At 42.9% G+C, this 144,179-nt stretch overlaps 5 protein-coding genes across 9 annotated transcripts; 2 read left to right on the top strand and 3 right to left on the bottom strand.

Annotated features, from left to right (window-relative positions):
• Nucleotides 1-13,345: 13,345 nt before the first annotated feature.
• LOC135277709 (olfactory receptor 8U3-like) lies at nucleotides 13,346-14,167 on the bottom strand. Its single transcript, XM_064383701.1, has one exon. It carries the CDS (start codon nucleotides 14,165-14,167, stop codon nucleotides 13,346-13,348), a length of 822 nt encoding a protein of 273 aa, XP_064239771.1.
• Nucleotides 14,168-32,610: 18,443 nt separating this feature from the next.
• GCSAML (germinal center associated signaling and motility like) lies at nucleotides 32,611-58,938 on the bottom strand. Its single transcript, XM_012472743.2, has 5 exons — nucleotides 58,795-58,938; nucleotides 51,422-51,481; nucleotides 44,560-44,609; nucleotides 36,582-36,610; nucleotides 32,611-33,161 (listed from the first exon to the last, which is right to left on the bottom strand). Exons 1-5 carry the CDS (start codon nucleotides 58,821-58,823, stop codon nucleotides 32,922-32,924), a joined length of 408 nt encoding a protein of 135 aa, XP_012328166.1. The 5' UTR covers nucleotides 58,824-58,938; the 3' UTR covers nucleotides 32,611-32,921.
• Nucleotides 58,939-73,462: 14,524 nt separating this feature from the next.
• LOC105731065 (olfactory receptor 2C3) lies at nucleotides 73,463-74,405 on the top strand. The gene is given in 3 exon segments (XM_012472645.2): nucleotides 73,463-73,907; nucleotides 73,910-74,041; nucleotides 74,044-74,405. Coding segments are annotated over 3 exon segments (939 nt in total).
• Nucleotides 74,406-95,393: 20,988 nt separating this feature from the next.
• Nucleotides 95,394-97,780, top strand: LOC105731080 (olfactory receptor 2B11). Its single transcript, XM_012472656.3, has one exon. It carries the CDS (start codon nucleotides 95,743-95,745, stop codon nucleotides 96,697-96,699), a length of 957 nt encoding a protein of 318 aa, XP_012328079.2. The 5' UTR covers nucleotides 95,394-95,742; the 3' UTR covers nucleotides 96,700-97,780.
• Nucleotides 97,781-99,201: 1,421 nt separating this feature from the next.
• On the bottom strand, nucleotides 99,202-128,800 carry NLRP3 (NLR family pyrin domain containing 3). Of its 5 annotated transcripts, none has more exons than XM_012472734.2 (11): nucleotides 128,772-128,800; nucleotides 125,096-125,157; nucleotides 124,294-124,614; nucleotides 121,982-122,095; nucleotides 119,787-121,536; nucleotides 116,312-116,482; nucleotides 113,287-113,457; nucleotides 111,749-111,919; nucleotides 104,394-104,564; nucleotides 103,289-103,459; nucleotides 99,202-99,990 (listed from the first exon to the last, which is right to left on the bottom strand). In XM_012472734.2, exons 3-11 carry the CDS (start codon nucleotides 124,574-124,576, stop codon nucleotides 99,891-99,893), a joined length of 3,102 nt encoding a protein of 1,033 aa, XP_012328157.2. In that variant the 5' UTR covers nucleotides 124,577-124,614; nucleotides 125,096-125,157; nucleotides 128,772-128,800; the 3' UTR covers nucleotides 99,202-99,890. The 5 variants fall into 5 exon arrangements, 4 of the variants coding, with proteins under 4 accessions (XP_012328157.2, XP_012328154.2, XP_012328155.2 ...); XM_012472731.3 differs by lacking the exon at nucleotides 128,772-128,800 and adding an exon at nucleotides 128,639-128,649; XM_012472732.3 differs by lacking the exon at nucleotides 128,772-128,800 and having other exon boundaries at nucleotides 124,294-124,705; nucleotides 125,096-125,654.
• Between the last annotated feature and the right edge of the window lie 15,379 nt (nucleotides 128,801-144,179).

Below are 144,179 nucleotides of genomic sequence, written 5' to 3'. Positions count from 1 at the left end.
TGTCCTTGTTAATTTTCTGTCTTGTTGATCTGTCTAATATTGACAATGGAGTGTTAAAGTCTTCCACTATTATTGTGTGGGAGTCTAAGTCTCTTTGTAGGTCGTTAAGAACTTGCTTTATATATCTGGATGCCCCTGTATTGGATGCGTATATATTTAGGATCATTAGCTCTTCTCATTGCATTGATCCTTTTACCGTTATGTAATGTCCTTCTTTGTCTCTTTTGATTTTTGTTGGTTTAAAGTCTATTTTATCAGAGAGTAGGATTGCAACTCCTGCTTTTTTTTTGCTCTCCATTTGTTTGGTAAATCTTCCTCCATCCCTTTATTTTGAGCCTATGTGTATCCTTCCATGTGAGATGGGTTTCCTGGATACAGCACACTGATGGATTTTGGCTTTTTATCCAATTTGCCAGTCTGTGTCTTTTGATTGTGGCATTTAGCCCATTTACATTTAGGGTTATTATTGTATATGTGAATTTGATCCTGCTATTTTGATGCTAGCTGGTTGTTTTGCCCATTAGTTGACGCAGTTTCTTCATTGTATCAATGCTCTTTACCATTTGGTATGTTTTTGGAGTGGCTGGTACTGGTCATTCCTTTCTATGTTTAGTGCTTCTTTCAGGAGTTCTTGTAAGGCAGGCCCGGTGGTGATGAAATCTCTGCGCAATTGTTTGTTCATAAAGGATTTTATTTCTTCTTCGCTTATGAAGCTTAGTTTGGTTGGATATGAAATCCTAGGTTGAAAGTTCTTTTCTTTAAGGATGTTGAATATTGGCCCCCACTCTTCTGGCTTGTAGGGTTTCTGCTGAGGGGTCTGCTGTGAGTCTGATAGGCTTCCGTTTGTGGGTGATCCAACCTTTCTCTCTGGCTGTCCTTAGCATTTTCTCCTTCATTTCAACCCTGGTGAATCTGACGATTACATGCCTTGGGGTTGCTCTTCTTGAGGAATATCTTTGTAGCATTCTCTGTATTTCCTGGACTTAAATATTGGCCTGCCTTGCTAGGTTGGGGAAGTTTTCCTGGATAATATCCTGAAGAGTGTTTTCCAGCTTGGATTCATTCTCTCCATCACATTCAGGTACACCTACCAAATGTAGATTAGGTCTTTTTACGTAATCCCATATTTCTTGGATTCTGTGTTCATTTCTTTTTACTTTTTTCTCTAATCTTGCCTTCTCATTTTATTTCATTGAGTTGATCTTTGACCTCTGATATCCTTTCGTCTGCTTGGTCAATTTCAGTACACAAGGCTATTGAAACTTGTGTATGCTTCACGAAGTTCTCATGTTGTGTTTTTCAGCTCCATCAATTCATTTATGTTCCACTCTAAGCTGTTTATTCTCGTTAGCATTTCATCAAACCTTTTATCAAGGTTCTTAGTTTCTTTGCATTGGATTACAACATGTTCTTTTAGCTCACAGAAGTTTCTTATTACCCACCTTCTGAAGCCTGTTTCTGTCAATTCATCAGACTCATTCTCCATCCAGCTTTGTTCCTTGCTGGTGAGGAGTTGTGATCCCTTGGAGGAGGAGAGGTGTTCTGGTTTTGGGTGTTTTCATCGTTTTTGCTCTGGTTTCTTCCCATCTTTGTGGATTTATTTACCTGTGGTCTTTGTAGTTGGTGACTTTCAGATAGGGTCTCTGAGTGGACGTCCTGTTTGTTGATGATGAAGTTATTTCTTTCTGTTTCTTAGTTTTCCTTCTAACAGTCAGGCCCCTCTGCTGTAGGACTGCTGGAGGTCCACTCCAGACCCTGCTTGCCTGGGGATCACCTGCAGCGGCTGTAGAACAGTAAGGGTTGCTGCTAATTTCTTCTTCTGCTATCTTTGTCCCAGAAGGATACCTGCCAGATGTCAGTCTGAGCTCTCCTTTATGAGGTGACTCTTTGGATATACACATGTCAGGGAGCTGCTTGAGGAGACAGTCTGTCCTTTATAGGAGCTCAAATGCTGAGCTGTGAGCTCCGTTGTTCCATTCAGAGCTACTGGGCAGGTATGTTTAAGTCTGTTGCAGCAGAACTCATAACAGCCCTTTTTTTCCCAGGTGCTCTGTCCTGGGAAGGTAGGGCTTTATTTACAAGTTTCTGTCATGCTACTGCCTTTTTTCAGGGATGTCCTGCATGGCAAGGAAGCAGCCTAGTCACAGTCTGCCTGCAGAGGTGTTGCTGATCTGCTGTGGAATCTGCCCATCTGCCGTGGACTCTGCCCATCTGCCGTGGACTCTGCCCATCTGCCATGTGAACTTCCCTGCAGTCCTGTTTATAGGGGTATAGTTAGAACCGCCTCAGCAGTGGTAGACCGCCTTGGCAATGGTGGACCGTCTCAGCAATGGCGGACTACCTCCATAGTGGTGAACTGCCTCAGTAGTGGTCAACTGCCTCATTAATGGTGGACGCCCCTCCCCCACAGAACTGGACCGTCCCAGGTTCAGCTGTGCTTGCTGTGAAACTCTCAATCCAGAGCGTTTCAGATTGCTGGTCTTTGTGGGGGTGGGACCAGCCGTGCCTGATCACCTGGCTCCCTGCCTCAGACCCCTTTTTTTTTTTTTCAGTTGAACGGGTGACTCTATCTCCTAGGCATTCCAGTCACCAGTTGAAAAGGTGCTCGGATTTGTGTGAGTTCTTGAGTGGAGACCCACTGCTCCGGTTGAAACAGCCACGCTAGGGGCTCGTGGCGCTTTTTCACCTGGGAATCTCCTGGCCTGGCTCCCTGTTTCAGTCCCCTTTTTTTCAGTTGAATGGGCGACTCTGTCTCCCAGGCGTTCCAGTCACCAGTTGAAAAGGTGCCTGGATTTGTGTGAGATTCTGTGTGGAGATCTGCTGCGCTGGCTGAAACAGCCGCACTGGAGACTCATGGCACTTTTTCACCTGGTAAACTCCTGGCCTGGCTCCCTATTTCAGTCTCCTTTTTATCAGTTGAATAGTCAACTCTGTGTCCCAGGTGCTCCAGTCGCCAGCTGAAACAGCGCCTGGACCTGTGTGAGTTTTTTGAGCAGAGAGCCGCCATGCTGGCCAAAACAGCCGCACTGGAGACCCATGACGATCCTCTGCCCGGGGATCTCCTGGTCTGTGGGCAATAAAAATCCGTCTGGAAATGGCGGCGACCACTCACCCTCTGCGCACTCGCTGGGAGCTGCAATCCAGAGCTGCTCCTACTCGGCCATCTTGGATCCCCTCCTCCCCCATATGATTTTATAAATTGTTTTATATATTTGCCCAATGAAGCACTGGGATGTGGGACTTCAAGATTTATTATTCCTGAATTTATCCTAAGGATTTTCTTTTTATTTATTTGTGAGAACCATCAGGACCATTTCAAAATTTTGTCTGACTATGTGCCATTAAAGCATTTCAGCAGTAGCTGAAGATCAGGGACTGCTCTAAGCTTTTGATTAGGAGCTTAAGTTGTGACCTAATAGTCATTTTCCTGTTTCATTTTTGGCTAGCATTGTTCAAAATTATTATATAAGTTAGCATTTATGTTGGTGTCTTTGAGCCTATTTCAGACACTATTGGTTAATTTAGTTTAGATATGAGAGTTAAGCACATTGATTCAGTTTTACTTATTTCTTATTTTAGCTTATTTGCACACATTTTCAGATAGATTTATTTAATCGTTGAAACACCTATGACCCAGAAACCATTACGGAAAAACTGTGCTCACTCAAATTTTACAAATTCCTATCCTAAGCTTAACATAGACTATTATTAATCTAATTAATCTCAATGGATTGGCAAAAAAAAAAAAACCTATGGAAACAAGTCATTGACGGGTCTTCAGCTTTTCAGGAGACTGTAATTACTAGTTCATTCAATGCTTATCGGAGGTACAAATTCGACAGTGTCTGTGAGAAAGAATTCTCTGCTCAGTGAGGAGAACTGAAGAGTAATGGTATTGGGCTTTATACGTGTGTCTTTGTGAGCAATACTGGTGTGCATAGAGACCTCATGTTCTCGGGTATCTCTTATTTATGTTGGTGCTCATTCCTTTATAATATAGTTGTATTTTTAACATCCCATTGGGCAAAACTCTTCATTTTCTAAGATATTTGGACATTATTTAATGTTGTTAGCATTTTTGTGTTTTCCCATATCTTGATGTCTTTATCACTCCATAAAAACATGAAATTAAATAACGTATTTATATGAGCTATATATTTTTAAATTCAATAAACTAATTATTACAATTTTTATTTCATATGAGGATAGCTCTGCACTTTCTCCATTTTGTTTGTAATTTCCTCTTATCACTTTATTCATTGACTACAGATTACCACAGCATTAAAATTAGCAGGCATGGACAACCTCACCGTCTTCACAGAATTTATTCTTATGGATGTCTCAAGCTCCCAGGAGCTTCAAGTCTTACAAGGTCTATTGTTCCTAGTGATTTATGTGGGAGCCCTGGCTGGAAATCTTTTGACCATTGCTGTCATTGTTATAGACCCACGACTTCACTTCCCAATGTATTTCTTTATAGGCAATTTATCCCTCATAGATTTGGGTTACATTTCAGTTACTGTTCCCAAATCAATAGTGAATTCTCTGACAGGCAGAAAATGGATTTCTCTTCCAGCATGTGCCACTCAAGCTTTCCTATTTATCTTCTTTGGATCCACTGAGTTATTTTTCCTTGTGGTCATGTCCTATGATCGCTATGTTGCCATTTGCCATCCTCTACACTATGGGCTCACCATGACTTGGCGTCTATGCATTCAGGCAGCAGGTGGCTCGTGGGTCAGTGGATTGGTCTATTCTGCTATCCACACAGGAAACATATTCAGGCTTCCTTTCACGGAATCTAATGTGATCCATCAATATTTCTGTGATGTACCTCAAGTCATGAGCATCTCATCCCAGGCTGTGCAGTTTTCTGAATTTGTGGCCCTTTCTGTGAGTGCTTGCATTGTTCTACTTTGTTCTGTCATCTTATTCATCTCATATGTTAATATTTTTTCAGCCGTACTCCAAATGTGTTCTTTGGAAGCCAGGAACAAAGCCCTGTCAACCTGTTCCCCACAGATAGCTACTTTTATTCTATTTGTACTTTCTTCATTGTTTGCTTGTTTGAGCCCTGTTTCACATGCATACAACCTTCAAAGCCTCCTCACAGCCATGTTTTATACCATGGTGCCCCCCTTCATTAACCCTATCATCTTTAGTCTCAGAAACAGGGAGATTAAGAGTGCTCTGGGTAGAATGTTTAATACATATTGCTAGTTCCTCTGAAGAGCTTTTGTTGTTTGTCTGATTTGAAGTTAATATTTCAACAATCAAAGTAGAAAAGCAATTAGTTTATAAAATATTACCACAAAATAGAGAAAATGTCAAAAATTTTATATTATTATTTTGATAAATAAAGAAGATAGAGATATAAGTAAATTGACCACAGTTAATCTTTTGACCAAAAACTTGGGTTGAATAAAATAATAAAATAATTATTTCTTTTACTCATTCTTTTTGAATGGTAGCTATGATGTATTTTATAGTGGTTTTTGGTTGTTTTTGTACTGTTTCCATTTTGTTTAAATTAGGGAATAGTGTAGAAAATCATTTTCCCATATACACACTGATTGGGGACAATGCTAGAATAAAAATTTTTATATCTAGCTCTAAAAATAGGCATCAACATCTATTTATAAGTTTTTATGGTTTTATTATTGTTTTTGGTTTATATAAAATAAATTTATGTATATATAAATGTACATGTACTATACATAAGTATATATGTTATACATACAAACACCAATATATATGCAAATATGTATTGCATAACACAAAAATTATACAAGCAAATGTATACTCCATTATACAATTAATAATTCCATAAGGAGTTTTGGTGTATTGAGGGTAAAATCTACTTTCTACCTGATAGGAGTCAAGCAGTGTCAATTTCTGTTAGTTTTTTCTTTTTTTTTGAGACAGAATCTTGCTTTGTTGCCCAGGCTAGAGTGCAGTGGTGCAATCTCAGCTCACTGTAACCTCTGCCTCCTGGGTTCAAGCGATTCTTCTGCCTCAGCCTCCTCAGTGGCTGGGATTACAGGTACACACCATCACATCCAGCTAATTTTTGTATTTTTAGTAGAGATGGGGTTTCACCATGTTGGCCAGGCTGGTCTCGAACTCCTGACCTCAGATGATCCACCCATCTCCTCCACTTCCCGAAGTGTTGGGATTATAGGCATGAGCCACCACGCAAGGCCTGTTATGCATTTTTATATGTTGTTAGTATCTTGTTTTATAACTGCAAGACAGTAATCCCTGTTTCCAATGCATGTGTATCAATTATCTTCTTTCTTTGTGCTGATAACTCTAATAGATTGCAGCTCTGACACAGAATTTATGTTGTGTGTGTTATGCATTTGGATGGACTTGTCCATAGGTGTGTTTCTCTGTAATTATCTAATAAAATTGAGGATTATGTGTTCATATTTATACTGTGTATGTATACAGAAATAAGGGGTCATAATATATGTGGGTATACATTTAATATATATAGCTGTAGATTCTCCATGTATAGTCTAGAAATATATCTAAATACATATATAACATATAAACTATATATACACATATATATCTTGTGTTGTCATCTTGATGTATTATGGTTCATACTATCTTGTAATATTTTGTGATTCATAAATCATCTCATTATGATACTATCCCACACTGTATACCACCATTCACCCATACAAAAGATTTTTAACCAAACTAACACGAGACAGAGACAGCAAAGACACATGAATACCACCCTTAATAACCTCCTCTAGTTATGCCTTCATCCTACCATTTGTACATGTTAGAGGAAAGTGTCAGAACAGTGCATTGACTAGTAGGCGAGCTGGCCTGTTTAGCTTTTTTAATAGCAAGCAATTTACAGTATTAATGGAATTCAACTTGTATTTCCCTTGATTTTATAGGTCTGATCTCAATTTAGTTTACTTTAATGTTTTAATTCCTATAACTGTACAGAGAATATACAGTTATCTAAGATCTAAGGGAATACTGAACCAGAGTCAGCCACATATTTTAGTGACCCTAAATTATGTTTTATTTGGTCCTAAAGAAATGTACCGCCCAACAGTTTGAGAGTTAGGCAAAAAGAACTACTTTAGGACAGGGAAGAAAAAGACTGTGACACCTAAATGTATTCAACATTGTTAAACCAGCTCTTTGATTTTCACCCCCAAATGATACTTTTTAACCACACTACATGCACAGAAACCCTGACAGGACCTTGGTAGCCAGTACTATATAGACCGGTCCAATCCAGGATAGATTCCACTGCCCATCCCCTTCCCAATTCTCCAAAGCTCTAAAAAGCACAGTATTTAATTATTTCTTAATAATAGAACTACCAAAACACTTCAAAAGCAAGTGGCTCATGCATTATTTTAAATTAACATATTCCCTGAGCATAAGAAAATGAGTAAACCTAAAAGATGGTTCTACATTTGTATGGCAGTTAAAGATAACAAACAAGACATTTTCAGTGAAAGCTACATTTCAATTACAAACTGTAATTTAAAGAATTCTTTCTTCTGGAACTGCTAGATGGAAGCACGACACACTCTTCCTTCTTCCTCGTGGTCTTCACGAAGTGCCTTTCAGAACCTTGGACTCTGCAGAGACAGCGCATGCGGGGGCACAGACTCCTTGGGCCTGCCGGGTCCTGGAGCCCAGAGAGCCTCTGCTGGTGGCGGGGACTCAGGTGAGCAGGAGAAAGCCAGCGGGCGAGGGGGAGCCCGGAGAGCCCCAGCCGGCTGTCCCAGGCAGCAGAGAATGCAGGGAACACCGCCTTTTGGCAGCGGGTGCAGGGCAACCCTGGCTTTATTGCAAGACAGCTGTAGCTGCCACCTCTTCCTCCTCCATGCCCCTCTCGCCGTCCCAATCCTTCTTAAACTCTTTCAAGAAACTAAAGTTGAGGAAATATTTCCAAATTCATTTTACAAGGCCAGCATCATCCTGATAACACAGCCAGACGAATATATCACAAGACAAAACAACTACAGGCCAGATAAAAAGTTTTTTATTTGTTGTTTTAAATTTAAAACCAAAGAATGGGCACTGTGGCTCATGTTTATAATCACAGCCCTTTGGAAAGACCCCGAAGTGGGAGGATCGCTTGAGACCAAAAGTTCTAGACCCTGTGTCTACAAAAAACAAAGTAGCCGGACAAGGTGGCTTGCACCTGTAATCCCAGCTCCTTGGGAAGCTGGGGTGGGAGGACTGCTTGAGCCCAGGAGTTCAAGGCTGCAGTGAATTCTGATCACACCACTGCACTCCATCCTGGACAATAGACTGAGACCCCCCCCTTTCATAAAAATAAGTAAATAAACAAATAGCTAATATCATAAATTTGAACAAGAGTATTTTATCTCTTCCTTTTAAACTTGAAGGTGTCTAACTTCTTTTTGCCCCAGTAGGATTTCCAGTACTGTGTGGAATAAAAGGGATGAGAGTAGGGGTCCTTGTCATTTTCCTAGTCTCAGGAAGTGTTCAGCTAATTTTTGTATTTTAGTAGAGACAAGATTTCACCATGTTGGCCAGATTGGTCTGAAACTCCTGATCTCAGGGTGATCCACCCACCTTGGCCTCCTAAAGTGCTGGGATTACAGTCTTGAGCTATCTTGCCTAGTCTTGTCTTTTTTTCAATTGACTTACACTTTGTCTTTTGATTGGAGAACTTAATTCATTTAAATTAAATTAAATTTTGATAAATAAGCACTTACTATTCTTATTTTATTCACTTTTGTGGCTTTTTGTAGTTCTTTTGTTTCTTTCTCCATCTTTTTCTGTGATAACTTTACTTCTTCCTTGCTAATTTAGATGCCTTTATTTTCTTTTTCTACTCTAATTGCTGTGACTAAGGCTCCCAAAATTTTTTTAGGTAGAAGTGGTGAAGGTGAGTACCCTACTTATTTTCCTGATCTTAGAGAAAAATATTTTAGTCTTTAACCATTGAGTATGTTGTTGGCTGGCAGTTTGTCATATATGACCTTTATTATATTGGAGTAGTTTTCTTTTTTCCCTAGTGTGTTAAGTTTTTTTAATCATGAATTGGTGTTGAATTTCTTCAAATGCTTTTTCTGTATCAATTGAAGTGATTATGTGTTTTTTCCTTTCATTTTGTTGATGTGGATTGACTAGTATGTTGAATCATGCTTGCGTTCTAAGAATAAATTCCACTTGATCATAGAATATATTCATTTGAATATGCTGCTGAATTCTGCTTGATAGTATTTATCAAGACCTTTTGCACTAATATTCATCAGGGACTATTAGTCTGTAGTTTTCTCTTGTTGTAGTGTCTTTGTCTGGCTTTTTTTTCTGGCTAATGGCTTCATAGAATGAATTTGGATGTGTTCCTTTATCTCTAATAATTTATTGGGGGGATTTGAGGATAATTAATATTAATTCTTTTTTAAATGGTAGAAATCAACAGTAAAGCCATCTCACCCTGGGCTTTTCTTTAGTGGGAGAGTTTTGATTCCTGGTTCAACTTGTTAAAGTTCTGTTCAGATTTTCTATTTCTTTATAACTCATGTTGCTATTTGAAGTATTTGTTTCTAGGAATTCATTCTTTTCACTTAAGTAATTTAATTTGTTCATAGTATTCTTATAATTTTTTTTAAGACTAAGTTAGTCTTAGTGTTCTTGCTTTTATTTGTTTTAGTCATTTAAATATTTTTTTCTTTTTTAATCTAGTTAACTTTTTAAAAATTTTACTTATCATCTCAAATACCCAATTCGTGTTTTAATTTTCTCCATTGTTTTTCTGTACTCTATTTTGTTTCTCTTCAATATTGATTTCCTTCTTTCTGCTAACTTTATATTTAGTTTGTTCGTTTTGTAGTTTCTTAAGGTATAAATTAAGTTTTTAGGTTGAGATCTTTGTTCTTTTTTTAATATAAGCATTTGCAGTATATTTATTTAGATTTTTAATGGAAGCATTTACATATATTTCCCTCATAGCTCAGTTTCTTTTTCTATAAGTTTTGGTATGCTGTATTTTCATTTTAATTTAGCTCAGGATATTTTTGAATTTATCTACTGATTTCTTCAATCTATTTTTTAAAGCATGTTATTTATTTATATTTGTGATTTAGTTTTTCTTCTATTAATTTCTAGTTGCATTCCATTGTAATTGAAAATATTTTATATAATTTTTTTTTTAATTTATTAGTACTTTTCATGGCCTAATATGTGGTCCATCCTGAAGAATGTTCCATTTGCACTTGAGAAAAATGTGCATTTTGTTGTTCTTGGTGGAGTGTTCTCTATATGTCTGTTAGGTCTAATTACCCTCATAATTTTTATTTTAAGATAAACAGTCCTTGTGTCCAGTCCCTCTAAGATGCAATATGTTGGGCACATACTGTATACCCATAAGTCTATATATTGATATTTATGTGTGTGTATATATGTGTGTTCTTTCACAAGCAAAGAAACAAACATAGATCTTATTTCTGCAACTCCGAAATTTTACATAACACATATATATGAAGTCAATCATCTTGATAAATACAAAGAACCAATGAAATATAAGATTTATTTACTGTACTTATGAGAGACAAAAATTTGTCAAGACAAACATTGGTAATACTTATCTAATTTCAAATGCTTCAGAATATTATAGTTCTCTCATTCCCATATATACATGTTAAACATCTTCCCCATAAATTCATCCTGTCAAGTTGGCTTATTCAGAAACACTTTTGTATATCCAGTGGATAGCCAACACAAATATTTATGCTGGTTGTGGGTACTAATTATATCTTTAAAAGATGAAGACATCCCTTTGACCTCTTACCAGTAATTCATTATCAGGTGATAAGTGACCCTGAATCTATTTACCCAGGTGCTTGCCATCAGAAAATAAATGCCCTACCACCCTCTGCATGCAGCTCTTTGCAAGCAATACATAGACTCCTTCCCCTACCATCTGTACAGAAGTAGTGGGATAATAGGCTAAAAAGATAAACACTGTTTGTTCTCTCACCTCCTCTTGAGTTGACAGGAAAAATGCAAACTGATGAAAACATCACTAAGTGTTACTCCCCATTTTAGCCCCACATATCAGATAAAACTAGACATAGGGTAGAAGTTATTAAAATGTATACAATTGACTAAATAAATTTAATGGCAGATAGTCTTCTCTTTTTTTACTCTTATTTTTATTTATTTATTTTTTAATTTTTATTTTACTTTAAGTTCTGGGATACATGTGCAGAACGTGCAGGTTTGTTACATAGGTATACACATGTCGTGGTGGTTTGCTGCGCTCATCAACCCATCATCTACGTTAGGTATGTCTCCTAATGCTATCCCTCCCCTAGCCCCCTACCCCTGACAGGCTCCGGTGTATGATATTCCCCTTTCTGTGCCCATGTGTTCTCATTGTTCAACTCCCACTCATGAATGAGAACATGCAGTGTTTGGTTTTCTGTTCCTGTGTTAGTTTGCTGAGAATGATGGTTTCCAGCTTTATTCATGTCCCTGCAAAGGACATGAATTCATCCTTTTTTTTTTTTTTTTTTTTTGAGACAGTCTCCCTATGTCACCAGGCTGGAGTCCAGTGGCCTGATCTCAGCTCACTGCAACCTCTGCCTCCCAGGTTCAAGTGATTCTCCTGCCTCAGACTCCCCAGTAGCTGGGACTACAGTCACAAGCCACTGCACCCAGCTAAGTTTTGTATTTTTTTTTTTTAGTAGAGATGGGGTTTCACCATGTTAGCAAGGATGGTCTCGATCTTTTGACCTCATGATCTGCCCATCACATAGTATTTCATGGTATATATGTGCCACATTTTCTTTATCCAGTCTATCATTGTTAGGCATTTGGGTTGATTCCAAGTCTTTGCTATTGTGAATGGTGCTGCAATAAACAGGTATGCATGTGTTTAAAGTAGAATGATTTATAATCCTTTGGGTATATACCCAGTAATGGGATTGCTGGGTCAAATGGTATTACTGGTTCTAGATCCTTGAGGACTTGCCACACTATCTTCCACAATTTGCACTCCCACCAACAGTGGTTGAACTAATTTACACTCCCACCAGCAGTGTAAAAGAGTTCCTATTTCTCCACATCCTCTCCAGCATTTGTTGTTTCCTGACTTTTTAATGATCACCATTCTAACTGGCATGAGATGGTATGTCATTGTGGTTTTGATTTGCATTTCTCTAATGACCAGTGATAAACTTTTTTTCATGTGTTTGTTGGCAATATAAATGTCTTCTTTTGAGAAGTGTCTGTTCATATCCTTTGTCCACTTTTTGACGGAGTCATTTGTTTTTTCTTGTAAATTTGTTTAAGTTCCTTTTAGATTCTGGATATTAGTCCTTTGTCAGATGAATAGATTGCAAAAATGTTCTCCCATTCTGTAGGTTGCCTGTTCACTCTGATGATAGTTTCTTTTGCTCTGCATAAGCTCTTTAGTTTAATTAGATCCCATTTGTCAATTTTGGCTTCTGTTGCCATTGTTTTTGGTGTTTTAGTCATGTAGTCTTTGCCCATGCCTATGTCCTGAATGATATTGCCTAGGTTTCTTCTAGGGCTTTTGTGGTTTTAGATCTTATGTTTGAGTCTTTAATAATCTTGAATTAATTTTTGTATAAGGTGTAAGGAAGGAGTCCAGTTTCAGCTTTCTGCATATAGCTAGCCAGTTTTTCCAAGACCATTTATTAAATAGGGAATTCTTTCTCCATTGCTTATTTTTGTCAGGCATTCCTATATGCCAATAATGACACACAGAGAGCCAAATCATGAGGGAACTCCCATTCAAAATTGCTAAAAAGAGAATAAAATACCTAGGAATACAACTTACAAGGGATGTGAAGGAGCTCTTCAAGGAAAACTACAAACCACTGCTCAAGAAAGTAAAAGAGGACACAAACAAATGGAAAAAAATTTCATCCTCATAGATAGGAAGAATCAGTATCATGAAAATGGCCATACTGACCAAAGTAATGTATAGATTCAATGCTATTCTCATCAAACTACCATTAACTTTCTTCACAGAATTAGATATAAACTACCTTAAATTTTATACGGAATCAAAAAAGGGTCCATATAGCCAAGACAATCCCATGCAAAAAGAACAAAGCTGGAGGCATCTCTCTACCTAACTTCAAACCATACTACAAGGCTACAGTAACCAAAACAGCATGGTACTGGTACCAAAACAGTTATATAGACCAATAGAACAGAACAGAGGCCTCGGAAATTATTCTTTTCTTAATTTGCAGTTTTATCAAGTGTGAGATCTGTTATCTTTTTCTGCAAAAGAGTAAGTTGCCTAAACAAGCACAAAGACAGTGTGGGGAAAATGTTCAGAGCAATATAGTCAATATAAGAAAACATGTTTACTCGGATAAAAAAATAGCTTTTTCAGGGCCGTCTGCATGTCTGTGTTTCTCAGACTGTAGACAATGGGATTTAGGCTGGGTGTGAGGATGGAGTAAAACACAGACACTAACCGTCCTTGAGTGGGAGAGTAGTGGGAAGCAGGTGTGAGGTAAGCAAAGCTCCCTGTGACATAAAACAAAATGACAGTGACAAGGTGAGAGGAGCAGGTGGAGAAAGCCTTTTGACGGCCACCAGCAGAGTGGATTTCAGCAATGGTAGAGATGATGAGAACATAGGAGATTATAGTGAGGGCAAAAGCACTGAGAATGATACACCCACCTACTGCAAATCCAACTTCTTCATTGATGTGGGAGTCACTGCAGGAGAGTCTCATAATGGGAGTGCTGTCACAGAAGAAATGGTCAATGACATTGGGCCCACAGAACAGGAGGGAGAAGGTGTTGATAGTGTGAAAGATGGCATAGAGAGCACCACTCAACCAGGCCACAATGACAAGCTCTGTACACAGCTTTCTGCTCATAATGAAACCATAGATAAGAGGCTTATAGATGGCTAAACAACGGTCATATGCCATGGATGTGAGTAGAAAGCACTCAGAGGCACACAGCATTACAAATATAAAGAGCTGAGCCACACATTCCCAAAAGGAAATTACTTTGAAGCCCATGAGTGAATTGATAAGTGCCTTTGGGACAGTGACTGAGGTGTAGCACATGTCCAAGAAGGACAGGTTCTGCAGGAAGAAGTACATGGGAGTATGGAGGCGGATGCTTCTGGCCACAGCTAGGATGATGGACATGTTCCCCAGCAGGGCAAAAAGGTAGATGAAAAGGAAGAATGCAGTGCTTATAAGAGTCATTTCAGGCATGTCTGAGAAGCCCTTGAGAATAAATTCAGTCACAGTGGTCTCATTTGTCATTTTCTTTCCAAGTCATAGAGGGGACAGTCAAAGAATATTCAAAATTATTGGGGCTATAGTGATATTTAGTGCAAAAGAAACAACCACAAAGTTATCCACAGTGGTTGAAAATAAATCTCATCCCAACCATGGTTTATAATTCCCATTTGCTTTTCTTTTTTCTCTTTTGCTGTTTCTCTGTTAAGTCTGAAAGATAACAAATTCTGAATAAATGAAAGGAAATAAACATGTATTAATTAAGTAACTGGTTATATACACACATAATAAATAATAAGCTTTGGAATAATATACATTACTTAATGCAAAAGGTCTCATTCATTCAGTGATTATCCAATCAACAACTACTGTATTTACTGCGTCAGGTAGATGTTGTTTTGGGCAAAGGGCAGGCAAATAGTTCTAACTCAAATCCTAACAGAAGTTGAGCATATAATATAAATATATGAACATGTCAGGAACAAGTAATAATAGGCTAGGTACAGCTAAGTGTTACCTGCATGAGATTTCAGGCACTATGAGGCCAAATCTTTACATTTTTCGGTATAAATAAATGTTCTGATTTTAGCATAACATTTCCTAGTGTGCCAAACAGAGAAATTGTGGGCTAGATCTGACATAGGGGCCTCTGCTTCATGCAATAATATATCCAGTCACTGATTCTTCTCTCACAGTAGAAATCCTGCATATAGGACAGAGCTCTGAAATACTGATCACACAGCTGGCCTTGATTCAGGACCTACCAGTACTGAAGACATGCCTTAGTCCACGGCATTTAACTAGCTGCTGCTCATCCTTCTAGCTATACCTGGATGGTGTCATCAGTACCTTTACAGGATTTACTTTTTAAAGTTAAGAACGAGAAACTGCATATGAAAGACTATGAGTTTAGGAAGAGGGAGTCTGCTGACATATAATTTGAATAAAAGAAAACCATTACACTGTTGGTGGGAGTGTAAATTAGTTCAACCATTGTGGAAGACAGTGTGGTGATTCCTCAAGGACCTAGAAATAGAAATTCCATTTGACCCAGCAGCCCCATTACTAGGTATATATCCAAAGGATTAGAAATCATTCTATTATAAGGACAGATGCACACCAATGTTCATTGCAGCACAGTTTACAATAGCAAAGACCTGGAACCAACCCAAATGCCCATCGATGATAGACTGGACAGGGAAAATGTGGCACATATACACCATGGAATATTATGCAGCCATAAAAAACGATGAGTTCGTATCCTTTATAGGGACATGGATGAACCTGGAAACCATCATTCTCAGCAAACTGACACAAGAACAGAAAATCAAACACCGCATGTTCTCACTCATAGGCAGGTGTTGAACAATGAGAACACATGGACACAGGGAGGGGAACATCACACACTGGGGTCTGTTGGGGGGAAATAGGGGAGGGACAGTGGGGGGTGGGGAGTTGGGGAGAAATAGCATGGGGAGAAATGCCAGATATAGGTGATGAGAGGAAGGCAGCAAATCACACTGCCATGTCTGTACCTATGCAACAATCTTGCATGTTCTTCACATGTACCCCAAAACCTAAAATGCAATAAAAAAATAAAAATTAAAAAAAAGAAAACCATTACTTAGAGACAGTCTCCAGAGGGTCATATTTAACTCACAATAATACTGTAAAAACAAACTAAGACCCATTCAAATTTAATTTTTAAAACAGTGATTTAAATTTTCTTTTGAGTCTGCTGTCTCCATAACTTTTATTGGCCATATTATACTTCTCATGTTATTATAAATGAATAGATTTTTTTAAAGTAATGTATTAGCCTTGATGAAATGTTTGAACTATGATCTAAAAATTTCTGTCAATCTTTATGCACAAAATAATAGTGGTTATTTCTGGGCATAGGATAATAATGATGTTTTAGAAAACAGAATAAATGTGTTGACTTTGTAATCACTCTTTTTGGAAAATAAAATATGGCCCAAACTACTTCAAAAACTAATTGAAAAGTTCTACTGTTCTAACCTCTTTAGGAAGATATGGAGTACAAACATTTATGTTTTGGAGATTGTCAGTGTATTCATTTGCCAAGGCTGTTGTAACAAAGCACTGCAGATTGGGTGGCTTAAACTACAAATATTTATTTCATAGCTTTGGAGGCCAAGTGTTCAAAAACAAGGTATTGGTAGAGTTGATTTCTTCAGAGGACTGTGAGGTAAAGGTATATTCAAGTCTCCCCTTCTTGGCTGGTATGAGGCCATGTTTTCCCTGTGTCTCTTGATATGACTTTCCTCTGTGCCTATTTGTGTTCAAATTTCCTCTTCATAAAAGAATGCCAATCATATTACATTAGAGAACACAACAATGACCTGATCTTAATTATCTTTTTAAAAACCTTGTCCTCAAATACAGTCTCCTTCTGAGGTACAGGGGACCAATAGTTGAATGTATGAATTTTGGAGAGAACACAATCCAATTCATAACAATAAATAGGAAACAAAGCAGAATTCAATTTTTTATATTTTGGGAAGAAAGAATAGGATGCCCAAGGACTACCCCTCAAAAAAGGCAGAAACTGAAGGGAGGATTCCTTAATCTGCCTGATGATGACTGTCTAGTAAAGTCAGTCTGGGCAAAGTGACTCATTCAGATTTACTTTTACATACCCTCAAACACCAACTGAGTGTTGTTCTAATAATGAAATGAATTAATCCTCCCTGATTTACTTTAATATCCACTCAAAGGAAATGGTTAAAATAATGTGTCAAAAGTCATACTTTGTTAGCTTAGATTCTTGACAAGTTACATAATATCTAAGCATAGTTTTTTCATCTCTTAAATTAACAAAATGAATTATACCCATGTCTTAAGCTTGTCTCAAGAGTTAGAAAATCATGCATCTAGCTTGGTGTTTCCTTATTTACCTAATGAAGAAGTTTGGACACTATAACTTTGGAGTCCTATTATGATGTAATAGCCTCAGACTATAAGTGAGAATCAAACAATGTCCAACAGCAGCCACAGAAAAACACATACTGTGCTCTCTGCTGGAACTTTACTCTACAGTCATCTAGGACAAACAAGGCCTTCACCCGGCATGCCACTTCTCCATCACTTGACTCAGCGGGCAGACCCCTGATGTCAACCACTCACACCTCAATACAAGTAAGGTTCTATCTATCTGTGCCAGACAGAGCTAGATTTAATATTTTCTTATCCATAAAAGATGCTTACTCTATTCCAGCCATTTAGACATTAATGTGCCAGTACAAATTATGGTTCCAGAATACAATGAAGGTCTTTTTGACAAGCAGGATACCTTAGTAATTAAGACAATTCTTCTATTTGCATAACACTAAAGATGCTTTCATAATACACAGATTAGTAGATAGCGTATTTGTTATCTGACTAATATTCATTTAGATTCAGAATTGTGCAGTGAAATTTTAAATTGATTGTTTCTCAGAATAATAAGTGTAGAATCATACCCTGTGTGCTCTGTTGGTGCTTGTGGCAAACTCTATTCAGAATTAGTGAAGAGTCCAATGCACACTGAGAATTAAGTCAGCAGTTGTTTTATTTTACAGGCGTCAGGTTTTAGACCAGTCTCTAGAACATTCCATCCCTCAATTTCCTTACATATTAGGCAGAAATAAGAGTATAATGCCATGTTGCTATTGTTTCATTATGAAAGGATCAATTCAATAATGTAGACAAAATAATAAATACATTTATAATGCTACTGTTTCTCTTTAATCAATATAAAATATCAGATAAGGCCAAATATAGAAAATATAAAACTACATGGATCCACACATTACTACCATACCAAATAATTCCTAATTATAAATAAATAACAATATATATTTTATTAACTCATCATTGCAGGCCTACTTAGCACCTGCTATTCACCAGAAGCTGTGTTTGGGCACTATATATGGTCATCCTCACTGCCAACTCATCTCTTCCTATTTATTTTTTTTGTACTATCTTTTCTTATTATTGCATCTTGTTGTTCACTGTGAACAAATTATCATCCCTGAAGCCAAATACCATTTGACAAATAGCAAGAGCATGGTGTCTTTTTATACATTTAATTATATTTTGCAAAAACTTTAAAGTTTAACACAAGGAGGAAGCATGAGTGGAGATAGAAAAGTAAATATGTTATGATTTATACCTTTCAAGTATTCATAATTTTATTTCAAGGGACCAAATTATTATATATAAATATGCCCAATTATTGATACTAGACATAGACATATATACCATATATAAATATACTCAGCATATGTATTCCTTTGAAATCCATTGTGAAGTCCTATAAATCAGGAATAAGACACTTACATACATATATGCCACCACATGTGCATTTATCTATTTTTCTACAAATCTCTATATCTATCATCTAATAGATATTATTGTGGGATATATTTCCTATAGAAATTCAGAAAATAATAGAAATATTTTAAACTGAGTTATTAATGAAGTAAATTTGTAAGTTGTCATATAAAGAGTTGGAAGGATTTTGAATGAATAAAAGGCTACATATTCCAGCTGGAGGAAACATGCAGGATTATGAAGACAGGAGTATAAATAACATAAACAAAATTAGCAGTTGTAGAACATGAATTCTACAAAGAAGTGTACCAAATTAATGTAATTAGTCATTACATAAATGTACTTCAATTTTTTCATTTTTTATCATTGACCAAATTAGCTTGACTTTTGATGTGTGGACCATCAATCAAAAACACCAGTAGTCTATCATTTTCATTTTATTTGATACTATTTTACCCACACTTGTTTTATATGATTTTTCCACATAGTTCTGAAAAGGAAAATAAGTAAATATAAAACATTCTTGTTCATCATTTCATGAAAAAAAAAATCCTAAACTTGTATCTCACTTCCTTATATGTCAAAAACAGTAAAATCAATTTGGTTAAACAAAATCCAAAAAGTCATTTCAAAAAATACCAATATAAATAGATTCTTTAGTAAAAAATATTATATAAACAATATTTAAATTTATTATAGGTGTTTTGCAGTAAGTACCTCATGTGTTCATCACAACCACCTACAAATAAAAACAGATATGATTAACTCGATAAATAAATCTAAATAAAGTATTTGTCTCATAGAATGTCAACAATATATCCAGGGATTATCAACCAAGTCTTAAAGATAGAAATTTCTACTTAGCAATAAGAAAATAACAATGTGCTACCTAGATGGTTTATTCTGATTATTGCACTAATTTATCATGTAGAGATAGCCAGAAAATGGAATAACAGAATAAAGTATTCAGTCATGAAACAAAGAAAAAACAGAAATATGTGCTGGGATGGAATAGAGATGGTGATATGGGTCAGATCAAGGGCATTTCAAGGGACAAGAGTTAATGATGGACGAAAGGTAAAGGCACAAGCCAGAGCTAGAAGCAAAGACCTGAAAATGGAAGTAGGAAGAAACCAGTCCTGAGATCAACTCACTCCTATTTCTCTGAAGCTGGATGACCATTTGGGATGAATTCAGAAAGATTCTTCTCAATCAGCTGGTGGATGCCTTAGAAAATTCTATGAGATTTTTCTTTCACATGTAAAAGCAATGCAAATTATTAAACTATCCATTATTCGTTCATACCGTTAGCTTTTATAATTTAAACTCTGCTCTTAAAATCAGTGGACAAAAAATCTGCAGTCCCAGAAGGCAGACTACAGATTATTCCCTAGACTTTAGCCAAAGTACTTATGCTAACTCTCCCTGGGGCTAAATTGCTGACAACATTTTTTTAACAACTCCACAAATTAAGTGATTTGCAATATTTAGTAGTTAGTCATTCAACCTGTCTGTGCATAAAAAGCCACTTTAAATGCCCATTTACTTTCAGAAGAAAAGTTAAACTTGATAACATAAAAGTTAGACCCAGGCTACCTAAATGATTGAACTATTTGGATTTATTTGACTGGTTAAATGGATTTTGTAAGGGAATGATTTCAAAGGGTACATTTTAAATTTCCGTGGTATTTCTGAGTTAAGTGAAGAAGTGATGTAGCTTATAATTTATTGCCAGTTAAAGAACACTTTAGACATATATTAATTCCCTTACAAAATCCATTTAACCAGTCAAATAAATCACACATAACAATAATAACCCTAAATGTAAATGGACTAAATGCCCCAGTCAAAAGACACAGACTGGCAAATTGGATAAAAAGCCAAAACTCATCAGTGTGCTTTATTCATGAAACCCATCTCACATGCAAGGATACATATAGGCTCAAAATAAAGAGATGGAGGAAGATTTACCAAGCAAATGGAGAGCAAAAAAAAAAGCAGGAGTTGCAATCCTAGTCTCTGATAAAATAGACTTTAAACCAACAAAAATCAAAGGGTACATTTTAAATTTTCATGACATAGGCTCTACTGGTTTAGCCATTCCATTCATCTGTAGTTACCAAACAGTACAAAATGAAATACATTTATTGTTTCAACTTAACCAAAGCAATTGACTGATTTTCATGTTTAAGATATAGTTAAATAAGAAAATAATTATAATGTATGTTATGGAAATGTGTTTATGTTGAATTACTTTAGGATATGTTTTAAATAGATATAAGAAATAAAATTGGATACATGCATACTAAAATAACAAGGCTATTGTGAATAGTGCTGCAATGGACATGGGAGTGCTAACATCTCTTTGAGATCCTGATTTTAACTCTTTATTAATACTCGGGAATGCGATTGTAGGTTCATATGATCGTTCTACTTTTAGGTGTTTGAGAACCTCCACACTGTTTTTCACAGTGACTGCACTGTCTTGCATTCCCACCAGTAGTGTCCAAGCATTCCAATTCCTCCACATTTTCACCCACTACTGTTATTTTTTCACAATAATAGAGATGAGGTGACACCCAGTTTTTGATGAATGATACCCAGTTGTGAATCAGTTTGCATCACATCAAAATTGTTGTCCCATTGATTGCTTAGTCTCTACCAGTACCTAACAGAAAGCCAAGATGCTTTTCAATTACAACTAGTTACTGTTATAAGAAATCATGATCTTACTCCCACCCCATGGGGTCTGTACTAGACTCTTATCTTGGCTTGCAGTAATAATACACCCAGTCTGTGTATGGCAGGGTTATGATCAATACCCTTGGGTCTGCTAGATCACAAGGATCAGGGTCAGAAAATGTACCAAACGTAGGCCTTGAGCACAATCTCTTCTCTACCCAAGTTTGCTTCTAGATATCATGATAAGTGAATCAAGGAACATTGTTTTCTCATTTCAGAAGGTATAGGTTTAATATGTCACATTTGTGACTAAGCCCAAAAATATTTTATTCTTGTGGCAAAACCCTAAATTATTGCAGCATAACTGCCATCCTTTCGAGCAATTATGTATCCCGCTTCTATGGTGTTTGGTTTTTTCTTCTTACCAAGTACAGTTAGCAAAATATAATCAGTTAAACTATAAATAGCACTTATAATACATTTAAATACTATATTATAAACTTTTTATTTTTAATAGAAAACATGTTTTGTTTCTAATATAAACATTCTATTAGAACATTTTTAAGTTCTCTCCAGATGTATTTTGATAAGGACAAAAAAAAGGTAACATAATCTAAAGCAAGACAGAGAATGTATGCTGCTGTCTGAGCAGTATAGAGTAAACCAATCCTGATAATCTGTGCTGATAGAAATTAAAGAGATATACTGTACAAAGTTTAATAACTTTATACATTGAAACATTGCTAAGAGAAATTAAAAATGACTGTGTTAGTCCATTTTAACACTGCTATGAAGGTATACCTGATATGGGCAATTTATAAAGAAAAGAGATTTGAGTGACAGTTCAGCATAACTGGGGAGACTTCAGGAAACTTAAACAATCATGGCAGAAGGGGGAAGAGGTATACTTACATAGTAGCAGGCTAGAGAGAGTAGGCAAGAGCAGGGAAAACTGCCCTATAAAACCATCAGATCTCAGGAGAACTCACCATCACAAGAACAGCGGGAAACGCCCCCATGATCCAGTCACCTCCCACCTGGTCTCTCCCTGGGCACGTGGGGATTATGAGGATTACAATTCCAGTTGCAGTTTGGGTGAGGACACAAAGCCAGACCGTAACAATGACCTATATAAATGGAATAATTTGCCATATTGCCATGTTCATCAATGAAAGGCTCACTTAAAATATACTTAAATAAGGAAATAATTATAATGTCAGTTATGGAAATGCATTCATGTTAAGATACCTTCTCCCAAATTGATAGCTTCAATGTAATCTTAAATAAAATACCAGAACACTTACTTGGATAAATTGACAAGTTGATTGTAAAATATATTTGGAAAATCAAGAGTTCTAGAACAGTCAAAACAATCTGAAAATGGAATAACAACTAAGTATATGTTCTTCTTAACTTCAAGGCTTATAATAAAGCTACAATTATCCTGATAGTGTGATATGAGAGAAAAAATAGACATATAGTTCAAAGTGATATGACAAAGTTCAGAAATAGACCAACATATATACCAACAAATGATTCTGCACAAGAGAGCCGAAGAAATTCAATAGGAAGAAAATCTATTTGACAAATGATGTTATAATATATCCACATTAAATAAAAAAGCTTTAAAACCACACATGACATTTAATGATACATGTATAATTATAAATGTATTACAGCCCTAAGAAAAGGGGTAAGGGGAAAACATAAGTAAGTGTCTCTGCAACATTGCCAATGCAAAGAGAATAGATAAAGATCTCTGTTCTAGCCATGCTGACTTAGATTACTGGCTTCACTGAACCCTGGTTTCTACATTGGTGTAAGGTTTTGGCGGGAATATGGGGAACATAACAAATAATTTGAAAATACAAAGTGTGGTAATAAAATATTCTAGGACATATGACATAACCCCCAAAACACAGAGGCTTCAGTGACTTAGTACAACCAACATTAAAACACGGATCACAAGGGATTCTTTTCCATCTGGAAACTCTGGGATCCATATTTCCATTTTCTTGGGATACAGCCTACACATGTGGCCACCAAGAGTGTAAAATAAAGGAGAGAAAAGAAAAGACTGTATAATATATTTTTAAATTTTTTATTTTTTCCAGTTTTATTCAGGTATTGACAAATAAAAATGGTATGTATGTAAGATATGCAATGTGATGTTTGATATCCGTATACACTGTGAAAAGGTATTAGCACATGAACCTGATTAGCATATCCATCACTTCAAACAGTTATCTAGTGCATGAGTGTGGGGGTGTGTTTGTGTGTGTGTCTCAGGAGATCTGATGATTTTATAAAGGGGAGTTTCATTTCCCTGCATGGGCTCTCTTGTCTGTCACCCATGTGAGACCTACCTTTTACCTTCTGCCATGATTGTGAGGCCTCGCCAGCCATATGAAACTGTGAGTCTATTAAACTTCTTTCTTTTGTATATTGCCCAGTCTCAGGTAAGTCTTTATCAACAGTGTAAAAATGGACTAATACATATGGTCAAATGAATTTCAACAAAGGAAGAGCATTTTAAAAATAGCGAGTTTTTTTTTAAGTGAGTGAATTTTAGTTATTTATATGGAGAAAAAATAACCTTCAGTTCTTAGTTAATGCCAAATACAAAAATTAGTCAAAATTGTCTTAAGATCTAAATATAGAGATAAAACTATACAGTTTATAGGAAAACAACCCTTATGACATTGTTAGGTAAATAATTGTTAGAAAACAAAAATTGCAAACTACATAAACATTTATAAATTGTTTTTCATATCAGAACTTTTGCTCTTTAAAAGACAAGATAATTTAAAGCAAAGTCTTATGCTGTTGAAAATATTTTCAAAGCATTTATTTTAAAGGAGTATTATTTTCATAATTGATACTTTACACTCTTACAACTCAAATATATGAAGTACAACAACCTAATAAAAAGGGTAAAAGATTTTCAATAAACATCTCACCAAAAAAGGTAACAGATGACAAATGAAAGCAAATATGATTATGAGTCATTAGACTAATACAAAATTAAAAACATATTGAGAAACCACTCACTAGAATGGCTAAAATTAAAAAGACTGACATAACCAAAATTAGCTAGGATGTGGAACAACTTCAACTCTCATTCATTGTTGGTGGGAGTGTACAATGTTGTTACTACTTAGAAAAATTCATTTGGTTGTTTTTTAATAATACATTTACCATCAGACTCTGCACCCTTAATATAAGATATTTATTGAAACCATATGCAACACAACAATACATATATTTGGGTGGCCATAGTAATTTTATTATAGTAGCTAAAACCTGAATAGCAACTTGTATATCCATCAATTGATAAATAAATGAATAAATTATAATATATCTATACAATGGAATACTCAGCAATACAAATTAAAAGTGACTTATGTATGTAACAATGTGAATTAATTTCAAAAGTATTTTGGTACATGAAAAAAGTTAGTTACACGAGATTACATTCGGTGTGATTTGTTTTATAGTTATATAAAGATCAGAGTATTCCAAAGCCAGGAATAGGGGGAATGGGTTGATTACAAAAGAACACGATGAAATTTAAAGAATGGGCACTGAAGATATATCAATGAATAAGAAATGTGATAAGCTTTGAAAGATAAGTAGAAATTCATAAAGCAAATAAGGGAAAGAAAATAGAGAATTTTTAGAGAAGATTAATTTGGGGGAAGGAACTGAATTTTGATACAACCTAGTATGTTTCATTAACTCTAAATTGCTCCACATTTTCTGAGTATGAAATGAAAGAAGTCTTCAAGGAAATAAAGTAAAATTGATACTCTTTTAAAAATTAAAGTAAATCTTACTTTAAAAAAAGTAAAATTTCTCTGATTCCTGGTAACTCCTCACAATTTGTTCTGTTTAATAAATTGAGCTTATATTTCAATCTGTCTGAACCACCATTTGCTTATAATAATTTCAAATCATTATAGCATGTCCTTTTAAAAGTTAATCCTGTTTTATTTACTTCATAGTTCTTTGTACTTTTATTGCATTAATATCCTTATATGATTATTTCATCTTCCTCTACCAGAAAGTAAGTTTCATGAAAGCAGAGGAATTTATTTTTATATTAACAAGAGTATCAATCAGTCCTTAAAGTATCAGTGTTACACACAGAGCATTTATTCAATACATGAAAGTGTTGAACAAATAAATGCATAGTTCAAATTAATTGAAAGTGTTTATGTGCATTCACAGTGTAAATTTTAAGATTTGCTGAGGACACAAATTATCTCTGTTTGTTATATCTTCCTAGGTATTGACTACAGTGAATAGTTATCAGTGTTTTTAAAAATATACTGACCTATATTAAGATTATTTTGGTTCATAAAAATCTACAATGGTGTAAAATGTAAGTTTTTTCTGGGAGGGGACAATTTATACTTATCTGTATCTTAGTCTCTGCTCAAATACATTACCAAAAAGCAGTTTCATGCATGTATTTCCATTCTAAACTGGAAAATGAGGGGAAAGAACAAGATGGTCAGGTAGAGGGCTCCACTAATTTTCTCCCCCGCCTCCACCAGTTTAACATGTATACACAACAAAGCACCTTTATAAGAACCAAAATCAAGTGAGCACTCACAATAGCTGGTTTTAACTCACATCAATAAAAGAGACCCTGAAGAAGGTGGGAAAGAAAGTCTTGAATCACTAATGTTACCTCTCTCCAGTCCCTTGTCAGTGGCCATGTGATGCAAAGAGAGAATCTGTGTGCCAGTAAGAAGGATAGCAGAGCAATTGTGAGACATGGTATTGAACTCAATGCTGCCCCGCCATAGCAGAAAGCAAAACCGGACTGAATTCAGCTAACACCTTCCCACAAATGAAGCATATAAATCAGCCCTAGCTAGAAGAAAATCACACATGCCAGCAGTTGAAATTTGAGTTCTGGCAAATGTCACCGTGGTAAGCTAAAGTGCTCTGGGGTCCTAAATAAACTTGAAAGGCAATCTAGACTGCAAAGACTGCAACTCCTAGGCGAGTCCTAGTGCTGAACTGGGCCAGAACCAGGGGACTTGGATGATACATGACATACTGAGACATCATCTGGGGTGGCCAAAGGAGTGCTTACATCACCCCTCCTTTAACGTCAGGCTGCACAGCTATGGCTCCAAAAGAGACCCTTTCCTTCCGCTTAAGGAACGAAAAGAGTAAAGAGAACTCTGTCTTATGTCTTGGATCCCACCTCAGTCACAGTAAGATAGGCCATCAGTCAGAGCCGTGAGGCCCCCTTTCCAGGCCCTAGTTCCAAAATGATAATTCTAGACACACCCTAGGCTAGAAGGAAACCTGCTTCCTTAAAGGAAATTACCCAGTCATAGCAGGATTCATCACCTGCTGACCAAAGAGCGTTTGGACCCTGAATAACTGGGTGAAATATCCAGGTAGTATATCATGGCCCTTCAGTGCGACTGTGAGGCTTGCTGGCTTCAGGTGAACTCAGCACAATCCCAGCTGTAGTGGCTATGGTGAAAAACTCTTTCTACTTGAGAAAAGCACAGGGAAGAGTAAATGGGAATTTGTCTTTCATCTTAGGTAACAGTTTAGCCACAGGGGGTTAGAGAACCAAGTAGTTCCTTGGGGTCTTTGAATCCAGGCCTTGGCTCTTCTATGGCATTTCTGAACCTACTCTGGGCTAAAGGAGAGTCCTGAAGAATGAGCCCTATCCTAGGCAGCATTTACCACACTGTAACTAAAGAGCCCGTTGGCCTTAAGAAACTTTTGTCAGTAGCCTGGCATACTCCCCGTGGGCCCATGGTGGTCACAGACTGTGGCAAATGGAGATAAGAGTGGATAGAACTGCATCTTGTGTTTTGAATGCCAGCAAAGCCATAGTACAATAGAACACCAGGGAGACTTCTCAAGGTCTTACTCCAGTCCCTGGCTACTGAATGGCACGTCTGGACGTGGCAGTGGTCTGTGGGAAGTTGGTGCCCTGAAGGAAAGGGCACAGGCCTGGCTGGCTTTCTCACCTGCTGGTTATAGAGCCCCAAGGCCTTGAGCAAACATTGGAAGTAGCCAGGTAGTGTTTATAGAGGCCATGAGCCCAACACAGTCCTGTGCTGGCTTTGGGTCTGATCAAGAGCACTCTGATGCTTGTGGCCACAGGGGTGCTTGTGTCATTTCATTTCTAGCTCCAGGTGGTTTAGACTGGAGAGAGACTTCATTTTTTTGAGAAGGCATAAGAGAAGAAAACATCTTCCTGGTAATCCAGTGAATTAATTCTTCTGGATATCATTTAAGGCCATCGAGGTGGTATCTCTATGAGTCTACAAGAACCACAGGATTACTGGCCTTGGATGCCCCCTGAAGCCAACAGAGTTTAGATCACAATACCCAAGTCTTTTTAAATACCTGGAAAGCCTTCCAAAAAAGGATGGGTACAAACAAGGTCAGACTGTGAGCAGTACAAAAGAAAAATAACTAACTCTTTATTGTCCAGACACAGATGACATCCACAAGCATCAATATCATCCAGGAAAACATTACCTTAGCAAGCGAACTAAATAAGGCACCAGAGACCAATTCTGGACAAACAGAGAAATGTCATCTTTCAGACAGAGAATTTAAAATAGCTGTGTTGAATCTTCTCTCTTTTTATTAGTCTAGCTAGTGATCAATCTATTTCATTAATATTTTTCAAAAAAACAAGCTCCTGGATTTGTTGCTCTTTTGAATAATTTTTCATGTCTCAGTCTCCTTCAGTTCAGCTCTCATTTGGGCTATTTCTGGTCATCTGTTATGTTTGGGAAGTCTTTGCTCTTGGCGCTATAGTTTTGTTTTTATAAGTTGTGATGTTAGTTGTTAACTTCAGATCTTTCTAACCTTTTGATGTGAACATTTAGTGCTATAAATTTCCCTCTTAACATTACCTTATCTGTGCCTCAGAAATTCTGGTATGTTGTGTCTTTGTTCTCAGTAGTCTCAAGAAACTTTTTTGATTTCTGTCTTAATTTTATTATTTACCCAAAAGTTAACTAGAAGGAGGTTACTCAATTTCTATGTAATTTCATGGTTTTGAGCGAATTTCTTTGCCATCATTTCTAATTTGATTACAAATTTTATTGAATTTGCTGAGGAGTGTTTTACTTTGGATCATGTGATTGATTTCACATTATGTGCTATGTGGTGATAAAAAAGTGTATATTCGGTTGTTTGGGGGTAGAGTTCTGTAGATATCTATCAAGTCCATTTGATCCAACGTTGAGTTCAGCTCCTGAATATCTTTGTTAATTTAGTGTCTCAATGATCTGTCTAATATGAACAATGGTGTAAAAGTCTTCCACTATTATTGTGTGGGAGTCCAAGTCTTTTTCAAGGTCTCTAAGAAGTTGCTCTATGAATCTGTGTGCCTCTGTATTGGGCGCATATATATTTAGTATAGTTAGTTCTTCTTGAATTGAACCCTTTACCATTATGTAAAGGTTAGAAATCCACTACATTGAGTGGGCTAATGTGCTCTGTACAGTTTGATGGATTGTGTCAGCCAAAGCATTTTGTATTGTGGTGACAGCAGGATCCATGCTTGTAGGGACACGTGTGGCAGAATGCTAGCAGGTCCTGGGGTGCTTGCCTCCCTGTGGGCATTGACCACAATGTCAGAAAAAATGCACCTGCAGGGGGTACAGGCTGCCCCTCTGGTGACTGTGTGTGGTTGTGCTGAAGGTGGTGTTGGCTACAGGGTGGGGTGCTTGTGAGCACAGGTCTGGATACCTTCTTTGCCCTGCAGGGAGGAGTGGTCATTCAGGGCAGGGTACTGCTATATGTGCAGTCTTAGCACAAGGATGTGGTGTTTGTGAGGTGGGACATCTGGCTCTGTGCCTGCCAAGTGTTCATCTATACTGGCTGTCAGCATGGGGTGTGGGGGGAGGGTTGCAGGAACTACACTCCTGTGCACTGGTGGGGTAAGGAAAGCAAAGCCTGCCTGGGTAGACACACACCAGCATAGTAATGTGGGGAGTTGCCATAGGCTGGGGAAGTTACAGTATGGGGAGGGAGTGTGCGGGCTGATGTGTGGCCATAGGGGCTGCCCCACTGAAGTTCTCCACAGGTCAGGCACAGTCCACCAACACAGAAGCTATAGTGTGGGCACCTAAGACCGTCCTGCAGGCAGGCATGGCCAGGCTGGGGCCCTAGGAGAGGCCAACAGACCAAGGGGTACTCAGGTCAGACCAGTCCATCTAAGGGCAGGACTGCCCTGGAAAGTTCATGTCCAACAGCTCCCCTAGGACTAAAGTCTCCTGTGGGAGCAAATAAAGCACAGCCTGGCTGTGCTCTGCTGCACATGCTCTAAGCAGAAAGGTTATAGCTCTAAATGTACATCAAAAACAAAAAAAGAAAAATTTCCAAAAAACAAGCTAACAATGCGTCTTCAATTTCAATTTGTAAAAAATGCAATATTTGTGAAATGTGGTAAACTAAGTGCAATACAATGAGGTACGCTTGCCTCTATCCAAAGGAATTGGATTCAGTATGTCAAAAACATGTCTGTATTTCCATGTTCATCGTAGCATTACAATAGCCAAGATATGGAATCAATCTAAGTGTCCATGGAAAAATGGATTTTCAAAATGTAGTATACGCACACAATGGAATACTATTCAGCATTGGGAAAAAAAAAAACAGGAAATTCTGTCATTTGTGACAATATGGATGAATCTAGAGAGGGCATCATGTTAAATGAAATAAACCAGTCACAGAGAGACAACTACCACACAATCTCACTTACATGTGGAATCTAAAAAAGTCAAACTTATAAAAATACTGAGTAGAATGGTAGTGACCAGAAGATGGGAACAGGGCTGATGGTAGATTGGCAAAAGGGAATTGTTAGTCAAAGGGTACAGAGTTCCAGGTAGACAGGAAGAATAAGTTCTGGTGATCTAGTGCACAGCAAGATTACTCTAGTTCATACCAAGGTATTGTATGCTTCAAAATAGTTAAAAGAGAGGATTTTAAACATTGTCACCACAAATAAATGATAAATGTTTCAGGCGATGATATATTATGTTGCCTGATTTAATCATTCTACACTTTTACCCCATAAGCATATATAATTATTGTCAATTAAAAATACAATTTAAAAGACTTTCAAAGGGATAACTAAAGTCGGATGCTGTTTATATTGCATTTTAAGTATTAATTGATAAAATGATGCCATGCATTTTATAGATGAATATTTATATAGATAAAATACACATAAAAGCACTCTGGGCCTGCCCCTTCTCTTATAATTCCAGACTGTTATTCAAAATAAAATTAATCTTACTACAAATATGTTATTCATATCATACAAATAGCTACACAGGCATACAAAAAGTAAAAAATTTTGTCATTTTTCTTAAATTGGCTAATTTGTACAAGACTGACAGGCTAAAAATCCCCAATCTTTAGATCTAAAATGCTCCAAAATCTGAAATTTTTTCTTTTTGAGACAGAGTCTCACTCTGTTGCCCAAGCTGGAGTATGGTGGCAGGATCCTGGCTCAGTTCAGCCTCATCCTCCCAGGCTCAAACGATCCTACTACCTCAGCCTCCTGAGTACCTGGGACTGCAGGTGCATGCCACCACTCCTGGCTAATTTTTAATTATTTGTAGAGTCAAGGTCTCACTGTGTTGCACAAGCTGGTCTCAAACTGCTGGGCTCAAGAGATCCGCCTGTCTTGCCTTCCCAACGTGCTGGGATCACAGGCATGAACCGCATCACCAGCCTAAAACGGAAACTTTTTGAGCACTGTCTTGAAAAAGTGACATTTTTGCTTTCTGATGGTCCGGTGTACATAAACTCTGTTTCATGCACAAAATTATTTAAAATATTGTGTAAAATTACCTTCAGGCTATTCAGATAAGGTGTATATCAAACATAAGTGAATGTTTAGACTTGAATCCCATCTTCCAACTCTCTCATTATGCATATGGAAATATTCCAAAATTCAAACATAAATCGGAAATCCAAAACACTTCTGATCTCAAGAATCTCAGATAAGGGATACTCAACTTATATACTGTAACTATACAAAAAAAAATCATGAATGCATTGTCAATTAAGGCCTTTGTCTCCATATTAGGAAGCTGGCATATCATTTAAAAATTTCTTGGGAAAGAAAGTATAATTAGATGGATTATTTTCCAGTTTGCTTCCATTTTAAAACCAGAAACTATGCATCCACCTTCAGTAGCGATAACTAGTCACAGATTAAATTAACTAGTGTGTTGTAAACAAAGGTATAAGCACAAGTTTACTTTCAATTTTTACTAATCTTCGAACAAAATCCTTCAATTCTCTATTGGCTAGAAAGGCAATAATGAACAAATATATATGATTCATTTCACCTTTGTGCGTGTGTGTGTGTGAGACACTTTCAGGTTCTCTTCTGAGAAAAGCCGATGTCAAAAACTATTAATTCTTGAACTCTTACTGCAAGTTTATAAGCAGGAATCTCCAGTACATAGAAAAAGCAAAATTGAAGAAAATATTAGGTTACCAAAGGGTTTGGTCACTGGTCTTATGAAGTTTATTGAGTAGATTACACCTCAAAGATGACATAAGTAATTGGAAGGGGAGATGTTGGCATTTGAAATGTGGAGAGCAGGGTTGGAATTGAAGATTTTTGGACATGTATTTGTGGAGGCTTATTCTTAACTAAAAGCCAAACTCTGTAAAATATTTGAAGAAGTTGATTCTGAGCCAATGTGAGTTACCGTGGCCTGGGGTACAGTCTCAGGAGGTTTTGAGAAAGTGGGCCTGAGGTGATTCAGGTTACAGTTTAGTTTTACACATTTTAGGGAGACAGGAGTTCCAAGCAAAGACATAAATCAATACATGGAAAGTGCACATTGGTTCAGCTTAAAGAGGCAAGATCTCGAAGCAGGAGAGAGCTTACAGGTCATAGGTAGATTCAAAGATTTTCTGATTGGCAATTGGTTGAAAGAGTTAAGCTTTGTCTAAAGACTTAAGAAGTGAGTAGGAAATAATGCTTTAGCTAAAATAAGAAGGTTGTAGAAACCAAGGTCTTTGTTGTGTAGACGAAGTCTCATAGATAGCATCCCTCAGACAGCGTGTGATGCTATACCAAGGTCAGGTTGGAATTGGGACTCCTATTGCCACAATAAGTCTGTTTCATCAGTCATACAATCTTTATTTTAATGTTGATCCTGGTCACTAGTGCCTATATTCCAAAAAGGAAGGGGTATAATAAGGTGTGTCTCACCCCATTTCCTATCATGGCCAGAATTCAGCCTTTCAGGTTCACCTGAGGTCTCCTTGGCCCAGAAGGGGGTCTATTCAGTCAGTCAGGGGGATTTGGATTTTATTTTCAGTTTACATTATTGTCTTAAGAAGTTTTTTCTAACCACCTCCATGTCCTCAAACTTTACAAGCAAAACACAGAATACTTTAGGTTATTGTGTCAATTTATATGATTTCACCTAAACCACAGAGATGTCACATGCCAGAGTTGCCCGAGGTTATACACTAAGATAATATTTCTAAACTTTAGCCAGAAATGAATATTTCATGCACTGCTCAGAGTGAAGAACTCCTCCAGAGTCTGCTAGTCTGCATCATCTGCATTGCTGGAAGGTGACAAAGCAGCTTGAGGGCTTTAGTGTGGAAGCACAACTTCATAATCATGCTCATGCGTGCAGGAACAAGGCCTAATAACAGAAGTCCTAAGAAGGGCATATTCTGTCTCTGACCTTTCTCTAAACTCTCTTATTCTCCTTGTGAGGGAGTCAATGTTCTCATAGCCATCATCGTTGGAGCTCAGGGAAGATCTCCGATGGGGGATGTGATTAATGACAGTGTAGCACACTTCTTCAGAACCACTGCCATTCTCGTTTTCCTGCCAAGCACAAAGAGAAAAGATATCAAAGACCCAAAGTCATTCACAAATTGAACTCAGTGCCCTACCCTCCCTTCTTCTTTATACAGCTCATGGTGCTCTTACACCTAAGGTATCCAAAACCCAAGCATTCCTATACACCAATGATAGAAAAACAGAGAGCCAAATCATTAGTGAACTCCCATTCACAATTGCTACAAAGAGAATAAAATACCTAGGAATGCAACTTACAAGGGAAGTGAAGGACCTCTTCAAGAACTACAAACCACTGCTCAAGGAAATAAGAGGACACAAACAGATGGGAAAACATTCCATGCTCATGGATAGGAAGAATCAATATCATGAAAATGGTCATACTGCCCATAGTAATTTATAGATTTAATGCTATTCCCATCAAGCTACCATTGACTTTCTTCACAGAACTAGAAACAAATACTTTAAATTCCACATGGAACCAAAAAAGAGCTCGTATAGCCAAGGCAGTCCTAAGCAAAAACAACAAAGCTGAACAAAAGCAGAATAGGAACAGCTCCAGTCTGCAGCTCCCAATGAGTCTAATGCAGAAGTCGTATGATTTCTGCATTTCCAACTGAGGTACCTGTCTCATCTCGTTGGGACTGGTGAGACAGTGAGTGTAGCCCACAGAGGGCGAGCAGAAGCAGGGTGGGGTATTGCCTCACCGAAGAAGCACAAGGGGTCGGGGAACTGCCTACCCTAGCTAAGGGAGGCCATGGGGGACCGTGCCTTGAGGGACAATGCTATCCACCCCAGATAGTACACTTTTCCCACGGTCTTCGCAACCCACAGATTTGGAGATTCCCTCGGGTGCCTACACCACAAGGGCCCTGGGTTTCAAACAAAAAACTGGGCGGCCATTTGGGCAGACACTGAGCTAGCTCCAAGAGTTGTTTTTCATACCCCAGTGGCTCCTGGAACGCCAATGAGACAGAACCGTTCACTCCCCTGGAAAGGGGGCTGAAGCCAGAGAGCCAAGTGGTCTTGCTCAGTGGATCCCACCCCCACGGAGCACAGCAAGTTAAGATCCATTGGCTTGAAATTCTCGCTGCCAGCACAGCAGTCCGAAGTCAACCTAGGACGCTGGAGCATGGTAGGAGGAGGAGAGTCCACCATTACTGCGGCTTGAGTAGGCGATTTCTCCCTCACAGTGTAAACAAAATCACCAGGAAGTTTGAACTGGGCAGAGCCCACCACAGCACCGCAAAGTTGCTATAGCAGACTGCCTCTCTAGATTCCTCCTTTCTACACAGGGCATCTCTGAAAAAAAAGGCAGCAGCCCCAATAAGGGGTTTACAGATCAAACTCCCATCTCCCCGGGACAGAGCACTTGGGGGAAGGGGCAGCTGTGGGTGCAGCTTCAGCAGACTTAAAATTTCCTGCCTGCTGGCTCTGAAGAGAACAGCAGATCTCCCAGCACAGAGCTTGAGTTCTGCTAAGTGACAGACTGCCTTCTCAAGTGCATCCCTGAGCCTCATGCCTCCTAACAGAAAGACACCTCCCAGCTGGGGTCAACAGACACCTCATACAGGACAGCTCCATCTGGATCTGGTGGGTGCCCTCTGGGAAAAACTTTCCAGAGGAAGGAACAGGCAGCAATGTTTGCTGTTCTGCAGGCTCCACTGGTGATACCCAGGCAAACAGGGTCTGCAGTGGACCCCCAGCAAACTCCAGCAGACCTGCAGAAGAGGGCCTGATTGTTAGAAAGAAAACTACAAACCGAAAGCAATAGCATCCACATCAACAAAAAGGATGACCATGCAAAAACTCCATACAAAGGTCACCAACAGCAAAGACCAAAGGTAGATAAATCCACAAAGATGAAAAAAAGAAAAAGCTCAAAAAGGCTGAAAGTTCCAAAAACCAGAATGCCTTTTCTCCTCCAAAGGATCACAACTCATCACCAGCAAGAGAACAAAACAGGACAGAGAATGAGTCTGACGAACTGACAGAAGTAGTCTTCAGAAAGTGGGTAATAACAAACTCCTCTGAGCTAAAGGAGCGTGTTCTAAACCAATGCAAGGAAGCTAAGAACCTTGATAAAACGTTAGACAAATTGCTAACTGGAATAACCAGTTTAGAGAAGAAATGAATAACCTGATGGAGCTGAAAAACACAGCACGAGAACTTCATGAAGCACACACGAGTATCAACAGCCAAATTGATCAAGTAAAAGAAAAGATAGAGATTGAAGATCAACTTAATGAAATAAAGCATGAAGACAAGATTAGAGAAAAAAGAATGAAACGGAAAAAACAAAGCCTCCAAGAAATATAGGACTATATGAAAAGCCCAAACCTATGTTTGATTTCTGTACCTGAAAGTGAAGGGGAGAATGGAACCAAGTTGGAAAACACTCTTTAGGATATTACCCAGGAGAACTTCCCCAACCTAGCAAGAAAGGCCAACTTTCAAATTCAGGAAATACAGAGAACACCACAAAGACACTCCTCGAGAAGAGCAACACCAAAACACATAGTCATGACATTCACCGAGGTTGTGAAATGAAGGAAAAAATGTTAAGAAAAAAATGACCAGAGAGAAAGGTCAGGTTACCCACAAAGGGAAGCCCATCAGACTAACAGTGGATCTCTTAGCAGAAACCTTACAAGCCAGAAGAGGGTGGGGGCCAATATTCAACATTCTTAAAGAAAATAATTTTCAACCCAGAATTTCATATCCAGCCAAACTAAGCTTCATAAGTGAAGGAGAAATAAAATCCTTTCCAGAAAAGCAAACACTGAGGGATTTTGTCACCACCAGGCCAGCCACACAAGAGCTCCTGAAGGAGGCACTAAATATGGAAAGGAAAAACTGGTACCAGCCACTGCAAAAACATACCAAAATGTATGGTGACTCATGCCTGTAACACCAGCACTTTGGGAGACTGAGGCAAGTGGATTCACTTGAGGCCAGGAGTTCCAGACTAGCCTGGCCAACATGGTGAAGCCCTGTCTCTACTAAAATTACAAAAAATTAGCCAGGTGTGGTGGTACACACCTGTAATACCAGCTACCTGGGAGGCTGAGGCACCAGAATCACTTGAACCCAGGAGGTGAAGTTTGCAGTGAGCCAAGATTGTGTCACTGCACTCCTGCCTGGGTGACAATGTGTGACTCTCCCTAAATAAATAAATAAATACTTCAGCAGAATTGAGGCTAAAACAATAAGAACTTGTACTCATCTAGATCAGTTAAAATACTTTTTATTTCCTTTCATTTCTGCATTACAGTTACCACATAAATTATTTAAAATATAAACGATTTCTAAAAGTATATTTAGAAATTACAAATAAAGGAAGACAGATGCTATTCTTGAATAAATCATCTGTATTTTGACATTTATCAGACAAACATAATAAAAGTTTGTGTTTTTCTTTTGTCTTGCTTTTTGTTTTCTAATTACCTGATTAGAAGTGGATGAAACTTCTTGGCCTGGAGGATTAAAAAAAAAAAGGAAAGCGTTATTTTGCACCATCACAGACTGAAGGAAAAGGTGAAAAAATAGAATGTAGTAGTCATAAAGCTGCAGAGGCCTATTATCTAAACATCCATCTGACATTACCCCATCTTATAATTGAAGTTCTCAAGACTGAGTGACAAGATAAAGAACATATGTTCTGAGGTAGCATCAATAGTATGTTCTTTGTGTAAATAAAACACATCTAATGTACTGAATAAAATGGATTCCAATTTTGGTAATAAAATGTTGTTCATAAACATGCTATGTCAATGCAATATGATAAGCATAAAGAATGATTATAGTTGCAAACTTAAGATTTAAATTTTATGTAAATATCACAGGAAAATCATACAATTCTTTAAAATAAACACTCACTATAGAGATAGGTACAGAAATAACATGAGTAACTATTTCAAGTTACATACAAATATACAGATTGATGTTAATTCCATCTATGAATGCTGAAGCAATTTACATATGTGTGAATCTGAAATCCACTACTAATTTTTTAATAAACAAGCTAGATTGAGGGGTCACAGAATTCTAAATGTGGCAACCATTCCTATTTATGAGAAGAAACAAGTTAGACACAAGCAAAAGGGCATCACGATAAATCCTGCAAATGCTAAATACATAAGAGAATATGGTGAACAATTTTAAGCTTAGGACTTTGAAATTTTAATTGAAAGGAAACATTTGAAAATAAATATAATTTGCAAAGCTGGCCAAATGAAACAAAAAATATGAATAGTATGTAACTATCAAAGCATTTGTATCTATACATAAAATATATTCTTTACCGCCGGGCACAGTGGTTCATGCCTGTAATCCCAGCACTTTGGTCAGCCGAGGCAGGTGGACCACCTGAGGTCAGGAGTTTGAGACCAGCCCAATCAACGTGGAGAAACTCGTCTCTACAAAAAATACAAAATTAGCCTGGCATGATGGCGCATGCCTGTAATCCCAGCTACTCAGGAGGCTGAAGCAGGAGAATCTCTTGAACCCAGGATGTAGAGGTTGCAGTGAGCCAAGATCAGGCCACTGCACTACAGCCTGGGCAATAAGCGAAACTACATCTCAAAAAAAAAAATGTTCTTTACAATACATGCCACTCTGCCAAATGCCTTCACCAAAAAATTCGATTAAAGATTAGAAAAAGAAATAAGGTCAATCACACACGAGCACTTCAAAAGAGTAGAGAAATTCCAAGAATGATCACTAAGGAGCACCATCATTTTATATTTTACCAAAGAAAGTGTGCTGGCAGAGTGGTAGGTAGGTGGTCAGTGACTGAGGATCTCAAGAGTACAGTGTGGTGTCAAACGAATCAAGGAAGCAACACTTTCAGGAGGTAAAGCTTGAGAAACACTTATAAGTACTAGAGAAAGGGCATTTAAGAGTAAGATTAGAAGTTGTTCTTTAAAGTCAGTCGTTGCCATTGGGTAGAGGCATTCAACTTTCTTGAACATGACTCACAGTTACCAATGTATTTTACACCATGATTTAGTAAAAGCACATACATATACATGAATAGAAATCATAGCATCATTTAACAATTTTATTTGGGATGCACTCTGATGCTTTTTAAATATGTTATTCATGATGATGTTTGCTTAAATAAATTTATTTCGTAGCCCATGGAAATTGCTCAGTGGAGTGGCAGCGCTAGAGACGACTTACTGTGATCTGAGATGTGATAGGGAAATGCAAAGTTCCAAACAATGAGGCTATACAATTATTTCAAAAAGCATGAGAAGACGGTGGAAACAACAGCAACAGGAAACTGAGTTTCTTTACAGAAGCAGAGAGTAATACTGTGGCTGCCAGTGGCTGGGAGGTGAGAGAAACGGGAAAATGCTGGTCAAAGCACACAAACTTGCAGTATAAGATGAGTAAGACTTAGTGTACAGCACGGTGACCAGAGGTAACACTGTAGTACTCCCTTTCCATTTTTTTACTTTTATTTTAATTTTGGGGTACGTGTGGAGGTCTGTCCCATAAGTAAACTTGCGTCATGGGGGTCTGTTGCACACATTATTTCCTCACCCAGGTGTTAAGCCTGACACCCATTAGTTATTGTCCTTGATCCTTTCCTCCTCCTATTCTGCACCCCGCCAGGCCCCAGTGTGTGGTAGATCTCTCTGTTGCCGTGTGTTCTCATCATTTAGTGCCCACTTATAAAAGTGAGAACATGTGGTATTTGGTTTTCTGTTCCTGTATTACTTTGCTAAGAATAATGGCCTCCAGCTCCATCGTGTCCCTGCAAAGGGCATGATCTCATTCTTTTTATGGCTGCACAGTATTCCATGGTGTGTATGTACCACATTTTCTTTATCCAGTCTATTATTGATGGGCATTTAGGTTGATTCCATGTCTCTGCTATTGTGAATAGTGTTGCAGTGAATACACACATGCAGTCGTCTTTATAATAGAATGATTTATATTCCTTTGGATATATACCTAGTAATGGGATTGCTGGGTCAAATGGTAGTTCTGTCTTTAGACGGAATAGAATCACTACACTGTCTTCCGCAATGGTTGAACTAAATTACACTTCTACCAACACCATATAAGTGTTCCCTTTTCTCCACAACCTCACCAGCATCTGTTATTTGTTTGACTTTTTAGTAATAGCCATTCTGACTGGTGTGAGATGGCATCTCATTGTCATTTTGATATACATTTCTCTAATGATCAGTGATACTGAGCTGTTTTTTCATATAATTGTTGGTCACATGGTGTGTCTTCTTTTGGAAAGTGTCTGTCTGTGTTCTTTTCCCACTTTTTTTTAATTTTTTTTTTTTTTTTTGAGAGAGAGACTCGCTCTGTCACCCAGGCTGGAGTGCAATGGCACAATCTTTGCTCACTGCAACCTCTGCCTCCTGGATTCAAGCAATTCTCCTGCCTCAGCCTCCCAAATAGCTGGGATTACAGGCAAATGCCACCATGCCAGGCTAATTTTTGTGTTTTTAGTAAAGACGGGGTTTTACCATGTTGATCAGGCTGGTCTCGAACCCCTGACCTCATGATCCACTTGCCTCAGCCTCCCAAAGTGCTGGGATTACAGGCATGTGCCACCATGCCCAACCCTTTTCTCAGTTTTTAATGGGGTTGTTTTTTTCCTATAAATTTGTTTAAGTTCCTTATAGGTGCTAAATATTAGACCTCTGTCAGATGCATGGTTTGCAAAAACTTTCTCCCATTCTATGGTGGTCTGTTCATTGTTTTGTGTTTTTGTTTGTTTGTTTGTTTGTTTTTTATTGCATTTTAGGTTTTGGGGTACATGTGAAAAACATGCAAGGTTGTTGCATAGGTGCATACGTGGCAGTGTGATTTGCTGCCTTCCTCCCCTTCACCTATATCTGGCATTTCTCTCCATGCTATCCCTCCCCAACTCCCCACCCCCCTCTGTCCCCCCTTCTCCCCCCCAACAGACCCCAGTGTATAGTGCTTCCCTCCCTGTGTCCATGTGTTCTCATTGTTCAACACCCACCTATGAGTGAGAACATGTGGTGTTTGATTTTCTGTTCTTGTGTCAGTTTGCTGAGAATGATGGTTTCCAGGTTCATCCACGTCCCTACAAAGGACGCGAACTCATCATTTTTGATGGCTGCATAATATTCCATGGTGTATATGTGCCACATTTTTCCTGTCCAGTCTATCATCGATGGGCATTTGGGTTGGTTCCAGGTCTTTGCTATTGTAAACTGTGCTGCAATGAACATTCGTGTGCATGTGTCCTTATAGTAGAACGATTCATAATCCTTTGGATATATACCCAGTAATGGGATTGCTGGGTCAAATGGAATTTCTATTTCTAGGTCCTTGAGGAATCGCCACACTGTTTTCCACAATGGTTGAACTAATTTACACTCCCACCAACAGTGTAAAAGTGTTCCTATTTCTCCACATCCTCTCCAGCATCTGTTGTCTCCAGATTTTTTAATGATTGCCATTCTAACTGGCGTGAGATGGTATCTCAACGTAGTTTTGATTTGCATTTCCCTAATGACCAGTGATGATGAGCATTTTTTCATGTGTTTGTTGGCCTCATGTATGTCTTCTTTAGTAAAGTACCTGTTCATATCCTTCGCCCATTTTTGAATGGGCTTGTTTGTTTTTTTCTTGTAAATCTTTTTTAGCTCGTTGTAAATTCTGGATATCAGCCCTTTGTCAGACGGGTAGGCTGCAAAAATTTTTTCCCATTCTGTTGGTTGCCGATTCACTCTATTGACTGTTTCTTTCGCCGTGCAGAAGCTGTGGAGTTTGATCAGGTCCCATTTGTCTATTTTGGCTTTTGTTGCCAATGCTTTTGGTGTTTTGGTCATAAAGTCCTTGCCTACGCCTATGTCCTGAATGGTTTTGCCTAGGTTTTCTTCTAGGGTTTTTATGGTGTTAGGTCTTACGTTTAAGTCTTTAATCCATCTGGAGTCAATTTTAGTGTAAGGTGTCAGGAAGGGGTCAAGTTTCTGCTTTCTGTATATGGCTAGCCAGTTTTCCCAACACCACTTATTGAACAGGGAATCCTTTCCCCATTGCTTGTTTTTGTCGGGTTTGTCAAAGATCGGGTGGTTGTAGATATGTTGTGTCACCTCCGACGCCTCTGTTCTGTTCCATTGGTCTATATCTCTGTTTTGGTACCAGTACCATGCTGTTTTGATTACTGTAGCCTTGTAGTATAGTTTGATGTCCGGTAGTGTGATGCCTCCTGCTTTGTTCTTTTTGCTTAGAATTGACTTGGCTATGCGGGCTCTCTTTTGGTTCTATATGAAGTTTAAGGTGGTTTTTTCCAGTTCTGTGAAGAAGGTCATTGGTAGCTTGATGGGGATAGCGTTGAATTTGTAAATTACTTTGGGCAGTATGGCCATTTTCACGATATTGATTCTTCCTAACCATAACATGGAATGTTTCTCCATCTGTTTGTGTCCTCTTTTATTTCGTTGAGCAGTGGTTTGTAGTTCTCCTTGAACAGGTCCTTTACATTCCTTGTTAGTTGTATTCCTAGGTATTTTATTCTCTTTGTAGCAATTGTGAATGGCAGTTCGTTCTTGATTTGGCTCTCTTTAAGTCTGTTATTGGTGTATAGGAATGCTTGTGATTTTTGCACATTGATTTTGTATCCTGAGACTTTGCTGAAGTTGCTTATCAGTTTCAGGAGATTTTGGGCTGAGACGATGGGATCTTCTAGATATACAATCATGTCGTCTGCAAATAGAGACAATTTGACTTCCTCCTTTCCTAATTTGAATACCCTTTATTTCCTTTTCTTGCCTTATTGCTCTGGCTAGAACTTCCAGTACTATATTGAATAGGAGTGGTGAGAGAGGGCATCCTTGTCTAGTGCCTGATTTCAAAGGGAATGCTTCCAGTTTTTGCCCATTCAGTATGATATTGGCTGTTGGTTTGTCATAAATAGCTTTTATTATTTTGAGATACGTTCCGTCGATACCTAGTTTATTGAGAGTTTTTAGCATAAAGGGCTGTTGAATTTTGTCGAAGGCCTTCTCTGCATCAATTGAGATAATCATGTGGTTTTTGTCTTTGGTTCTGTTTATGTGGTGAATTACATTTATAGACTTGCGTATATTGAACCAGCCTTGCATCCCCGGGATGAATCCTACTTGATCATGGTGGATAAGCTTTTTGATGTGCTGTTGCAATCAGCTTGCCAGTATTTTATTGAAGATTTTTGCATCTATGTTCATCATGGATATTGGCCTGAAGTTTTCTTTTCTTGTTGAGTCTCTGCCGGGTTTTGGTATTAGGATGATGTTGGTCTCATAAAATGATTTGGGAAGGATTCCCTCTTTTTGGATTATTTGGAATAGTTTCAGTAGGAATGGTACCAGTTCCTCTTTGTATGTCTGGTAGAATTCGGCTGTGAACCCATCTGGACCTGGGCTTTTTTTGGGTGGTAGGCTCTTAATTGCTGCCTCGACTTGAGCCCTTGTTATTGGTCTATTCAGGGTTTCAACTTCTTCCTGGTTTAGGCTTGGGAGGAGGCAACTGTCCAGGAATTTATCCATTTCTTCCCGGTTTTCTAATTTATGTGCATAGAGTTGCTTGTAATAATCTCTGATGATGGTTTGAATTTCTGTGGAATCTGTGGTGATATCCTCTTTATCATTTTTTATTGCATCTATTTGGTTATTCTCTCTTTTCTTTTTTATTAGTCTGGCTAGTGGTCTGTCTATTTTGTTGATCTTTTCAAAAAACCAGCTCCTGGATTTATTGATTTTTTGTAGGGTTTTTTGTGTCTCTGTCTCCTTCAATTCTGCTTTGATCTTAGTTATTTCTTGTCTTCTGCTAGGTTTTGAGTTTTTTTGATCTTGCTCCTCTAGCTCTTTCAATTTTGATGATAGGGTGTCAATTTTAGATCTCTCCTTTCTTCTCATGTGGGCACTTATTGCTATATATTTTCCTCTTGAGACTGCTTTAAATGTGTCCCAGAGATTCTGGTATGTGGTGTCTTCGTTCTCGTTGGTTTCGAAGAACATCTTTATTTCTGCCTTCATTGTTTGTTTGTTTTTTTGAGACGGAGGTTCACTCTGTCACCCAGGCTGGAGTCCAATGGCACAATCTCAGCTCTCTGCAACCTCCACTTCCTGGGTTCAAGCAATTCCTGCCTCAGCCTCCAGAGTAGCTGGGACTACAGGTGCATGCCACCATGCCTGGCTAATTTTTGGTATTTTTAGTAGAGACAGGGTTTCACCATGTTAGCCAGGATGGTCTCAATCTCCTGACCTCGTGATCTGCCTGCCTCGGCCTACCAAAGTGCTGGGATTATAGGTGTGAGCCAACATGCCTGGTCATCTGTTCACTCTTGATAGTTATTTTTGCTGTGCAGAAGCACGTTAGTTTAACTGGATCCCATTTGTCCATTTCTGCTTTTGTTACAATTGCTTTTGGTGTCTTCATCATCACATATTTGCTTGTTTCTATGTTCTGAATGGTATTGCCTAGGTTGTCTTACAGGGTTTTTATAGCTTTGGATTTTACATTTAGGTCTTTAATCCATCTTGAGTTAATCTTTGTATATGGTATAAGGGGTCCAGTTTCAATTCTCTGCATATGGCTAACCAGTTAACCCAGCACCATGTAGTGAATAGGAAATCCTTTCCCATGGCTTGTTAGTTAACAATGTAGTATTCTTTATTTGAAATTTGCTAAGGGAATAGATCTCAAGTGTCCGTATGTCCCCACATTCATACAAGATGGTAGCTATGTATAGTGATGGATATATTAATTTGATGTAGTAATCATTATACAAGATATATATATATGTCAGATCATCGCATTGCACACCTTGAATATTAGGCAATTTTTATTTGTCAGTTATACTTCAATAAAGTTGGGGTGAAAAAGAAACAGAGAGCTTCCTTTAAATATGCTTGTCCACAGAGGCTGAGCCCTGTTATTTTGAGTAATTACATGATTACTATACCTACATACTATGGCAAACAGAGCAAATTCTTTTTTTTAGGAGACAGGCTCTTGCTACATTGCTCAGACTGGACTCTAACTCCTGGCCTCAAGGAATCCTTCTACTTCAGCCTCCCAAGTAGCTAGGACTACAGGAGTGTACCATCAGCTTCTTGGAACTTCTTGAGAACAAAAAAAATACACTTTTTTTCACCTGCTAATATTCAAAGGCCCTATTTTGAAACACCAATGTATAAATTAAAATCAAGAGAATTTTGGTTAACTTCTTTCCGCAAAAGTTTATTAAATGCTGATCAAAAAAATATATACAAATATTACTTTAATTCCAAGAATGATGTGATCAGTTTTATGAAAGAGTAATAATTCCAAGCAGCCTCTTCTCCAGTCTTTTATTACAGTAGGATCAAGAGTGTCTGATAATTGGATGCTTAAATTTACACTTCCCTACTATGAAAAATATTATAAAGCAACAACTTACTTTTCTTATCTCGATCTTGATGTTTTCTTTCAAATGCAGTCATTTCCTGCCTACAAGGAAAGAGATAGTAACATGAGATACTCCAGGTTCTCCGAAGCTGAAAATGCCTTTCGAAGTATTTAGTTGCCCTTAACCTAAGGCCATTGTTAGATTTACCATGCAAATTTTAAATAAAATTAAAAGGCTGCTTACTCTACCCTTTTTTGAAAAACCACAAAAATCTAGGAAAACAATGAACAGTGGAAAACAAAGTTCCATAGAGCACAGAGCCAAGGAAATTATTAGATTATCAGACTACACATATTGTCACATGTATGAAAACATATGTATAATATAATGACATTTAGGACAATTCAATAGAGAAAATTGAAAGTTTTGAAATTTATTTCTCTGCTATTCTTGATGAGGGTGTATAAATCCTTAAAGGTAAATAAGAGTCTTACAAATTCTAACTAAAACTTTACAGTCGCACACATTTAATAAGTGTGGGCCAATGATGAAAGAAATAGAGATTATTTCCAAAGGGATACAATTTACACAATAAAGAGGAGCCAGAGGCAGTGGGGAGGAGATGGCGTTGCCAGCACATCACCTTTTATTTCTCTGTCACTCAGACTCCTAAATTTAAGGGAAAATGTGGGAAAAGGATACAACTGGTGATAAGCTGCCCATCTCAAGGACAGCCAATCACACACAGTACAGAGATGTGCCTGGGCTAAGGGAAAAATATTTTGGGAGGAAGTATTCTAAAACAACATGCCACAATCAAAGCCTGGACCCCTCTTGGAAGCCTGTCAGGCACCCACAAGCAAGGAAATAAAGGAAAGTCCTGAGTTCCTTCAGCGGAAATTCCAGGCACCCAGCTAGCCCTGAGAAGTCGATGAGCAGCTGATAAGCTGCAGGAAACCTGGACCTCCAGCAAACACATCGTCTGGCAGATGGACCTCAGGCACGAGGGAGCCGAGGACTGAACTCCCACCGCCAGGCTTTGTCTAAATTTCTTCCTGAGGAGCCTGGAGGAAATTACCCAGGGGCCAGACCTTAACATTCCTTTCTCTCGACCCCATACTTCTAGACAAAGCTTTGCTTCCTTAAACAATTGCACATCAAAGAATCTTTCATTCCACCTATGATTTATAAGGCACCCTTCCCCCTCAGCTTCAAGGTATCTCACCTTTTTAGCCAAACCAACTGTAATCTCCATGTATTGATTTACAATTTTGCCTGTAGATTATTCTTTCCTGAAATTTACCCCTGTCTTTAAAAACCCTTTCTTGTAAGCCATTGAAGAGGGCAGGTCTTAAGCCTGAGACCCGCAAATAGACACCTCCTTTGTCCTGCAGCGAACCTCCATGTGGATGTTTCGCTTTACAGTGCAAGGTGAGCTGCCCTCATTTGATTCAGTGACAGCTGTGGCTTGTTTCTCTTCTGCACCCTCCTTAAACACACATGCATACACATATGTGCATGCACACACACACAATTTTATCTCACAAATGATCTACTTTCATTCAGAATACTAATACTAAGCACAAAGTTACAAAGATGAACTGGATAATAAAAACAAAAAAAAGCACAAAGTTACAAAGATGAACTGGACAACAAAAACAAAACAGAAATATATATATATTATTGTTAATAATTATTAACAATAACAAATGGAGAAGAAAAGTAGACTCCCTAAACCAGGAAAATAATTGTAGAGAATGATAACATTTGTACATTAAATTAAAACAACACTAATAGGGGAGGAAAGAATGAAGAGAAGTTAGCTAATAGGTACAAAAATATAGTTAGCTAGAAGAAATAAGTTCTAGCATTTGATAGCACAGTGAGGAAAATTATAGATAGCAATAATTTAGGCCGGACGTCGTGGCTCACGCCCGTAATCCCAGCACTTTGGGAGGCCAAGGCAGGTGGATCATCTGAGGTTGAAAGTTCAAGACCAGCCTGACCAACATGATAAAACCCCGTTTCTACTAAAAATACAAAATTAGCCTGGCGTGGTGGTGCATGCCTGTAATCCCAGCTACTCTGGAGGCTGATGAAGGAGAATCACTTGAACCTGGGAGGCAGAGGTTGTGGTGAGCCAAGATGATGCCATTGCACCCCGACCTGGGCAATAAGAGTAAAACTCCATCTCAAAAAAAAAAAAAAAAAAAACTAATAATTATTATATATTTCAAAATAGCTAGAAGAAAAGAATTGTAGTGTTCCCAACACAAAAGATTGATGTTTGAGTAGATGGATATCACAAGTACTCTGATTTAATCAGTACACATTGTATACATATAGCAAAATATCACAGATACCCCCAAAATATATACAAGTATGATATACCAGTTTTAAAAATAGGCCAGGTATGGTGGCTCATGCCTGTAATCTCAGCACTTTGGGAGGCCAAGGAGGGTGGATCACTTGAGCCCAGAAGTTTGAGACCAGCCTGGGCAACATGGCAAAACCTGTACAAAAAAGATGTATATTAGCCAGGCATGGTGGTGTGCACCTGTAGTCTCAGCTACTCGGGAGGCTGAGGCAGAAGAACTGCTGGAACCCGGGAGGCGGAGGTTGAAGTGAGCAGAGATCACAGACTTCACAGGGGGAAAAAACTAATGACACCGAATGCTGAGACATGGTGACTAGAGCCAGTGATGAGTGCTTGAAATTCACTCATGGTAGAGCTCAAGCATTCTCACCACACACAGAAATAATGGTAACTGTGAGGCAACAAATCTATTACTTTGTTAACGTACTTTACTGTGGTAATCACTTTACTGTCTATACATGTCGAAACATCACATTGTATACCTTAAATCTGTACAATTTTTTTGGTCACTCATACCTCAAGAAAGGTGAGAAAAAGATTTAAAATAAAGACACATGTATAAAAGAAAATAATACATGATTCTGGGGTGGGGGTGGGGAACAAATAATGAGTTTTCAAACATTCACGGGGAAAATGTATATAAAACCAAGTCATCAGGAAGGGCACGTAAGGTGGCCCAGCTCCACAACTGGAGAGTGGAATTACACTCACTAAGCTGTGAGGAGAAAGATACTGATCCACAAATTGTATTATTCTCCAAGGAAAGAAAATGTATCGTCAAATGTCTTCGTACTGAGATAATCTAAAACCTATGAGGTCTTTAGGAAAGAAATAAAGCAAACATTACTGCACAATCACATTTGAAATTTGTAAAATGTGACGTTTTATGACAAAGAAGTTGGTGAATGAAGAATCCAGCCACTCGGTTATCTGTCGTTCTGAGGCTCTAGCCACAAAATCCAATCCTGTCTAAGTCCAGACTGGATTATCAGCACCTGCTGGTCGTCCACTCTGTCTTAAATACAGTGAAACAATTCTATATGCTGTGGCCACTGGAAACTTCCAGACAGTGGCAGTAATTCCTGGATTTCTAGGAACCCTCTCAGATTTTCTTGACATCTCTCATGAACTAAATGGTGTCCTCTTAAAATCTGCATGTTGAAGTCCTAATCCCCAGGACCTCAGAATGTGACTGCATTTGCAGATAGGGTCTTAACAGTGGTAATTAAATTAAAACAAGGTCCTAAGAGTGGGCCCTGTTTCCAAATGACTGGTGTCTTTGTAAGAACAGAAAATTTGAACACAGTCATACACAGAGGGAAGACTCAGGGAAAAAGCCATCTACAAGCCAAAGACAGACTGCACAAAACAACCCACCTCTGCCAACACCTTGATCTCAGACTTCCAGCCTCCATAATTGTGAGAAAGGAAATTTTGGTTCTTTAAGCCGCCCAGTCTATGGTACTTTGCTATGACAGCCCTAGTAAATGAATACACATTGATACATGGGAACTGGACTAGGCAATACTAACGATGCAGGACCTGCCTCTCTCCTCCCTGTCTGAGAGGGAGCTGCCTGCAATGTCCGCAGGTGTCCTTGATATCCCATCACAGGGACTTTCTCACACTCCTGATGAAGACTTTAGCAAGCCCCTCATTACAGAAAAGGAGCTGGACAGAAGATGGCATGATAAAGATTAAAACCAACAAACACTAATACTTTCATGAATTGCTACACACCAAAATATTTAGAATCCATATGAAAGAAAGAAAAAGAAAACATGAAAGGTAACTCAAAACAGTAGATTAATTTCTCTCAGCTAATAAAAAGTAGGAAAAATAATGACAGAATATCTGAAATACACAATAAGGTTTCTCTTGCAGACAAATTTCAAAATTATAATCTTTGAACAAAAGATTATATGTGTTCAAAATTTATGTACATAATAATGTGCACTGATTTCTTTTTCACAAACACAAGCTAAAATTGTAGTATTTTAAGACTATTTTACATATGAAGAACCCAAAATTTAGAGAATGTAAGTAACTTGTCTCAAAGCTAACATATAGGACGAAGAAGACTTTAATAAAATCCATAAAGCAGAAATAACACGGACCATGCAGATACTGGTAACAATGAAATAAAATTTAAATTATACTTAAGACTATAAAGCAATATTTGAAATTTAAAATCCATTCAGGTCCAAGAATAAATTAAAATTTGCAAAATATTAGACAATAATAGTATTTCCTTTAATGATACATAGAATACAGGTAAAATATTATTTAGAGGGAAAGTTTATATTCATATATGCTTCCATTCCTAAACAAGAAAAATTGAGAACAAAACTATTAAGTTTTGAATTCAAAACAATTAGAATAGCAACAATTTTAAAAACTAAGGAAAGAAAAAAAAAGACTGTAATAAAGATAAAAGCAATGATACTATGACATCCTGGAAAAAAGCAAAACAGAAATCAGATCAGTGGTTACCAGGGGCTGAAGGGAAAGGGAGGGGCGATGGAAATATTCTATATCTTGATTGTGGTGATTACATGACTGTGTATGTTTTTCATAAACTTAATCAAACTGTACATATAAGAAGGGTGAATTTTACTGTGCTACACCTCTATAAACCTAAATCTTAAAAGTTAAGTGACTTGAAAGAGCTCACACTGTTCTTTCTGTAAATATGTTTAAATGAAAAATACTCTGGTAAAAATCCAGTAATCAAAACTGACTCAGCAAGATGTAGAAAATCCACCCTTATTCAATAGACATCATTCTGTGAAATTAGCCAAAAGGAAAATCAACTTCTGAGCCCACGTGAAACATACATATTTGACTGCAATTCACTAGAATAGTAAAATGGTTCAGATCTTCCTCGCCATGCTGACTAGTGAAAATTCTATGAGTCTTGCTTATAAAATTTCCTTGCAAAATGGGAAAACCCTAAAGACAATTTACCTTCATTTAGTTAATGTCTGCTTGTAATAAAGACTTGCTGGTATTTGAAAATGTTAACACTTCAGTGTCTTTAACAGAAAAATATTAGAGAATGACATCTAGTGCAGATCTTACTTTAGACATGATGAAACAAAAGCATAGTTTAAATGACTAGTTTTTGCCTAAATTAAATGCTAACTGTGTTTAAAAGACATTATACAGAACAGATTCACAGCAGCTGATAAAAGACCCTCGGTTCAATAACATCACCAAATCATTGCTATCTCCTCTCCAGCTACAAACCATGAGAGGAGTTGGGGGGAGCATGAGAAAGGGTCACAAGATAGGCACAGTCAACTCCACTGTCCCTGAGGGCTGACTCATGAAGTCAGCTCTCTCCTTTGTGCAGGAAAGTGTCCTCATTCAAACATTTGGGAGGGGCTGATGCCTGCAAACGTCACTTCACGTCACCAACAGATACCTGGCTCGTCTCCTCAATCCTCTGTCCCTTCATACCATGGAAGAAAAGAGCCATCTCAGAGATAGAAACCAAGACATTGAGAAGAAATGATTTAAAAAAAGGTTACTGCAAAAATATGAAAAGCCTACGGTTAACCAACAAGGCAGGGTGTTTCTGTTCAGCTAAGCTGAGGGAAGATATCAACATCAAGATATCTACTATTTTTCCACTCCATTTTTTTTCTTTTTTCCACTGAGTGTCTTGTAAGGGTTGGGCAACAGATATACACTAGGAAGTGAAATGACATGACTTTAATGTGCGTGTGGTCTATCAAGGAAGTGGACTGTAAAGAGCTCAAGCAACATAGAGTTACAAGTTGAGATAAAGGCCACAACTAATACATGTAGGTCTAGTGTCATAAAACCATGGGGTGCAGAAGCAAAGTTCCTCCCTAATCTAGTGAGGGAGGTCTTTCAGAGAAGGGCATGAGAGCCAGCATCTCCAGGAAGAGATGTTATCAATCAGTCCAAGTCCAAATATGGAAAAATTTTTTTTAATTGTGCAGTAAAAAAGTAGCTTGTATAACTGCTCTAAGGTGAGGCTGAGTTTGGTGGCTTGAAGAACATCAAATAAAAGGAGAATGCCTGTAAGACAGTGAGTGAAGGTAGAAGGAGAGGAACCAGATTGGAGAGATATGCAGAATCCAATTCCTATAGAATTGTAGGCCCTGGTGAAGAGTTTGTATTTTATTCTGGATGCAGTGAAGAACCATTGAATGGTCTCAGGCAAGGAAAAGGCATGATGAGATGTCTTCTGACGATTATTCTGTCTACTCATGAGGAAAAGGTGAGAAATATGGCCACCACATATAGCCAACCAAAACTAGACATGCTTTATCCTAGCTGTACGTTTCTACGCTTGCATTATATAATCAATAGAAAGAAAATGTGTGCACTAATACTTTGTCTTTCTTATTTAGGTACAGTCAATGTCTAACGTGCTGCCATGGCATGCAGGTAATCACCAAACAACTCTATTATAGTGGCCCTAAGAGGTGTTAGTTCTAGTGGGGCAGCCACTCTGGAAGTAATCGCAAAGAAAAAAAAAACTCTGACGTGCTCTGTTCTTACCATTTTCTTTCCTCATCTGGGTTTCCCTTTCTGGGCTTCTTTTGATTCTCTCCAAGGCAACTATATGGAAACACATAAGAAAAAAGAGAGATTGTTACTACCCTCCAAATTTTTTCACCTTCTTCTCTAACTTTCTGAACCATTAAACCAAACCTGCCTTTTCTTTGTGACACACTTCCCTTTACTTCAAAATCAATAAGCAGTCACAGATAGAATCTATGTCAGAAACGAACCACAGAGACCAGGCTGACAGGACAAAATGCCCACGGTCCGACCTTTGATTCTCTCAGTCCTGGGATTTATCATAACCCAACATGCAAACTCCCTGAATCTCCAGAGGAGGTGAGAGCTCCCAAGAAGCTACAAAGACCTTAGCAACAGGGAGGTGCCGCCTCTGCAACAAGCCAGGGCAAGATGAGGTCTGTACACACCTTTGTGGAGTATGAGGACTGTCAGTCTTGGCCCTCTGAACGATAGCAAGCTTCTCTGGGCCCTGCTGCATGTGGACATCCATGTACAGATAAGACACCGGGATCTTTATGTACATTCAGGAAAGCTGATTTTTTCTATTACTCTTGGTGTTTTGCCATCAATTATCATCATCTTTACGATAATCAGGCAAACACTAAATGATGAAGTTAGAGAAATCAGGTGATTTGCTTGGTTAACACAACAGTTAGCAACTTGTGTTTGTGACTTGATTAATCAAACTTTCTACAACACCAGTTATCCAAACATAGCATTTCTTTGAGTGGCTTTCTTTTCCTCTATGATCACATCTGCAACACTGGTCTATCCTTCTGCTTCCATGTAGCTTTACACGTAAGGGCCTCACCTCTGCTTACCAGCAGCATTCAGGGAAAGTATTTGGAACCAAGGCTGAGAAAGTGCCTTCCCTGAATGTAGCTCATGTGTATATGTTCAAGAAACATCGCTACATATCAACACGCAAGGCCACTAAGCAAAGAATATATTTGTTAAATATAAAATAATGTCGATTTACAGAAGAGGGGCATTTTTATGGAATCGGTTGCTGATGTAGAGATTTTGTATAATAGTCATAATTACAGTCAAATCTGGATGTAGTGCTTATTTAATATTGTAGATTGGGCTGGGTGCAGTGGCTCACACCTGCAATCCCAGCACTTTGGGAGGCCAGGGCAAGTGGATCACGAGGTCAAGAGATCAAGACCATCCTCGCCAACATGATGAAACCTCATCTCTACTAAAAATACAAAAATTAGCTGGGCGTGGTGGCACGCATCTGTAGTCCCAGCTACTCGGGAAGCTGAGATAGGAGAATCACTTGAACCCGGGAGGCAGAGGTTGCAGTGAGCCAAGATCATGCCACTGCACTCCAGCCTGGCAATAGAGTGAGACGCTATCTCAAAAAAGTAAAAAATTAAAAGTAGTGTAGATTGTAAATCAGGTAAAGAGTGTCTCCTTTTTCTCTCCCCCTTTTCCCAGAATCCAGTTTTCTCATGATTCCATCTTTCTAAACTGGTCAATAAAGAATCTGGTAAAATAACTGTCCTTGGGGTTATTAGTGATTCACTGACTTATACCCCCGAAGGATGTTTTTATTTTAAAGTTGAAAACAAGACAGGAAAGTACTTAACATCAGTAGGGACCTAATTGGAATTCCACACCATTAGTATTACTGAACATAACTGGATACTAAATTCTACTGTGAATAAAGTGAAAGTGTTTTTCTTAATCAAGAGGAATTCAGATAATATCAGGCCATAGGTGATGTACAAAAATTTGTTGACCAAATTAACAAATCAACAAATACTCTACTGTTTTTAAAAATGGGTATTTTATTAAGCTTTAAGTGTATCTTGGCCAAAGAATTAAGCTTATGGGTAATTTTTTATACCTTCTAGGTTTTTTCTTCTTGTTTTTAAACTTTCTAAATGTTGGATGTTGACTTACGACTTTATAACTCCACAAAGAAAGTCTTAATAAACATCCCCCAAAATCAAGAACTTTCACACTATTTCTCCAACTATCAAGCAGTAAAATTGAAACTCAATAAGCTATAACTAAAAGTGTACATGTCTAGGCATAAGTAATATGCTAAGTAATCCTTACGTTAAAGAAGGAATCATAAAGGAACCTTCTAAAACCACAGAATAAATAATAATGCAAGCCACGCAAGACTCTTTGCAGGATAAAGTGAAGTGCAAAGAAAATAGGTTGCTAAAATATATTCATAAGAAAATATAAATGGCCGGGCGCGGTGGCTCAAGCCTGTAATCCCAGCACTTTGGGAGGCCGAGGCGGGTGGATCACGAGGTCAAGAGATCGAGACCATCCTGGTCAACATGGTGAAACCCCGTCTCTACTAAAAATACAAAAAATTAGCTGGGCATGGTGGCACGTGCCTGTAATCCCAGCTACTCAGGAGGCTGAGGCAGGAGAATTGCCTGAACCCAGGAGGCGGAGGTTGCGGTGAGCCGAGATCGCGCCATTGCACTCCAGCCTGGGTAACAAGAGCGAAACTCCGTCTCAAAAAAAAAAAAAAAGAAAGAAAATATAAATAACTAGTAATGGCAAAGTAAGCATGTGTCTTACAAAGCTGGGAGAAAAAAAGGAAACATGAAAGTTGTAAGTGAAAATGAATATGATAGGGAACCAAATCTTAGAAAATAATAGTATCAGTAAGACAGCAAAAGTCTGGAAAGACCAACTGAAGAAATGAGGAAGAGGCACAAAAATACAGAAAGTTCAGAATGAGTATTGCAGACGTAAAACAAACATGATGAATAATTCTGTAAAATAAACATGATGGCTTAAAATGAATACCTTGGAAAAAAATAAAATGCAAAATCTGGCACATGAATACCATCAATAACGAACAATTCCAGCTTACATAGCTGCATACACAATTTACCAAACTTCAAGTGACAAATATACTCTCATATATAGGATATTTCAGAAAGTAGAAAAATGTAAAATGATGCCAACCCATTTAATGAGATTGGTAAACATTTTAAATTAAATAAATCAAAATTTTTTTTAAATCACATGTCCAATTCAATCATGAAAATAGATGCAATAATCCTCAATAAAATATAAGTTAACTAAATCTAAAACTATAGTAAAATGGCACACATCACAATCAAATGGGTTTTATCCCAGAAATCTAAGGATAGGTAATCAGCAAAAATATTTATTAACATAATTAACCACTCTAGAAGTCTAAGAGAAGAATCCTGAGGTTATCCCAATAGTTTAAAAATGCATTTGATAATGTTTGGTCCTTATTAACATTAAAAACCCTCAGAAGAGCTGGGTGCAGTGGTGAGTGCCTGTAATCCCAGCTCCTAGGGAGGCTGAGGCAGGAAGATCACTTGAGGCCAGGGGTTCAAAGCTGTAGTGCACTCTGATTGCATGTGTGAATAGCTACTCAACACCAGACTGGGCAGCACAGTGAAGTCTCATTTCCACATATTAAAAAAAAAGTAGAATTTTCCTATTTTGATAGAGGCAATATGCCAAAAACATTAATGCTAAACATAAATATCAAAAATATACAGCAAACTTAATGAAAACAATTTAGAAAAAAAATTATGATCAGTTATAAGACAAGGATGCCTAAGAATTCTGACACTGTTAAACATAATTATGCTGTAAAATAAGATAAAGGTACCTATAAGATTTATAAGAAATGAAAAAGAGTAGAAAAATCTTTAACTTTATACATGATATATTAACTATGTAAAATTGTAAAATTTCTATGGCTAGCCCTGGGGAGGAATAAGTTGCCAGAAAAATCTTTTAACTTTATAGATGATATTTTAACTATGTAAACTATGTAAAATTTCTATGGATTTCACTAGGATTAAAAAGCCATGAAAAAAATGAGAAATTAAACAAGGCTAGTGAATACAAAATCATCTTGCAAAATTCAATAACATTCCAACAATAACAGGCTAGGAAAAAAGGCCACTCAGTTTTATTATTGTTTCATATGGTATCTAGAAATCAATCTAACAAAGAATAGAAGAAAAACAAAAAATTAAACTATTAGAATGCATTTAAATAAATGTAGTTGTAAATATTTAAAATAAATGTAGTTGTAAATAATTGTTTTGATTGGAGTATTAACAGTATATCTGCATAAACATAGAACAATTTGCAAATACATCTCTATATTCACAGTGTTATCCCAATCAAAGTTCAAGCTGGCACTTTTGATAAAATACACAAATTCAGATTTTGTGTATAAATTTATATGGGAGGATAAAGTCTTCAAAGAACTAAACCGATTTTGAAATAAAAACTAAAGAGAGTGTGTGATGGACACCGCCCATGGTGATGTCAACATTGTGTGATGGACACCGCCCATGGTGATGTCAACATTGTGTGATGGACACCGCGCATGGTGATGTCAACATTTACTTCACCCTCTTGCTAGCCAGAGAGGCTAGAAAGCAGCAGCTACCTTCCCCAGACTCATTTGCAGCCAATTATGGGGCTGCAAATCAGGTACTGCCCAAGGTAAGAGGCCTCTGACCAGCAGGGTCAGAGCAACAAGAGCTTCTCTGCATCAGTGTTGTAGAGGCCATTCTCCAGCCTCCTCTCACACCACGTCTGTGATCCAAATGACTGAGAAACTCCAAGGCGATTCTTTGGGAATGCATTTACTCAATTTCCTCTTCATTTTGGTAGTTCCTTAGGAATTTCAGCTCTTTACCATCTCTTTGTTGGGGCTCAGAAAGTGATACTTCGAAATAAAGGCCTCAGAAGCAGCTCTCTCTTTCTTCTGCCCTCCTCTCTCTGGCAACACATTCCTCCCCAGGGCTAGTCATAGAAATTAGAATCCCTCTTCCCTGAGGTGATTCATAGAAACCAGGACCTCTTTTCCCCAAAGCAGCCATATAATGGGTGAGATGACTCTAACTTTCCCTCTATCTTTCTGTAAGAACCAGCCATAAAGAAATTATCTGACCTACTTTGTTTGACTGTAGGTCATAAGACCCTATTCCAGAGAGTGTTCTGCCCCATACCCAAAAGTAAGGAATGCTGCACAGAGAGGTCAAGAAGAATCTAAACAAACAGAACAAGGCTTGCTAGGATTCTCCACTCAGTCTGTTAGCATTAGGTCATATCCTTTTCGTCCAATCACATTTCTACATGGCTATCCATAATTTGTTGAACCTAAGCATAGAAATGGACAGTTTCCTTTGCATCTTCATGCTCAGGCTCCTGTGTCGCATAAAACAATGATCAATAAATTTGTATGCCTTTTGTCCGATTAATGTGCCTTTTCTCAGTTGATTTCAGAGAACCTTCAGGGAGCAAAGGGGAAGTTTTCCCATTGCCCCTACATCATTCTTGGTATATTTTAAGAGCTTGTTAACGGTCTATTTCTCTGTCATTCTTCCATACTCACTGAGGATAGATATTTCTTCCTAAAATACATGCCACATTGCATCTCTCTCCAGCTTATAAATGTTCACACATTTATCACTTCCTATGTGCCTTTGAAGGACCTTCATTAACAGACCCCCCCTTCATTCTCAGTTTCTTCTACTACTGGAGTCATCTCTGAACAGTGTGTCCTACTATTGATAGTAATACCACATACTTGAACCTCATACATTTTCAGTTTGTCCCTTCTGTTTGGACTGTCTTTTCCTACTTTGTAAGTCTGCCTAACATTTACAGCACAATCCAAATGGCAGTTCCTCAAACATGTCCTTCCTTCCTGCTAGCCCAAATCAGAGTTCCATTCCTTCCTTCCTCTTGTTTCTATAGTGCACTGTTTGTGCTTCTACACAGATCACATTAGCATCTGCCTAATCTGAAATAGAAGCCATTGTGGTGTAACGGAAATGACAGATGACTTGGCCTCATAAATTACACGTGAGATTCATAATTTTATAGCAAAGGTAACCTTGACAAGTTTTAACTTTCTCTCAATTTTAATTATCCGAGTCACATAGTCTCTGTTTTTTTAAAGCTGAGTCAGAGTGATCAAGTACAATGTTCTTTGGAGGGGCCTATCCATTTTAAAATTTGCTTCCATTCTATTTTCCTTCCATGTTTAATTCTTTCTTAAGACCAAGACCATTGTCTTACATAGGCTTTCCATAAACCCTGGTTAACTTTAAAAGAAGGGAAGCATTTTTTCTTCAGGGTAAATATTTGAATTCACCTCTCAGCACAACTGTGTCATTTTTCCTCCGTCTACTGCCCAGAGTCATCCTCATCCTGATGGTGATGGCCCTTCTCCATCCACAAACCCTTAAGCTCTTTGAGAAATAGGAAGTTACTGAAAGACTAAATGAAGAAGTCAAGGGACAGCAGTGATCTTTAACCCGGTCGAGGGAGATGGCATGAACTAGCAGGTGTGGGGAAGACAATCTGCTGCCTCACTAAGACGGCTTCTCTGACTACTTCGTTTGACTGTAGGTCATAAGCCCCCCATTCCAGAGAGTGTTCTGCCCCATACCCGTAAGTAAGGAATGCTGCACAGAGAGGTCAAGAAGAATCTAAACAGACAGAACAAGACTTCCTGCGATTTTCCACTCAGTCTGTTAGCATTAGGTCATATCCTTTTTGTCCCATCATATTTCTACATGGTACCCACTGGAGCACAGCAGTGATATGATGAGAGTTTTTCCTTGGGCATATCACTGGAGTCACATCATATGCAAGACTGTCTGGAGGGGACTGGAAAGTGGACAGAGGGGTAGGATGCGGTACAGTCAGTCATTTAAGATGAAGCAAGATGTAAGAACAATAATTCCTGCTATCTGTATACATTCTACGAGTTATGAAGTATTGGAAGAGTGTAAGGCTAAACATTACCAAGAAAAGGTGTGACTAAAGTCAAAAGCATTCAAATGCATATTCTGCCTCCATAATTTGCAAGAACCTGACAGTTCATTCTCATACCAACCCTCGAAGCTGATGGATGGGAAGGTAAGCTCTACACCCACATAAAGAAAAAAAGGAGCAGAAAAATTCAAGTGGCAATTGTCTAGGGTTGCCATATGAAATACCAGATGCACTGCTACATTTGAATTTCAGATAAACAATGAATGACTTTTTAGTAAAATATAATCCATGTAATAATGCCCAAAATATTATATGAGGCACAGTCTTACTAAAAAAAATTTTTCTTCTGAAATTTGAATGTGACATAGCATCCAGTATTTTTGTTCTCTACATCTGACATCCTATCATGGTTCGAGAGTAAGTCAAGAGAAGGAGTCACCCGAGCATCAGTGTGTGCTCTGAAAGGATACTGTCTTCAAGCTCAGCCTTCCTGAAGCACACCCTTACAAATGCATATGTCCAGCCTCCCTGTCTCTGTCCTCTTTCTCCCAAGAAAGGCAGCACCCAGAGTCCAGACTCACCTGAGTTTTCGCAGGAGATAATTTCCCATCCTTTCACAGTGATTCGGTTTCTTAGCTCCTGAGTTTCACTCTACTTGGGGAAGTTCTGAACAAAGCACCAAGAGGCAAAATGCATGAGGCAGGACGTTGCATCTGACCACTGGTTTGTGCTCCTGCCAACCACGAGCTGCCAGGGGCCTGGGCATGATAGAGAAGGCAGGAAGAGCTCAAAAGGGGAGGCGGAAAGGAAAGAGTGAGTGTGTGTGTGTGTGTGTGTCTACACACACATGCACGCTCATACACACACGTGGGCGTCCAGTGGGAAAAAAACAGGCTGAAACATGAGTGAATCTAACACTCCAGGTTCACTTTGCTTTCAAGGAAATTCTAGTATTGTGAGATCAAACAAGGTAAGGACTTCCCTATTCCTCAGAAATGAGCATAATAAGATTACACAAGAATGGTAATAAGAGAGTTGCATTTTTGCTGGAATAGAAATGATAAATCTGGATTCACGATTTTTTAGGCACACTGTTCATTACAGTATGGAGATCTGAGATCTCGAGATTCCAAATAGGTTGTCCTCTTCCAAACATACAAAGAGAACACTTCTTCTTGGGAAAAAGAAAACAAAGGTAGAAATAAAATTTCTCTTTGCAACTCTGGTAATGATAATCAGATCAAAAATAGCCTTTCCTCAGAGGTCTGATACTCCCAAAGACAAGATGGGAAAGAAGGAGGGAAAAAAAGTATGAGAATAGAAGGTGATCAGAATTACTTGGGGTAGGTTAAGAAGCCATTGTTCTGGTTGTCAGCTGGAAGGCTAACTCGACAATGGGGAAATGCAGGGCCTGGAAGACCTGTTGCCAGCATCTGGTCCCCCACTTCCTCCCCTACGCTGCCCACCAGAGCCACAAAGCACAAGCTGGTTCCAGTGATAATTTCAAGGCCACAATATCAGCAGCAGGAGATTAGCTAACAGCTGACTCTGAGCTGTTGCTGTCAGGAGACTGAAATCGCTTATTCATTATGTCTCCTGCCCAATGTTGTGCTCCACAGGTGGCTGATTTTCTTCAGTTTCCAACCAACACAAAATCTATTTGCTGAATTTAGAAACTACATGCTCACCTATTTCAACCCTTTTTTTCCCCAGTGAGGAAATCAGGACTGAGGAAGTTTCAGCAACTGTGGAGTCTGGAGTGCTTTATAATTATTTATAAGTTTTGTATTATTTATCTGTCATAAACATGAGAAAAATATATTACAAGCAGGAGTGTCACACACCCCATTTCAGATTTATGATTTATCTAATTTGTATTTGACAACCTATGTACCAAAGTGCTGCTTCCCAAACTTTTGCATGTAAGAAAATCACTTGAGGATCCTGTTAACATGCAGATTCAGACTCTTTCTAACTGGGATCAATATTCTGCCTTTCTAACAAGTTCCCAGGTGATGCCACTCCAGCCAATCCATGGAGCAGCAAGGCACTAAGAAGGGTGTTCCACCATTGCTGTCCTTGACCAGAAACGTGGGCATCACTGAGAACTTGTTAGGAATGCAAATTCTCAAGCCCCGCCTCAAATCTGCTGAATCAGAAACTCTCGGGGGTGGGGTCCTCCTGTTCCCTTCTAAAATTTGAGAGCTACTGAAATAAACCTTTCTTTCTCTTATTCTGATTACTCACAAATAAGCTCATTAATCCTCAAATGCTCAAGTAAGTAGGTCCATGTTAGTTTTTAGTCACTGAATGACAGAAACGTGGTAACACGAAAGGTTTTCCCTTTTTCAGCATCTCTAACTCCCATCTGTCCCATCCTAACATAAGTTGGTCTGGTAAACAAATCTCCTGGAGCTCGAGTTCTCCATCTGTAGAATGAATAGGGCGTACGTGAAAGAGTCTTAGGAAGCCGTAGGTGTCCTGCCATGATTATGGCTATGGCTGCTGTTTGAGAACAAAGACATGCACGATATTCAACTTGATTTAGATTCTCGGTGCCATGTAGAAAATTAAATACAAGAAAAATAAAAAATAATTTTTTTTTTTTTTTTTGAGACGGAGTTTCGCTCTTGTTACCCAGGCTGGAGTGCAATGGCGCGATCTCGGCTCACCGCAATCTCCGCCTCCTGGGTTCAGGCAATTCTCCTGTCTCAGCCTCCCGAGTAGCTGGGATTACAGGCACGTGCCACCATGCCCAGCTAATTTTTTGTATTTTTAGTAGAGACGGGGTTTCACCATGTTGACCGGGATGGTCTCGATCTCTTGACCTCGTGATCCACCCGCCTTGGCCTCCCAAAGTGCTGGGATTACTGGCGTGAGCCACCGCGCCCGGCCGAAAACTAAAATATTTAAATAACCCAGAATCCTACTACCCTCAACTACCCTCTTGTGCCTTTTTTTTTTTTTTTTTTTTTGAGACAGGGTCTTGCTCTGTTGCCCAGGCTGGTGTACAGTGGCATGATCAGGGCTCAACTGCAGCCTGTACCTCCCAGGCTTAAGCGATCCTCCCTCCTCAGCCTCCAAGTAGTTGGGACTACAGGTGTGTGCCATCACACCAAGCTTATCTTTTTTAAAAATTTGTAGTAGAGGCAAGGCCTCATTACATTGCCCAGGCTGGTCTCAAACTTTTGAGCCGAAGCGATCCTCGTGTCTTGTCCTCCCAAAGTGCTGGGATTACAGGCTTGAGCCACCACGTCCAGCCCCCTTGTGAATTCTGATGCACACCTTTACCGTCTTCGCTTTGTGAAAACAAGCATGCACCAGCCTGGGCAGCAGGTTTTAAAATTTCCAAAGCTAGGATCATCCTTTCCACATAAGTGTTTTCATGCCATTAAATGCATTTCAAAGGCTGTTTTCTCAGCCAGGTGTGGTGGTGTGTGCCTGTAGTCGGATCTACTTGGGAGGCTGAAGCAGGAGGATTGCTTGAGCCCAGGAGTCAGAAGCTGTAGTGTGCAATGATCATGCCTGTGAATAGCTGCTGCACTCCAGCCTGAGCAACAGAGCAAGACCCTCCCATCATTAGAAAAATCAAAACAAACAAAAATTTATTTTCTTTCTTTCCTAGCTTTATTCATATATAAAAAAGTGAATATAATTAATGTACACAATTTGGTGAGTTTGGACATATGCATGCATTTATGTTACCATCACCACAGTCAAGGAATAAAGATATGTATCATCTCCAACAGTTTCCTTGTATCTCTTTGTCATTTATTTTTCCTTTTTCTTTTTGTAGTAAGAACAGTTAACATGAGATCTACACTCCTAACAAATTGTTAAGTACGCAATATCTTATTTTTAACTGTAGGTACTATGCTATAACAATCAGAGTGAAAAGGCAACATATGGAGTGGGAGAAAACATCGCAAACCATATATTTAATAAGGGATTAATTTCCAAAAAATTTAAGGAACTCACACAACTCAATAGCAAAAATAAATAAATAAACATAACCCAGTTTTGAAAATGAGCAAAGGAACTGAATAGACACTTCTCCAAAGAAGACGTACAAATGGCCACCAGGTCTATGCAAAGATACTCGACATCACTAGTCATTAGCGAAATACGAATCAAAACCATGATGAGATATCTCATGCCCATTAGGGTGACTATGATTTAATACATTTCCTTAATATCATTACTAATGGGTGCAGAGTGTCCCTCTGTATAATCATCATAATGATTGCTTTCAACCAGTTTCTTTTTGTTATTTCCAGTTTTTCTGTTGCAAAAAATGCTACAGTTAATATTCTTACAAATAAATTTTGACTTAGTATTGTTGACAGTGCTTATAATTTTTAATACTAGCTGGCAAATTTGCCTATATAAGAAATTGTACATATTCGTAACACTAAATCTACAACAGCAGTTGCCCACCAGGGGTGTAGGAGATCTTATTTCTGTCACTTCTATAAGGCACGGAGCCAGCCAAGCATGTGAGGTGAAACAGTGCATGCCTGTTGGCAGCTAGTCCCTCTCCTCTCAGGGAATACTGGAACCAAAACCAATTCCTTCTTTAAGTACAGGGAAGAGAAACAAACTCTCAGATCTGACTCAATGATTTCATTTTTAACGAATGACCAATAAGATGAGAATTAGCCATTGAAAAGCTAACATTTCACCAAATAGGATATTTGGCTTCAAATGTTTTCAGTGTCATTGCTTGACTCCATTTAAATCTTGCTAGATTTATTTATGATAGAAAAAAATTACCTCAAATTTGGCAAAAGGCAAAATGATGATTGCTTGGTTATATATTATTATTTCATACTAAAAATTTTCTTTTTTGTTTTTGTTTTGTTTTAAGACAGGTCCCACTCTGCTGCCCAGGCTGGAGTGCTGTGTGTGATCTTTGCTCACTGTGGCTTCAACCTCCCAGGTTCAAGTGATCCTCCTGCCTCGGGCTCCCAAATAGCTGGGACTAGAAGGTATGCCACATGCCCAGATAATTGTTGTTGTTGTTTGTTAGAGTCAGCAGTTTTCCGTGTTGTCCATGTTTGCCATGTTGTCTTGAACTCCTGGGCTCACTGGCTTGAGTCGCTTGCTTTTAGTCGGTGGCTTGCTTCTAGTTTATTTTAAGATTTACAAAGCTAAAAGTCATGCAGCTAAGCAATACATAATAAAACTTCCACCAGTTTCCTTGCAGATACCATCTCTCACATACAGGTCACTGCAGCAACGATTGCTTAAGTTCTTTCTCAGGAACTAGGGGTCAACTCTTGTCCAGTTCAAGCTAGCTGAAACCACTCTCTCTCCAATTGGGCCTACATGAATGTCCAGGGGGTGACCTTTTCATGTCACAGTGCCCAAAACTCCACCCTCAGATCATGTTAACAACACCATTTTGTGAATGTGTGTGCTATGAAGAGCCATGAAGTTTGACCATATTTGAGCAGCTTACTGATTACCTCATTTTTCCCTACTCCAATCACATTTTCCTACACCTTGGACCACCTTACTCCTCAATCCCATAAATATCCCTAAAATCCCACTTTCAGAGAGACTGATTTGAGACCTGTTCTCCTGCTTTCTCACTTGACTGCCTCATAAATAAACTCAGTCTCTGCTGCAAAGCTCACAGTTTCAGTAATTGGCATACTGTGCCACAGGCAGAACAGGCCTGGTTGGGAGCCACATGGACTCCGAGCTTCTAGACTAAGCAACTGGAATAATAGAGTTGTCATCACCTGAGAAGAGGAGACTGCAGCTGGAGAAGGTCCGGTGTGGAGCAGGATTCATTTCCTAAAGTGTTGCACTGGAGCTTTGCATTAGCCATCCGTATTAGGCAGGTAGGGATACATAACAAATACCACAAACTGGGTAGCAGCAAATAACAGAAATATCTTCTCACAGTTCTGGAGGCTGGAAGTTGAAGATCAAGGTGCCCTCAGGGTCGGTTTTTGATGAGGCTTCTCTTCCAACTGGCCGCCATCTGTCTGCATGCTATGTCCTCATCTGGCCTTTCCTCTGTGCACGTGTGGAAAGAGGGAGAGAGAGAGTGGGGTAGGTTGGGAGGGAAGATAGCTAGTATTTCTTCCTCTTTTTATAAGGATTTCAATCTTATGGCATTAGGCTGCCACTTTTATAAACGCATTTACTCATAATTATCTCCTTAAGGGCCCTATTTCCAAATATAGTCACACTGGGGGTTATGGTTTCAACATATGAATGGGGATGGGGCACAATTTGGTTCATAACACCATCCAAATGAAGCCGTAGTATAGGCAGTTGGACATATGAATCTAAAGTGTAGCATAGACGTGCTGGCCAGGAATAGAATTCAGAGCATTTTCAGAATATGGTTCATATTTGGACCCATTAGACTAGATGCTAGATAACATCACTAAGGAAAGAATATTACTTAGGAGTTGATATCATTTGGATATTTGTCCCGTTCAAATCTCATGTTGAAATGTGACCCCCAGTGTTGGAAGTGGGGCCAAGTGGGAGGTGTCTGGGTCGGGGGCAGAGCCCTGTGAATGGCCTGGTGCCCTCCCTGCGGTAATGATTGTATTCTTTTTCTATTAGTTCACGAGCGAGGTAGCTGTTTTAAAGAGACTGGCGTCTGTCTCTTGCTCACTGTCTCTCACCATGTAACACACAAAGGCTCCCCGTTTGCCTTCTGCCATCATTGTAAGCTTCCTGAGGCCTCACCAGAGGCAGATGCTGGCACCACACTTCCTATACAGGCTGCAGAACAATGCACCAAATAAACCTCTTTTCTTTATAAATTACCCAGCCTCAAATATTCCTTTAAAGCAATGTAAATAGAACTAGTACTTGTGTGTGATCCTTGCTTCACAATTTAATAGCCATGTGAACTTGAGCAAGTCCCTTGCCCATTCAAAGTGGCCTCATCTGTGACGTGGAGTTAATAACAGTTATTTGTGCCGTTACATTAGGAGCAACTTGAATAATTCAGGAAAGACTGAAAGATTACATAAAATTATTGTTGCTGCAAAATGACATATTGGTTTGTAGCCAGTAGGCTGTCAGTCACATAATTTAATACTGACTTTGCATGACTATATATACTGATTAACAGACTAGATGCAGAATTCTTCATTCATTGACTTGTAATAATAATGAATAATAATAATATTTATTGGATGCTGTCAGCATGCCAGGTATCAAGTCATATATTAAGACAACAGGGAACATTATAGTTATTTAGACAGACACAAACTTTACCCTCACAGAGCTTAAGAATTAGGATCACATTTTGCAAACCTTTTTTTTTTTTTTTTTTGAGATGGAGTTTCGCTCTTGTTACCCAGCCTGGAGTGCAATGGCGCGATCTCGGCTCACCACAACCTCTGCCTCCTGGGTTCAGGCAATTCTCCTGCCTCAGCCTCCTGAGTAGCTGGGATTACAGGCACGCACCACCATGCCCAGCTAATTTTTTTGTATTTTTAGTAGAGACGGGGTTTCACCATGTTGACCAGGATGGTCTCGATCTCTTGACCTCGTGATCCACCCGCCTTGGCCTCCCAAAGTGCTGGGATTACAGCCGTGAGCCACCGCGCCCGGCCGCAAACCTTTTAATATACAAATGCAAAAACTGAAGCCAAGTAATTTTAACAGGTTTCGCTAGTGCTCTGACTACTAGAACAAGTTAGTGCAATGCACAAACCCAGACCTGACTGATTGCAGTGGACAAATTCTTAGGAATTATGCCAGTCCACGATCTTTCTACTACACAAAGGTAAGAGTAAATTTGCTATGGTGCAACTAGAGTCCGTTTCTAGAAGAATCAAAAATATCACAATGAGAAAACATGAGAGGAACAAAGAGAGGAACAACACACTGGGGCCTGTTGGGGGAAGGCAGCGGGTAGGAGAGCATCAGGAAAAACAGCTAGTGGATGCTGGGCTTAATATCTGGGTGATGGATCGACAGGTGCAGCAAACCACCATGGAACACATTTACCTGTGTAACAAACCACCACATCCCACCCATGTATGCTGCAACATAAAATAAAATAAAATAAAATAAATAGATATCACTCATAAGGGTTAGACAGAACAATGCACCTCGAAAGCCCAGCCCCACCAGAGTGCCACATGATGGTGGGCCTGTGTGAATGAAGGAATATATAGATAGATAGACAGATAGATAGATAGACAGACAGATAGATAGATAGATAGACACATAGATAGATAGATAGATAGATAGATACATAGATACACAGACAGACAGACAGACAGACAGATAGATAGATAGATACATAGATACATAGATACATAGATACATAGATAGATAGACAGACAGACAGACAGACAGATAGACAGATAGATAGACAGACACAGATAGACAGACAGACAGATAGATAGAGAGATGATAGATAGATAGATAGATAGATAGATAGAGTGAACTAGTACCTTTTCCCAGATTTTACATAAAAATGTATAACAGTTAGGCAAAGACATCAAAGAAAACTATAGACAACATACTTTATAACGATAAATACAAAAATCCTCTGCAAAATACTAGCAAAAAAAAAACCTAGCAAGAAACCAAATTCAATATAAATCATAAAGATTTATATACCATGATCAAGTGAGATTTATTCCATGAATAAAAGGGTAGTTCAATATATGAAAACAAAATTATGTAATACAAGAAGGGAACTCCCTCAACATGATAAAGTCCACAGATTAAAAATCCACAGCTAATGTTACATTCAATTATGAAAGGCTAAATGCCTACCCTCACAACATCAGGAACAAGACAAGGATGCTTACTTTCACCACTTTTATTCAACATTGTACTGGAAGTTCTAGTCAAAGCAATTAGGCAGCCTAAATAAATAAAAGGCTTCCAAACTGGAAAGAGACAAATAACACTATTTTTATTAGTCTATAACATGATCTTACATATAAAAATCCTAAAGGAGCCACACATACACAAAAACTGAGTCAATAAACTAGTGCACAAAAAAAAACCCAATGGCTATTTTTTACAAAAATTAAAAAAAATTATCAGATTCATAATGAAATACAAGTTACCTGGAATAGCCAAAACAATCTTGAAACAGAAAAAGAAAAAGTTGGAGGACACATACTTCCTGATTTCAAAACTTACTACAAAGCTACAATAATTAAAAGTTTGATACTGACATGAGAATAGACAGAAATAAGCCCATATATCTATGGACTTATGTCAATTGACTGTTGACAAGGTTGTCAATAGAGAAAGTGTAATCCTTTCAACCGTTTATCCAGTTCAACCCAACTGGATAGACACCTGGTAAAAGAATGAAGTTGGACCCTACCTTACAGCATATACAAAAAGTAACTCAAAATATATCAAAAGCTTAAACGAAAGAGCAAAAAATTATAAAGCTCTTAGAAGTACATTTTCATGACCTTGGAAGTGTCACTGGTTTGTTAAATATGACAGAAAACCAAAAATACTAACAACAAAATAGATAAATTAGACTTCATCAAAATTAGAAACTTTTGTTCATCAAAATGACATTGTCAAAAGAGTTAAAAGACAATACACAGAATGAGAGAAAATATTTGCAAATCATATATTTCATAAAGGTGTAGTATTCAGAGTATATAAAGAACACTTACAAAGAGACAAACAATCCAATCAAAAACATGGGCAAAAGACTTGAATAGATATTTTTCCAAAGAAGACAAGTAAGTGGGCAACAAGCACATTAAAATGCGCAACATTATTAGCGGCTAGGGACACACCAATCAAAACCACAATGAGGTGCCACTTTGCATCCACTACGATGGCCATAAAAGGGAAACACAGATTTTAAAAAGTGGGAAATAGCAAGTGCTGGTGATGACGTGGAGAAACTGGAACACGAATTGCTTGTAGGAATGTAAAAATGGTTTAGTTGCTGCAGAAAAGCTTGCTGGTTCCATAATAAGTTGTTCATAGAATTTCTGTAAGATCCAGCAATTCCACTCCAAGGTATACCCAATATAATTAAAAACAGAGTTCAAACAAAAACTTGTATATGAATGTTCATAGCAGCTCTATTCACAATAACCAAAAGGTAGAACAAATGTTCATCAACAAACAAACCCAAATGTGCGTCGACAGGTGAATAAACCAAAGGTGGTAGAGCCACGGGATGAAATATTATTTATCCATGAAAGGGAATGAAGTACTGACATGCGCTGCAGCATAGACCCTGAAAATATCATGCCAAATGAAAGACACCAGACACAAATAACATGTATTATGTAAGTCCATTAATATGTAATATGCAAAATAGGAAAATCCATATCAGCAGAAAGCAGATTAGTGGTTGCCAGGGCTGCGGAGAGCTGGCAAATGAAGACTGACTGTTTGATGGGTCCAGGTTTTCCATTTGAGGTGATGAAAACTTTCTGAAGCTTAATAGAAGTGATGGTACAGACTTGTGAAAGAATTTAATTCCGCTGACTTCCACACTTTAAAATAGTTACAATGGTAAATTTATGTGTTATCTGTATTTTAACAAAATAAAAATAAATTTAACCTATTAAGAAAAACGTTATCACTGATGTATACACCAATAATAAAATCAATGTTTTTTTTAAAAAGAGTCTATAGCAGCATATGCCAAAATTAATAGAATGAACAAATAGCTCAGATTATCTCCCCCACTACATGATAGAGAGACTTAATCCTTACACTCTGTAAGCAGTTTGGCAGTGCACAAGCCTAAAATAATGTTCTAGTCAAAAAAAGAAAGCATTCTGTGTGTGTATTACAATAAAATTATAATTACCCAATAGGGAAAGAAATCCCAAAAGCTTTTTTCCCTCCACTTTTGCTCCCCTGATATATACCATCACCCTCAGGCTCCCTCCTGAAGGCTCCAGGGGTTACAATCAATGTCTTATAATTATAAGGACTTTATGTAAGACTTTGCCCTTCGTAGTCAGCATATAATTTCATTCTGGAAACACTATGAGCCATTCTCACTCCTTTGATTATCAATTTTCTTACAAAATATTTTAAGTGCTTTTTTCTAGTTCAATCCCATCGTGATTTAAATACTTTACAATGTGTCCTGCAGACATGAATTTGAACAGAATCTAGCACATCTCCTACCATGGACTTAGAGATTTCCACTATTTGAGGTGCTTTAAAATCCCTTGGCTAATCTCCTATTTTTTAATGTCACATGCACTGAATTCATGAATGTTATCAGTCCTTGAAATAAAATATTGCCCATTTTACCACGTTTCCACCCTGCACACACGGAGATGACGTTGCTGGCTCACCGTTAGGAAATGACGTTGAGTTAAGTCGTTTGTTTCTTGTTGTTGTTGTTTATGGTATTTAAGTATTAAAGATAAACTGGGAGCTCAGATTTCTGGTAATTTCAATGGACATTGATGAGCACTGATCCATTTAAATGATCTGATTTTCTCATGTGGCCTTTGATATTTTAGCAGGTCGCCTATGCTCTGGGATACAGTTTGTGACTACCTAGTTAACCAGACCAAATTTGAAGTCAAGATGTTTCCTTAACTTTCAGTATACTATCTTTGTCTTAATGGCACAGTGCTTGGAATAGGGTTGTATTTTGAAAAGTGAGTTTTTAATTTTGATGATTTTGGTGAATCTCTGTGGGTAAGCAAAGCTCTTCCTTTACTGAAAATGCTATTTTTGTACTAAGAATCTGAATATCTTGAGTATAGCTTCAGTATGACTAAGCAGCTCTAGGGCTTTGGATAAGTTACTAAACATATCTAGAAATAGATCATCACAAAGATCTCTTTTTCCTCAAAAATTCTACTAAATTATTACCTCATGAGTGACCTTGTGGCTCCTCTCTTGGCATCATTTACACATTTTCCACATGCTATCAACTGTGAGTTAACAAAATGCTTATCTCTCCGCAGAGGGGATATAATACTTACACCCGCGGGTCATAATGCAGTTGTCAGTTTAACCTGTTGTTTTGCAGCTCATCTGCAGTGACTTTGCATACAGTACGCCCACTTTGTGTCATGACTCAGTTGTACCTAACTCTCCCAATCCCAATGCATCTCTCTCGCGTTCACATGATGAAAACATCCACGTTCTGACAGGTCTCAACAACCTCCCTGATTTGTTTCTTTGTTGTTTTGTGACAGGGTCTTGCTCTGTTGCCCAGGCTGGAGTGCAGTGACACAATCATGCCGATTACAGCCTCGATCTCCTGGCTCAATCCATCCTCTGACCTCAGCCTCCCATGTAGCTGAGACTACAGGCACACACAGCCACACTCAGTCATTTTATTTTTTTGTACAGACAATCTCTCACTGTGTTGTCCAAGCTGGTCTCAAACTCATGAACTCAAGTGATTCCCCACCTCAGCCCCCCAAAGTGCTAAGAATGCAGGCGTGAGCCACCACCCCCGGCCTGCCTCCCTGATTCGGAGGAGGTTGGAATGTATTCTCCTGGATGCCTTCTTCCACAGTACCAAGGCTCCCCTGGCCTGCTGTATACAGGTCAGATGACTGTCTCAGTGTTCTGACACAGTAAGTCCGCACTGGGACAGCTTCCACATGTAAATATTAGCAAATGCCTGGAGTTTCCTGAGCCCCATTTCTATATATGCACAATGGAAAACCTACATGTATTTTTAAAACTGTGAATGTACATGTCTGTTCATATCTATGTTGTTTGATTGACTTCCAGTTACAAGGATAGGTAAATTCTACTCTCTGAGATTTTAAGAGGGCTAATAGTTAAGTTCACAGCTGCTCTGTTCCCCAACTACAATGATGAATTTTAACTTCAATAGATTGATTCTTCTTTTTAAAATACAGGCTAGAATAAATTAATGTTTTTGCAGAGAAGGGTCCCAGAGATCTTCAGGGATATCTGAAGCACCCTGAAATTGTCCAGTTTCTGACTTTATGCATTCCCCCTCCTAAATGGTAGTTTGTTTTATTCCATCTGTATGAAAAGAGAGGATAGTCTGGACCCCTCTGCATGCCTCTGGCAGTTTCAAGAGCTTTTTCCTGACAACACTACTGAAGGTTTACACTGAGTCCCTCCACTCTGCCTTTATATCACTCTAGGCCTGCCTCTTCCACCCCACAGAACCATTCTAGCAACGTGTTTCACAATGCACGCCCATGAATATTGATTAAGGGAGCACTGCATATCAGACACTGGGTTAGATACTGGGGACTCAGAGGTAAACAAAAGAGAAAACTGTGGCTCCGTGGAATTTATGGTGCAATGGAACGAAACAGGTAGGAAACAAAAGAAATGAGTGGTTTATTTGTTATAAGTTACTACCTTACATAGAGACAATTCAGGAAAGAGAGAGAAGGGAGCTGTGAGGGTTTTCAATATCATGTAATTCAGTGACGGAGGGCCTCAGTTGGAAGGTGACTTTTAAAAATGACCTGAAGATGGTGAGAACAGGGGTGTATGGATATCTTGGGGAGAAAGCACTTCGAGTATGGCAAACTGCAACTGCAGGCCTTGTCCCAAGAAAATGAGGGTGTTGAGCAACAGACTGACACGATCATATTACGTCTTAATGTCATCCTCTGATTGCTTTTGTAAGCGTGAGGGAAAATTCCCCCTTTGTCCTCTGAAGTTTCATGGAAATCAGCTGTCAAAAGGCAGATTCATAGGAGAAAAGACATACAAGTTTATTTGATCATGGTTTTACATGACAGAGGAGCCTTCAGATGAGAACCCAAAGATACAGGAGAAACTCCATTTTTATCCTTAGGTTCAAAGACATATGGACAGCTGTGTAGAAATGCGATTAAACATGAAGGGTGTGATCTAATGCTGATGGACTGAGTGGAGAAGCCCAGCAAGACCCGTCTGTGAGATTATTTTTGGCCTCTCTGAGCAGTGTGCCTTCTTTCTTGGGTATGAGACACTTCTTTCTTGGGTATGGGGTAAGACCTCTCTGGAATGGAGGTCTTATGACCTACAATCCAATAAGGTATGTCAGATAATTTATTTATTGCTAATTTTAGCATAGAAAGGTAGAGGTAGAGTCACATTTTTAGGTTTTATGGCTGCCTTTGAGGAAAAGGGCCTATGGTTTCTATGAGTCACCGTCTATGAGTCACCGTGGGGACGAGGGATTCTAATTTCTGTGGCTAGCCTCGGGGAAGAATGAGGGGCCAGGGACAACAAAGCAGGAGAAAGAGAAACTTTTGCTCCTGAGGCCTTCATTTTGGGGTATCATTTTCTAAGCCCCAACAGTTTTTTGAGAGTACTTGGAAGGGGAGCAAAGGAGAAGCAGGGAGATAAGTTAGAATATTAGATCAAAATTCAGATGGTAAGTGACAGCACGACGGGCCAGAGTGGTAGCAGCAGGGCGGAGAGAAGGGATAAAAAAACTGCATATATTGGCCAGACGCAGTGGCTCACGCCTGTAATCCCAGCACTTTGGGAGGCCGAGGCCTGTGGATCACGAGGTCAAGAGATCGAGACCATCCTGGTCAACATGGTGAAACTCCGTCTCTACTAAAAATACAAAAAATTATCTGGGCGTGGTGGCGCGTGCCTGTAATCCCAGCTACTTAGGAGGCTGAGGCAGGAGAATTGCCTGAACCCAGGAGGCGGAGGTTGCAGTGAGCCAAGATCGCGCCATTGCACTCCAGCCTGGGTAACAAGAGTGAAACTCCGTCTCAAAAAAAAAAAAAAAAACTGCGTATATTTAATGACAGCAAAAATTTGCAGGATTGTGGGGTTTGAGAGGGCACAATTTTAACGCCTGTGCAGTGGTTCATCACATGAAAGACCACCCTCTTCCTGGTTAGCCCTTCATTGCTAAACATTTAGGTTGACTCTGGATGTTGCTACGATGAGTAATATTTCAATTTAAAAAAAAAGTGCTAAGGATTTTGCATGAATGTCCATTTTTCCCCAGATAATGAGCACCCCCCAGTCTTTTATTATACTTTCCAAATTGGCCTTGAGGAAGGTAATGTAGTGCCATCCACAGAGCTGTTGAGTGGATGCTTTTGAAAACAATGGGTATAAAATTTACTTTCAGCCAGGCATGGTGGCGTGTGTCTGTAGTCTCACCTACTGGGGACATTGAGGTGGGAGGATTGCTCGATCCCAAGAGTTTGAGGTTAGCCTGGGCAACACAGTGAGACTGTGTCTGTAAAAAAGAATAAGATAAAATGAAATAAAATTTACTTTTAATGTTTGCTAACTGATGTGATCACTTCATGTGATCCCCGCCCCCAGCATACGATGGAAATAGCCAATGTGAGTTCTCCAAAAGTCTTTGTCCTCCTGGGCTTCTCTGCACGACCCTCACTAGAAACTGTCCTCTTCGTAGTTGTCTTGGGTTTTTATGTGGTATCGATCTCGGGCAATGGCATCATCATTCTGCTCTCCTGTATGGACCTGCACCTCCATACACCTATGTACTTCTTTCTAGCCAACCTCTCCTTCCTGGACATTAGCTTCACCACGAGCATTGTCCCACAGTTCCTGGCCCACCTGTGGGGACCACAGAAAACCATAAGCTATGGGGGGGGTGTGGCCCAGTTCTGTATCTCCCAGTGGCTGGGGGCAACCGAGTGTGTCCTGCTAGCCACCATGTCTTATGACTGCTATGCTGCCATCTGCAGGCCACTCCATTACACTGTCATTATGCGTCCACAGCTTTGCCTTGGACTGGCTTTGGCCTCATGGCTGGGGGTCTGACCACCAGCATGGTGGGCTCCACGCTCACCATGCTCCTACCGCTGTGTCACTTATTTCGTGAGATGCCCCTCATCATGCAACTGGCTCGAGTGGACACCAGCTTCAATGAGGTGGAGATGCACCTGCCAGCTTTGTCTTTGTTGTCCTGCCTCTGGGGCTCATCCTCGTCTCTTACGGCCACATTGCCTGGGCCGTGCAGAAGATCAAGTCCGCAGAAGGGCAGAGAAAGGCATTCAACACCTGTTCTTCCCACGTGGCAGTGGTGTCCCTGTTTCACGGGACCGTCATCTTCATGTATCTCCAGCCAGCTAGGAGCACCTCCCATGAGCAGGGCAAGTTCATAGCCCTCTTCTACACCGTGGTTACTCCTGCGCTGAACCCACTTATTTACACCCTGAGGAACGCCGTCCGGCACACCGTGTTGGAGAACTGCTGTGGCTCTGCGGGCACGCGGCACCCATTTAGAGACTCCAGCCCCTTCTGAGGAGGAACATCAAGTTTACGTAGAGCAAACGGACCTCGGAGGACGGGGTACTTGGGATGTCGTTTTTCTTCTAATGTTGAGTTCAAGGTAGATGGAAATCTGAAAGCAGTGTGCTCACACCATTTCCAGACCAAGAAAATGCATGCATTGTTTGTTAATTATCACAGTTTTGTTGATTTGTCTTTGTTGAGTTTTGCTGTATATACACATGTGGACTGTCATCTTGTTTTGTAAACTTCTTTCGTTGTTATACATCTGTTCCTCAGTATCCGAAGGAGGTGGATTCCAGGATCCTCCATGGATAATAAACTGTGATGATGCTGGGAGCACACGGGGAGACCGGAGCCCCCCGCGTCCTCCCAGTCCTCAGCCCTGCGCCTGGGGTGAGCTGGGAGGAAACTGGCGCCACCCGAACGCACTCGGAGGCCGAGAGGCTGTGGAGGACGAGGGAGGCTGCAGGGCCGCGGCTCGGCCACGCGTTTAGGCCACAGAGCCGGCAGGTGCATGTCCTGGGCGACCGCCCTGTCGAGTTGGGTGAGACTTGCAGTCCTGACGGCTCATAGTTACAAGACATTTTCATACTCTATCCATTGTTTTGTGTGCATTTTACTACTCACTTCTGTATATGTAGTTAACAACGCTAAGCTTTTTCGAAACGTCTCTTCCTTCTAGATATTCTGAAGTACCTGATATATGTTAAAATTAGAGGTAGTAAAATGACACTTTTTGTAAATAACGTTTCCTTAAAATTCACAGGAAATGTTATTTTATGGTGGGGGGGTGGCATGGTGATTGTGGGCTGGTTCAGGAAGGAGCGGGAAGTACAGAGAGCTCTAAGCCAGTGCGCGTACAGTGAGTTAACACTCACCAGTGTTTCTTAGGATTGTGCATCTTATTTTACGTATCTGTGTACACAGTGTATATAAAAGACAGACGAGTCCTAATTTACAACAGCTAGTCTTTCTAGATGTTAAAGAACTTGCCAGCGTATGAAAAAAGTAGAGCTAGTAAACTAATACATTGACTACACGTGGCGTTAAAAATTAATAGGAAAGACCGTTCTTAAAACACAGAAGCGAACTTCCTAAATTCCCCTCTACACATTACGGATGCTTGTACCTGCCCACAGAGTTGATAGAGGTCGAAAGGGACAGGATCCTAGGCTAGAATGTTCCTATTTAGAAGACAGTTTCAAATTATGGTCTGTGATATGTGTATGAACCATTTATTCAATGCTACTGTGTATGTAGCGGAAAACTCAAGTCCTATTTGAAACGTCGAGTCTTTCTAGATGTTAAAAAGTGCACGACGTAGGTTAAAAGTAGACGGCTAAAGTAACACCCTTTAAGCTTTTTTTTTTTAATTTCCTAGGAGTGGTTACATTTGGAAATGGAATTGTTAAATTTGATGCTCTAGAGAATATGCTGACTGTTCACCGGGTGGCGGTGGATGAGGGAGGAGGAGGTATGCAGGGAGAAGGGTTCTGTGCCCTGAGTTAGATTAAGTCAGACTAATAAGATACCCATCACCTCACCTACCTATCATTTATTATGGTGAGACATTTGAAATGTACTCTCAGTCGTTTTAAAATACATAATACACCATATTTACTATAGTCATTCTGCTGTGCAATAGATCTCAAAGCCTCTTCCTCCTGTCTGTCTGAAACTAGTATGTGCTTTTTAAACGTGGTTGGAACAAGTGGTAGAGAGAATGGGGTTGGTGAGAGAGGAGGCGTGGGACGGCATATAGGACAAGTCAGAGATGACGCCGGCTGTCACATGTTGCTCTTTGAAGGGTCAATGTGGGCTTTAAAATAATTGAATGATAAAATGAGGATTGCAATTTCTGCAGATTATTCAAGCAGGTAAGCATGAAGAATGGATTAGATTATGTGTCTGTGGAAACAAGATCTCAATAATAGATAAGAATTCTAGGCTGGGCACGGTGGCTCATGCCTGTAATCTCAGCACTTTGGGAGGCCAAGGCGGGTGGATCACAAGATCAGGAGATCCAGACCATCCTGGCCAACATGGTGAAACCCCATCTCTCCAAAAATACAAAAATTAGCTGGGCACGGTGGCGGGCGCCTGTAGTCCCAGCTCCTCAGGAGGCTGAAGCAGGAGAATTGTTTGAACCCAGGAGGCGGAGGTTGCAGTGAACTGAGAGCACACCACTGCACTCCAGCCTGGCAACAGAGTGAGACTCTGTCAAAAAAAGAATTCTGACATTACGGGAACAAGGGGATGGCAAAAGGTGTCCATTTCAATCACGCTTGAATTTCATGAAGTGGTCTTCGTTTTGCACTATTCCCAAAAGCCGGTGGCCCAGCCAAAGCCAAATTACCTTCAGTGGTGCTGCACAGAGAAAACCCTTGGAGAAAAATAAGTCCTATTTATCCAAAATTGACCTCTCAAAATTTGTGTGTTGGGGGGGTTGTTTTTTGGTTTTTTTTTTTTTGAGACAGGGTCTCACTCTGTCACCCAAGCTGGAGCACACTGACATGATCTCAGATCATTGTAGCCTCTGCCTCCCAAGTTCAAGTGATTCTCTTGCTTCAGCCACCTTAGTGGCTGGGACTACAGGCACGCACCACCACACCTGACTAATTTTTGTATTTTTAGTGGAGACGGGGTTTCACCGTGTTGCCCAGGCTGGTCTCAAACTCCTGACCTTAAGCGATCTGCCCATATCAAACTCCCAAAGTGCTGGGATTACAAGTGTGAGCCACTATGCCTGCCTCTCAATAGTTTTTTAATGTAGTTTCCTACTGAAAAAAAATTTCAGGTATATGTTCCTCTCCTCCAAATGTGAACTCATTTAGAAAATGATGTTATTTGTTAACAGTAGCACTGCCAATAATACCAAATCCTTCAAAGAGAGTGTCGTATAGCGAGTCTCCAGACTCTCCCTCCCAAGCACTCCAGTGTGTCCATTTAACATCCAGTTTGAAAAGGTGACCTCCCCTGAATCTAAAACAAAAGTTGAAAACTAAAATGAATGAAAAGGAAAAAATGTTACATAAACAAGCAAACAAACAAACAAAAAAACCGTGGTTTAACAGCATAGAAGGCATAGCTTTATTAGATTTTTACATGAGTGGTATTTTTATTATTGAAAACAATTCATTAGGTTTTCTTATAATTTCTTTATTACTCTATTTGTTTAAAATGTGTGATCAAAGAAAACTCTCATAGAACCTTCTAAACTGAATGTAGAAAAAGAGAGAAAAGAGATTGTCAGAATTTTATTACACTTGCAATTTCCCAACCATCTTTCCCCTATCCTGTAATGGAGTCATTGAATTTTAAAGCAAAATCTATTGAAGTGTTATCTTTTTTATTCAGAATCAACTTCTTGATTGTTAGGGTAATGTGCATGAGCGATCCCTGCCAGCTTTGCATCATCATAGATCTGCATCTCTTTAGGAGGCGGTGAAGTGAAAGGGCCTGGCTTCTGGCCTGAGTGTAATCTCCAGCTGTGTCATGATGCAGCTCTGCTTTCTCTTGCAGGTTTTCTAAAGTCTCTGTGCTTCAGTTTCCTCTACATTTGCTACATGTATTTCCCATTTATTTAGCACCAAGTTAAAGTGAAAATAATATGTAAACTGTGATAATTCTTGCTCTAGAAGTGAAAAAATAGAGATTCAGCTGGAAGCTAAGTGAATTGCACAGGGCTCGGCAACTGTTAAAACGTAGGAGGTAGTATTCGGAACATGGCAACGTAATTTCCGCTCTTCCCACACTGATTCTTGCATACTGTCAAGGTTTTGCTTGTTTTTTTATTATTATTACTTACCAAAAAATCATTTTTAGAATGAAGAAATCATCAGTTTCAGCAGGCCTTCTATTCCCATACATTAAAGCATTCAATCATTTCCAAACCTTAGGAGGTGAACATTATTTCCTGCATTTTTATGCAAGAAGACTGAGGCTCAAAGTGCTGCTACTTGTCACCCTATTATGCAGTGTCACTGTGTCTGTGACACCGATCCAGAGATATCTACTCGGGATACAAACACTGTGTTCATCAACCTAAACCACATGTCCCAACCATGTCCATGGTCCCCACTCTCAGCCAACATCCAAAGCCACATTCTGCAAATCACGCTATTTTTCATGTTTGCTTAGTATTACCTACATTTGCTACTCCTGCTCACACTTCCTCAAAATGCTTATAAAACACGTATAAAATTACAAGATTATGTATTTCGTTATCTCCTCTAGGCCTCCCTAGAGTTTATCACCAATCTTAGTCAATGTTTAATTCCAGGATTCTGCTTTCACGCACCACCACGCCTGGCTAATTTTTTTTTTCCTTTTTTCTTTTCTTTTTTTGTATTTTTAGTAGAGACAAGGCTTTACCATGATGGTCAGGCTGATCTCGAACTCCTGACCTCCAGCGATCCGCCTCCCTCGGCCTCCCATAGTGCTAGGATTACAGGTGTAAGCCACTGCGCCCAGCCAATACTTTTTCTGATAAAAATTTTCCATGACCATAAACATTTACAAGTTAATTCAAGATAGTGTGCTGTAATATCTACAAATCTAAAGAATTAAACACATGTTAAATGCAAAGTGCTTATTCCTAATTGCTTGACAATATGGTGCTGGAATGCTCTTCCAGAACTGACTTTTCTAAATAAGATTGATTGTAGTTAGCAATTATTCTACTTCGTCCTTGTGTGTTTTTATTTCCACATAAAGAAAAATGATATTTTTGTAGCATTTTCCTTTTTTTTCTTTTTTTTTGAGATGGAGTCTTGCTCTGTTGCCCAGGCTGGTGTGTAGTGGTGCCATCTCGGCTCACTGCAACCTCTGCCTCCTGGGTTCAAGTGATTCTCCTGCCTCAGCCTCCTGAGTAGCTGGGATTACTGGTGTGCACCACCAAGCCCAGCTAATTTTTGTATTTGCAGTAGAGATGTATTTGTATTCACCATGTTGGTCAGGCTGGTCTCGAACTCCTGACCTCATGATCTGCATGCCTCAGCCTCCCAAAGTGCTGGGATTACAGGCATGAGCCACCGTGCCCGGCCATTTTTTTTTTTTTTAACATTTTCTTTTTTTTTTTTTTTTTTTTTTGAGACGGAGTTTCGCTCTTGTTACCCAGGCTGGAGTGCAATGGCGCGATCTCGGCTCACCACAACCTCTGCCTCCTGGGTTCAGGCAATTCTCCTGCCTCAGCCTCCTGAGTAGCTGGGATTACAGGCACACGCCACCATGCCCAGCTAATTTTTTTGTATCTTTAGTAGAGACGGGGTTTCACCATGTTGACCAGGATGGTCTCGATCTCTTGACCTCGTGATCCACCCGCCTCGGCCTCCCAAAGTGCTGGGATTACAGGCTTGAGCCACCGCGCCCGGCTTTTTTAACATTTTCTAAAACCTTAACTCATAGTTTTGGTTTTTTCAGCCTTCAAGAAACTATTTTTCCAAATTCATACTATTTGTTTTCTGAAACTAGTTCATATGTTCTCTTCCCATATGTGAGACTAAAAACTCTTCAAAATTTGGAACAAATGAAAACGTTTCCTATGTATCCAGACTTTATGTTACACAGTGATTTGGTTTTTAATGAAATGAAAAGGATAGAAGAATGAATGAGGCAGAGAGAGACAATATAATGAAGATGATGCATTTGCATTCTTGGGCTGCCCTAACAAATTGCCACCATGGCTTAAAAAAAACAGAAATTTATTTTCTCAGACTTCTGGAGGCTGAAAAGTCCAAGATGAAGTTTCTGTCAGGTTTTGGTTTCTGGTGAAAACTCTCTTCCTGGCTTGTGAAAGACTGCCTTTTCTCTTTGTCCTCACATGGTGCGGGGAGAGAAAGAATACGAGAGAGAGAGAGAGAGAGAGAGAGAGAGAGAGAGAGAGAGAGATGGGGGAAGACAGAGCGAGAGCGAGCACTTCCTCTTATAACAAGGCCACAGTTCTATTGGATTAGGGTGCCGCCTTCGCTGTCTCATTGAACATTAATTACCTTAATTACCTCCCAAGATCCTGTCTCCAGATGCAGTCACACTGGGGGTTAGCACTTCAGCACATGAAGATTGAAATATGAAAGTCATATTTTGGGACACACTTACCACCTGAACTCCTGCACGTGGGGGTCATCATCATGTACTTTGGGCCAGCAACCTACATGTACCTCCAGCCCTCTGCCAATGATACTCAAGCCAAGTTCATGTCTTTCTTCTGCTGTGTTGTCACTCTGCTGCTCAATCCACTCATCTACACCCTGAGAAATAAGGATGTGAAAAGGGCATGGAGTAGGATCCTACTATCCTAGGGTGGGGCGGTCTTGAAAAGCCAGATAATCTCTGCCTGCATGCATCCATTAATGACAGCGTGTCGGAGTCTGCCTGCATGCATCCGTTAATAACAGCATGTCGGCTTTCCAAACGAGTGTCCACAAGCTCCAGAGAAAGAGTTCCCGTCTCTCACGTCAGCTACCCTTATGTCTGGAGAAGCTCTTTTGACTCAAAGGTGTCATCTTCTGAAATCCCAAATAGAGCCATTGTGTTTTTCTTGACCCTTCCCAAATGTCTTTCTTTCAGTGGGCACAATGGGCAGCATGGTCCACCTACCTACAGAGGGTGAACACCACCATCTTTTCAAATCCCTTCTGTAACTTCTTCCCTTTACCAACTGCTCTCAAGAAACAGTTGCTAGAACACTTGAGCAGACCCCAAGAAGATATTTAGAAAGACTTACTGGAATGGTGTGTCCTACCCAACCACTCATTCTAACCTCACCTGTTCCCAAGCATCCCACGCCCTCTCTCCTTCCTCCAACACCTTGTCACCCTACAATTCATTTTATTCTTTCTTCATCCATGCCCTCACAATCCATCTCATTCATTTATTTGAGATAATAATTCCAACCTCACCATAAGAGATTCACTTCACTTCTTTCAACCAATTTATGACAAATTTGATTCGATTTATCTTATATGTTTATGAGCCAGCATCTGCATTTGCCTAACTGCTCTATTTCACTGCACGCTTTTAGAGATTAGAGACAGATCTATTCCATTGTACATCAATCAGCCTCTAAATGCCTAAGACATTAGACATGGAGCAGTGATTGAACAGAGATTTAGACTGAGAATTAATAAAGTGCAAAGGGGATCCCAATTTACTGGGGCTCAAGAAATGTGTAATGCCCTTGTTGAATGTGTTTTCACCACTTGCCAAAGCCATGAGAGACTCCCTTTTCTGAATGATGCCTACTTTTTAAAATACATACTTTCCAATTCTTTTTTATAGACAGGATCTCCCTATGTTGCCTAGGCTGGTCTCAAACTGCTGGGCTCAGGTGATCCTCCTACCTTGGCCTCCCAAAGTGCTGCTATTACAGTCGTGAGCCACTGTGCCTGGAAGATACCTACTTTTGATCTCTCACAACAAGTAGAGGAGAAGTTAACCAGAAACTTATAGCAAAAAAAATTATGCTACCCATTTATTCTCTACTCATAATATTATTTAAAAGTAGATATCATCAGAAACTGGATCCAAGCCTCTCCTTTATGAAATGCCAAGAATTTGGCTCTGTGACCCAGGCTGGAGTACGGTGGCACAATCATAGCTTACTGCATCCTAGAACTCCTCCTAGGCTCAAAAAATTCAATTTGATTTAAATTTAAAGCTGGTTATGTGTGTAGTCTATGACTTGCCTTTTCGTTTTTTGTTTTGTTTTTCATTTTTTTGTTTATTTGATTGCTTGTTTTGAGACAAGATATTACTTTAGCACCCAGGCTGCAGTGCAGTGGCAGGATCACGGCTCACTGCAGCCTTGACCTCCTGGGTTGAAGCAATCCTCCGCCTCAGCCTCTCAAGGGACCACAGGTGCACCCTCCCACACCTGGCTAATTTTTTTTATGTTTTGTACAGCCGGGATCTCACTCTGTTGCCAAGGCTGGTCTTGAACTCCTGGCCTCAAGTCATGCTCCTGCTTCAGTCTGTCTGCTTCAGCCTCCCAAGTAGCTGAGACTACAAGTGGCACCATGATGTCCAGCTAAATAAAATACCTTTTTTCCCCCACGTATCTAAACAGAAACTGACTTCCCAGCCCAGCATTTTCAAGATGAAGACAAATGCTTTGCTCATAATGAGGCATCTGCTTCAAAGTGGGCATGGCTCTGAACGTCTGATCCCTCTCTAATATTTCCTAGGATAGAGACAGTCAGGGGTGGTATCAGATCAGAGCTCCACAGTTCATTTGCACTAAATTTGATGGGCAGGTTCATCTGTTATCTTTATAACTCCTTACAACTCCTTCCCTTTAACTTTGTGAGCAAATCCAGTCCTCATTTTCAAACCAGGCAGGCCAACCGGACTCAACTTTTCATCTGAAAAGGCCTCTGTGTACTCTTAATTGAATAAGTGTGTTAAACACCTGTAAGTGGGAGCTAAATGCTGTGTACACATGGACATAGAGCGTGGAATGACAGACACCGGAGCCTCAGAAGGGTGTCAGGGTGGGAAGGGTGAGGACGGGAAATTACCGAACGGACATGGTGTACGCGCCAGGTGATGGTTGCACTCAGCGCCCTGGCTTCACCACAGGCAGTATACCCATGTCTCAAAGCTGCACTTGCTACATTTATACAAATTTAAAAATGCATCCCCGTGACATTTTTTTTCAAGCATGGATTCTAACTCTAGAATAGGTATTAACAAAGAGATGAGGAGGAGGAAAAGGTAAACCACGAGGCGGGGCGAAGGGGGCCCCGGAGCCGCAGCGTGCTCGCCCCCTGCTGGCCATCAGGCGATGCTGCCTTCAGTCGTTCCTGCCTAAGTTCTCTGCGCTTTCTCTCTGCCATAAATGACACATTTTTAAGAAGTATCCCTTTGGTGAGGATTTTGGACCATAGAGCAATGTTTCTTAGTCATCTTCAGGAAGGGTTAAAACACTTTTATTGTGAAATGGAGGAAGAGTGATTGTGAAAACGGAGTAGAGAAGGAGAACTGGCAACCGGCTTCTGGGCTCTGAGGCAGGTTGGATTTAGGAGAAGTAACCCGTGGAAGTTGCAGCGAATCAGCTGTAGTATCTCTCAAACGCGTTTGTTCGGTTTCCGTGTAATACTTCTCCTGCAGCATTTGGGAATTTCAGAAGTTATTTTACTTTAGAGTGAAAGATGACAGAGGATAGTACCTACCTCGTTTCTGATCTTATAACTTGAGGGGTGGGAATGGGTTCTTAGTAAGCAGGTACTGTGTGCCAGTACTGTGTGCCCTGAATATCTGACCTGTTCCCCAGAGGAGAGTGAGGAAGAAGAGGCTGCAGAGACAGCAAAACACAGGATTTCAGCAGAATCAGATAACTGGAATTGTAGAGTAACCAAAGAGCCCTGAGTAAAACCAGCAAAACAGTGAAGATGTGAAAGGCAGTTCATTTCACACTGAAATCACTGCCATGTAAAGAAAATTCACTAGGATTTCACCACTGTGTAGCCTGGGGAGGAAAGAGTCCTGGCACTAGAAAAGATGAGTATAATCTTAACCAGCCCACGTAAAGGGATTTCCCTCCACTTCCCACAGTAATAAAGCAACGTCCACAACAGCTATGTGATAGTACCCACTTCTCAGCATGCTGACTAATGTCATATGCCACATAATATACAGTATGATGCATAACAATATACATTATATATAACTAATATAATCATATTTGTGATTGATTTAATACATAATGTAGCATATAATTTATATCACTTTTATTATTTAAGCTAAATACAATAATATTTTTAAAGTTCTATTTTTTAATTGACAAATAACTGTACATATTTATGAATTATAATGTGATATTTCAACATATGATACATTGTGGAATCATTCAATTAGCATATCCATCACCTCAAATATTCATCATTTCTTGATATGAGAACTTTTTAAATCCCCTCTTTTAGCTTTTTTAAAAAATATATATATGATATTTTTTTTTCTTTTAAATAGAGATGGAAGTTGCAGCGGAAGTTTCACTGTGTTGCCCAGGCTGGCCTCTAACTCCTGAGCTCAAGCAATCCACCCGCCTCAGCCTCCCAAAGTGCTGGGATTTCAGGTGTGAGCCCTGACACCCAAACAGAAATATACAATACATCATTCTTACCTATAGACACCTTGCTGTGCAATAGAGCACTCCTTGATAAATCTTGGTACTGAGGATCCTGGAAATAATCTCTTTCTTTAAAAAAGGCATTTGTAAATCTCATGCTTAGTTGGCAAAGAATTAATAATAAGGTCCAAACTTATATATGAGTGTATTCACCTTTGACTAGCTTCTCAGCACAAGAAATAACTCTTTTGTGAAACAGGCAATATGTATTCACAGCTACTATTGACCTTGATATGTAACATATAATATAATTATAATATTTACTTTTTATCTGAAAATCCACTTAAATTCTCTTTGATTAAATAACTGTGTTAAATGTTCACCCCCATGATGTTCTTCTAAAGTCTGGATGCTAACCCTGAAGTAAATACTGTAGAAATGAGAAATAGAGGAAAGTTAAGCTTTTATGCATATAATTTACCTTCATATGATATAATTTGTCATATAAGGAGCACATATTTTATTTGCACATAGGTATGTAATTCTATAAGCATGGAGAACTCTACTGAAGAACACTAGTACGTGTTTGTTTTCAGGGCCGAGGAGGACGGAGTGTTCTGGAGACACAGTTCTTGAGCAAAGGGAGCGAAAGATAAGTCTAGAAATCTGGAGAGCCCCTGATTTTGCTCAAAGGACTTCTGGCACCTGGATGGCATCTTTCACCAGTTCACCACTTCTTACATCTTTGCAAAGCCCTAGTTCATAAACGCCATAGAACAAGGTAGAATAGTAATAAAGCTTCCTTAAATAAATGGGACTACATCAAACTGCAAAGATTCTGCACAGCAAAGGATACAAGTAACAAAGTGAAAAGGCAACCTATGGATTGGAGGAAATGATCCGATAAGGGCTGATCACCCAACATTTATAAAGAACTCTTGCAACTCAAAACTGCTGTGAGCTAACACGTCACATCTGTTAGGATTGCTATTATCGAAAAGACGAGAGGTGAGACGTGTCGGTGAGGGTGTGGGAGGAGGGGACCCTGTTCGCCGTTGCTGAGAATGGAAATTGCTGCAGCCATTAAGGACGATGGGTTGGAGATTCCTAAAGAAGTTAAAAAGAAAACTCCTCTGTGATCCAGCAATCCCTTTTGTGGGTGTATACCAAAGACAGTGAAATCGCCACCTCATAAAGACATCTGCTCTCCCACCGTCAATGCAGCATTAGTCACAACAGCCAAGGAGTGAATACAGACATTGTGAACTAGACAGCTAGACAGATGTAAGTGTCTTACCGCCTTAGAAAGGAGGAAATGCTGCCATTTGCCCACCATTTCAATAGACCTGGTGGATATTATGCTAAGGAAAATAAGCCAGACACAAAAAGAAAAGTACTGCATGATCTCACTTATATGTGGAATCTGAGAAAAAGGTCAAATATACAGCTCTGGAGAATAAAACAGTGGTTTGGGCTCAGGTAATGGAGAGAGGTAGCTGAAAGCATCAAAGCAGTAGAGATGCAGAATGAGCAGGGGGAAGATCTAACGTACAGCATAACATAAGGACTAGAGTTACTAACGGCGCATTGTATTCAGGGTTTTGCTGAGTGGATTATAGTTGCTTTTCTCCTCTTGCCTTCAGCTGGCACAGATAACTATGAGGTGATGGCTATGGGAACTGTTTCACCATAGTAACCTTTCACTACCTCTATATGGCTCTCATAATATCATGTTGTGTGACTCAAGTATACACAACAAAATTTATTTTTTTTAAATAAAGCTTTTTATTTAAAGCTCTTCCCACCCATTTGTTGAACTAGAATTTTTAGTTTTAACTTAATATCTAATATCTTATTTAACTCAATCTTAAGTTGGAAAAGTGACAAACTGTGGTACCATGATAATGCATCCTAAAGCTAGTAAGAAGACTGTTATTTGCGTTTTCTTCTAGACTCACATAAAGCACTGTACGGTCTTTTTACATCACCTATTCGCTCTGGACTCTGTCATCTTTATTTAATAATTATATAAAGTATTTGGAAGTTATTATAAATTAATTATTTTGGAAAAAATCTCACTAGTTACAATCCATCAGCAAATACAAAAAGAGTTACTGAAGTTTATAATTTAGAACCACACTCTCACGTGACCTGAAATGCTTTTTAAAGCATAATGTTTCACAAATACAAATTAAAATCGGTTGTGGTAAGTTATCCGTCACACTTCGTCTCTCACAAAGGGTACTATTTAATCCTTCTAGTTCCTGCTTTACCAGTCCTCCTATTCTCATTTTCCTTTGCTTTTATTTTTTAAAAAAATATTGAGTTTTTAAATCTTATTTTACTACTTTATTTTTTTTCAACATGGTTTTTCCTGTCTGGTTAATCTGAAAATGCAGCCCTTACACATTAAATCTAATTTTTAAGATGCTTTCCTGCTGAAGCAGTCCTTCATTTTTCTCTCATTTGTAGATATCCACATTTGTATTGACAATACCCTGCAGAAATGAAGTCATAGCCACTGATTTGCACCCACAGTGGCTTTCGTGACATAGCCTGAAATTAGTTACAACATCTGATGACTTTATTACTTATGCGATTTTTATTGAATCATGAATCAAATTGTGTGGTCTTAGAAGGACGCCTTGCTTATTTTTCATTTTAATTGATTAGAATAGAGGCCAAAGAGGCAAAATCATAGATGATACTGAATTCTGGTCTGATCTTCTCTATTTATTTCTGAACAAAGGTCTTTCCCATAAATCTAGTGAAGACATTATTATATCAATCAATAAATTAAATGGCATGGATGCTATGGACTCTGCCATCAGTCAGAGCAGGGGGAGGACCCTGCAGGGCAGCAACACTCTGTCACTGCAGCACTTGGATTGCACGTCCTGCTGACGTGGGCCAGTGCTGACAACCTCATGGGTTTAGCAGAGACACAGCTCCAAGGTGTGACTGTGTTTCACCCTGATTAGTATTCACCAATGGACATCTCAGAAGTCATTACACTTGATGAGGACAGCAATCAGGTTGAACGTCCCATCCGGAAGGAAGTGTTCTTTGCCCCCTGCCTCTCCCAGCCCGGAATGGGTCCTTTTCTAAGCATTCATTGTTGTCCTTTCTTTTTCTTCTTAATCTTTCTCACAGCGACACTTCTATAGTTATGCAACGATTTGCTTAATGTCTCTTTTTCTGCACCGTTCTGGTAGCTCCACATGGGCCCGAATACTCTCTTATAGCTTTATTCAGGTATAATTTTCATATAACAAAATCAATTTGATGAGTTTTGCTAAGTGTAAGTAGTTGTGCAACTACCATTCCAAACAACTAGTAATACACTTCTGTCATTCCAAAGTTTCCTTGAGGGCACAAATAATTCCACTTATGCTGCATCTCACCATTAGTCACAGCACATGGCACATCATAAGAATTTCTTAAATATTTGTTGATGGGTGAATGGAAGGAAAGAAAGCAAGAAGGTAAGTGTGGACGGCCACTCACTAAGTTTTGTGCAAGGAACTTTATGGATATATTTGCTTATATTATTTCAGTTTCTTACATCAATCCAGTGGTCAGAAATTATTATTTCTACGGTACAGGTAAGGAGACTGACTGTACAAAACAATCCTAGTGTTTCCTGTATGTTACAGATGACACAGTGAGGCGCAGATAGGTTAGATTACCTGCTCAGAGGCACCCAGCATGAATGACTGAACCTGGTGCTGAAGCCGGTTCAGGTCTCATGCTCTGAGTTACACACTCTAGTTACTACTCCACTGACATTAGAGTAATCCCCCCACCACGCACCAACCCTAAAGAGTTACACACACACAGATACACACACAGACACACACACACAGACATACAGACACACATACAGACATACAGACACACATACAGACATACAGACACACAGACACACACACAGACACACAAACACAGACACACACACATACAGACATACACACAGACACACACACACATACAGACACACACAGACATACAGACACAGACACACACATACAGACACACAGACACACACAGACACACAAACACACAGACACACACATACAGACACAGGCACACACATAGACACAAACACACACAGACACACACACAGACACACAGACACACACACAGACAGACACAGACACACACACAGACACAAACACACACAGACACACACACAGACACACACATACAGGCACACAGACACACACACACATGCACGAGTTCTCGTTCCCCGTTATTGGTCTGTTTCCTCTGGGCTTCGGGTATTCTAGGATTTGCCATTAATTGGAAGAACTCCAAGCTCGCACACCACCTCAATTGTCAGCTAACCCCTTAGACATTAATTAAATAAAACATCAGGGATAACTTCATAGCCAGAGGAGAGCAAGTTTTTACTCTCAATGTCGGGGGAAACAGAATAGGGCCCTTAGAGAAAACAGTGGAGAGGATGAGGTCAAGTTAAACCTGAGGGGTAATTCTGAAATGAACAGGGAGCATGACATGGGCCTGGTTTACTGCCTGAAAGCTTTATCCTCGGAAGAACCTCCACCATAGCAAAGCGTCTGTGAGCAGTCTGGGGGACCGGGGTTAGGGCAGATCCCCGGACCTCACGCACTGCCAAGGGAACGTCCAGAAACTCTGAGTCTCCCCAGCAAGCCTGTTGCAAGGACAGCGGACTCTTCTTCTAGACTGAGAGTCATCCCTCAGACTGGCTCAGAGGGTGGGGTTCCAGTAAGCAGCAAGGCCCCAGCGGCCCATCAGAGGAAATGAGCTGTGTCTTCCTGGAATAGGAAGAGCATTTCTACCAAGTCCATCCTTAAATGTCCCGCTGCAACTAAGGCCAAAGCAGGCTGCAGTGACGCCTTCAGTCCCAGACCAAGTCTTCTGTAGGAGCCGGGAACCCTGGAGGTCAGTGGTTCATCCTCAGCTCTAGACAAACTAAAATCTGTATAGGGCTGTGGAGGTGCCGGCTGCAGCAGCATTCGCACTGGTCTGCCCCGGAGACCAAGGGCACGAGGGGTGGAGGGCAGACGGGCCGGTGAACAGTGGCCACGCATTAGGCAGTAAATATACAATTGTGTTGTGTAGTTTCATCTAGAAAAGATACCCGGGGCTGGGAGCAGTGGCTCACGCCTGTAATCCCAGCACTTTGGGAGGCCGAGGTGGGTGAATCACAAGGTCAGGAGTTCGAGACTAGCCTGGCCAACATGGTGAAATCCCATCTCTACTAAGAATAAAAAATTAGCCGGGTGTGATGGTGGGTTCCTGGAATCCCAGCTACTCAGGAGGCTGAGGCAGGAGAATCGCTTGAACCCAGGAGGCTAAGGTTGCAGTGAGCCGAGATCGCACCACTGCACTCCAGCCTGGGGTGACAGAGTGAGACTCTGTCTAAAAAATAAAAATAAAGAGAAGACAGCTGGGAGCAGAACAGGCGCCTCTAACTGCAGGTAGGCAAGCTGTCTGACACTCATCTGGAGAGTGGACGCCGCACAGAGTGTACAGGGACCCTGAGTCCCTTTCCTCTGCTTCCCCCTAGTTTTGAGGCTGCTGAATCGCAGTCACAAGGGCAGTTTCGAGCTGAGATGGGCCATGGAAAGAGAGAAAAAGAGAACGCAAAGCTGAATAGCATCAGTCCCCGAGAAAGCAAGCTCCAAGTTGAAAACTCTGAAAAAGTCAGACCACATAAAAAGGCAATGAGGCGCGGCAGGGTCGAGGGAGGTGTGTGGAGGAGGGGCCTCCCCTGCCCGAGCCACGCACTGAGGGTGGCCGCCGTGTCCTCTCTCCTTGGTCCCATAGACCCGCCACCACGGGGTCCCAGCTTCTTCTCTTCTTCCCCTCCTCCCCAGCACTGGGAGGAATAACTGATGGGGCTGAGGACTCTACCCTCTGGAATAAGGAGCTATTTGAGGGATGAGGCTTTTAGATTTGCTAACAAAATCAACAATCATTTTGTGAATTAACTGCATTCCTCATGCTGTGAATAGCAAAATATGTAAGACATGTTCTTGTTTTTAAAGAAATTGCAATCTCAGTAAAAAGTAAAAGAATAACATATTGGAAATGATCACCAAATAATACAGCACATTTAAAATGTTTCCACTGGGTGAGGTCTTTAACATTTTTCAGCTTTACAGGGTGTTGAACAAGGTCATGCATGTAAAAGTGGAAACTGGCCTGGGTGAGGTGGCTCACACCTGAAATCCCAGCACTTCAGGAGGCCAAGGTGGGAAGATTGCTTAAGCCTAGGAGTTAGAGACAAGCCTGGGACATAGCAAGACCCCATCTCTATTTATTTTAAATGAATATAAAATATTTTTTTAAAAAAAGGGAAACTGTTCATTACTTTTGAAAGCGATAGGTTATGACATCCAGAGGCTTATGAGGAAGTGACTTCCTCTCCTTGCGGATCAGCATTGGGTGTTTCAGTAGCTTACCCCATGGACTCCTGCTCCAGTGCCTGGACGAGGTGAACTTCATCTTTCTGAACACTCGGTTTTCCGCAGTGGTTGAACTGGGATACGGACGGCACACACGTAGTGCCTGCTGCGCAGACAGGGAGCAGGCGAGTGCTCACCCAGGGCTGGCTGGCTTCGCTTCACCTCTCAATGCTAGGAATTTGTTTGATCCTTCAAATTAAAGTGTTATGAAAAACTAGACCTCAGGTCCGCTGTGGCAGTAGGGATATGAACGGTCCTCAAAGCCCCTTGTACTGTGGGAGCTACAGAAGATGATGAATAGTGTTTAATTATCGAGGGCAGTTACAGGAAGGAAACTGGGCTGGAGTGAAACCTAGCTGGGACAGGCAGGGCAGGAGATGAGAGATGGTATTCCCGGTGCATTCCCGGTATTCCCAGCAGGATGTGCAATTCCCCAGGTCCTGGTGCAGGATGAGAAAGGACTGTCTGTGGACCGGGGCACTGACTCCGTTGCAGAGGCTGCTGAGTGAGACCTAGAATGAAGAGGAAGCAGGAGAGCTGAGGCTGTGCTTGTGCGCTTAAGCCCCGGTGCCAGCGAACGCCTGGAGTGTACTCAACTCAGACTCCTGTCTAAGAGGAAGCATGCCGCTGACCGGGACTGCAAACGCAAGCAAATAAGGAGAGAGGGGCGCTTTCCCTTTTTGAGACGAAAGAGTCCCTGTTACTATCAGTTCAGGAAAATGTTGCCATCTTTAGCCTTGTCCCTAAGACTCAATCTCTTGCGGTATCATCCTAATTACAGCCTCCGCAGTTGAACAGGGCCTTGACCCGGCTATCGCATTGTGGGATTTGAGGCTGCATTCTAGACTGAAGGAAGAGACCCCTTGGACTAATACACAATAAAATCCTATGGCCATGCTTCTGTTTGCCCAGCTCATAAGCTGCCTTCTAGGAATTCCACACACTGCTGTGAATTTGATTTTCCGTCTCGTGTGGTGGAGTAGGTGACAATGTGTTCTATCAAGCTTCAGCAGAGATTTCAGCAGCAGATGTCAAGGGTAAGAGAAAGATAAAATAGATGTAGAGACATAAATATTGATCACAGGATTATATCCTACAGGGAATGATATATCACCACCTGCATGTTCACAGCCTAGCCTGCCAGCAGGCATGCCCTAAGTGCTGCTGTTAAAATATCGTGTGGTGGCTGCTAAGGCAGAGGGATGTGACCGGCCCCAGAAGAAACTGCAGGGAATTCAGTGTGAGGACGATACAATCAGCAGATAACTCCTTGGGTGACGGGTACTTATGTTTTTGGTAATTGAAAACTCTTAAAGATATCTTTGCTCTTAAGGCCTGAGTCTCAGAAAGATGACTTCATGTGAGGGTGAGTGAGGGGTTGAAGCTGCCTGAGAGAGGCAGGTAACAGGTTCTAAAAGCGGCCCAGGTGGGCGTTCTTGCCCAGGACGGCAGTGGTGAGGATACGGTGTTTGCCTGCAACAGTGCGATATTGCCTGCAAGGTCGGTGTTGAACTAGAGTGAATGAGGAGCGGAACCTGATTAGAAAGAACCTCAATACTTGGAGTCACAGTGACTGAGAGGAAGTCAGCCACAATTCAGATGAAGGAGCTGGTTTGAGTGTGGGGGACGGCTGCCAGGTGAAATCTGGGATGCCTGAGTTGAGAGGTGAGTGAGGAACTGACAGCTGGAGACATGGGTCTGGAGGGTCTCCTTTTGAATGTGACAGCAATGTGTGCAGAAATTGCTGTGTTCATCCAGGGAAGCACGGCTGTGCCTTGAGGAGCACCCGTATTTGGGTAGCGGGAAGACGAAGGAAGGTCAAGGAGTGTAGAGGCTAGACACCTGCTAACTCTCCAAGTGGAAAGGGCTGAACAGACGGGCATCAGTCCATGAGGGGCAGGGCTGGGCAGTATCCAGCCAGCTTTGCCGTGGAGAAACTGTGCATGTGTGCGCGCGTGCACGTGTGTGTGCATGTGTGTGCATATGTGTGCACGTGTGTGCATATGTCCACATGTGTGCATATGTCCACGTGTGTGTGCATGTGTGTGCGTATGTGTGCGCGTGTGTGCATGTGTATGCGCGCGTGTGTGCATATGTCCACGTGTGTGCATGTGTGTGCGTGTGTGTGCATATGTGTGCATGGTACAGTGGACTGCAATTACAAAAAACCCTCCTGTGTAGTCCCCACCTATTTATCTCCTGTGACATTCGTCTCCCTCATCTCCCCTCCCAGCATCTTCTGTCTCAGTCATTTACTCGGTGGCTCTTGCTGCTCACCACGTCACCAGCTGCTCTTTTTTTTAAGCAAAGTTCTAGAGAGAATAGTAGTTTACAGCAAGAGTTTGAGGCCAGGTGCAGTGGCTCACGCCTGTAATCCCAGCATTTTGGGAAGCGGAGGCGGGTGGATCACAAGGTCAGGAGTTCAAGGCCAGCCTAGCCACGATGGTGAAAACCCGTCTCTACTAAAAATACAAAATAGCTGGGCGTGGTGGCCGGCACCTGTAGTCCCAGCTACTCCGGAGGCAGGAGAATCACTTGAACCCGGGAGGTGGAGGTTTCAGTGAGCAGAGATCACGCCGCTGCACTCCAGCCTGAGCGAAAAAAATGAAAAAAAGAGCACGAGTTTGGCCTTCAGTCCTGGCTTTCCCATTTGCTGCTGTGTAACTAAGATAGACCAGTTATCCTCCAAGTCGCTCCGTGAATTAGGAGTGAAAATATGGACCTTACTGAGATATTAAAGCAACATAGTTATTATTACAGTGCCTGGCTCATGGTGAATGGTGAGTAACTGGTCTTTATCATAAGTTGCAGCATACAGTTACCCTCCGTCTTTCTTGCTTTCTTCGTTCTCTCACTTCTTCCTTCACTATCCCTACAACTTCTCTCTTTTCTCCCAGTTTAAACTCTGAAAAGAAACTTTGGAATCGGAAATCTCAGAGAGAGGAATGTCATAATTCCTTTACTTCTTAATAATTAGGCTTTAAAATGTGCTAGCTTGACTTTGCCCGGCCACAGCTCACTGTTTTGACTGGTATCTTGAGCTCATTAGAGATAAAACCACATTCTGTGAAGTTTATCTCATAAGTGTTGATAGAATCTGGGAGGAAGCGCAATAATTGAGTGTTTCACAAGAATGGTGGGAATTTTCTAACAAACAATATGCAGTTTTGAAGCTACAGAAAAAGGCAAGAAAATTTTCACTGATTCCTCCATTCAAACCCTGGAGTTTGAGTTGTTTTCAAGTAACAGTAGAGTTCTTCAGAATATCAACGGGGGCAGCGGGAAACCCTTGCTGCAACATCTAAGCTGAGCAGGGCTCTGTTGGTTTTATAGTCTATGCATAAGGTACCAAATCAAGAATGAAAATTCTTCATAAGTTATCTTATGGGATTTATTAATAATAATAATTTCTAATTAATTGTTTATTAATATTTTTCAATCCTATCGTGGGGCATATCATCCCCATCAGGAACTGGGACGTGTCCACTGTTTGAGTGAGTGTAGGAGGTTGAAGGTCAATGGCGCAGTGGAAAGGCCCCGCGAACCAGCAGGTGGCAATGCAGTTGCTTCCTAACAGCAGTGGTTTCAGAAATCAAATTGACTGTTTTCTATCACTAAGAGGTGACAGCTGTTTGGCAAAGAAATTGTGCAGGAAATTGAAATGTCACTCAAGCCATCAGATAAAACCTACCTCCAGAAGTAGTCTGATCTTTCCGTAGACAATTCCAGGGGCTACGCTTCTTTCTTTTTTTACTTTTATCTTTTTCTTTTTTTTTTTTTTTTTTTTTTTTTTGAGATTGAGTTTTGCTCTTGTTGCCCAGGCTGGAGTGCAATGGCGCGATCTCGGCTCACTGCAACCTCTGCCTCCCAGGTTCAAGCGATTCTCCCGCCTCAGCCTCCCGGGTAGCTGGGGTTACAGGTGCCCGCCACCACACCCAACTAACTTTTTTGGTATTTTTAGTAGAGACGAGATTTCACCACATTGGCCAGGCTGGTCTCAAACTCCTGACCTCGTGATCCACCCACCAGGGCTAGGTTTCTTACGCCAATCAAGATCTTTCTCCCTGTGCTCAAAATTCTATGCGCTGGGGTCTCATTAAGTACCATGACCGATTCAGGGGCTGAAGTAGAACACGACTTGGCTCCTCCACTCCAGAGACTCGCAGGATAGAATCATGCTGTCTTTGCCACCAGTGAGAGTGGTAGAGCTGCCTGTGCGTGTGCAGTCCTGAGAGCAGAAATCAGCATGAGTTGGGGAGCCAGAAGGAAGCCCGAGGAGGGGCGAGGCTGTGGTCCCCAGCTGCTCACAAAGCCCTCCTGCTTGTCTTATGTCACCACCCACCTCCCTCCTACCACTACCTCCCAAGACGGGAACGCCTACAAAGGCAGATGATTCCCTGTCGATGTGTATGGAAGAGAAATCAAACATTCTGACGGTGATGGCAGCTCTGGGGGCTTCGCTCTAACTGGAACACAACTGTCACTCACAAGGTACTTTCTCACATACTTAATGTCTCTATTGTCCCCAAGTCTTTGCAATTGAAGCAGGTATTTCTCCCCATTCTGCAGATGCAGAAGTTCAGGAAGATTAAATGGCTTAGTTGAGGCGCTGAGTGGGAAGGGCAGCAAAGACACAGGGGCTGCCGCTGGGCTCCCAGTTCCGGCCCCTCCGCATCCCGGTGTCTCCACAGAGGTAGGGAGAATCAGGCTATAACCTGGGTAGGGAAGAATGGATGCAAGAAGGAGGAATGTGATTAATTCCTCTTCTCAGGTATTATTCATTCCAACATTCTCAACGTGTGACAGGCACCAGAAAATGCCGCAACATGAAAAGTGACAACCAGAGCTTCTCGGGGGACCCCCCTCAAGCCTTCATCCTCCTGGGTGTGTCTGACCGGCCATGGCTGGAGCTCCCGCTCTTCGTGGTCCTCCTGCTGTCCTACGTGCTGGCCATGTTGGGAAACATCGCCATCATCCTGGCATCCCGGCTGGATCCTCAGCTCCACAGCCCCATGTACGTCTTCCTCAGCCACCTGTCCTTCCTGGACCTCTGCTACACCACCACCACCGTCCCTCAGATGCTGGTCAACATGGGCAGTTCCAACAAGACCATCAGCTATGGAGGCTGCACGGTGCAGTACGCGGTCTTCCACTGGCTGGGATGCACGGAGTGCGTTGTCCTGGCCGCCATGGCCCTGGACCGCTACGTGGCCATCTGTGAGCCCCTCCGCTACGCCGTCCTCATGCACCGCACTCTCTGTCAGCAGCTCGTGGCTCTGGCCTGGCTCAGTGGCTTTGGAAACTCCTTGGTGCAGGTGGTCCTGACTGTGCAGTTGCCATTCTGTGGGCGGCAGGTGCTGAACAACTTTTTCTGCGAGGTGCCGGCCATGATCAAGCTGTCGTGCGCTGACACCACTGTGAACGACGCCACGCTGGCTGTGCTGGTGGCCTTCTTTGTGTTGGTGCCCCTGGCTCTCATCCTTCTCTCCTATGGCTTTATTGCCCGCACAGTGCTCAGGATCCAGTCCTCCAAGGGACGACACAAGGCCTTTGGGACCTGTTCCTCCCACCTGATGGTCGTCTCCCTCTTCTACCTACCTGCCATTTACATGTATCTGCAGCCCCCTTCCAGCTACTCCCAAGACCAGGGCAAATTTATTTCTCTCTTCTATTCCATAATCACCCCCACTCTCAATCCCTTCATCTACACCCTGAGGAATAGAGATGTGAAGGGAGCTCTGAGGAGACTCCTGGCCAGGATCTGGAGCCTCTGCGGATGGTGAGGACCTGAGATGTGGCATCTCCACCAACTGAGGAACACTGGACACGCCTACTGTGTGCTCAGACAAAGAGGACCTGAGATGTGGCATCTCAATCAACTGAGGAACACTGGACACGCCTACTGTGCACTCAGACAAAGAGGACCTGAGATGTGGCATCTCCATCAACTGAGGAACACTGGACACGCCTACTGTGTGCTCAGACAAAGAGGACCTGAGATGTGGCATCTCAATCAACTGAGGAACACTGGACACGCCTACTGTGTGCTCAGACAAAGAGGACCTGAGATGTGGCATCTCCATCAACTGAGGAACACTGGACATGCCTAGTGTGTGCTTAGACAAAGAGGACCTGAGATGTGGCATCTCCATCAACTGAGGAACACTGGACACGCCTACTGTGCGCTCAGACAAAGAGGACCTGAGATGTGGCATCTCCATCAACTGAGGAACGCTGGACACGCCTACTGTGTGCTCAGACAAAGAGGACCTGAGATGTGGCATCTCCATCAACTGAGGAACACTGGACACGCCTAGTGTGTGCTTAGACAAAGAGGACCTGAGATGTGGCATCTCCATCAACTGAGGAACACTGGACACGCCTACTGTGCGCTCAGACAAAGAGGACCTGAGATGTGGCATCTCCATCAACTGAGGAACGCTGGACACGCCTAGTGTGTGCTCAGACAAAGAGGACCTGAGATGTGGCATCTCCATCAACTGAAGAACACTGGACATGCCTACTGTGCGCTCAGACAAAGAGGACCTGAGATGTGGCATCTCCATCAACTGAGGAACACTGGACACGCCTAGTGTGTGCTCAGACAAAGAGGACCTGAGATGTGGCATTTCCATCAACTGAGGAACACTGGACACGCCTACTGTGTGCTCAGACAAAGAGGACCTGAGATGTGGCATCTCCATCAACTGAGGAATGCTGGACACGCCTAGTGTGTGCTCAGAGCATCTTTCACTTAAGGAGTTAATACCCAGAGAGCTCAAAGCCTGTCCCCAAACATCTCACTTCAGGTCATAATGCCCCAACTCCCACATCTACAAATAAAGTCCGTTTTAAAAGTGTAATTCTAAGAGGCCATCTGTTTTCAAGAATTGTTTAAATAGACTTCAATAAGTACTTGTTGAATTATTTAACTTTCAGTTTCCTGATTCTTTTCTCTTTTCCTCTTCCTGTATTTCTTTTATTTTCTCCCCATTTGTTTTTCAAGTTTCTTTCTCTCTTTTCTATTACTTTTAAGTATACACAAGATGAAGCTGAAATACAATCTTATTTTACTTATAATAAATATGTGTTCTTCTCCATATACTTAAATCTCCACAAATTTTATATGACTTTTTCAAACAATTCCAAGAATGAAGTCGATTGCTATCTCTTTCCTGTGATTTTGGACTTTTTTTTCCCTGTAGTTCAAATTTTCTTCTATAGAAAGTTTTTCCATCAAATGTAAACTAGTACAACCACTATGGAAAACAGTGTGGAGATTCCTTAAAGAACTAAAAGTAGATCTACCATTTGATCCAGCAGTCCCACTACTGGGTATCTACCCAGAGGAAAAGAAGTTATTATATGAAAAAGAAACGTGTTCATAGCAGTACATTTTGCAGCTGGGAAAATATGGAACCAGCCCAAATGCCCATCAATCAATAAGCAGATAAAGAAAATGTGATATATATATAGAGAGAGAGAATGGAATACTATTCAGCCATAAAAAGGAATGAAATAATGGCATTCTTAGCAACCTGGCCAGTTTTAACACCCTAATGCCCAAAGGTTGTTTTTCTCTCTGTCAACCTCAGCTGTGTTTCTGATTACATTATTTACACAGGGTATCAAAGTGTTTGTAGCAGGAAGGCAGTCAGGAATACTTCACCAAGATGCAGAAAGCCAGTCTCCAGTCAGTGCTGCTCAGAAGCGCTAACAAGACAGAGTTTGCAACAGAATGTAAACCTCATGCTGTTTCCCTTATGAAAACAGTCTTACGGTTTTTTTTTAATGTCCGCTTATCTAAAAGGCATGTTTGATAATGTGATTGATTTACAATCTTATACAAGTTCCTTATAGCTACAGGTCCTAGACCACAACTTGAGTAGCCAAGTGTGGCTACTTTGATGGTTAATTGTATAGACGAAGTAGTATTTCCATCCTGAGCAATTCCATGCGGTTCAAGAGTTGTCCATGTGTAGAGAGGCAATTAGTAAATATTTCCTTATAACTTAATGCTCTGTGAAGTATGATAGATGAACTGTTCCTCAGATGGGATGAATCCAAAATAAGTTGTTATCAAATGAAGGCAAGATGCATCTTCTGCCTAATACTTCTGGTTGTGAGTGCAGGCTCCAAAACTCTGAAGCCTTTCCCTCCATGACTTTCCCTCCATGACTTTCCCTCCATGACTTTCATGCTCTCATCCTACCAAAGCTGAAACTCCACTCATTACAGTGTGAGGTAATGTTTTAAAAATTATCTACAATTAAATCATTTGCAAAAGCGATTTTTAAAATGCACAAAGCAATTTAATTTATCTTAAGTGGTTTAAATAAATAATTTAAAACATTTCTAGGCACTCTTTTTTGAAATTAAGAAAAGGTAACAATTTAATTCAATAAATACAAAAACGTTTTACATATTCCTGAATTTTCAACTAGCTACAAAAAGCATGAATTATTCTTATTAGAAAACATCACTATTACAAAAAATTTTTAAATAAATAAGTAGCTGCCACAAAATTTCAACATAATATATATAGTCAATTAGTTCTGTGTTATAGTCAGTTAATAGAAAGATAGCAGGAATGATTATATGAGCAAAAGTAGACAGAACAAAGAAGAAAAAAAGATAGGAAAAAGAAAGTTAGAGACAGTGAGGAGAGAAAAATAAAGACAAAGAAAGTGTTTTATTGAATGAGCTAATTACATGAGGTCACCAAGAGGAACCTCCTCTGATTGAGGCGCCGTGATGAAAACAACATCCGGAAGCTTTCATTGCCCTCGTGTCTTCCTCGCCCAGGCGTAAAGGAGACGCCCGTTCTCTACATGAAGGCATCATCAGCAAGCTCTCTTCTCCAGCACCCCACTGGAAGGATCTTTGGGCTGGATGGACCGAAGCTCACTCCACCCAAGGTCCCCTGGCTGGAGGGGCCGGAGAACACTGGTGTCTGGCAGCCCCGTTTCTGCCCCTACCAAGAGGGCTCAAAGACAATGGTCAGCTCAGGCTTTTCTTCTTGAAGTGTTTCTAATGCACGTTTTGTCTCATAATTGAAAAACATTTCACACAACCTGTGAAAGCAAATAGAAAGCCTGGGTTGCACTCTTCAGATAAGTCTTTCAGAGTCGTTAACCTTAAAAGTCTCATCTCTCCATTTCCCTAAACTCCACACACCTCTAAACTCTAAAATATTAAAACAAAACCTCTAAGTGCCCAAGGTGGTTTCTGTTATATTTTTAACTGTCTAGTAAAAAAAATTAACTATCTAGTCGGGAAAATTTTAAGAATATGTAAAAGTAGAGAATATAGTGTAACCAACCCCCCTGTCCATTACCCAAGTTCAACAATTACACAGGTCATGTCAACTTGTTTCCTCTAACACCCACCCACTCCTCCCAGCGTGGATTATTTTAAATACTGCATTTAACACATCTATAAATAATTCACTCTGTGACACTCAAACCGGATTACAATATCACTGTCACATCAAAACTGTTTAACAGTAATTTCTTAATGTCACTGTATGTCCAGTCAGCATTTATACTTCCTCAACTGTCTTGTAATTTTTTTTACGTTATGTTCATTTAATCACAAACCCGATCAAGTCTACACATTGCATTTGCCCAGGATGCCTCTCACGTCTTCTTTGATGTAAGTTCTTCCTCCTCTTTAAAGTCTCCCTTGCAACTTAACTAATGAATCAGCCCATTTGTCCCACATCATTGCTAACCATCTCAATTTGGTTGTGTTGTATACCAAATGTTTTTCCTCCTTAACAATCCCCATGATGAAGCCCAAACCCCTAATGTGATGGTACTTAAAGGTGGGGCCTTCAGGAGGGAGGGAGGTAGATGAAGCTGTGAGGGTGGGGCCCGTGCAGCAGAAGCATCAGGGAGTTTGCTCTTTCTCCCCTGTCTTCTCTCCCTCGCCTCCCCTCCCTCCATGCCATCACAGAGCAAGAAGGTAGCCGTCTGCAAGTCAGGAAGAGGACTCTCACCAGCAACCAAATTCACCAGAGACTTGATTTTGGACTTTGCAGCCTCCAGACCTGTGAGAAAATAACTTTCTGTGTTTCAGTCACACAGTCTATAGCAGCTTGTCATGGCAGCCTGAGAAAACAGGTTGATGGCATCCATGGGTTCTTCAGCCTATTTTGAGCATGTCCCTCAGCCTGGGTCCTGAACGTCCCTCAGGGCTAGGTCAGTGACTCTGTATGAAGCAATGTCCCCGGCTTTGACCTGACCAATCCCTCTTTTTTTCCTCCATCTCTCTTCACTCTGGGAATGTTGGCTTGTCCTGCAGCAAACATGCTCCATTATGTCTGCACCAGGATGCAAAGCTGATTCAAACTTGTATTTATTCAGACTTGCATTCCAACAGGTTCTCAGCCTTGAGATCATGAATATGGACCAAAGTCCCTGGACTAAAGGAGTTTATATCTTGGAAACAGAGATAATAAATAAACAAGAAAATGACAGAGCACATAAGATGTGCGACGCTACAGCAGAGAATGAGAAGAGAAAAAAAGGACATGTTGGGCTTCCATTTTCAGTAGGATAGTCAGAGACAGCCTCACAGAGAAGACCTTTAGGCAGAGAATTTAGGAATGTATGGAGGATAAGGCACGTGGAATTGAAGGGGAGAAAGTTCCAAGCAGGAAGAAAAGCAATTGCAAAAATCCAGAGATGAAAGTGTTCTTGCAAACCAGCAAGGGGACTCTTACACGGGGGCGGAATGAGCAAGGGCTGGGAGAAAACGAATCTTCGGAAGCAGTGGGGGCCGGATTATGTGGGCCACGGAAGAGTTTGTGGCTCTTACTAGGAAAGTGATAAGAGGCTGGGCGCGGTGGCTCATGCCTGTAATCCCAACACTTTTGGAGCCTGAGGCGGTTGGATCGCAAGGTCAGGAGTTCAAGACCAGCCTGATCAACATGATGAAACCCCATCTCTACTAAAAATACAAAATTAGCTGGGTGTGGTGGCACCTGCCTGTAGTCCCAGCTACTCAGGAGGCTGAGGCAGGAGAATTGCTTGAGCCTGGGAGGCAGAGGTTGTGGTGAGCCGAGACCGCGCCACTGCACTCCAGGGTGAAAGAGCGTGACCTCGTCTCAAAAAAAAAAAGTGATAAGAAGTCACCGGATAATGTTGGGAAGAGTGATATGATCTGAGTCACGTTTCAACTGCATCCCTTGTCTGCTAAAGTCAGGATAACAGATGCAGGTTGGCCTGTCAGAATGCCTCCATGACATCCAGACACCTCGTGATGGTGGCTTGAGCCAGGGAACAAGCCGTGAAGCTGGCCCAGGCGGTCAGGGAGTGGCCACACCAGAAAGGCAGAGCTAACAGGGACACACGGGACATTATGGGAAAAAAGAGACAGTGAAGACAGCACCAGAAATGTTTTGGCCTGAGCAACTCAGAGGAAGTCACCATTGCCTGAGATGGGGAAGAAGCAGGTTTTAGGCAGAAGAAGAGCACCGGTGTGGACCTGGATGTGACATCTGAGAGGTTTATTAAACCTCCAAGAAGGAAGATTAGACAAGCATGCAGACACAGGATTTATGGACATATAATCTGGAAGGCACAGCACATACATCTGAAGTCAGAAAACTAGATAATTTAAATGAAGGAGAAAGTGCAGGGAAGAAAAATTAGCCCAGCGACTGAGCTCTGAGGATTCAACACATAAGGGTCAGGATGATGAAGAAAAGTCCAGAAAGAAAACCGAGTAGAGATGGCTAATGAAATAGGAGAAAACCCAGGAGAGCACGTTGGTCTTAAAGCCAAGCAGTAAAAATGTCTTCAGTGAAAAGTGTGATCATCACGGCTGACAGAACCATGACAGTTGCCAGGAAGTTCTTACTAGAGTGGAAAGGACTACCTCAGTGCTATCACCCAACACAGACGTGGTCCAGCAATGCCCTGACACACTGTTGAATTTCATGGAATTTCCAAGCTTGATGTTCCTGGAGCATTCTTTTCCCCCTTAGAAATCCTCAGAAACAAAACAAGATCCCCACTATGTAAAGATCCCTCCAATTCGGATGAACCACAGACAGGTTCTGGGAAGTGCGGTTCCTTGTGTAGAGCAGAACCCTCCCTGGCCACAATTGCATCAGGACTTGTGTTTCTTTGAGGAATACGGATAAAACCCAGCTTAACCTTGGTTATTCTAATCATCTGAACGAAGTGGAACGTGCAGTTTAAGCCTCATATTCTCTGTGTTTAAAAATCCACCACAACTGACCCAGGCCCAGCCTAATGCTGAGTGGCCGCAGATGACACCAGAGACACCCTGGATTTTGATCACACTCAGCTTTTCCTGAGAACTCGGGATCCCACCCCAGGAATCTCTGCAGAGCACGCTCACCCCAGGTTCTGCAGCAGGCAGCTCTGCTGTTTCAGGACCTCACAGAACATCATGACCCCCAGGTCGCCCAGGTCGTTGTTGCCCAGGCTCAGGTTTCGCAGGCTCTGGCTGGAGGTCAGAAGTGTGGAAAGATCCCAGCAGCAGTGCGACGTGAGGCTGCAGTTGTCTAATCTGCAGAAAAGGGGGTGATTTAAAGAAAATGTCCCCTTAACCATCCCCCTGGCTCCTCAAGATCTTAGCATCTTAGCCTATATTGTTTCAGATGCAAAAAAAAAAAAAAATGAGCACAGGACTGACTAGCTTGACACAGCCTTGTGTGCCATAGCTGCTCTTCTCTCCTTCAGATAGGAGTATCTTGAAGTCCACCGGATTGTGCAGATGAAATTAGTAACGGTGCATGGCTGGGCACAGTGGTTCCTGACTGTAATCCCAGCACTTTGGGAGGCCAAGATGGGCGAATTACAAGGTCAGGAGTTCAAGACCAGCCTGACCAACATGGTGAAATTCAGTCTCTACTAAAAAAATTTAGCCGGGCATGGTGGCGGGCGCCTGTAGTCCCAGCTCCTCAGGAGGCTGAGGCAGGAGAATTTCTTGAACCTGGATAGTGAAGGTTGCAGTAAGATTGTGCCATTGCACTCCAGCCTGGGCGACAGAGTGAGACTCCGTCTCAAAAAAAAAAAAAAAAGAAAGTAACAGTCGTTTGTTAATTGACTTTTTACCAAATTCTGTGCCTTTCCCTACATTTCCATAAGCTATAAGTGTCATACTGCCCCCTTCTTTTGTGGTACAGAGAATTGTGATGGAAAGGACTTGAGGTCCAGCTTCATATCATCCAGAAGGACTCCTCCCAGCCCCATGACCCTGGGACAGGGCAGACTCTAAGAAGAACAGATTATCCTGGAAGGACTCCTCCCAGCCCCATGACCCTGTGACAGGGCAGAGTCTAAGAGGAACAGATTATCCCAGAAGGACTCCTCCCAGCCCCATGACCCTGTGACAGGGCAGACTCTAAGAGGAACAAATTGTCTGGGGGTCATTCTGTCTAAACGTCCCTCCACCCTGGCCGCCCTGTGTTCTCATCACTGTCATAAGCCGAAGGACTTACTCCAACACCTGCAGCTTGCAGTCGGGGTGCAAGAGTCCCTCACAGAGGAGCTTGATCCCCTTGTCTCCAAGAGTGTTCCCTCGCAGGTAAAGGTGTGTGAGATTCCCATTAGTGCTGAGTACCGAGGACAAAGCTGAACAGCAGGCTGATGTGAGGCCAGAATTTACCAACCTGTAGAAGGATGAGGAGAAGCGTCCTGAGTGCCCAGCTCTTCCCAAACACTGTGCTGCTGCTCCCACACAGCACCTCATCCTATCTCAGCAGCTGCAGCCTTCAGCTCAGAGACCAGGAGCCACTTCTCAGACACGATCTGAGGAGAGCATGACCTGCTGTCCCTGGCTGCCACAGGAGAGACAAATGAGGGTCTCAGCAGGTGCTTTGCTGAATCGGTACGACAGAAAGAGCCAAGGCAAACTGAGCCAGTTACCCCATACTACTCCTCCTCACACGGCTCTCCTCCAGCAAGGAGTGCTCCTCAACACTGCTTCTTCCAGAAGGACATCCCATTATCGACAGATAATGCCTGTGACACTGCAGAGACCTACACTGCAGGGACCTGTCTTTTTTTTTTTTTTTTTTAAGAGAGAGACAGGGAAAAAAATCCTCCTCGTGGGAAGTGAGTGCTGAGTGAAACATGAAAGACAACATTGTGACCTTCTAAGCTGTAGCTAGGGCTGTTGTAATACCCTACCCTGGGCTAGCATCACTGACTCCATTTTAGCTGCAAACTCCAACCTGGCTTCCCCCTCCTTACCACAGCCCCTTTGGGTGCATAACTGGGTCGTGCTGCGCTTAGAGGCATTGAAGCGTCTGTTCGTACGTGCTGCGCTTAGAGGCATTGAAGCGTCTGTTCTTAACACTTGTAACCATTGTAACCGCATTCTGCTTGGCGTACCTCCCCCCTGCTGTTGTAAGAGAAAAGTTTCCCTTTGATCATTGTGTATAGAAGGAGCCTGATTGCCCCCTTCTTGGTGATTGTATGGAAGCCACCTGTGCCCACAGCCCCTTCCTCTAACCTGCTTTTCTGCTTCTGTGAAATTCCGCTTCAGCTAGGTACTCCCCTCCCCTGCCTAAATCAAGGCATAAAAGATAGTCAGGCCCCTTCCTTGGGGCTGAGAGAATTTTGAACATTAGCTGTCTCTCAGTCACCAGCAAATCAATAAAGGACTCTTAATTTGGAATGCAGAGCATGGCGGTCACCAGCAAATCAATAAAGGACTATTAATTTGAAACACAGAGCATGGCGCATTCCTTCTAACTCACTCAGTTACAACATTTGGAGGCCCCAGCAAGATACTCGCCACCGGGTGCAGACCGGGCTCGCTCTGGGATCCACCAGGGGAGGAGGCGGACTATAGGGGAGGTGCCCCCTGAGACGTTCCAGGGCCCTATAGACCACCTCTTGCCAGAGGAGAGTGGATCGACTCCCAGCGCGCCCCACCAAATTATTCTTCAGAGTCCCTGGTCCTGCTCCATGGAGAAGGTAAGTCAGGTCTGATCTGCTTATTCCTGGAAGTTACAGGGATCATTCTATTGCCGGGATGCTGGAATTGACTACAGTGATTCCTGTGACCTTGGGTTCTGGGTGCCCAGAGTCCCTGGTCCTTGTTCTGGTTTTGGACTGTGGAAGAGTCCTGGTTCTGGTTTTTCTGTCTTTAAATTCTAGGGATCTAGAGTTCCTGGTTCTGTCGACTTTTGGCTGTCTGTTTCTGGACTCCCGGTGCCCAGGGTTCTGGTTCTGTCCTTCTGTCTGATCTAGAGGGGTTTAGCCCTGACAAGGGCACCCCTCTGGACTCTGTCATCACTCCAGGATGCTGGAGGACAGGGTCCCTGGGTTCTGTGTAATTTAAAACATTGACAAAGAAGGCAAAAATTTATTCAGGCTTCCAACTGTTTACAAAGTGTAAAAAGACTGCAATAACCTCTGAATGAATGTGTGCATGCATGTGTGAGTGCGCGGGGACCTTAGAGGCTCGCATCTAAGGATCCAGTCCTTTGTTTGTCCTTGAAAACTGCCATGATCATTTATCTACCTCGGTGCCTGATCTGCCTCAGTGTCAGCTGTCCTGTTTTGTTCCTAACATCTGGATTTGTGTGTCTCTCATCTGTTTGTCTCTAGTGTTTGAATTTGTATGTCCCGTTGTCCTTATCACCCGTGACAGTTGGGTGATCCAGACCTGACCACACCAGTGCACGATGCCGGAAAGTGCTTCCCCCGGACCTCCAGGATGCCCCCTGGAGAAGGCTGATGCTACCGTGTTCACGGACAGCAGCAGCTTCCTCGAACAGGGAGTGTGAAAGGCTGGGGTGGCCGTCACCATGGAAATGGACAGTGTGTGGGCCCAGGCCCTGCCGGCCGGAACTTCAGTGCAAAAGACTGAGTTAATTGCTCTCACTCAGGCCCTCCGATGGGGTAAGAAGAAATGCATCAACATTTACACTGACAGCAGGTGTGCCTTTGCAACTGTGCATGTTCATGGAGCTATTCACCAGGAGCACAGGCTTCTCACTTTGGCTGGAAAAACTATCGAAAACAAAGAAGAAATCCTGGCCTTACTGCAGGCCATTTGGCTCCCCTGCAGGCGGCTGTGATCCACTGCAAGGACATTAAAAGGAAAATACATCCTTGCCCGAGGGAACCAAAGACTCTGCTGCCTGAGAGGCAGCCCAACTTCCGGTCACCCCGTTAACTCTGTTACCCACTGTATCCTTTCCACAGCCCGATTTGCCTGACTGCCCAAGAAGACAAGCCAGCATCGGACCTTCAGGCCGGTAAAAACTAAGATGGTACGTTCTCTCGGATTCAGGAATTTTCTTGCCCCAGACCCTGGGAAAGGCCTTGGTCGGTCGCCTCCATTCTTCCACTCATCTAAGGGAGAAAGAAAGAGAAAGGAAGGGAGGGAGGGAGGGAAAAGAAAAAGAAAGAAAAGTGAGGAAGAAGATGTAACGGTTTTTGAGTGTTTATTGTGTGCTTGGCGTGGATTACGAATTAAATAGGGTTATCTCACTGCATGATCACAACCTGAAGATGGGAATGTTATTTTTATCCCTGCTTTTCAATGGACAAAATGAGGATCAGAGCAATTAAAGATTAAGCCAGAGCTTCTTAGCTGGGTGGTAGAAAGTGAGAAAGTGGAGGTAACCCTCCAGGCAGAAGGAATAGAGTGTGCAAGGGTAAGGAAGATTAAAAGAGCCACCAAGGTGTTTAAAACCTAATTCATAGCTGGACACAGTGATGTGCACCTATAGTCCCAGTTACGTGGGCGGCTGAGACAGGAGGATTGCTTGAACCCAGGAGTTCAGGCAAGACCTGGTGCGCAGGGTAGTGTGGATGTGGACAAGCGCAGAAGTTCGAATTCAGCCTGAGCGACACAGCAAGTCCCCATCCCCAAAACAACAAAACAAAACACGTCCAAGATGACTCAAAATGGAGTGGAAGGTGCGGTAGGAGAGACGGCAGCACCAGGGACGGCCTGTGTGGCAAGTTGAGACGTCATTCTCACCACAGAGATGAACTTCTGAAGGCTTCTGAACAAAGGACCAATATTTTCAAATTTGCATTTTATGAAGTTCCCTCTGGTGTTGTGTTAGAAAAAACAAAAAAACGATGGGTGGTAGAGGGAACTGAAAGCAGAGCATTTAGGACTGTCCTCCGTTTACTAGCCGGGCAGCCTCCTGGAAAGCCCCGCTACTCAACGAGGTGGGAAGAAGAGGGCAGGAGCAGGTCAGAGAACGGGGGTGGAAGGTGGGGTATGATAAACCAATTTTGCCAGCGCTCAGCGTGTGTGACACTTGAGCAACATTGAGACAGGCAGCACACGACACGCAGCCAGAGATGAGGACCCGAAGTTCAGGAAAAAAAACATGGCTACACCTAACACATGAAATGCATCCAAGCTTTGACTGATTCATGCCACTTAGAGATACCCATCTCAAAGCAAATACGCAGGCAGAAAACTTTATATACTAATGTGCTCTTTGCAGAGTTGTTTGCAATAGTAGAAAAGAATAGTTATCCCAAAATGCATTATTTGATGAAATAAATTATAGCAAAGCACACTATGGGATATTATGCCCCGATCTAGAGGTCTACACAAATCAGCATGGAAATTTATCCATGATAAATGAAAAAGGGATATCACAGAAAAAATATTTCTATTATGATTCTAGTTTCAATAGCTAGGGGGTTGAATTGTTTCCTCCAAAACTTTGTATGTTGAAGTCCTAGGCCCAGTACTTGCGAATGTGACCTTATTTGGAGATACGGTTACTGAAAATGTCATGAGTTAAGATGAGGTCATTACTAATCTAACACGACTTGTGTTCTTTCACCAGGGAAACCTGGGACATGGAGAAAGACACACAGATACAGGGAAGATGCCACGTAGAGATAAAGGCAATGGTGTGGGAGAGGCAGCTACAGGCCAAGGAATGTCAAAATGCATCAGCAAGATGACATTCCACCAGAAGCCAAAGAGAAGCATGGAACAGATTCCTCACAGCCCTCAGAAGCACCCAGCCTGCTGGCATCTTCAACTCACGCTTCTGGCCTCCAGAACTGAGGAGCAATACATTTCTGTTGTTTAAGCTGCTGCATTTGTGGTATTTTATTATGGCAGCTCTGACAGATAGTGTATTACAAATGCAACATGCAAATCGCATAGGCCTTCATTCACATTACTGATATAAATACCACTCAGATCAGTATATACAGGAAATCTATTTGTCCATCATCAGCAACCAATATGTGTTCACAAAGCTCCAATACTCCCTTGGATGGATGGATGGATGGATGGATGACGGATGGATGGATGGATGAAGGATGGATGATGGATGAAGGATGGATGATGGATGGATGGATGATGGATGAAGGATGGATGGATGGATGGATAATGGATGAAGGATGGATGATGGATGGATGGATGATGGATGAAGGATGGATGGATGGATGGATAATGGATGGATGATGGATGGGTGGATGACGGATGGATGATGGATGATGGATGGATGATGGATGATGGATGGATGGATGGATGATGGATGGATGATGGATGGATGGATGAAGGATGGACAGACGGATGGATTATATAACAATCTATTGTATTAAAACGATGCCCAGCACGTGCCCCCAGAGGCCCAGCAAAGTAAAGGGACCAAATCACGTCTGTTGAACAAACCAAGAGAAGTAGAAATCAGATTGCTAAGGAAGAGTAATACTAGAAAGTGAGGAAAGGTGCTGCTTGAAGATGTCACCAAACGATTCGGTCACATCTGGGGATGGGCTGATGGGACAGGTGCAAGGAAATGTCAGAACTTTGTGAACATATAGTGGTTGTTAATAATGGATTGATGGATTACTCCTTTCCTGCTATATTTTGTCTTGAATGCTGATCTGGCTGGTATTTACATTAATAATGTGAAGGAAGATCTACATAATTTGCTTGTTGTATTTGTAGATATTATTGACAGAATCAAGATTCAAAAACGCCTCGTCAGTGTGTCAAAAGACAGGTAAGGTGAGGTTTAGCAAAGCTAAATTTGAGGTCCCACCCTTAGGCTGACAGCCAGAAAAAGAAGCCCTATAGAGAGCCCACTACCAACACTTCCTAAGGCAAGACACTGGGAATTAACGCAGTGGCTGGGGCGGGTCACAAAGGTTTGTCTACATTCAGTTCCTCTACCTTCCATCTGAGGGTCCTTGGACAAAGGTATGAGGCTCCCTGAGTTTTATTTTTTCCTCATTCAATTGGAGACACTGATACCCACCCTACAGCCTCTTTGTGAAGCCAACTGATGTAACCCATGTAAAGAATATGAAAGAGCAGTGATACATAAAAATTGCATGTTATTAGTAGGTATTCTCTATGACTATTTACTTCAGAATTCCAATGCGAACCAAAAGTCTTATGCAACTGCCAAAAAAGCTAAGGAAATCACAGGCTTCAGCAGCAACAGGAGATCCACTGTGCGTCTTCAGCCTGGGCAGCACATTTCAAAGAGAGACAATAATAACCAGCCTGCACCTGGGAGAGCATGGCTACGGAGGTGAAGGTGCCATGTCACTGTTGAGGATTTAGAGACACTATGCGAGATAAGACCTACAGTGAGCGTTGTCTCTGGGAAACTGGGATTGGAATTGTTACTCGAATCCCTGGGGAGAAACACAAGGACTAATGCACAGAAACCAGAGAAGGCACTGCAGTGTGAGAGCCCTCTCCTAGGGTGGAGGCTGCAGTGTGAGAGCCCTCTCCTAGGGTGGAGGCTGCAGTGTGAGAGCCCTCTCCTAGGGTGGAGGCTGCAGTGTGAGATCCCTCTCCTAGGGTGGAGGCTGCAGTGTGAGAGCCCTCTCCTAGTGTGGAGGCTGCAGTGTGAGAGCCCTCTCCTAGGGTGGAAGCTCCAGGGTAAGAGCCCTCTCCTAGGGTGGAGGTTGCAGTGTGAGAGCCCTCTCCTAGGGTGGAGGCTGCAGTGTGAGAGCCCTCTCCTAGGGTGGAGGCTGCAGTGTGAGAGCCCTCTCCTAGGGTGGAGGCTGCAGTGTGAGAGCCATCTCCTAGGGTGGAAGCTCCAGGGTAAGAGCCCTCTCCTAGGGTGGAGGCTGCAGTGTGAGAGCCCTCTCCTAGGGTGGAGGCTGCAGTGTGAGATCCTTTTCCTAGTGTGGAGGCTGGAGGGTAACATCCTTCTCCTAGTGTGGAGGCTGCAGTGTGAGAGCCCTCTCCTAAGGTGGAGGCTGCAGTGTGAGAGCCCTCTCCTAGGGTGGAGGCTGCAGGGTAAGAGCCCTCTCCTAGGGTGGAGGCTGCAGTGTGAGATCCTTCTCCTAGTGTGGAAGCTGCAGAGTGAGATCCCTCTCCTAGTGTGGAAGCTGCAGAGTGAGAGCCCTCTCCTAGAGTGGAGGCTGTAGTGTGAGATCCCTCTCCTAGAGTGGAGGCTGCAGTGTGAGAGCCCTCTCCTAGAGTGGAGGCTGCAGTGTGAGATCCCTCTCCTAGAGTGGAGGCTGCAGGGTAAGATCCTTCTCCTAGAGTGGAGGCGGCACTGTGTCATAACTTGCAAGCATGCACGCATAAAATGGGGACTATTCGTGCAAGTGTCTTAAAAGTAATTTTTTTCCCTCAATGGGCATTTGGGCCACACCATCTCCAAGATTTCTTCCAACACTAAGAAACTCTAGTTCTATAATCCTAAGTTAGCCTAAATGACCTTGTTAGCAGGAGTATACACTGTATGCATCCAGCCCTTGACAGTATTCCTGATGTGTTTCCTCCTTCCTCTACCTTCAAATCTGCCTGACCAGAGTAACCCCCAAACACATTTTCCAAGTAATTCGCCTCTGAAAAGAAGTTACCATTCTGCTGAAGACTCACCCCAGTTTCTGCAGGTGACATTGTGGATTCTTGGCTTTTTCACACAAAATTTCTACTCCTGCGTCTCCGAGAGCATTCTCTCCCATGTAGAGCCTGGTCAGGGAATGGTTGGTGCTCAGTACCGATGCCAGATCCTGACAACATGCTGACGTGAGGCAGCAGCTGACCAGCCTTGCAGAAAGATGGCAGAACATGAGTCACGCCTCTCACCCACGCTCCCCCACGAGCAAGGAGGCGCCTGTACCGGCCGGGCCTCTGTTCCCATTTACACATGGAAAGGGGTGGACTCAAGCTCTGTGTGCACTTCTGATTTCCTTTTCATTTGGTGGAATAACAAGTAAGCATTCTCCATGCTCGTCCCAATGCTACATCTTCCCAGCTCCCTACATTCAGTTTGATTGTGGTAAAACACGTGTAAAACAAAATATACCATTTTAATCATTTTTAAATGCACAATTCAATGGCCTTCAGTGCAGTCACATTTCATGCAACCACCACCAACACCCACATCCAGAACTCCTTTCAACTTGCAAAACAGAAACTCTACAACCCTTAAATGACGTCTTCCCGTTACGCCTCCTACCGGTCCCTTCTTTCTGTCTCTACGAGTCTGACCACTCCCGGTACCCCCTGTAAGGACAATCACAGAGTCTTTGCCCTTTGGAGTCTGGCTCATCTGACTCAGCATAATGCCCTCCTGGCTCATCCATGCTGTAGCGTGTTCTAGAATTCCTTTAAAGCCGTGTGTATGTTTATAACACTTTTCAAAATCCATTTATCCACTGAAGGTCGTTCGGGTTATTTGCGCCTTTGGCAACTGTTAATAGTGCTGCTGTGGACACGGCGTATGAATAACATGTTTCGGTTCCTGCTTTCAACGCTTTTGCAGATATACGCAGACGTGGAAATGCTGGCTCAACTTGTAATTCTCTATTTGATTGTTAGGAATTGCTGTGCCGTTTTCCATCGTGGCTGCACCATTTACACTCCCACCCGCAATGCTGGACGGTGTCAGTTTCCCCACATCCTCGCCAGTATTTATTGTCCCCTATTTTTCGTTTTGTAACAGCCATCCGAACGGGTGTGAACTGCCCCTTCCATCCTTCAAAATGCAAGTCTCCCAGAAGCACTCAGGGAAGGGCTGCATGCAATGGCGAGCAAGCGTCTGCATTGCTTCAAACCGTTTTCCTGATCCAGTGTGGGGACCAAGGGCTTGTCATGAAGTTCTGAAACTCCTCTAACGCAATGCATTACACTGGTTTTACTTTTTTCTCAGCTAGGCGGCAGGCACCCTAAAGGCAGACATCGTTTTTTAAAATTATTATTTATGTTCCTCGTCAGGGTTTAGTGTGTGGCTTTCCCCACAACAAACACGAACTGACTCAAATGCCAACAGACCCCCAGAGATCAGCGCCGGCATCACCTGAGCGGCTGAGGCCATTCGCACACCAAGACTGCAGCCCACCGTGCTCCTGGAAGCCAGGGTCCAACGCACGCCTCGTTAGCAGAGCTTCATAAGGGGAATGGGCTCGACTCACCAGAGCTGCTTCAGGGTGCACAGTGGATGCTTCAGTCCCACGCACAAGAGTCTGATCCCGAAGTCCCCCAGGGCGTTGTCGCTCAGGTCCAGCTCCACCAGCTTCTGGCTGCTGCTGAGGACCAAGGAGATGTCGAAGCAGCACTCGTGGGAGAGACCGCATCGCCCCAACCTTCGGGCCGAGAACAGAAGGGAAAGCATCGGAACATGTCATCAGAGAGCTCTAGAGCGCAGCACGAGGTGCACTGGGAGGTCGCTCCCGGGCTCCCCAGCCCACTGCAGAGGGAGCACCCATCCGTGAGCTCCCGGCCGGCCGACCGTAAGCAGTGCCCGGGCATCGCGATCAGCCCTCAGGCAGGTGAATGGCACTCCTGGTTTGTGAGAGAAACGGGCGGCACACCTGCGCATTCCACCTCCTTACCTCCCGTTCCTCGCGCCAGGGCTGTTCTCAGCTCTCTCTTGTCTTGACCAACATTGTCACCCATTGTGTTTGATGAGTTAATCCCAACCCTCTGTCTACAGTGAAAGGATAAGCAGCTCTGATTCTTTTTTTCTTTTTCTTTTTTTTTCTTTTTTTTTTTTTTTGAGACAGGGTCTCACTTTGTTGCACAGGCTGGAGTGCAGTGGTGAGATCATAGCTCATGGCCACCTCAAACTCCTGGGCTCAAGGAATCCACCTGCCTCAGCCTCCCAAGTAGATCCATATACAGGCATGTACTACCATGCTTAGCTAATGTTTTTTCTTTCTTTCTCTTTTTTTTTTTTTTTTTTCGTAAAAACAAGATCTCACCAGCTTGCTCAGGCTGGCTTTGAGCTCCTGGGCTCAAATGATCTGCCCGCCCCATCCTCTCAAAGTGCTGGGATTCCAAGCTTGAGCCACGGCACTCTGCTGCAGCTGACACCTGATTTGTTTCACAGTCACACGCATGCACACAAACACACACACACACACACACACACACACACCACTACCACCATCACCACCACCACCAGCAACAAAAACTATGATTTATCACTGTCATGGGGCAAAGACAGCAGTCCAGCTTCTTTCCAGGGCAGCAGTTCGCAGGTCCTGGAGCCTGTCAGACCACCTTCCTTTCTGTCCCTATCGTTATACCAACTTCAAGCAAATGGACAAATGGATCTCTATTTATCTGCAAAACGTCTTATTACCCACCCTTCCCTCTTGGTGTCTCACTCTCCAGACACACACAGGGGCAACGGGGAGAGACTTTTTGGATGAAGCTGGAGAAGTAAGGTTAAGCGCCCCAAGGAGTCTTCCAGGCAAGGCGATTTGAAATTCATCAAAAGAGCAAAGCTAAAGACAGTGCAATCTATATACACAGTGGAATACTGCTCAGCCATAGAAAAGAGTGAAGTCACAGCTTTGAAGCTACGTGGATGGACCTGGAGGCCATTATCTTAAGTGAAACAACTCGGAAACAGATAAACACCACATGTTCTCACAAGTGGGAGCTAAACAAGGCGTGCACGTCCACAGAGAGAAAGTGTTTCAGCCACAGAACAACACAGTCAAATTAGAATCTTCTAAATGAACATCTTACTTTTGTGTGGAGAATGGTCTGGTGAGGGGCAAAGGCAGACGCAGGGATGCCAAAGAGCCAACACTCATTCAGTTCATGTCTTTCACCACCGTCATCTACTAAGACGCCCGTCCAGGCGCTGTAAAGATGATGGCAAGACAAAGAAACGCAAACCCTATCCTCGGGGAGCTGATGGTCTAGGAGGTCGCTGCATGTCCAGGCAAGTGATGGTGGTTGCTGGGCCTGGGCTGGTGGGGTGAGGACAAGGATGAATGGAAAACGGCTTGCGTTGAAGGGAAAACTCATGAGACGGGTGATGAGGTGAGTGTGTTGAGCCGGAGAAGGCGGTATGAAAATGTCCTGGAGTGCAGGCTTTAACGCTGGCTATGCAGCTCCTCAGAAGTGCAGACACCTGCATGCATCCGCAGAGCTGCTGAGATGGCCCAGGCACCTGCAAGGTGGGGCATGTGAATCTGATTCGTTCACATGCAGATTCGTTCACATGCAGGAGAAAGCAAGCACATTATTACTAACGTCACCGGAGTTTCCCTGCGACGTTTCAACCCATACGAAGCATTCTGACCAGGCTGGGCAATGTGGTAAGACCCCATCTCTACAAAAAAATACAAAAATTAGCCAGCATGGTGCCACATGCCTGTAGTCCCAGCTACTCGGGGAAGCTGAGGTGGGAGGCTTGCTTGAACCTGGGAGATCGAGGCTGCAGTGAGCCATGATCACACCACCACACTGCAGCCTGGGTGACAGAGGGAGATCCTGTCTCAAAGAAAAGAAATAGAATTGTCACAGTTTTTAGCTGTGGTTGCCATTGTTGTATGTGGGAAATTATCCAGTTCTCATTTACGAGCATGGCCCGTGAGGAAGCAGAAGCCACTGAACACCACGGTCTCTGTGTGGTGCCACCAAGAAATGTCTTTTTCAGTTCCTCCTTCATTCTTCCTCACACGAAATCTCCTGAACCGGCTTCCAATCCGTTCTACCGTCTCACTTGTTCTGGGCTGAACTGTGCCCCCGCAACAGAATTTCTATGTTGAAGCCCTCATCCTCAAGACCTCATCATGTGACTGTTCTTGGAAATGGGGTGTTTAAAGGGTGACGAGGTCAACATTTGCTCATTCGTGTCTGGTGTCCCTCTAAGAAGAGGAGGCCAGGACACTCTCCCCAGAGGGAAGACAACGTCAGCACACAGGGAGCAGGTGGCGTCTGCAAGCCCAGGAGGGCAGCCTCTGAAGACACCAACCTGCTGACACCTCAGCCTTAGATTTGCAGCCTCACAGCCTCAAGAAAATACATTTCTGTTGCTGAAGCCATTCAGTCAGTGGCACTTTGTTACAGCAGTCCTAAGAAAGCACGCCACCAATCTAGTCCTGAAGATCTCTCTCCAGTCTGTTTCTCTCTCTCTCTCTCTCATGAACTTGCACACACAACACACACACAGATGCACACACACGCACGGGCACTTACCACAATCTCTGAATGTTACAGCCAGGATGCTGGAGCGTTTCACACAACACTCTCATCCCCGGGTCCCCCAGAGAATTGTCACTGAGGTCCAATTCAGTCAGACTCTGGTTGGTGCTTAGAACTGAGAAGAGGCCCCGGCAGAAGCTGGAAGTGAGATGACTGTTCTCCAGCCTAGGAATTAGAAGGAAGACGGAGAGAAAAATCAGCCTTGAACAATAAGTAACTGGCGCTAGAGACCAGGGTGCCTGGCACCTGTTCAGAGAAGTGGCTTCCAGGAATTAAGAAATGGGTCAGGAAACCAAAAATTATACCCAGACAAATGAAGAGGGCCGGGTGAGGCTTGGGAAAGCCAGTTCTGCCTGCTTTGGCGTGGAGTGCATGAGCCCATAACTTTGGCTGACTGTGGCACCTGCAGCCCGCTCCTCAGTGTCCTCCCTCCCTTACCAGTCTGCTGTCCCAACATGGCCCCGAACGTTCCGTGCTGGGTGTTCAGAGGGCAGTCCTCACTCCCAGCTGCACAACAGTATCAGGAGTGCTCGCAAAATCCTCAGGCCAGGCGGGGTGCGGTGGCTCACACCTGTAATCCCAGCACTTCAGGAGGCCAAGGCAGGCAGATCACCTGAGGTCAGGAGTTTGAGACCAGCCTGGCCAATGTGGTGAAACACTCTCTCTACTAAAAATGCAAAAATTAGCCGGCGTGGGCGCCTGTAATCCAGGCTACTCGGGAGGCTGAGACAGGAGAATCACTTGAACCTGGGAGGTGGAGGCTGCAGTGAGCCGAGATCACGCCGCTGCTCTCCAGTCTGGGTGGCAGAGTGAGACTCCATCTCAAAAAAAAAAAAAAAAAAAACCCAAGGCCAGGCCACATCCATGGAAATAAAGTCAGAATCTCTGAGGTGGAACCAGATGAATTTTTTTAACTTTCTTTTTAGGTGTAACCCAAGTTGGAAAGCCATGGCACGATCACAGCTCACTGCAGACTCAAACTCCTGGGCTCAAGCAACCCCTTTGCCTTGGCCTCCCGAGTAGCTGAGGTTACCGGCACGAGTCACCTTGTCCAGCTATATGGACCTTTCAAAATGTCCAGGTGACTCCAACATGCAGTCACCTTTTGCTTCTGTCTTTCTGTAGAGAAGTGCTCTCTCTCTTTGCTGCTCAGGCAGGACTTGAATTCCGGGCTTCAAGCAATCCCCTGTCTTGGCCTCCCAAAAACTTAGGATTACAGGTATGAGCCGCTGCACCACGCATGCAGTCACCTTTGAATCACCTGCAGTTCTTATCCAGATGCAAAATCTGTCTCCCTTGGTCTACAACTGGGTCTATGATTTTGCATTTCTAACAGATGCCCAGGCTTCTGCTTCTCAGAAAGTACTGAGACATACAAAGCAAGCTCCTGCCGTCAGAGGGAGAAGGCAGCTGCCATCTAGAGGGGCGGGTGCTGAGCCCCCTACCAGGGCAGCAGTGCGAGTCTGCGAGCCTTCTGCACAGGCGTGTGACCCGGACATGGCCTCCCTGCCCCTCCACCTCACTTGTAATGAGTAGGTCTGCCTGCTTTTCTCTCTCTTACTCCCGTTTCTATGGCCTGAATGTTTGTGTGCCCCAAATCCATAAGCTGAAATCCCAACCCTCAACGTGATGTATTAGGAGCTGGGGCCTTTGAGATGTGATGAAGTTATGAGTGTGGAGCCCTTGCGGTGGGATCACTGTCCTGACAAAAGGGACCCCAGAGAGCTGCCTTGCCCTCCACCTGTGAAGACGCAACGAGAAGGCACCATCTACAGCCCGCCCCTCAGCATCCCTCCCCTCTCCCCTATGGGTCTGCCTTCTAGACGGACGGGTGCTGAGCCTCCTACCCTGCTTCCTCACAGGTGTGTGATGTTGATGAGGTCTCACCAAACACCACATCTGCCAGTGCTCGACCACGGGCCCCCCGCCTCCGGAACTGTACGGCGAACATTGCTTTTGCTTGTGAGCCAAGCAGTCTGCAGCATTTGGCTATGGCAGCCTGACAGATGGAAACATCTGTCTTCTTCCAGTCACTGGGAACTGTTGGCTATCGTTGAAACTAAACCCTGCTTTCCCACGCCTGCCCTCTCTGAATACTGTGTACCCCCAGCGTGGGCTGCCCCTGGCCTTCTCTCACTCTGTCACTGCCCATCCTCCGGAAGCTGGCAGAGGGGGACACCCGCACCCCGCAGTCAACAGGTTCATCCCCTTGTGCTTTGGGTACTCTGCAAGTTCCTTGTCAGAGCCCGTGACACACACGCACGCGCACATACACGCACACATGCACATGCAAATACGCACACACGCACACATGCACACACACATACACATGTGCACGCACACGCACATGCACACAAATACACACACGCGCACGCACACACACACATCCGCACCTGTTTCCTGATTGTCCACGATGAACCTCAAGCCCTGTGAGCAGGACCTGGGTCTCAGTCTACGCTGCAGCCCTGTGGGCAGTCGGTTGTTCCGGGCCAAACGAGGACCAGGAAGGTGTCCTGGCCGGGCAGAGTCAGGGCTAGAGAAAGCTGAGGCCCGCCGCTGCCAGTGCAAGGGCCCAGCCTCCTGTTTGTCTCCATTTTGCCCCATGTGAAGTGTCTTCTCTACGGGTTAAAGTCACATCACAGGGTGCCCCCCTTCCTGCAACCACTGTGGGTGGTCCTTCTTAGGAGCCACTGAAAGGGAAACCCAGAAGGGACTCAGAAGTCAGGTGACTCAATACTTCACTGCACAGACTCAGCAACTGGCTTCCCACCACCCAGCAAGTCGTGAGCACACCCTAGGGCAGGCACTTCTGGCGACAGCCCAGGGCAAAGCAGGGGCCTAGAAGGAGCGTCTCAGCTTTTCTGCTCTATTTCCCTTGATTTAGCTCCATTGTGCTTTTTCCAAGGAAACTGAGTCTCTCTCCACTGCCACCTGCACGTGCTTTTTCTCAGACTGCATTCACGACTTCACTCATGTGGGCCTTAGATGCCTGCATTCCTTTACTTTCTCCTCCATGCACCCAGGTCCCACCATCCCTTAAAGGCGGGTTTAAATTGCGCTCTTCTAAGAAACCTCCCCCAGCCTCCAGCTGTAAGGGCCGTCTGTCCCCTGTGCTCCTGGGACGGAGTCTCTGGCATCGCGCTGCCCCAGAGACGTTGACTGACTGTGAGGCACTAGCGCTCCAAACAGCTTACGAGCAATTTCTTCTGGCAAGCACTGGTAGGCAGTCCTCCACCCTCCCTAAGACCTTGTGCTAAACCAGCATCCCCAACATTTGTTCCGCATTTTATTGTTTCTTTCCTCACCCCATTTATCCACCTACCACAAGTCAATCTTTGCCCATGAAGGGGTCTGAAATGCATGGTGGCGGCGAATTACACAGCTGTGGCAACCGTATTTGGAAGATAGTTGAAAAGACACGAGAGGCAGAGGGCACGTGCTGCCGCCTGCTGGAGCCGAGTTTCCTTACCAGAGGGAACAGGCGGTAAGAGAGGCTGGGGGTACACACCGGGCCATGTCGAGGTGCCGGCCTTCCTTCTCCTCTTCCTCCTCCTCCTTGGGCATGTTGTGGAGAAACCCCAGGGAAAGGGACTCCACCCGATGACAGTTCTCAATGCAAAAGGAGGAAACCACATGGTCCATTCTGGTGGAGAGATTGATCTCAATCTTGGGGAAATAGTCCATGGCCCTCCGCACGAAGTCCTCCTCCTGCATCTCGTACAAACAGTAGAACAGTTCCAGCTGGCTGGGCTGGATCTGCAGCTTCTTTGCCTTGGCTTTCACCTCGATCCATTTCAGCAGCTCCAGCCTGATTTGCTGAGAGACCTTGCAACTTAATTTCTTCTCCAGGTAGGAGGTCCTCTCCTGGTTTACCAGGCCGAAGAGGAAACGCACAACGAAAATCAAATACCCCTTTTCGAATTTGCCGTAGTTTTCCAGAAGGACTGTCACGTCCCGGCTGGGAAGCGTCAGGCAACTCCCTGGAACATTCTTCGTCCCTCCTTCCCTTTCTTCCAGCAGGTAGTACATGGCAGCAAAGAACTCCTGGAAGGTCATGTGGATGAAGCTGTACAACTTCTCGCAGTCCACTTCCTTCTGGAACAGGTTCATCCTCAGGAAAGCAGACACGTCCGCCTTCTGCAGGCCGTGATTCCTGAGGTCGGACTCCTCAAATAGGATTTTCTGGTTCCAGATCCCGTCTGCAGCCAAAGAGCAGAGCCCCCAGAGGTGGGCAGAGAGGAGGTGCTCCTGGCTGCCCCCTCGGGGCTGCAGCAAACTGGAGAGGAAGAAGGTGTACACCGCGGTGGTGGTCTTCGATGTCTGAGCCAGGCTCTTGCCACTCTCCATCTGCTGCTTCAGGCCGGTGCACACGATCCAGCAGACCAGGGGAATGAAGCACATGGTGAAGAGGACCTCGTTCTCCTGAATCAGACCGAAGGCTGCCCTCGCCTGGGCCTCGTCTGAGAAGTACTTGAAGAAATACTCCTTCCTTTTGGCCTCCGAGAAACCCAGGATCTCCACATGCCGAGGACGGTCCAGCAAGTGCTGCAGCTTCTCCAGGGCCACCGGTCTCGTGGTGACGAGCAGAAAGGCCTCGGGGAGCAGCTTCTTTCTGATGAGGCTGCTCAGGAGAATGTCTCCCCGCTCGGCCTTCTGCCAGTCAGTGCAGAGCGGCCCGATGTGCTCGTCAAAGGCGCCCTGCAGCTCATCGAAGCCGTCCATGAGGAAGAGGATTCTGGAGGGCTTCCTCACGATCTTGTGGACGGGGGGGTTTGGGTCGGGGCAGCAGCTCACGATCAGGTCCCCCAGGCTCCTCTGCGTCACGAGGCTGAACTCCCGACAGTGGATGTAGAACAAATAGTCAAACCTGTCTCGGTAGAGTGTCCCTGCCGCCCAGTCCAACATGATCTTTCTGGCCAGTATCGTCTTCCCGATCCCCGCGGCTCCCTGGAATACCACCGTGTGCACAGGCTCCGAGTGCTCAGGGTCGGGCTCAAACAGCAGCTCCATCTTAATGGGACTCACGGGGCTGTCCCCCGTCTTGGTCCTGCCGATGGTCAGAAGCTCCTGCTCCCGCTCCTGCTGGCTCCGGTGCTCCTTGATGAGGCGCAGCGGTGTGTAGCGTTTGTTGAGGCTCACACTCTCACCCAGGCGGGCGTTCCTGTCTTCGATGCACTGGAATCTGCTTCTCACGTGTCTTCTGTACTTCTTACCGTAATCTACGGCAAAGACAGGAAGTTAGGGGGAAAAGCCCACACGCGTCCACCAGAGATGCGCCCTAAACAGGGGCCGGTAATCTGAAGTGAGTGGCAACTGGAACGGAGAAACGGCAGCTGCGGCTTCTCCCACTGCTTGGGTAGGAAAGGTGTCAAGAATCTCTGCTGTCAAGCTTTTCATACACACGGTTGAGCAGAAGGCCAGCGCTGTATGTGTAGCCACCAGCCCGAAGATCCTTTTTATCAATCTTACTCCTTTAAGTCATCTGCACCCCGTGCCTTTTCAAACTTGGAACACCTCATCACCCCGCTGGCTCTGGGATGACATGAATCTGTCTCTTCAATGGAGAAACCTACGGTATGGCCAAGTCACCCAGCTACTCAGCTCCGCGGAGCCTCCTGAACCAGCTCGTAAAACTCAATTCGCAGCACCAGCTCGATTGCTTACCTTTCTTCTTTTTACAAACAGAGATTCTGGAAAGGTACCCCAGCAAGCCCATCCACTCCTCTTCAATGCTGTCTTCCTGGCATATCACAGTGTGATTAGAAACACGTGCATTATCTGAACATAAAAGGAAAAAAAAGGTGTCAAAACCCAGGACTGTTGCCACAGAGGATGCAATGGAAACCTGGCCTAATGCTTGGCTTGGGAGAAGAGACCTCAAACCCGAACATGGCTCTGAGCTGCAGAGGACGGGTGTGCAGTCAGAAGTCTAGTTGGGAGCATTTCCACACTCCTCATTCCTGTTGTCCACCTGCCATGCCTGTGTCCCCAGTGTCCCCTGTCTCGGAATCTCTTCCTCAGGCCCGGAAATTAATCAGCAAACATGTGAAGCAGGTTAACTTTCTCTTACCCCTGTTTGCTTCTGGCTGTCCCCGGCAGCCTGACTGTGGGGGCGTCTCCAAGCTCTCCAATATCCCCAAGGCGGCCATGGGCTAAAAAGGGTCACCCTTCCCTGATCCCAGTTGCCTGCAATCCATGTCACCCACATCTTCTGTTGTCAAGTCTAGATGCCTAGGTGAGAATTACCAGTCTGTTTCATGCCTGATTTGGTGGTTGGGAATCCTAGCTGACTTTCAAATCACCCGGGAAGCTTTAAAAACACAGACTCCAGGACTCTACACCCCAGATGTTCTTTTTCTGTCCCTCTGAGGTGAGGCCCAGCAACCATTACATACTAAAACCTCCCAGGAGATTCCAACATGCATCCATGTTGAGAATCACAAATCCAAACAGTCACTAGATAACACATCCTAAAAAGACGTCTATAGGAGAAATTCAGTTTTGGTAGAACAAGAGTTAGTCGCTAGGGAAATAGATGAGACAGAGAGCTTTAAGTGGGCAGCAAACTATGAGCAACGTAAATGATGGTTTTTGAGACAGGGTCTCACTCTACTGCCCAGGCTGGAGTGCAGTGACACGATCACGGCTCACTGCAGCCTTGTCCTCCTGGGCTCAAGTGATCCTCCCACCTCAGCCTCCAGAATAGCTGGGACTGCTGACACATGCCACCATATGCAACTAATTTTTGCATTTTTTGTAGAGACAGGTTCTCGCTATGGGCTCAAGCAATCCTCCCACCTTGGCCTCCCAAAGTGCTGGGATTACAGGCATAAGCCACCAGACCCAGCCCATAAAAGACCTCTGACAGCTGTCTACTGATTCTGAAAGTAAAGAAAGGTGTTGGTGACCATATCACAAAATAAAATCCAAACAATCTAAGCCAAAACCAAAAGCTTATTCTTTTTTATTTTATTTTATTTATTTTATATTATTTTATTTTATTTTATTTTATTTTATTTTATTTTGGAGACAGAGTTTCGCTCTTGTTACCCTGGCTGGAGTGCAATGGCGCAATCTCGGCTTACCGCAACCTCCGCCTCCTGGGTTCAGGCAATTCTCCTGTCTCAACCTCCTGAGTAGCTGGGATTACAGGCACGCGCCACCATGCCCAGCTAATTTTTTGTATTTTTAGTAGAGACGGGGTTTCACCATGTTGACCAGGATGGTCTCGATCCCTTGACCTCGTGATCCACCCGCCTTGGCCTCCCAAAGTGCTGGGATTACAGGCGTGAGCCACCGTGCCCGGCTTTTTTTTTTTTTTTTTTTGAGTTGGAGTCTCACTCTGTTGCCCAGGCTGGAGTGCAGTGGCGCAATCTTGGCTCCCCACAACCTCTGCCATCAAGCAATTCTCCTGCCTCAGCCTCCCAAGTAGCTGGGATTACAGGTGTGCACCACCATGCTCAGCTAATTTTTTGTAGCCTTAGTAGAGGTGGGGTTCGTCATCTTGGCCAGGCTGGTCTTTAACTCCTCACCTCATGATCCACTGCCTCAGCCTCCCAAAGTGCTGGGATTACAGGCGTGAGCCACCATGCCCGGCTATTCAGTCTTTTTTAAAGGAAGGGAATTTTGACACATGCTACAACATAGATGAACCCTGAGGACGTTATATTGAGTGAAATAGATTAGTCATAAAGGAAAAATACTGCATGATTCCACTTATAGGAGGTACCCAGAGTAATAAGACTCACAGAGAGAGAAAATAGAAAGGTGTTACCAGGGCTGGGAGGATGAGGCGCTGGAGAGCTAACGGGTGAGGAGCGTCAGTTCTGCAAGGTGGAAAAAGTTCTGGAGGTTGGCTGCAGGATGTGAGCGTGCCTAACGCTACTGAACTGTACATTTGAAAATTATTAAGTTGGAAAATTTTACATTATGTGCACTTTGCCACAATTTTTTTTTAAAGTCTTCCTTCGACTCACCCCATTTGGGCTCATCTCTTTTTGCCTTCTCATAAAGGTCTCTCCTGTTGATGGCAGCGAAGATCCACACGGCCATGGCCCACGCCTTCTCCTCCCCATTGAAGTCAATCATCAGCGTGGCTAGGTCCACGTGGTCCGCCTTCTCCGTCTGACCCCTCGGGAGTGGGACGCAGCCCTTTTGAGGAGGATAGTCTTCTAGATGCATCTTAAACTTCTTGAAGTCTACATCCTCCAGGTCCTCCAGGTACCGGGCCAGCTTGCAGCGGGTGCTTGCCATCTTCATCTGCAGCCGTTTTCGGGGTCCGTAGGCTTAGGTCCACACTAAGACACCAGGCAGTGAACACAGCACACAGATGAGTCTCTTTTAAAGTCTCCACTTTGAGAGAACTAAATCATCCAAAACTTAGCAAAACTGAAAGGAAAAAAATGTCACAGGACTGTAACAAGTCATCATCTTTAATTTTGAAAAGTTAGCCAAGGCCAGGAGTGGTGGCTCATGCCTGAAATCCCAGCATTTTGGGAGGCCGAGGCAGGTGGATCACCTGAGGTCAGTAGTTGAAGACCAGCCTGGCCAACATGGCAAAGCCCGTCTCTACTAAAAATACAAAAATTAACCGGGTGTGGTGGTGGGCGTCTGTAATCCCAGCTACTCGTGAGGCTGAGGCAGGAGAATCGCTTGAACCTGGGAGGTGGAGATTGCAGTGAGCCGAGATTATGCCACCGCACTCCAGCCTGGGTGACAGAGCAAGACTCCATCAAAAAAAAAAAAAAGAAAGAAAAGAAAAGTTAGCCAGATGCTTACCAGAAAGTTCTCCTGTTGGCTCGATCCAGGAGTCTGTCCTGAGCCATGGAAGAAAGGTATCCCTAAGGGGGGAAAGATGTGTAAACAAATCCATAAACAGGATGGTATTACAGTTTAGAGTGAAACCACTGCATGATGCCAGCTTGACACATCGCCAAGAAAAGTTTGGTCCCATCGATTTCGGGGCTCTGACACTGGACAAACTTCACTATTCCTCAACTTCAGTTTCCTCATCTATCAAATGAGAAAGCAGAAGAGAATGTTTTCAGTTCCTCCACACCAAAGGCTCTGGCTCTTTGCTTCTGTTTCGATTGAGGGAAGATGGATGAGAGAGAAGAGAAGGAGGCCAGGAGAGGAGGAAATGTGTTGCCAGCACAGCAGGACATGGCTTGGGAGGGAGGAGAGAATGTAAAAGCCCGCAGAGGGTGGGACAGGCTTTGACCGCACCTCTGTCAACCAATGGACTGAAGTGAGATGAAACTGGGAGTGTGTGACGGAGCAAAATAAAAACGCACGTCCCTTTAATGTCTCCTTGCAAAATTAAGAATTGTAATCATTATAATTTACATTAATTTAGAGCTTTCCACAGGCTAGATGCTGACTGATGGCTTTTCCCATCTAACCTGCACAAAGCTCTATGAGGTGCACATCTATTCCTAGCCCCATTTTATAGACACATGCACTGAGTCTTAGGGAGACTAAGAAACCTGCCCAGGGCTTTGGAGCCAGGATTTTGACCAGAGGTATGAGACCATGTCTTCCACTCACTCTGTAACTTAACTAGTTGTTTCAGTCAAACAAAAACAAAGACAACAAAATGGATGACTAAAAGATATACTTCCCCAGCGTTTATCACAAGTATTTCTCTCAGTGTTCACCAACATAGTTTTCCTAACTAGACTTAGAGTTCCACAAAAAACTAGCAGTGCACTGCGGTATCTTTAAATCGTCCATATCTCCTGGACTCCGGATGACCAACAGGGTGGCTTTGTTTGGAATGGTCCCCTCCTCGATCCTTTGATTAGACTGTATTTGGCAAAGCATATCAACCTAAAGCCATAAATAACACTCAAGGGCGGGAGCGAACCTAGAAAATGGGGAGCTCTGCGAACTGGATTCTACGTGACTGCAGCTCAGTGTCAAGACACCTCATGAGCACTCATCTCTCCTGTCCCGTCTCCATTCTCACCCGTCTGCTCCTCACCTCCCGTCCCATCTCCATTCTGACCTGTCTGCTCCTCACCTCCCATCCCATCTCCATTCTCATCCATCTGCTCCTCACCTCCCATCCCATCTCCATTCTGACCCGTCTGCTCCTCACCTCCCATCCCATCTCCATTCTGACCCGTCTGCTCCTCACCTCCCATCCCATCTCCATTCTCATCCATCTGCTCCTCTCCTCCCATCCCATCTCCATTCTCACCCGTCTGCTCCTCACCTCCCATTCTATCTCCATTCTGGCCCATCTGCTCCTCACCTCCCATCCCATCTCCATTCTGGCCCATCTGCTCCTCACCTCCCATCCTATCTCTATTCTCACCCATCTCCTCCTCACCTCCCATCCCATCTCCATTCTGGCCCATCTGCTCTCCTCACCTCCCATCCCATCTCCATTCTGGCCCATCTGCTCCTCACCTCCCATCATATCTCCGTCTGCTCCTCACCTCCCATCTCATCTCCATTCTGACCCGTCTGCTCCTCAACTCCCATCCCATCTCCATTCTGACCCATCTGCTCCTCACCTCCCATCCCATCTCCATTCTGGCCCATCTGCTCTCCTCACCTCCCATCCCATCTCCATTCTGACCCGTCTGCTCCTCACCTCCCATCCTATCTCCATTCTCACCCATCTGCTCCTCACCTCCCATCCCATCTCCATTCTGGCCCATCTGCTCCTCACCTCCCATCCCATCTCCATTCTGGCCCATCTGCTCCTCACCTCCCATCCCATCTCCATTCGGGCCCATCTGCTCCTCACCTCCCATCCTATCTCCATTCTCACCCATCTGTTCCTCACCTCCCATCCTATCTCCATTCTGGCCCATCTGCTCTCCTCACCTCCCATCCCATCTCCATTCTGGCCCATCTGCTCCTCACCTCCCATCCTATCTCCGTCTGCTCCTCACCTCCCATCCCATCTCCATTCTGGCCCATCTGCCCCTCACCTCCCATCATATCTCCGTCTGCTCCTCACCTCCCATCCCATCTCCATTCTGACCCGTCTGCTCCTCAACTCCCATCCCATCTCCATTCTGACCCATCTGCTCCTCACCTCCCATCCCATCTCCATTCTGGCCCATCTGCTCTCCTCACCTCCCATCCCATCTCCATTCTGACCCGTCTGCTCCTCACCTCCCATCCTATCTCCATTCTCACCCATCTGCTCCTCACCTCCCATCCCATCTCCATTCTGGCCCATCTGCTCCTCACCTCCCATCCCATCTCCATTCTGGCCCATCTGCTCCTCACCTCCCATCCCATCTCCATTCGGGCCCATCTGCTCCTCACCTCCCATCCTATCTCCATTCTCACCCATCTGTTCCTCACCTCCCATCCTATCTCCATTCTGGCCCATCTGCTCTCCTCACCTCCCATCCCATCTCCATTCTGGCCCATCTGCTCCTCACCTCCCATCCTATCTCCGTCTGCTCCTCACCTCCCATCCCATCTCCATTCTGACCCGTCTGCTCCTCAACTCCCATCCCATCTCCATTCTGACCCATCTGCTCCTCACCTCCCATCCCATCTCCATTCTGACCCATCTGCTCCTCTCCTCCCATCCCGTCTCCATTCTGACCCGTCTGCTCCTCAACTCCCATCCCATCTCCATTCTGGCCCATCTGCTCCTCACCTCCCATCCTATCTCCATTCTCACCCGTCTGCTCCTCAACTCCCATCCCATCTCCATTCTGGCCCATCTGCTCTCCTCACCTCCCATCCTATCTCCATTCTCGCCCATCTGCTCCTCGCCTCCCATCCCATCTCCATTCTCAGCTGTCTGCTCCTCGCATCCTGAGCCCTACAGGCCCAGCCCTGTGCATCCTGAGGTGACTGCTCCCCAGACAGCCCGACTGGCTCTGCATACCCTCCCAGCGACGGCCCCAACAGTCCTTCCATCCACATCAGGATTCGACCTTTCTTCTGTGCTCTTTCAACCCTAACACCAGCATAATGATCTGCTCTGAACTTTACCTCTGCTGCCCTTTGGGTTTTAAGGAGGTTCATTTCCTTCTGTGTACCCCATCCATTTTCTCCCCTGGGAGTGGTCTGGGCAAATGTGCTGAAATCGTGGTGTAACCTGCGGTTGCTACCCCTGTCCTCCCCCTTTCCCCCGCCACATTCACACACATGCACTTGCACCCATAGAGCCCAAGTAATGATAAACTTAAAGAACATTCCAGAAATGTTGTTGAAGCACAAACTTGGAGGCTAGCAGAAGAAATTACTAGCCCACTAACCAAGACAAGGCCTGCCCTTTCAACACAACCTCCCCACTGCTCTCCTAGTCCCACTGCCCACCCTGCCCCACGGAGCTGCACTTACCCAGACGCTGGCCTCAGGAATAGCTAGAGAGGAAATGCAATGAATTTATAGCAGTCACAGCCCCAGAAGGGGCAGGAAGGATGTGGTCTCCACTTGCATCATTGCAGAGGCACAGAGACTAATGGTTACTCACATAGCTGGATTTTCCAAGTAGAATCAACAGCATTGTCAAAACCGTGTCTGAGTTCCATAGTTGGGTTCACCTTGCTCTCTTCTGAGGCACCCCAGAGGAGCAATGCTGGAGGCCAGTATCAGATGGGGTTGGGGGTAAAATTGGCAACGCTAACTGGATATTGCCTGACATCCACCACGAGTGCCCACGGACAGGGAGGGAAGTGAAAGAAATTGAGGACATGCTGTGCTAGTGAAGAAAGAATCCAGAGTACGCTGGGCGCAGCGGCCCCTCCTGCAATCCCAGCACGAGGTCAGGAGTTCCAGACCAGCCTGGCCAACATGGGGAAACCCCGTCTCTACTAAAAATACAAAAATTAGCCAGGCATTGTGGCAGGCACCTGTAATCCCAGCTACTCGGGAGCCTGAAGAGGAGAATCGCTTCAATCCGGGAGGTGGAGGTTGCAGTGAGCTGAGGTTGTGCCACTGCACGCCAGCCTGGGTGACAGAGCAAGACTCTATCTCAAAAAAAAAAAAAAAGGAAAAAAAGAATCCTGAGTGTGACCCAGCCTTCAGTTCCCAGAGCCCATGCCCTTTCCGCTCACAGCGAGGTGGCTGGAAGGCAGCTCAGGCTCCCTCCGTTACATTCTATTTTTAAAGCACACATTTAACTCCCTGACTCGTTCACTCACCTGTTCCACTGACATTTATGGAGAGGCTGGTATGTGCCAGGCACACACGCAAAGCCTCACCTTGAGTAACTTGAAGAGAGATACACACAGACCTACCCTGCAGCTCCAGGAGATGCCACAGGACCCCAGCCTGGCAAAGGCACACGTTCAACAGAGCTTGGTCGGGGAGAGGCACTTGCTAGCCTCTGGGTGAATGGTGAGAAAGAGCACCCAGTTCAGTGGAGGGGTGTCAGCAAATGACTGGGTCTCTCTGTGCCTCATATCTGTAAAATGGTGACAGTCATTTCCTGCTACTTTTTTAGATCTCCCATTCCTCCTGGACTCAGGATGGAGGCACAACTGGCTTGGTTTGGAATTGCTCCTCCCTGAGCCCTTCCTTATACTGCATTTGACAAAGCACTACATCACCCCAAATAACGGTACTTATCACAGAAGGCTGTCAGAAAACACTGAGTAAACGGCCAAGTGTGAGGCCTTTAACACAGAGCCTGGCGCAGAGAGGCTGGAATAGGCAGTCGGTTCCTGGTACTACACCTTTCTACAGAACCTCACAGAGAATGCTCTGCAAGATGAGAAAGGCATCTATACTCCTGCTTGGGGCATGACAGCAGACCTGAGTCTCCAGGAACCAGACGAAAGGTGTCATTCGGGGCCGGGGCAGGAGCAGCAAAAACTTCAGATGCTGAAGCTAGAGAGACAGCAGACCAATCACGCTCCGAAAAACAGGGGCATGTGAAGAACATGTTCATTGGCTGAACTGGGGATTTTCCTGTTTTTGTTTCTTTCATCAAGTTAATTGAGGTATAATTTATATGCAGTAAAAATCCATGACTTTATAAAAACAGACACATAGAACAATGGAAGAGAAATAAACTCAAGCATATGCAGTCAACTAATTATTTGACAAGGTCACCAAGAAGACACAATGGAGAAAGGGCAATCTCTTCAATAAAGGTGTTGGCTACAGAAGTGTGAAAGAAAAAAAAAAAAAAAAAACAGGAAAAAATCAAGAAAAAATAAAGGTTTTGGGCTGGGCGCGGTGGCTCATGGCTGTAATCCCAGCACTTTGGGAGGCCGAGGTGGGTGGATCACGAGGTCAAGAGATCGAGACCATCCTGGTCAACATGGTGAAACCCCGTCTCTACTAAAAATACAAAAAATTAGCTGGGCATGGTGGTGCGTGCCTGTAATCCCAGCTACTCAGGAGGCTGAGGCAGGAGAATTGCCTGAACCCAGGAGGCGGAGGTTGCGGTGAGCCGAGATCGTGCCATTGCACTCCAGCCTGGGTAACAAGAGCGAAACTCCGTCTTAAAAAAATAAATAAATAAATAAATAAAGGTTTTGGGAAAACTGGATCTCCACACACAAAAGAATAATACTTGACACGTACAAAAATCAACTCAAAATGGATTAAAGATCCCAACATAAGATCCTGGAAAAAAACAGAGAGGGAGCCAGGCCTGGTGGCTCACGCCTGTAATCCCAGCACTCTGGGAGGCTGAGGCAGGAGGATCACTTGAGGCCAGAAGTTCAAGATCAGCCTGGGCAACATAGTGAGTCTTTGTCTCTGCCAAATAAAAAATAAAAATTAGCCAGGTATGGTGGTGCACACCTGCAGCCCAGCTACTAAGGAGGCCGAGGCAGGAAGATCACTTGTGCCCAGGAATTCGAGGTTACAGTGAGCCGTGATGACACGACTGCATTCCAACCTGGGTGACAGAATGAGACCCAATCTCTGAACAAATAAAAAATAAAAATAGAAAACAGAGGGGAAAAACTTCTTGACATTAGCCTTGGCAAGGATATGTTTAATGTCTCACCAAAAACAAGGAACAAAAGTGAAGATAACTAAGTGGGAACGCATCAAACTGAAAAGCTTCTGCATAGCAGAAGAAGCAGTCAACAGAGGGAAAAGGCGCCAAGAAACTGGACAAAAAGTAGTTTCCAGCCATCTGTCAGATCAGTAGTTAATATCCAAAATGCGTAAGGAATTCACACAACTCAAAAGCAAAAAATAAATAATCTGATTTTAAAAATCAAGAAAATATCTGAATAGACATTTCTCCAAAGAAGAAACAAAAATGACCAACATGTATACGAAAAAGTGCTGCTCAGCATCACTAATGAACAGGGATGCGCAAATCAAACCCAGTGAGACACCGCCTCCACCCTGTTAGGACGGCTGCTACCAAACCACGAGAGACAGACGCTGGCCAGCGGGTGAAGCACAGGGAACCCCTGCTCACTGCTGCTGGGAGTGCAGATTGCTGCCGCCATTGTAGGAAACGATACGGAGGTTCCTAAAGAAATTAAAAATAGAACTACTCCATGACCAGCAATGCTTCTTCCAAGTGCACATCCAAAGGGAATAAAGTCACCACCTCACAAAGACATCCATGCACCCATTTTCACAGCAGCATCATTCACAGCATGGTCCAGACAGGTAAACAACCCAAGTGTCTGCTGACAGATGAACAAGTAAAGAGTTTGTGGTGTATATACACAACACAATATTATTCAGTATTAAAAACTGAGACTCTGACATTTACCACAACCTGGAGGACCCTAGTGGACATTACACAAAGTGTAATAAGCCAAGCGCAGAAAGACAAGCACTATATGATCTCACTTATGTGTGGAATCTTAAAAGAAAAAAAGTTAGGCCAGGAGCGGTGGCTTGCGCCTGTAATCCCAGCACTTTGGGAGGCTGAGGTGGATGGATCACCTGAGCCCAAGAATTCGGGACCAGCCTGGACAACGTAGTGAGACTTCATCTCTACAAAAAGAAAGAACGAAGGAAAAAGGAGGGGAGGGGAGGGGGAAAGAGAAAGAAAGAAACAGAGAAACAAAGAAAGAAAGGAAGGAAAAGAAGGAAGGAAGGGAAAGAAAGAAGAAGAAAGAAAGACACAGAAAGAGAGCAAAGAAAAGAAAGGAGGAAGGAAGGAATAAATTAGCCGGGTGCAGTGGCGTGCACCTGTCTTCCCAGCGACTTGGGAGGCTGAGGTGGGAGGATTGCTTGAGTCCGGGAGGTTGAGGCTGCAGTGAGCTGAGATCACACCACTGTACTCCAGCCTGAGTGACAGACCGAGAACCTGTCTCAAAAAAAAAGTTGAATATATAGAAACAGTTACCAGGGGTGAAGGAAATAAAATAATGATCAAAGGATACAAAATTTCAGTTATGTAGGACAAACAAGCCTAGAGATCTAACGAACAGCATGGGAACTAATAGCGAAAAATATAAATCTGGGCGGGGTGTGGTGGCTCACCCTGTAATCCCAGCACTTTGGGAGGCCAAGGCAGACAGATCACTAGGTCAGGAGTTCAAGAACGCGTGGCCAACATAGTGCAACCCCATCTCCACTAAAAATACAAAACCTAGCTGGCCGTGGTGGCGGGCACCTGTAATCTCAGCTACTCGGGAGGCTGAGGCAGAGAATCGCTTGAACCCAGGAGGTAGAGGTTGCACCACTGCACTGTAGCCTCGGTGACAGAGTGAGACCCTGTCTCAAAAAACAAAACAGAACAAAAGAAGAAAAGGAAAAAAGAAAAGAAAAAAAAAAGTCTAGGTGATGGAAAAAAAGCCATAAAACACTGAAAGTTAAGATTCCCCTGGAGAGTCCAAAACGGAGCTGTGAGCTGAGGCAGGACCGTGTGAGCCCCGATCCTGCAGAGAGCCCGCAGCCCAGCTCCCACTTCTCACCGCCCTGTTCTCTGTCCAGCATGACGTGCTGACTGCTCCACTGCCAGCCTGGGAAGGAGGCGGTTATCCTTCTCAGTGAGCAATGAGAAGACACCGCTTGCCTGAAGGAGAGATTCTCTTAGGCTGCAGAGCTGCAGCTGCTTTGCATTTGCCCAAAACTGCACTGCCCCGTACAGTAGCATTGTAAAGGCTTAGTAAGCACGCATGAGGGGTCGCTACTGCAAAGGGATTCTGCTCCTCAGCCCTGGTCTGACAGCTCTGTCACCTGCAAGGGCACAATAGTATTCTATCAGATATCAGCCAAGTTGTGTTAAGTCTATAAATCTATATAAAGAGAGATTTTTAAAATATATCATGTGATGAACCTGGAGGACACTATGCCAGGTACAGAGAAATATGTGCAGTCTTTAAAAGGTCAAATACATAGAAACGGAGTACAGCCGTGTGGCCAGAAGGAGGAAATGGGAGGGGCGTAGGTCAAAGGGTAGAAGCAGCAGTGACGTGGGACGAATGAGGCGAGAGACGCAACGCGCAGCGTGAGGACCGTCACTCAGAGGATCGTATATTAGAAATTTGCTGAGAGATTTTAGATGTTCTTTCTATGCTCAAAAAAACCCACAAAACTTGAGGTGATGAATATGTGAATCTGCCTGACTGCAGTAATCCTTTCACTATGTACCTGTGTACCAAAACATCATATTGTGCACCTTAAATAAATACAATGAAAAGGGAATAGCCGGGCGTGGTGGCGGGCACCTGTAACCCCAGCTACTTGGGAGGCTGAGGCAGGAGAATCGCTTGAACGTGGCAGGCAAAAGTTGCACTGAGCCGAGATTCTGCCATTGCACTCCAGCCTGAGTGACAGAGTGAGACTCTGTCAAAAAGAAAAAAAAAAAGAAAGAAAGCAAGAAGAAAAAAAGATAAAATAAAACACGTTTGCACTGGTTTGTACACGTGTAGACAAATGAGGAAGATCTGTATTTGAAACTCGACATGGGAAATAGGACACAGGGAACTTACATTTTCTGGACCTTATTCATTTCTGTATTGATTGACTTTTTTTCCAAGAAGCATACATAACTTTGTGATTAAATAAAGAGAAAAGGAGGTGTTCCCTAGGGCAGATACCAGGTTGGTACGATTCTGGTGGCCTTGAAATGAGGTGACACTGACAGTGGGTCTCTCCTGCTTTTCCAAGCCCTGTCATCACACCAGCCTCCATGTGGCAAAGCTCCTTTTTCAAAATGTCCTCCTTCCCCAATACATGCCAATTCTTCCTCAAGTCACAGGGCATGCATTGCATCAGGCTCATGCTCTGCCCTGTGACGCAGCACAGTATTTGAACAGGAGCACAGCAGAGTCCATAGGTGATCAGACCAGTATCCATGAGGGACAGAACCTAATAGGATCTAGCACACAGCAACACACCTCACGGTCCCAACTTGACCCAGAGAAAGAAACCTCTCTTCTAAAACAACAGGAAATGGGTGCCCAGGTGCCAGCTGAGCAGGCCAGGACATACTCATGAAACACTGCATGGCTCAGACCCAGGGAAGAAACAGAAGTTTCTGGGATGACTGGAAATCCTGGGAGGCCCGACACTGGGTTGAGGATGTGGTGCCAGATGCAACTAAGGAGGCATCTAGCACCCAAGCTGCTACGGCTTGAATAATGCTGTCCCTCCAAAGTTAATGCTAGAAATTAATCCCGAGCTGGGTGCCTGTGATCCTATGACTTTGGGAGGCCAAGGCAGGAGAATCTCTTGGGTCCAGGAGTTCAAGACCAGCCTAGGCAACATGGTGAAACCCTGTCTCTACAAAAAATGCAAAAATTAGCCGGGTGTGGTGGCACATACTTGTGGTCCCCAGCTACTTGGGAGGCTGAGGTGGGAGGATCGTTTGAACCCTGGAGGTCAAGGCTGCAGTGAGCCGAGATTGTCACTGCGCTCCAGCCTGGATGACAGAGCCAAATCCTGCCTCAAAATAAATAAATGAATAAATTAAAATACGTGAATAGACAAAATTTTAAAAAGAACTGAAAATAGTATTAAGGGGTGTGGTCTTTGTAGGGTAATTAACATGCGGGCTTTGCCCTCAGGAATGGGATTAACACCCTTGTGAAAGGGCTCAAGGTTCCAGGGGGTGCAGGCTCTTGCCTTTCTGCCACTGGCCACATGAGGACACAGCAACTAGGCACCATCGTGGAAGCCGAGAGCCGCCCTCACTGGGCACCACGGCCAGTGCCTTGACCTTGGACCTCACGGCCTCCCGAGTTCTACGAAATAAATTACCCAGTCTCAGGTGTTTTGTGAGTTCAAATGGACTAAGACACGAGGGGTTCAGCAAAGGCAGAGATCAGCCCAGAATCAGACGTCCTCCCCTGCCAGAGGGAGCAGAAGGATGGGAGGGGAGACTGCATTTCAAACGGAAAGTGGCTGGCTGATATTAAAAACGGCAATTTCACTTTCTCTCACCAGTGAAAATGTGACATAGCAGGAAGGGAAACGTCATGAACAAAGACAAATTGGGTTTTAGAAAGTACAGTCATAGTACGACTGAGATTGTGTGAGATCTTGTGAGGAGCAGCCACCTTCTGCTGCCCCTGCTCCTCCCTCTTTCCAGGGATGAGTGTTACCTGGGACCTGAGCGCTAGGCTGCGTCAGCTTCCCCAGCTGAGATGGGTTTTCCTAACGTGTCCATGACCCAGGAGTCCCAGTGGCCCCAGTTCCTGGTCCTCTGCACTTTCTGAGACACAGATTAAAATGTGGATGGCCATCATGAAAGGGCTGTTTACTTTATGAGAGACAAGTCCTTAATATAAGCATGCTGTGGAACATACTTGGAATTGGCCTCTCAGCCCATTTAACTTCTCCTTTTCCTGTTTATAATCTGACCTCTAGAACTTACCGAGAGTGTTAGAGGCCTTTCTCACGGTTCTTTGCCACACCTACCTTTGAGGAGTGGCCCCAATGCTCTCCAGTATTTCTGAAAGACACATCCCAAGTTAAAGCAAATTGAGAAGACTTTATTGCAAACTCAAAAAGAGGAGGAAAATAGATAAGCATTCTTCATTACAGAAGTAATAGACAGTATGAATTTGGTTTTTGTTTGTTTGAGACGGAGTCTCACTCTGGCCCAGGCTGGAGTGCAGTGGTGTGATCTCAGCTCACTGCAACCTCCACCTCCTGGGTTCAAGCGATTCTCCTGCCTCAGCCTCCTAGGTAGCTGGAATTTCAGGCGTGTGCCACCACGCCTGGCTAATTTTTGTATTTTTAGTACAGACGGGGTTTCACCATATTGGTCAGGCTGGTCTCAAACTCCCAGCCTCAGGTGATCCACCTGCCTTCGCCTCCCAAAGTGCTAGGATTACAGGCACGGGCCACCATGCCCGGCCAATAAATAGTATGAGTTTGTGAGCCCTACATGGCTTGACTAAAAACCAGAGACTGAGTCACTTATACTTATTTTATTGCTGAAATATAAACAGTTTCACATTTGAGGGAATAAATTCAATCCCACCTACATTTTTTTTTCTTTTTCATAATTGTGGGTACTTTTAAAAAATTTTATCTCCTTTTGAATACATTTTAGTTAATTCATCTTTATTGTGAAGTATAGAAACAAAATATTGGCCTCACGGTATACTTAAATTTGTAAGTTTGTTGCCAAGATGTAAAAGCAGGGCTTTTACATAAAGTAGACAGATTTCAGGTTTCTGTTTAAAACTTAGAATTCTAGAACTAAGTCAATCACCGTCCCTTCAACAAACGTGGAACCAGGAGCTTGTGCAGGTAAAGTTTTCCAGTCCCCACCACTCCCTGCTGCCTCCCACTTTCCATCCACACCTGTCATTTATACTGCCCACAAGAAACCATAGGAAATTGAATTTGCAACTCCTGACTTTCAACCTCATCTTTAGATAAATAATCAAAAAAATAAACAATTCAAGTTACTTCATCAGAAATAAGGGACATTTGAGAACAGTCAGTTATCTGCAGGGGGAAAAAAAAGGTTATTTTAGTACCCCTTGTCCATAACAGGTGGCTATTCACAAGAGCCAAAAGATAGCGGCAACCCATGCATCCATCAGCAAATGAACAAAAACAAAACGTGGTGTATGCACATACCACGGCATAGTCTAATTTTAAAGAGAAAGGAGGCCAGGTGCAGTGGCTCACGCCTGTAATCCCAGCAGTTTGGGAGGCCAAGGCAGACAAATTACCTGAGGTCAGGAGTTCAAGAGCAGCCTGGCCAACATGGTGAAACCCCGTCTCCACTAAAAATACAAAAATTAGCTGGGCGTGGTGGCGCACACCTGTAATACCAGCTACTCGGGAGGCTGAGGCAGGAGAATTGCTTGAACCCGGGAGACAGAGGTTGCAGTGGGCTGAAATCATGCCACTGCACTCCAGCCTGGGTGACAGAGCGAGACTCTGTCTTAAATAAATAAATAATAAAGACAAAGGAAATTCTGACACACGCTATAACATGGACGAACCTTGAGAACATTTGCTGAGTGAAATAGGCCAGTCACCAAAGGACAGTGTATGAGTCTATTTATATGAGGTTTCTACAGTAATCAAATTCACAGAAACAAAAAATAGAACCAGGGGCAAAAAAAAAAGTGTGTGGATGGGGAAGAGAAGAATAGGAAATTAGCCTTTCCTGAGTTCAGAGTTTCACTTTTGCAAGATGAAAGAATTCTGGAGAGGTTATGCAACAATGTGACTATTAAAAGTCAGAAACTGGGCCAGGCGCGCTGGCTCAAGCCTGTAATCCCAGCACTTTGGGAGGCCGAGGCGGGTGGATCACGAGGTCCAGAGATCGAGACCATCCTGGTCAACATGGTGAAACCCCATCTCTACTAAAAATACAAAAAATTAGCTGGGCACGGTGGCGCGTGCCTGTAATCCCAGCTACTCAGGAGGCTGAGGCAGGAGAATTGCCTGAACCCAGGAGGCGGAGGGTGCGGTGAGCCGAGATCGCGCCATTGCACTCTAGCCTGGGTAACGAGAGCGAAACTCCATCTCAAAAAAAAAAAAAAAAAAGTCAGAAACTGTATTTCACTTTACCAGACATACCAATATAAATAATAAATGGACCCAAGTCGTGAAATACGTTGATAAGCATAGAGAAAATAATGGAAAATACATACCACTTCTGCCTCTGAGGTCGTCCCTAAAAGGGGTGACTGAGTGGGGAGAAAGAGGAGGAGTTTCTGCTTCATGCAATTCTGTATCATTTGTTTGTTGCAAATAACATCAGCAATTTGTTAAAAAGTTAATGAAAAAGTTAAAAAGAGTTCCTGTTAAAGAGGGCAGGGGACGCCGGGCATGGTGGCTCACACCTGTAATCCCAGAACTCTGGGAGCTGAGGCAGGTGGATCACCTGAAGCCAGGATTTCAAGACCATCCTGGCCAACATGATGAAACCCGGTCTCTACTAAAAATATGAAAAATTAGCTGGGCGTGGTGGCAGGTGCCTGTAATCCCAGCTACTCAGGAGGCTGAGCCAGGAGAATCGCTTGAATCTGGGAGGTGGAGGTTGCATTGAGCTGAGATCACGCCACCACACTCCAGCCTGAGTGACAAGAGCAGAAAACTCCATCTCAAAAAATAAAAGGTGGGGGGCAGGGGAGAAAGCCCCGGTGTCACTTCTAAAATAACTAAGAACAACAAAAAAGAGAAACAGAAAAGGAATCTCCACTTCTATGAGAGGACTGACCGCAGGTGCTCCGCGCCTGGGACTGGGGGAGGAGGCCAGGATGAGGGAGGCCCTCTGCAGACCCTGGGGGAGGTAACGAGAACCAAGGGTTCACTGGGAATCGTCAGCCCTGAGCCCCGCTCTCTTTGGAACCACAGGTCAAGTACGTGGGCAAACCCCGAAACCCCTCAGGCCCCGTGAGCCACGGCAGGAAGTGTGGAGGAAACTCGGACAAGCATCGCAACAGCGTTACCAGTGTGGGAGAAGCTGCGGGCCGAGACCCGCCTGAGCCACACGGACACCGGTCGGCCGAGAAGTGCAAGTAAATCGCCCCAAATCTGTGACACAGAGGGTTTTGTTATGAGTCAAGGAGACTTCCCGTTAGTCTGGAGAGGACCACACCCAGCACGGAGGCACAGAGAGCACAGGATGAAGGAGGAAGGCAGGACTCAGCTGCCTGCCCGGCCTGGGGCTCCCCGGCCTGCTGGTCCCCGGCCTGCTGGTCCCTGGCCTGGGGGTCCCCGGCCTGCTGGTCACCGGCCTGCTGGTCCCTGGCCTGCTGGTTCCTGGCCTGCTAGTCCCCTGCCTGGCGGTCCCCGGCCTGCTGGTCCCCGGCCTGCTGGTCCCTGGCCTGCTGGTTCCTGGCCCGCTGGTCCCCGGCCTGGGGGTCCCCGGCCTGCTGGTCCCTGGCCTGGGGGTCCCCGGCCTGCTGGTTCCCGGCCTGCTAGTCCCCCGCCTGGGGGTCCCCAGCCTGCTGGTTCCCGGCCTGCTAGTCCCCCACCTGGGGGTCCCCAGCCTGCTGGTTCCCGGCCTGCTAGTCCCCTGCCTGGCGGTCCCCGGCCTGCTGGTCCCCGGCCTGCTGGTCCCTGGCCTGGGGGTCCCTGGCCTGCTGGTTCCTGGCCCGCTGGTCCCCGGCCTGGGGGTCCCCGGCCTGGCTGGTCCCTGGCCTGGGGGTCCCCGGCCTGCTGGTCACCGGCCTGCTGGTCCCTGGCCTGCTGGTTCCCGGCCTGCTAGTCCCCTGCCTGGCGGTCCCCGGCCTGCTGGTCCCCGGCCTGCTGGTCCCTGGCCTGGGGGTCCCTGGCCTGCTGGTTCCTGGCCCGCTGGTCCCCGGCCTGCTGGTCCCTGGCCTGGGGGTCCCCGGCCTGCTGGTTCCCGGCCTGCTAGTCCCCCGCCTGGGGGTCCCCAGCCTGCTGGTTCCCGGCCTGCTGGTCCCCGGCCTGGGGGTCCCTGGCCTGCTGGTCCCTGGCCTGGGGGTCCCCGGCCTGCTGGTCCCCGGCCTGGGGGTCCCACTGCTTCAGCGCCGGAACCTCGCTGCCAGTGTGACGAGTGATGACCTGACAATCCTTCTCAGAACAAGGACTTCAAGTGCATGAAACACAACACAGAGATGACAAAGGGAACGTGAAAATATTTTTAAAGTTTGTAACATTTATGCGCTGATTAATCAGACGTAGCAGCGGGCCTCATAACTGGCATAATTTGAAGGCAGTGGTGACAGCAACTGACGTTTCAGCAAATCTGTGACAATAGGAAAGTATCTAATTTCCACTGGTGAAAAATGTTTAGAAGCTACTGATACTGCCGGGCTGTGTCACTCACATTCATCAGAGAAAATAAAGAAGAGAAAATTCTCCCATCCAAACTCACAGATCTCCCCTGAGCGAAACCCACAGACTCCTTGGGGATACTTGCTAGGCCTTCTCCCAGCTACCCTCCAAATAAGTGCTACTCCAGGAAAAATTCCATTATTTCAAAGAACACTGACCAACTTTTTTAAAACAACCATCATGGAAACTATTAAAGATAATGTCAGAGGAGAAAACAAAAAGATAACGGAGAGCCTGGCACTGATGGTGTACCACAGAGCAGGCGAAAATCAACGAGGCAGGCACAACGGCTCCCAAAGACGCCCACATCCTAACCCTGTAAACCACAGGTCCGTGATCCCAGCGCTCTGGGAGTGCTGGTGTTAGAGCCATGTGCTGGAAACCTAGTCACCAAGGCAATGGTGTTAGAGGTAGGGCCTAATTAGAGGTGATTTGCTCACGAGGACACTGAGCTTCTGAATGAATCAATATCCTCATCCAGGGAATGGGTCAGTTATTGCAAGAATAGTTTTGTTATAAAAGCAGCGGCTCATGCCTGTAATCCCACCACTTTGGGAGGCTGAGGCAGGAGGATCACTTGAGGCCAGGAGTTCAAGACCAGCCTGGGAAACATAGTGAGACTCCCTCTTTACAAAAAAAAATTAAAAATTAGCTGGATCGGGCTGGGCGCGGTGGCTCACGCCTGTAATCCCAGCACTTTGGGAGGCCGAGGCGGGTGGATCACGAGGTCAAGAGATCGAGACCATCCTGGTCAACAAGGTGAAACCCTGTCTCTACTAAAAATACAAAAAATTAGCTGGGCATGGTGGTGCGTGCCTGTAATCCCAGCTACTCAGGAGGCTGAGGCAGGAGAATTGCCTGAACCCAGGAGGCGGAGGTTGCGGTGAGCCGAGATCACGCCATTGCACTCCAGCCTGAGTAACAAGAGCAAAACTCTGTCTCAAAAAAAAAAAAAAAAAAAATTAGCTGGATCACTTGAGGCCAGGAGTTCAAGACAAGCCTGGTGCACACCTAACATCCCAACTACTTGGGAGACCCAAGCGGGAGGATCATTTCAGCCCAGGGGTTCAAGGCTACAGTGATCTGTGATCGTGCCTTGGCACTCCAGCCGGGATGACAGAGAGGGACCCTGTCTCTTAAAACAACCACCACCACGACAAAAGCAAGCACATTCAGCCTCTCTTCCTCTTGGCTTCTATCATGGGGTGACAGCACGAAGTCACTCACCAGATGCCGGCACCGTGCTCACTGCGCCCTCAGTCTCCCGGGCCTCCAGAACGATGAGCCAAATATATTTCTGTTCATTATAAATCACTCTGGCAGCCGGGCGCAGTGGCTCATGCCTGTAATCCCAGCACTTTGGGAGGCCAAGGAGGGTGGATCACCCAAGGTCAGGAGTTTGAGATCAGCCTGGCCAACATGGTGAAACTCTGTTTCTACTAAAAATACAAACAATTAGCCAGGTGTGGTTTTGTGCACCTGTAGTCCCAGCTACTTGGGAGGCTGAGGCAGGAGAATTGCTTGAACCCAGGAGGCAGAGGTCACAGTGAGCTGAGATGGCACCACTGCACTCCAGCCTGGGTCACAGGGCAAGACTCTGACTCAAAAAAAAAAAAAAAAGGCAGAAAGAATTATTTATCCAATCTCTGAAGGAAAACAGATGATATAAGTTTAGAGGTAATAAAAGACACAAAGAAAAGAATGAATCGCCTAATGTATGTATACATTTTAAATGTCTATGAAAAATATATTTTTAAGGCAAATAACAGTTTTGAAAGCAATTCAGCTATATAAATCAGAAGCTTTTAAAAAATCTTATCCCCCAAAATGGACGGTGGGAGTAGGAGAGTCCATCTGTGAATGCACACCTACTTGTGTTCCTAAAGGCAAGAAAGTAGTAGAAATCAAAATGTGGGGTACAGGGTGTATTTTCAATAAATACTATTCTACAGTTCAAAATCCCATGATGGTTAAATAAAAATTGTTTGGCCAAGTTTGGTGGCTCCGGCCTGTAATCCCAGCAGTTTGAGAGGCTGAGGTGGGTGGAACACCTGAGGTCAGAAGTTTGAGACCAGCCTGGTCAACATGGTAAAACCCCATCTCTACTTAAAAAACTAAGGAAAGGGCCAGGCACGGTGGCTCACGCCTGTAATCCCAGCACTTTGGGAGGCCGAGGCGGGTGGATCACGAGGTCAAGAGATCGAGACCATCCTGGTCAATATGGTGAAACCCCGTCTCTACTAAAAATACAAAAAATTAGCTGGGCATGGTGGTGTGCGCCTGTAATCCCAGATACTCAGGAGGCTGAGGCAGGAGAATTGCTTGAACCCAGGAGGCAGAGGTTGCAGTGAGCCGAGATCGTGCCATTGCACTCCAGCCTGGGTAACAAGAGCGAAACTCTGTCTCAAAAAAAAAAAAAAAAAAAAAAAAAACTAAGGGAAAAAAAACAGCCAGGTGTGGTTACTGGCACCTGTAATCCCAACTACTCAGGAGGCTGAAGTAGGAGAACTGCTTGAACTCGGGAGACGGAGGTTGTAGTGAGCCAAGATTGCACCATTGCACTCCAGCCTGGGCAACAAGAGAGAAACTCCATCTCAAAAAAATAAATAAGTAAAAATAAAAATTAAAAAATGTTATATCCATAGCATGGAATGTTCCACATCCGTTAAAAAGAATGAAATAATTTATTCTTTAATTATTTCATTAAAATAATTAAAGGAGGTGGGGATATTTGGGTCCATCCAGATGGAGTAGGGAGTTCCAGCCCAAGGCCTTCCAGGTCCTCGCTTATAACACATCAAACAGGCACGGGAAGACCTGACAGATTCGAAGGAAGGTGGATGCCAGGGGCATCATGGCTGTAGAAACTACAGGGTGGAGAGGTCCCTGGATCCCCTTCTTGTCCCCTATATATCCTGGACAGGGCACTGAAGAAGGCCTTAATCCAGAATGGCCAACACAACACAGACAAAAAAATAGTTTCTTGCCCCGTAACCAAAGGACCAAGGAAAGTTGTCCCAAAAACTGAAAACAGAAAACCCAAACACCAATAGAAAATGAGCACACGCTGCAGGCCCCAAACACAGGTCAGTTTACCTAATGCCCAGCCATGCCCAGATGTCTGAAAGGTTTCATGGGGCACGCTTCCCCTATGCACTTCCATCACGCTCAGAGTCCCCTGACATCCACAAGCAAGCCATTCAAACACAATGATACAGGTAGGCTGAACGTTAAAGGATTAAAAATATATATATGGGGCTGGGCATGATGGCTCACACCTGTAATCCCAGCACTTTGAGAAGCCCACCAGGGAGGATAGATTAAGCCCAGGAGTTTGAGACCAGCCTGGGCAACACGACGAGACCCCATCCCCTAAAAAACAAACAAAAAATGACATACAAAAGTCAATAATGAAAAAAACAAGAGTCTATATAAAGTAGACTTCAGAACAAACAAAATTACTGAGGTGAAGAGGACTATTACACAATAAAGAAGGGTCACCCCAGCAAGACCCGGTGATAGTTAATGTGCATACACCAAACAAGAGCCTCAAAACACATTAAGCAAAAGCTTGTAGAGCTGAAAGAAGAAATATGCAAATCCACAATCACAGCTGGAGACTTCAACCCACTCTCAGCGATTGATAGAACTACTTGATATAGAAACCGTTTTTTAAAAATAAAATGGAGAGGAAGTCTCAATATGTTGCCCAGGCTGGTCTTGACCT

Source organism: Aotus nancymaae, unplaced genomic scaffold (assembly GCF_030222135.1).
Source record: "Aotus nancymaae isolate 86718 unplaced genomic scaffold, 86718_ANA_hifiasm-v0.15.2.pri h1tg000032l_1, whole genome shotgun sequence".
NCBI lineage: Eukaryota > Metazoa > Chordata > Mammalia > Primates > Aotidae > Aotus > Aotus nancymaae.
The sequence above is the reverse complement of the archived record's forward strand: the minus strand, read 5'-3'. Positions and strand labels throughout refer to the sequence as shown.

Coding starts and splice junctions, on each gene's coding strand:
- NLRP3 (XM_012472734.2), bottom strand. CDS start 124,576: ATGAAGATGGCAAGCACCCGCTGCAAGCTGGCCCGGTACCTGGAGGAC. Junction 116,483..119,786: donor CTTACCGCCTGTTCCCTCTG/GTAAGGAAACTC, acceptor TCTAATTCCTAG/GCTGGAGAACAGTCATCTCA. Junction 103,460..104,393: donor TGCAAGCTGCAGGTGTTGGA/GTAAGTCCTTCG, acceptor CCTTTTCTGCAG/ATTAGACAACTGCAGCCTCA.
- GCSAML (XM_012472743.2), bottom strand. CDS start 58,823: ATGGGAAATTATCTCCTGCGAAAACTCAG. Junction 51,482..58,794: donor TATCTCCTGCGAAAACTCAG/GTGAGTCTGGAC, acceptor GTTTCCATATAG/TTGCCTTGGAGAGAATCAAA. Junction 36,611..44,559: donor TCAAGATCGAGATAAGAAAA/GTAAGTTGTTGC, acceptor TTAATCCTCCAG/GCCAAGAAGTTTCATCCACT.
- LOC105731080 (XM_012472656.3), top strand. CDS start 95,743: ATGAAAAGTGACAACCAGAGCTTCTCGGGGGACCCCCCTCAAGCCTTC.
- LOC135277709 (XM_064383701.1), bottom strand. CDS start 14,167: ATGTCCATCATCCTAGCTGTGGCCAGAAGCATCCGCCTCCATACTCCC.